This window comes from Pollachius pollachius, assembly GCF_949987615.1.
Source record: "Pollachius pollachius genome assembly, chromosome: 17".
Classification (NCBI taxonomy): domain Eukaryota; kingdom Metazoa; phylum Chordata; class Actinopteri; order Gadiformes; family Gadidae; genus Pollachius; species Pollachius pollachius.
In genome coordinates, this window is record NC_136950.1 from 5,782,342 (window position 1) to 5,925,466 (window position 143,125).

General features: G+C 45.0%; 8 protein-coding genes and 1 long non-coding RNA gene across 12 annotated transcripts in view; 6 read left to right on the forward strand and 3 right to left on the reverse strand.

The window, feature by feature from the left end:
- The first annotated feature begins 17,896 nt into the window (after nt 1-17,896).
- On the forward strand, nt 17,897-27,585 carry LOC307088767 (uncharacterized protein). Its single transcript, XM_079754753.1, has 11 exons — nt 17,897-18,130; nt 18,565-18,608; nt 18,823-19,479; nt 20,200-21,378; nt 24,096-24,265; nt 24,366-24,495; nt 25,041-25,098; nt 25,586-25,722; nt 25,898-26,015; nt 26,210-26,328; nt 26,915-27,585. The coding sequence occupies exons 2-10, from the start codon at nt 18,574-18,576 to the stop codon at nt 26,303-26,305; spliced, it is 2,580 nt and encodes an 859-aa protein (XP_079610879.1). The 5' UTR covers nt 17,897-18,130; nt 18,565-18,573; the 3' UTR covers nt 26,306-26,328; nt 26,915-27,585.
- A 778-nt stretch (nt 27,586-28,363) lies between these two features.
- lipib (lipase, member Ib) lies at nt 28,364-40,024 on the reverse strand. The gene is made up of 10 exons (XM_079755180.1): nt 39,906-40,024; nt 37,464-37,858; nt 33,719-33,827; nt 33,170-33,271; nt 32,670-32,759; nt 32,220-32,387; nt 31,806-31,895; nt 30,214-30,322; nt 29,517-29,690; nt 28,364-28,829 (listed from the first exon to the last, which is right to left on the reverse strand). Exons 1-10 carry the CDS (start codon nt 39,955-39,957, stop codon nt 28,745-28,747), a joined length of 1,374 nt encoding a protein of 457 aa, XP_079611306.1. The 5' UTR covers nt 39,958-40,024; the 3' UTR covers nt 28,364-28,744.
- Nucleotides 40,025-47,877: 7,853 nt separating this feature from the next.
- Nucleotides 47,878-52,199, reverse strand: LOC307088461 (uncharacterized protein). 2 transcript variants are annotated; one of them, XR_013812564.1, is made up of 5 exons: nt 51,890-52,199; nt 51,173-51,325; nt 50,494-50,616; nt 50,281-50,397; nt 47,878-50,057 (listed from the first exon to the last, which is right to left on the reverse strand). XR_013812564.1 is itself a non-coding variant. In XM_079754356.1 (5 exons), exons 1-5 carry the CDS (start codon nt 51,806-51,808, stop codon nt 50,050-50,052), a joined length of 438 nt encoding a protein of 145 aa, XP_079610482.1. In that variant the 5' UTR covers nt 51,809-52,199; the 3' UTR covers nt 47,878-50,049. The 2 variants fall into 2 exon arrangements, 1 of the variants encoding a protein (XP_079610482.1); XM_079754356.1 differs by having other exon boundaries at nt 50,340-50,397; nt 51,713-52,199.
- A 1,463-nt stretch (nt 52,200-53,662) lies between these two features.
- LOC307089147 lies at nt 53,663-55,236 on the forward strand. Of its 2 annotated transcripts, XR_013812610.1 has the most exons (4): nt 53,663-53,767; nt 53,939-54,272; nt 54,812-54,963; nt 55,180-55,236. It is a non-coding gene; the product is annotated as an uncharacterized lncRNA (long non-coding RNA). The 2 variants fall into 2 exon arrangements; XR_013812609.1 differs by having other exon boundaries at nt 53,939-54,963.
- A 2,488-nt stretch (nt 55,237-57,724) lies between these two features.
- On the forward strand, nt 57,725-60,745 carry LOC307089089 (SH2 domain-containing protein 1B). Its single transcript, XM_079755191.1, has 4 exons — nt 57,725-58,168; nt 58,483-58,543; nt 58,706-58,886; nt 59,268-60,745. Exons 1-4 carry the CDS (start codon nt 58,026-58,028, stop codon nt 59,300-59,302), a joined length of 420 nt encoding a protein of 139 aa, XP_079611317.1. The 5' UTR covers nt 57,725-58,025; the 3' UTR covers nt 59,303-60,745.
- A 391-nt stretch (nt 60,746-61,136) lies between these two features.
- On the forward strand, nt 61,137-77,478 carry cip2a (cellular inhibitor of PP2A). Of its 2 annotated transcripts, none has more exons than XM_079754376.1 (22): nt 61,137-61,258; nt 61,541-61,643; nt 61,749-61,896; nt 66,989-67,101; nt 67,239-67,333; nt 67,490-67,586; nt 67,730-67,852; nt 68,117-68,262; nt 68,689-68,764; nt 69,126-69,347; nt 69,857-70,018; nt 70,471-70,619; nt 71,477-71,576; nt 72,223-72,341; nt 72,943-73,135; nt 73,245-73,319; nt 73,620-73,730; nt 74,210-74,406; nt 74,878-74,991; nt 75,343-75,425; nt 75,901-76,040; nt 77,088-77,478. In XM_079754376.1, the coding sequence occupies exons 2-22, from the start codon at nt 61,542-61,544 to the stop codon at nt 77,232-77,234; spliced, it is 2,712 nt and encodes a 903-aa protein (XP_079610502.1). In that variant the 5' UTR covers nt 61,137-61,258; nt 61,541; the 3' UTR covers nt 77,235-77,478. The 2 variants fall into 2 exon arrangements, with proteins under 2 accessions (XP_079610502.1, XP_079610503.1); XM_079754377.1 differs by having other exon boundaries at nt 72,958-73,135.
- Nucleotides 77,479-77,856: 378 nt separating this feature from the next.
- On the forward strand, nt 77,857-84,451 carry chrnd (cholinergic receptor, nicotinic, delta (muscle); the record flags this gene model as incomplete). The annotated part of the gene is made up of 12 exons (XM_079754535.1): nt 77,857-77,914; nt 78,340-78,485; nt 79,206-79,250; nt 79,362-79,471; nt 80,179-80,334; nt 80,726-80,835; nt 81,195-81,395; nt 82,020-82,131; nt 82,588-82,702; nt 83,091-83,301; nt 83,536-83,651; nt 84,269-84,451. The coding sequence occupies 12 exons, from the start codon at nt 77,857-77,859 to the stop codon at nt 84,449-84,451; spliced, it is 1,563 nt and encodes a 520-aa protein (XP_079610661.1).
- Nucleotides 84,452-86,419: 1,968 nt separating this feature from the next.
- cpa6 (carboxypeptidase A6) lies at nt 86,420-104,446 on the reverse strand. The gene is made up of 11 exons (XM_079754949.1): nt 104,317-104,446; nt 100,871-100,946; nt 92,839-92,963; nt 91,560-91,674; nt 90,456-90,557; nt 89,980-90,084; nt 88,797-88,907; nt 88,049-88,139; nt 87,290-87,492; nt 86,996-87,080; nt 86,420-86,875 (listed from the first exon to the last, which is right to left on the reverse strand). Exons 1-11 carry the CDS (start codon nt 104,433-104,435, stop codon nt 86,661-86,663), a joined length of 1,347 nt encoding a protein of 448 aa, XP_079611075.1. The 5' UTR covers nt 104,436-104,446; the 3' UTR covers nt 86,420-86,660.
- An 8,174-nt stretch (nt 104,447-112,620) lies between these two features.
- The window catches only part of prex2 (phosphatidylinositol-3,4,5-trisphosphate-dependent Rac exchange factor 2), a 101,666-nt gene continuing 71,161 nt past the window's right edge, over nt 112,621-143,125 (forward strand). The window contains exons 1-6 of the mRNA XM_079754595.1: nt 112,621-113,012; nt 129,910-129,981; nt 130,888-131,010; nt 132,758-132,862; nt 135,427-135,528; nt 137,788-137,949. Of these exons, the coding sequence (XP_079610721.1) occupies nt 112,875-113,012; nt 129,910-129,981; nt 130,888-131,010; nt 132,758-132,862; nt 135,427-135,528; nt 137,788-137,949 (702 nt within the window). The 5' untranslated portion in view covers nt 112,621-112,874. The remainder of the gene's footprint in view (nt 113,013-129,909; nt 129,982-130,887; nt 131,011-132,757; nt 132,863-135,426; nt 135,529-137,787; nt 137,950-143,125) is intronic.

A 143,125-nucleotide genomic window follows, 5' to 3' on the forward strand; every position in this document is an offset into this window, starting at 1 on the left:
TAACTGTATATGAAAACGTATCTCGCTCAATTTAAAAGGTTTAAACTCCTCGTGACTGAATGTTTGTATACAGCTCCACTTTTTTCTGTGGCGAGCCAGCGCCTTGAATATTTACTACAGCGTTTCTACAGCTCGATGCGGTTTCGCAAAACTCCGTCTTTACGGAGATATTCCTGAACCGCATAAAATTAAACCGGATTGTTTTCGCCCGTTTCGGCTCCGTGTGGACGGGGCCTTAAATACAAGTATAAGTAAGGTTAACTTAAAGTATGAACTATACAAGAATATGAGGTAAATATATTCACAATGGAGCCAAATGTTAAACACTTGATATTACCTGGCTTAACTTGGTCAACAAGTTCTTGCATTCTGAGGGACATTTACATGTGTTCCTCATTGACGTGTTTCAAAAGGGTGTGCCCCCTCATTTACGTATAAGTGGCCCGTCAAAGACGGCTGGCTCACGTCACGGTGAGAGGAAATGCCTTCCCATGGTTTCTCGTCTGGTTTTAAATGTATATTCTGTAGGCTCCAAATTAGAGTTAAAATAACTGATCCATACCCTAGTTAAAATCAGACACTACCAGCTTTAGGATTATGACTGTATATGCCACAGACAAATAAAATGGCATTGTTAACTATTACAACTGCATATTTTACTGAATAAATTAATATTGCTTTCACAGGACATCTCTTAAACCCATGTGGTAAGTCATGGTGATTTAAGATCAGGTTAATAAACAAGGCGATAAATGGATTTTTAATGGAAGAACTCACTTCATATAACTAATGTATAATATGTAACTAATGTTTAATATGTAAACCTTTTGTACGCAATGCTTGTATTATTATATGAAATGTATCTTGGATATCATTGGCGTGAACGTCCGAGGGCCCGTAGTTTAGAGCATTGTGATTGGCCAAGGACATCTTAGGGGAGGTCACACAACTGGGATATAACGCGGGGCTCCGAGATTGTTCGAAGGTTCTTTTGCAAACAAACTCAGGTGATGTAACTATCTGTGGTGACATAAAGCCTTGATCATTCAAACTTAGTCCTTCTCAAACCTCTCGTAATTTGTTTTGAGTATTAGCTTGTGGGTTTTATCCACGACAGTGGGATGTTGGTTTTGTATTTTGCAATTATCATCACTCTATTGGGATTCAAATTACGTATTGAACGCCCTTTTTTATTGGAATGCACATTGAAACTAAAGCGGAAAACATGGCTTGACAAATTGACTCGTAAGTGAGCTTCGTGGTACCTGTTCTGAAGGTTTGCATATGTTCATATTGTTGTCCCTTTGGTTGCATATAAGGGCAATTATAGTTCATACTTGCAGGGATTGAACGTTTATTTTGTTTGTTGTGTGGGGTCATGCTGTACTGGTTGATTTTATGTTAATGGGGTATTGTATTACTCATTTCTTTTGTTTGCCTTTTTGTTGTGTCAGTTTGGTCCATGCGACGGGTTTGGGCATGTTGTGTATTTGTTTGTGATGAGACCTATCTGCGCGGAGTGATTTAGTCTACAGGTGATACGGTCACTCGCGCAGTCAATTAGTCAGTCTCGCTAGTGTTTATCGCGGTGAAGAGCGCTATCCAGGAGCACGCGCTCGCGGCCCAGTCGCCAGAGGGACCCAGGAAGAGGCTGGTCTCCCTCGATCCAGACGAGGTTCGTGAGGCGGGTTCAAACCCCCCCCTACCAGGCAGAACCGCCGATCTTCACCCCATCTACAAGGGAGGTGTCCCCCCTCTCCAACGCCCCCCTTTGTATCCGGCAGTTTCGACTCACCCCCTTTCCCCTCCCCCACTCCACGTGCACCAACGATCCAGCGGCGCCGCACTACGCGCACGAGGACATTTGTTAGGCCCACTGAGGGGCCTCAGGTCGGATTGTCTGTGTGGATGCTGGCTGTGTGATTGGGTTAAAGTGAGGGTACAGCATTGGGGAGTGTGAGTGTGTATTGAAGTGTTTATATGGCAATGTGTTCAATGTGTATCTATAGGGCAGTTTATTGTCTGTATTAAATTGTTAAACATAGTTTTGGTCTCCTCTCACTCTTAGTTAAATACGTACACAGGTTTATTATATTATTTGGTTATAAATTCCTTGAGTCAGATTACATCCCTTTGGTAATTGTACAGTCCTTTATAGGCTCCGGTACTTTCTTCAGTACAGTACCATTTAACTCTGATTGCGAATTTCATATTTGTTGATCAAGATTATCCAAAGAAAGCCTGGGTATGTTCAGCGCACTTCGTAGTATACCCCAGCGGTCACCAGATAAATATTTGCCGATTGTCGTTCCAAGATAAGGGACATTAGGTTTGTATGTCATGCTACTTCTACCAGGATCTTACTCTTCAGGGCAAACTATATGGATATGTTGTATCCAGATGTAGAGACAGCTGTAGGGGCCGGTTCCTCCTCTAGTGTTTCCTAAATCCTACTGAATCCTTACCAGCTACCAGTAAGGTTTCCACATCAAGAAGTGTGTTTAATATGTCTTCCTGATCCAGACTGTGTACAGATAGTATGTGCTTCCTTTGCTGGCTTGCTGTCCTGGTCAAAAAACGAATCTATAGCCTATATATAAGTTTTGCCTTTCCTATAATATTTTTGCTTCGATTTCAGCCTGTTTCATAGTCGGGTTGTAGTGCGTGCTGCCATCCACGATTAAAGCTTAACTGACAGCCAGATAGAAGTGCTAAAATTATGAATGGTTAAATAACACTGCGATCATGGCTTGAAACTGGTAATATTTGGAAGACAAGTGCGGACAGGAAGAGAATATTTTGAGCAGAACTGTAAAAAACGGTGACACTGAACCGTTTTTTTTAACTGAAGCATAGGTGGTAGGTGACAGCCGGGTCGATTGAAACACTTTTCAGTTAAACGTCTTTTTCAAAGATGACGTTACGTATACAAATAATTTTAACATGTGATCAACAACTCACATGTGTGTTCTCTTAGTTACAAGTGTAATTTAATACATATGTTGGGTGATCGAGCTGTTTTGTAACTTTGAACGTAAGTTGACATTTGTTTCAAATGCCCCGCCTAGTCGGGACGTTTGAAACACACATGCAGGACGAATGAAACAGCATATTTTAAAAAGAAACTATTGACCTTACTCTTGTTTTTATGCAACATACCGGACAACATTCTAGTATACTCGTTATTGCTAAAATTTCACATAATTCCGCATAACATAAATAGGTCAAAATATATTTTTGGCCTGTGCGTAATTGTTAAGATGCACATTTCGATTAAAACTCACTTTTCTTCTTTTGGATGACTAAATTTGCATTAAATTTACTTATTTTCCTGTCCTAAGTGATGTTTAGGGATACACAGTTGAACATCCTTTTATTTATTTTAAACAAAAACTATTGTGCCAGTTATAGCCAGGGGACCTAGCCGCTTCACTGCCCCCCTTTGCCCTCCGCTTGAGGTAGCATGACAGCATGGCATGGTTAATGTTGTTGGCCAATGCTGCCTGCCTCACTGAGCTCCCAGAATAGACCTCGCTGCAGGCCCTGGCATACCCCCCTGCAGGAACCAGCCCACGGGAGGTGGTTCTCCTTCTGACTCGCGGCATTTTTCTCTCTTGGTAATAATCTGTTGATGCATGTGATAAACACATTTTGTTCATTCAAAATATGTTATTAATTCAAAGCAGTTGTTATTCATTGCAAAAAAATTATTAATTCTGTGATTTATACAGGTATTGATCACGCAATGTGCGCACAATTACGCATGGTGGTGTGCGGGACGTTTGAAACAAGTGTTTTAATCGTCCCGACAGCGACTACTGACACTTAAACCTTTTTTACCTCTTCACTTCAAAACTCTGACATTGCACATTTTAGCACAGGTTTAAGTACTAACTCATCTGTTGTATAGTCATATTATTATGCCATGAAACAAAAAACACAACTATTTATTACAAAAAAACTACAGCAGGAAGGATTTTTCTTAGCGTTCTTGAAAACAGGTTTGCGGGATAACATTACACGAAATTTCCCGGGGTTGGTCAGTCTTGCGTGCTGAACATACTGACGAAATTTGACGTGAAAGCCTTGCGTGGTTTTCGAGGAAATCGCTGTGTTTCAATCGTCCCGTGATTCAATCGACCGGGCTCTCCCCTATGTGGTGATGTTCTTAGCTATGAAGCCATGAAGCCATCGCATCTCAAATGTCATTTTACAACGGAACACGCAGTACTGAAAGACAAACCAGTGGATTTTTCCTAAGAAAACGTTCATCATTGCTCCTACAACAGTTCCGCAGACATTTTTCAGTGACGGCCGAAGCGAACAACTGGATGAGAAAACCCAGTGTCTGCGCTAAGGTGGGGCATTTGGGGTCTTAGGTCTTATGAGTTTCTTATATTTGTTGATAAAAAATTAACCCTTTATTAAACTGCTAATTATGCCTTTTGCAGGTACGGGATCTAAAGCGGGAACAATGCTTATTAAGGTTAATAAGTCTGCAGAAGTTGAGCAAGTGTGATCTGTTTTGCGCCTCATATATAATTTATCCTTTAAAGGCTTTTATTTTGAAGGTAATTTTAAAACCGGAAGTTCTGTTTATGCAAGTGGATGATGGCTTGATGCATATGCTTCATGAAGTGACCAACAACTGACAAACAAGACAGGAACAAGCACAGAAAGCATGGATAAGAGGTCCGAACTGGATGATGCTAGCTTGTTCTAGCTAGCTAGCTGTTTGCTAGCGAACTTTTTTGGCTTACATTACTTTCTTTCAGAAACTTTGGCGTGCTACATTTGAGCTAACGTTTAGCTTATGCTATAGTATGAAACTAGGTAATTAAACGTATCTATTTCTAACAGTTGTGTCTAAACGGCTTAATGCTTATTGTAACCTGTCTGCTAACTGTCTATTGTGGTCAATGTTCTTTGTGTTTATAGTAACAAGAAAGACCAGCCAGAAGAATTCTCAGCCATCCCCTGAGGCCATGGAGAGAGGCCGGACTCGGATTCGTCTAGTCCGTTTTTTTTAAATGTTAATGTTCAAGAATACGTTCTGAAGTTTTTAAAATTAAAAAAATATATATTTTTGAAAAGAGCTGTTTTAAATTGTGTTTTTGTGCTTCACCACCATAACATTGTATTTACGGCAGGGGTTCTCAAAGTGCGGCCCGCGGGCCAATGGCGGCTCGCAATGGCATACAGATAATATAAAAATGATCTGTATGTCAAAATAAAAAATTGATTTTCAATTTTTATTTTATTTATTTTTTTATTATTTATATCAATGTTAATTTAAACAAAAATAAATGAATATAAAGAGAAAAGTCGACTCTCTAGCTTTCCAATTTCAATCCGACTACATTACTTTGAAAGGATGAACCTCTGTTTCGTGATTTAGACCTCACTAGATCTCACCCCCAGAGGTCCACGGTGCAATGTTTTTTTTCACCACTGGGATGCTGACGGCGTTTCCCGCCTCAGTCACTCTGCCGCAGCCTCAGGGAAGAGACCGTGACTGCAGCTGTGATGATGGAGTCGGAGCGGGAGCCGGGCCCCTCGAGAAAAAAACATACTTTTGGCGATGAGAAAAGGCGGTTTCAAGATAACTGGACATACGCTTACTTTGCCGTACCTCACGGGTCGGATAAAGTCATGTGCCTGATCTGCAAGCAGGTTAATGCAATGCTGAAGGACTTCAAAATAAAACGCCATTATGATACCAATCATAAAACCTATGACAAATTTACCGGCGAGGAGCGCAACGGTAAGCTTGAACAACTTAAAAGAGGCTACGCTGCACAGCAGTCAGTTTTCACAAATCTAACCAAATCCGGTGAAGCTGTAACACAGGCTAGCTACGTTGTAGCTCAAGGAATTGCCCGCCGGAGCAAGCCCTTCAGTGACGGAGAATTTGTGCGAGACTGCATTTTGAAAGTGGCCGACATTGTATGCCCCGAGAAAAAAGCAAAGCTCCGTGACATAAGTTTGTCGAATGACACAGTGACACGACGAATCGAAGATCTGGCAAACAATCTCAAAGAGCAAAAGGGACAACGTATCGAGGGACTAGGAAAGGGAGCCTTTTCCATCGCACTGGATGAAAGCACGGACATTTCTGATACAGCGCAATTGCTGATTTTCATCCGAACGGTCACAGAGAACTTTGAAATAGGCGAGGAGCTGCTTAGTTTGGAGAGTATCAACGACAGAACAAGGGGAGTCGACATTTGTGATGCTGTGTGTCGCAGTCTCGAAGCATACAATGTGAAGCTGCCGTCTATGGTCGGTGTCACAACAGATGGAGCACCGGCAATGGTCGGAAGAAAGGCAGGTGCCGTGTCGCTGCTCTCTGAGAAAGTGGCCAACAGCGGAGGTGAGAAACTAATCAAATATCACTGCATAATACACCAAGAAGCCCTCGCTGCTCAAACGCTTGAAATAGAACACGTCATGGAGATTGTTGTGAAGACAGTTAATTTCCTGAAGTCCAGAGGTCTGAATCACCTCCAATTCAAGACTTTTTTGGAGCAATTGGAGGCAGATTTTGGTGACGTTATATACTTCTCTGCTGTCAGGTGGCTGAGCAGAGGTGCCACATTGAAGCGTTTTTTTAACTTGAGGAAGGAAATAAGAGAGTTAATGGAGTCAAAAGGACAGGATTTGACACAGCTAAGTGACACAAAATGGCTCTGTGACCTAGCGCTCCTTGTTGATGTGAACACTTGTCTCAGCGACCTCAATTTGAAGCTGCAGGGCCATGGGAAGCTTATTTCCACACTATTTGACAATGTCAAAGCTTTACAGAGAAAACTGAACTGCTGCAGGGACAGCTCAAACAGGGAGGTGTAACCCATTTTCCCGCCTGCAAGGCGCTCGTAGATGAAACAGACAAAGATCGCGCCACGTTCTGCGTCACCTGCGTTCAGACCACAACCAAAACTGAATAAAAAAACTAAGAGAGGAATTCGAGCACCGCTTCTCCGACTTCAGGAACCACGAGAAGTCAATCAACCTCTTCCAAAATCCTTTCTCGTGTGTCCCTGTAGAAGAGCCTGCAGAATGCAGTTTGACCTCATCGACCTACAGGAGAGCTCCGAGGCCAGAGCAGCATATCGTGACAGGAATCTCATCGAGTTCTACAAAGGACTTTCCCCAGCGACATACCCTGCACTGCGCCAGCATGCCATCAGAATGATCTCTTTATTCGGGAGCACATATACTTGTGAGAAGACCTTTTCCACCATGGCCATCAACAAATCCAAGCTGAGATCCAGGCTTACAGATGGCCATCTACATGATGTCCTTCGTATTGCAACGACGGAGATGGAGCCGGACATCAGAGGAATCATGGCCAACCGAAAACAGCACCACAAATCCCATGCCAATACAAAAAGGTATGTTGACCTAGTATTATTATTATATAACAAATATTGTGTGATTTAATGACAAGCTTATTGATGACAGGCAATGAGATATGAGTGATGATGATGACTTGTTTGGTAAGCTTCTATTTTAGTCTCTCTCTTTCTCCCCCTCCCTGTGTGTGTGTGTGTGTGTCTGTCTGTCTGTCTGTCTGTCTGTCTCTCTCTCTCTGCAGGTTTTCCTGAGGTGATTTTGTAGCTGGAATTGCTCCTGAATAAGGTCCATGCTGATAAGAAAGGAAGGCACACTGAGACTGACTGTTCTAAATAAGTTTTTATTCTGAAATGCACAGGACTGTTATATCCCAAATTATACTGTAGGGGCCAGAGAACCCCAGGGATTGTGTGTTAGTTACAATGTTTCTTAAGGTTTTCTCAAGTTGTGACAGGTTTTGCCCAATTTCTTCTTTAAAATGTGTTTATACTTGATGCAGACCAATACATGTAACTGTAGAGATGCAACCTGGTCATTAAAATGATTACAAATGGGATTTTTTTCTGTTTTATAAAAAATGTTTCCTTTGGGGGCCCTCAGTGAAATTTTGGGTTCCTAAATTGGCCCTCAAATGTCAAAACTTTGAGAACCCCTGATTTACAGTATATGTATTTTTTTCATTTACCTTTTATCAGCCTTGATAACATATAGTACTCTACTGTTAATAAATGTATAATAAAGGACCTTAATAAGCATTGTTCCCGCTTTAGATCCCGTACCTGCAAAATGCATAATTAGCAGTTTAATAAAGGACTTATTAACCTTTATTAACCTGCTTATTATGCATTTTGCAGGTACGGGATCTAGAGCGGGAACCATGCTTATTAAGGTTGGAGGAGGAATGACCTCTCACACATATTTAATTCATAGTTTCAAATAACTGCCTCGTTAAATCAATGAGCTTAGTGTTTTTTTGTAAATCTGTCCATGCGCGTAAAAAACTGCGGAAAATAGAAACATCCAAGGTGCCTTTTGAAGGAAACCTTGGAATACCTGTCTTTTTCCTAACCAGCGGACCCTAGTTTATGACAAAAACGACACAATTTACGGCAGCTCCGTTGCCGCCCTTAACCTCTTAAACCCGAGTGCTCCCGGGGGCGGGGGCAGCTGCGCCAACGTGTGCTGTAAACAGCACCACCATGCTCCAACATGTCCATGGTGCATACCCACGTAACGGGAAGAAGCTCGGCTAAAAGCCCATGATAACCATTTTTTCCTTAAATAAAACACAATTCTAACACCAAGCAACTAAATGAGCCCGTAGCAAAACGTGCATGCGCGCATACTGGCCGCCGCCGATTTCGCTACTTCATGCCACCCACACAAACTATATGTCATATGAAAGCTGAGGCTCCACAGATTCCAATGATATCCCTCTCATCACTCTACGAACTCTACGAAAACCCACTGAACTAGCAGCCAAACAAGAGCAAAATAGATAAACAAATAAAAAATGTTAGACAGTGATACTTTTGATTGGCGAATGGTGTTTTTTTACATGGATTTGGGTCCCTCGATTTGATTGTCCCTCGACTCTGTTGGCTCTGACGGTTCGGTAGAGGGGTCAATCATCCAAATTGACCAATGCATACCCAATATATCTTCCCGCGTTTGACTGAAAGGTCAGCATAATTCGCGCCAGAAGCGCCGACAACATTCTCAGAGCAGACACTCCGGCTAGATAGAGACATACGCTCCCATAACACGCTTCTTACGTTTGCATTCCTAGTTTGCTAGTTATTTTGTATTTTCTTGCCTTTTTTTTCCATTTGTTATTCTTTTCAAATAAATAATGGCAGGCAGGAGAAAGACCTATACGTTTGCGGAGGCATTTGCTATCATTACTAGCGACAGTGGGGCTACTGTAGTCCCTCTCGAGTCCTCGTCTGATGACAGTGACTTGCTGTTGCCAGAACTGGACACGGATTAATTGTACTGCAGGAAGTGCCAGGTCCCTTTGTGCTTCACTTCCAAAAAGAACTGCTTTCATCTTTATCCCTAGTGATTGTAGTCTTTAGCTGTGTTTTTACCTTTGTTTTTACAGTTTGGTTTTATTATATGTTGTTCTCAAATATATCTGCTCCAGTTGGAGTCAAACTTCATTTCGATTGTATGGTTTTCTTTGACTGGGAAAATATATAGAGGTCTGGGTGAATTTTCAAAAGAAGTCAAAACTGTTGAATTTGGATGGAATGAATACCTATAGTGATATGTCAGTGAAATAAAATTAGGTTTACAGTCTGGTACCTTAGAAAGGTCAAATGGCACTGATGGTGCCCAAAAGTCCCCAAATGGCACCATTTAGTCCGCCTGGACCTACCTGTACTAAAACCTCTCTAAAATCACTTTATTCACTTTATTAGCATTTATCTTGGAACAGGGTACTCATCAGATGTTGTTAAATGTTTCCCTAAAGGTTCTGGGCTACTATCCCATAGTTTCAAGGTGGTATTCACTCTAAATAATGTGTTTTCTCTAGGCGAAAATTGAAAATTGACATTTCTTACTATGTTCTAGCTGAATTTACTCAGTAACATCTATATTGACACTTCTGCAGCCACCTCAAAGGTGTTACCTTCTTTTTGAAACCAACTTTATTCATATAGACCTTGTAGTTGCGGAGGCATACTCTATTCATTTTGGGCATGTCATTTCGGGCAGGAGGCCTGTGAAATAGGCCTAGGGCTTAACAGGTTAACCAACGTGGTTTGGAGCCAAGGGGGGGGCGGTCGATGACAACCACCATAGCAACCATGAGAGTCAGGTGATGTCGACGCAGGCCCATTGAAAAGAAAAGGCCAAAAAACGTTGGCATGTCACATGTTTAAAGCCGTTATTGTATTTAATTAATTAAATTAATATAAATATACAATTATTTAGTTATAATATTGTAAGTAAACCATAGCTTACATTCAATTATCGTTATAACAAGATCTGTATCTGACCATTGACCAGCCTGAATTAAATTCATATTGACGGTATGGCACTATATCCCTATTCTCGCACACCCATCTTGAATTTAATAGACCATTCTCATTGCTTCGAGGAAGTCTGGTGGTCTCCATATATAATAAATAAATAAATAAATAAATATCCTAAAAACTATCTAATAGGAAAGAAGCTCACAGCGTCTATTAGAGCTGTAGTCTGGTTAATACAGGAGTGAATGGGCTGCTGGAGCACCCGCTCTGAAAGTCAAACATGGCCGGGGATGGCATAACATTGTAGTGAATTAAACCCCCTCTCCGTCTGCAGAAGACGCCAAAGGGTACATTTCCGTTCAGCGAACGACGCTAAAGTGCCCTTGCCAACAGTCTGTATTTGACGTTCTCGGAGTGAGACTGTTGTCAATACACACTCAGGAGGCGGAATGACCTCTCACACATGATAATTTAATGAATTATTTCAAATAACCCTGCTTACTTAAATGTGTCCGTGCACATCTCTCAGAGTCTAAACTGTGGAAAATAGAACGATATGGGGGGCGATGTAGAGCGTGCAGTGCGCCGCCCTTCTGAAGTCGAAAGAAATCTCCAGATTGAAATGAATTGGTTTAATATTGAATTAATTAAATATTAGAATACATATTATACATAAAAATATCAAATTATTTATTTATAATATAAGTAGACCATGTATCTTTTATTCAATTATTGTTATAACAAGATCTGTATGCTAGAGCGTGACCTGCGCAGCCCGCCCCCCCTTCTGAAGTCGAAAAATATCACCCGATTGAAATGCATTGGTTTAATATTGAATTAATTTAATATTAAAATATATATATATATATAATTATTTAGTTATAATATAAGTAAAAATGTATATATATATATATATATATATATATATATATATATAATTATTTAGTAGACCATGTAGCTTTTATTCAATTATCATTTTAGCAAGATCTGTACCCTATCTGACCGTTGAAAATCCACTTCCACCAATGTGTAAGTGTGGTTCAGGTATGCCGGACAATATTAAAATATTCATAATATAAAAACGTTGTAAAAAATAAGGTTATGGGCCGAATTTGGTTAAAATTCAGCCTCTGCTGGCCCCAGGGGCGATTCTAGGGTCAGAGCTTTAGAGGTGCTGAGCACTCAATGAGCCCCACTGCCACACCACCCACCCTCTTTTCACACAAAAACAAAAAATATTTCTATTGAAAAATAACTTCATAATTTTAACATTGGTTCAACTAACTCAAAAGATTTTATGTTTTGGACATTATTTAACAATTTCAAAGACGAACAAATATAATTTTTAGAATAACATTTCTTACTCCCAAGTTTTAGGGGTGCTGAGCCCCTTTTTAGGGGTGCTTCAGCACCCCTAAAAATGGGCTAGCCTCGCCCCTGGCTGGCCCCCAACTAGATCGTCTCATTTCCTTGTTACACGCTTTAATTTAATTATATTTAAATTATTATGACATGGAGCCTTTATCTTCTTGCCATTATCATTACACCCTTTCTCGTCATATCGATATAAATTCTCGATGGGATTACATTTCGTTCTGTGCAGTACGAATGATGTGGGACAATCGTGCTCTGCGACACGATTCAATAGATTAATTTTCGTGAGCATGAGAACGAAAGGTTTTTCAGGAGGTCAACTGTAAAAAACGGGGAAATCAGAGTATCCCTAATACACTACATTAACCCTTTGATGCATTTGTTTTGACACATATCTGCGCGCACACCTCTTCTGTGGTCGAAGAAAATATCCCAATTGAAAGGCAATGGTTTGAATTTCGTTCTGTGTAGCACAAAATAAGTCGTCGTGCTCTGGGGAACGATTCAATAGATTACTTTTCGTGATCATGAGAACGGAATGTTTTTGAGGTGGTCTGCTGTTAAAAACTGGGAAATCTGAGTATCCCTAGTACACTTCATTTACCCTTTGATGCATTTATTGTTTTGACACAAACATAAGTAGAGGGAGCATTGTACTATCTGCGCACACCCCTTCTGAAGCCTCTCTCTCTCTCTCCCTCCCTCTCTCTCTTTCGCTCTCTCACTTGTTTCGTTCTGTGGAGCATGAAAATTGTCTGAAACGCTCCCATTGAAAATGCATTGGATACCATTTTGTTCCGTGGAGCACGGTTATTATATATTTTTTTTTCAGTTTTTGAGGAGGTCTGCTTAAAAAATCTGAAATATTGACATATATATAACATTACAAGAGGGTGCACTGTACTGTCTGCGCACTCTCTCTCTCTCTCTCTCTCTCTCTCTTCTGAAAAACGCTCTCATTCAAAATGCATTTGTTTACATTTTGTTCTGTGTAGCACAAAAAAGTCGTATAATCGTGCTCTGGGACACGATTCAAAAGATTAACGTTTGTGCGCATGAGCACGAAATCACATGATACCGGGTTGGAAGTTCAATTATCAACATGCTGGCCAGCTTTGAATAATATTTGTATTCAGCCTAACCTTTTTCAAAACTGTGTACACAGTTGTTATTCATAATCTGGTCACTTGCTCTGTGTGTGTGTGTGTGTGTGTGTGTGTGTGTGTGTGTGTGTGTGTGTGTGTGTGTGTGTGTGTGTGTGAATGAAAAACAGTTGTTATTCTTAATGTTCTCCCTTGCCGTTTGGTGTGTGTGTGTGTGTGTGTGTGTGTGTGTGTGTCTTTTTGTGTCAGTTCTAGTGCCACCCCTTTGTACAGCTGACAACAATTAATAATAAATAATATTTTAAGCAATAAATGTGCCTCCTGCGTGAGCTGTGAAGAACTGAATAGGGCCGGCCTACGCTACTGTATTTTGATTTATTTTATAACACCAGTCATAAGGGTGGTAGTTGGGGTGACAAGTATTTTTTGAGGTGGTACGCGGTATAAAAAGTTTGAGAACCACTATCCAAACACAACCGTGTCAGCTCCTCAATCAGTTGTTAACCCAAACAACTGAGTGAACTTCACAAGGGCAGCTACCGGAGAGCTTTTTGGAGTTTTCACCTTTGTTTGTAAAGAGTGAGATACCTTCTCATCCTGTAAAAAACCTAATGACTGCAGCATCAGTTTCTGTTTGGGAGGTTTAGAGCATACTTATACTAAAATGTGCTTTGTTTCAGGCAGTTAAATGTCAACTTAAGTTATCTCCCGTTCAGAATGTGGGCGAGGGTCTAACTTCACACTGTTCTTGATGAAAATACAGACACTGTGATTTACAGTCTCTCCTGACCACTGGTTTATAGAAACAGAGAAGGACACTTACTAAGAAAAAACCTAGAAGTCAATTGTGTTGTCTTGTGTTGTGGGCTCAGCGCATTTCCACTGTGTGTCTTAGTAAAGGATGGGTTAGTAATGGCTTCCTGTGTCTCACCTCCTCCACGGTATCTGGCCTTCCTCCCTGTCCACATGCCTTTCTGGAGGCCCTCTTTCTTCTGGAGAAGAGAACAGAGAGATGAAGCAACAGGAGAAGTTAATGGAAAACAAGAAAGAGAGAGAGAATATCTCACCTCATCCAGAGGAAGACGAGGAGGAGTATGGTGGCCAGTAAGACAACAATTGTTCTCACAGCTACTGTTGTTGTCCATTATGATGATGATGTCACTGAAACATATTAATACGATTTCTAACACTGATAGCCAACTGCAGGTCAATGTTTAACTGTGTATCTGTAACTGTGTGAAAGGTCTGTGTCTATTTGAAATCAACTGTTACCCTTAATGAATAAAAAGGAGGAATTGTGACATCCGAATGCATTATGAGCTTGGCAGTAATAGTTTCCTCCAAGCTCAAATGTGATATAAGTGATGATGTATTTCTGTCCTGATTCTTTCAATTCAATTCAATTTTATTTGTATAGCCCTTAATCACCATTACAGTCTCAAAGGGCTTAACAGGTCAAATATTTATGACACCCCCCTTTACCCAAGCCCCCACAAGGGCAAGAAAAAACTCCCTTGAAATTAGCAAGGAAGAAATCTTGAGAAGAAACGCATAGTGGGGGATCCTTCTTCCAGGGATGGTCAGGAGTGCAATGGGTGCCATAATTGACATACAGGTAAATACATGCACAAAAATGGTGATGTGGTGCTGGCCGGTTGACCATGAGGAGAGTCCAGGCATCCAGTCCAGTCACCGCAACATGCTAGAACAGACAGAATAGTGAATTAGAACAGAACAGTACATAGCGGGAATGTATACTGCATTAACAAAACACAAACAACCAGAGTGGTCTTCACTTCGCATTTTCACAATCGTTTTCACAATCCTATGTTCCAAATGCAAGATCGTAGAGGTGCGTTTTGAGCTTTCCTTTGAATAGCTCCACAGAGTCAGCTTCCCTGATCACTTGTGGCAGCCTATTCCATAGGAAGGGGGCTCGATAGGCAAACGCTCTCTGTCCGGCTTTAAATTCTTTAAATGAGACTTCATGTTCCTTGAACCAGGTGTAGTTAGCTGCTGGGTTGGCATCACTGCTGCAGCTCAGAGTCACTGAACTGCCCTCCTCTATTCCACCAGAGGGACTTGAATACACAGATGTGTGTATGGGTCCATCTGGAGACACAAAGAAACAGGTAAAAACAGCTTATAATTGTTTTTTTCATGACAGTATTAATAATAACAAAAGTCAAGTGAAGAACTTTGGGTTAAGTATTAATGTTGACACAGTTAAGCTCATTTGATTGTGTATTGTTTTTTAACTCACATTGGATATTGATAGAGATGGGACCTTCACCAAAGAGACTCACGGTCACTGAGGGGGTCTTTGGAGCGTCTGTTGACAGTTACATTTCATTGATTATATAAAACACCAGCAGTTTGGTCCATTCATAGTACATATGCATGTAGTTATTTTCCCTAAAAGGTCCATTACATATGGTATGTCAGTGTACTGTGGAGTGAACTGAAGATCGTATCCTTCTACAGCACATGAATAGTTGCCCTCAATCCGAGGTTGGACCCAGTAGTTCACTCCCTGATGTACATTCTGTCCATTCTTGAACCAGATGTAGGGAGGGACACCAGCCCCTGGCCCGGTCCCTACCACCAGATCAGCATGTCCAGCACCACACTGATCTGCTGTTATGGTTCGGTCTCATGCTTGCTCTCTGGGGTGAAAGGGCAACAAATAAACTAAAATACCCCTTAACATTCCCTTTTTTGTATTCATTCCTTGCCTTGTAAACACGTGGATTAACACAAATGAGGTTTCAATGCCAGACTTCTTCTTTTGACATTGGCCAAGTAAATAGTGAATGGCCCTTCAAACCGGCTGCCTTTAAACAACTTACTCCCTGGACAATGCTTTAATATGTTAGCTTCTTCCATTGTGAACGCCTAGGCCGCTCAAACAGGAATGATGAGGCTCAATGATGAATGAAAACTCCCCTGGTTGGCTGTTGATGAAGGGCTTGACCAACTTTAGTAATGCTGAACCGTAAAACAGACAGTAAGCTACGTGCAGCAGCATGACACAAAACAGACGGTAAGCTCAGTAAAGTAGCATGAAACACAGTAAGCTAAGCAAAGAAGTATGTCATAAAACAGACAGTAAGCTACATACAGTAGCATGACACAAAACAGACAGTAAGCTAAGGCATTTTGAAAACCTCCGCCCTACATTTCCACTGACTTCCTGTCACTCAAGAGAAACAGGTTTAAATCTGTTAAAACTGGACATCATTTAAATAGCTTCAGTTCACTGCTTACAGAATACGTTCAATGAAACACATCTTATAGCAATTTGGGTTTGGTTTTTGACTCAGACATTATGAATAAGTTACTGTTTACACCACTCACTGCTAGGGTTCCAAGGACTTGGTGAGAGATACTGAATGTCTTTTGGGACATACTTTTACATGTTTCCCATATTATCAACAAAGTTAATATATCCAGGCAAACGGAAACACTTTTATCAATATACATTTTTCATGAATTGATATTGTAGATAATGGGCTGTGCATCAAACAAGTTACAGTAACAATAGGTTGTAGGTATGCAGGGAGCGAGGTTAGTGATGGATTCAATGATTATTTTCCTTGATTAATTTGCGTCGGTCAGTTCGTCGTTCGTTCAGAATCGTTTGTTCGTGCGTTCGTTCAGTCGAGTTTCCGGCAGCCGTGAATCAAATCATGGAATGCACGGTTCTCAGCTGAGTCAGTCAGACTCAGCTCCTCCCTCGTTCTCATTCTCAAACGACCGTGGAAGTCGATCATCAATCAACATTACAACTTTAACCAAACGCAGCGGGATGGGTGTAGTTGATTATTGGATGTTTAACATATCAGCAAGATAATAGACTAGATTTAGCAATGATGGTGGGGGTCCCGGGAGGAGAACGAACCATGAAAAAACGATACAGATTGAAGAGACATTCAAATATTTGATTAATCTGGCATGACACAGAAAATACAAAGACAGCAAGCATTTACCATTTCACTGATATTGAATCGTATTATCGTACGCTCGCTCACTAAGCCTCTTCCCTCTTCACCACTCACAGTCAGTGAACAAACAGCGAGTCAGCGACTAGTGGGTCTGGGAGGAGTCGAGTCTGAGAACGAACGAGACGAAAGCGAGAGAAAAACAAGTTCGGTTCGTTCTTGTTAAAGATTCGTTTATTCGATCTGATTCGGTCGCGAACGACCCATCACTAGTTAAGGTCGTCTTAGGTAGTTGGTAATACAGACCACAGGTCTGGAGCCGGGGACATCAAGGGATGTTATGAAGTATTTGAGGACACATACAAATCAACACAATACAATTTTAGGATGAACGAAAAATAAACCTACTCTGAAGGAGGTGGATGTAGGTTTCGAGGAGGCAGATTACCACCTAACACCACTTCCCTCCACGTTCTTTAGTTATGAGGACGGTTTCGCTGCTCCGGGGAGCAGACACTCTTCCTTCAGGGGGTTTCATGATCCAACATTGTACAAGCCAAATAAACAGTTTTTTTGTTCATTATTTCTGAGCTTTCACCGTGTGTTTTATAGTAGGATTAACAGAATTTAAGAAATTCATGTGAAATTGCATTATTTTGCGTATTTTGTGTGTGTGCGGGGATGCTTGCGTGTGAGTGTGTGTGCTGAATTTTGTTTATTTTATTATGTAATGCTCAAATGAAATACATAATTAATAAGAATGTTATTTTCAGGTCTAACTGAGATGATACAATTATTCAAGGCAACAATTTATGATCATACGATTATTAAACATTAAACATTAGCATTTATTTATAAACGGTAAGTTTTGTACTTCTTTGTGTCAAACAGTTATCAAATTAACTGTTGTAAATGTTCAAACACAGTATAGCAGTAAAATAAGACAAACAACCTTTAATAAAATATGCACAGCATTTATTAAGTTTTATATATAACAATAAGCATGAACATCAATCCCTTGTAACAAACGGAAAGGTACTTTCACAGCGCAACGCATGTTGTCTCCACAAGGTCCCGCCTCCTTAGTCCTGTCAGCCAATAGTGTTGGAGCAAGTTAGCCATCCGTTCTGTGGAGGCCACGGAGAACATCGTCAACGTGCCATTAGAGGATATCACATATATTGGACATCAGAATAAACTCTACTCGATGCGATTTTTTCACTGTATTATTCGATGTGGATCATTTACTTAACTATTTGAATATCCTAGCCGTTTGTGTGTGTGCGTGTGTGAGTGTGCATGCGTGATTGCCTGTATTTCGTTTGTGCTTCCAGCTAGCTGAGGAGCTAGCCGACGTACAGAAACTTGGAGAAGGGTAAGTGAAAGCAGCGGAAATCGCCTTAATCAGTGGTACTTTTTCACAATTAAATGTACACGTTAAAGCAATTTGGCTACCCGGTAGTGGTACCGATATAAATAACAGCAGGTACCGCCCTTGTAATTGCAAAACGTGATGGTGTAGTGGCCTCTCTGTAATCCACAACAGCTATTGCTACAGCTATTGCTACAATCACATTATCTCACTAGGAAAGAGTAGTGAAAACACACACACACACATACACACACACGCTTGCGCGTACACACACACACACACACACACAATCTTATAGTTGCTAATGGTAGCAAAAGTTGGGCTAGGTTGAAGAATAAGTTGTTACTAATGTTGAGTTTTGCTGAGAAATGACCGCACATTAATCCATTATACAGCTTGTAAAATGTATCTTTTTGCTTGATCGTATTTCTTTGAAGGTGGAGGAAATGTCAAATCCGAGATCCCAATCACCACATTACAGGTGAATATAGTGTTAATTACAAGACATGTCATAACATGTTTATTAAGTCATGTTATTCTGTGGAAATGTGAAATATATTGATACATGTTAAAATAATAAGGAGTTTGTTGATGGGACTTCCCTCTGTGAATATAAAGTTGAACTGATGTGTTGAAAAGTAAAGCTAAGAATCATACTAATTTCATACTAACCTCGTGGTCCCATCCCCATCCAGATCAAACCCCCGGCAGCATGAAGACCCATCCCGGAAGTTTCCGTGGGATGATCCGGATTTTGATCCCCAGGAGCTAGTGGCCCGCCTGGACAACCGGTCCTATCGCAGAGGGCAGCGGTCCAGAGACGACCCAGGAGATCGCTGGCAATGCCTCGAAAAGGAGGACGGCAAAGCTTTCCGCGGGAATCGGCGTCTCTCGGGTCCAGAGGAGCTGGGCCATAGGACGGCTCCACCGCCGCTCTCCCCAGAGGAGCCAGGCTACGGCGAGCGCAGGAGGCTGTCACCGAAACAGCCCCACCAGAGGCACGACAGTCGGGTGAAGGCAGGCCGAGGGAGGGAAGACTTCAGGGGCCACGGCGATCCAGGGGGTAGGTCCCGCGACTCACCCGACTGGATGGACAGGGAGAGGTTGTCGTCTTCTCTGTCCCGTTCACGAGAGCCCTCCTTGGGCCGGAGGAGAGACGGGCCGCATAGGAGCCAGGAGAGACCCCTAGACCACAGCCCGGACCACAGGCCCCCCGACAGGCAAGGGAGAGGAGAGGAAAGGAGGGATAAGAGCGCTTCGCACATGGAGAGGCATAGAGAGGACTCTTGTCGGGACAGAAGCCCCATTTCAAATCTACACAGGAGGGACATGGAGGGTCACGTGCATCCTGGGTAAATCTTTCTTGCGTGCGAAACTTGCAGAAATATGTAAAACAAGAGGACCATGGTTCAAGGAGTTCCTGCTTTTATAGAAGAGAAAACATCCCTCGACTGCTCTTTATCTGTTCTTTGCATGCCTAAATAACATACATTTAAGTATTAACATGTGTAGATGCATAACCAGAATTGACTTTGTTTTTGGTATCAGATACCAGATAATCCGTAGTGGGTAGTTTTTCCAACACCTTTACATTTACTTTATCTAATCCCTATTCATTTAGTTTAAGTGTAAATGTAAAGGTATTTGACTAAAGGTGTGGTAGGTTTATTATAGGTTGACACAGGTACAATTTGGAATATATCAATTTGAGGACCAGTAATGGGTTTGTGGATCTTAGTGAGATTAACCAGATTTATCGAATCATTTTTTTTCTATGCATTTTGTTATACTTTGACTGCTAACTGACCTTTGTTCATTAATTTAACTCTGATTGTTAGCAATGAATCAAGTATTATATGGTCGAAAATTGCCGATATGTAAATACTTTCATAGTAATTCCTCAATTCATTGGTACTTAGTTTCCGTATATATTATTCAGTTTGTAATTTACGATCTTTATAGGTCAATATTCCCAAACCACGGGAGGTTGCGTCAGTGCAGTCACTTGCTAAAGCGATGTCTGTCCAGTGTATCCCTGTTGAACAATCTCACCTGCTCTTATGTCAACACAGGTACGGGAAAGAGGAGGAGCTTAGGGATCGACCCAGAGATGGGTACAGAGAGGCGCTGGGGGATGTCCGCGCATTGAAACCCCTCGTGGTCGAACACGGTCACGGCATCGCAAACAACCGGGGACCCCCGGCTTGGGATATGACCGACAGGGGCCATCAAGATATGGAACGCCACAGCCGCCCCCGACAGATGGGGTTCACGCCGGACCGCGATAGGAGTTCGAACAACTGGCCTGAGCCTTGGCAGGAGAGCAGAGAAACACCCTTTCAAGATGGGAGAAGAGAACCAGGCCGTGAATCGAGAAGAGGCCTCATGGGGAATAACAGAGCCAACCAACCTGGGAAGTTTTCTCACCAGAAAGGCCATGCCCACTTCAGAGGCGGCCCGCCAGCAGCAAGGGGCAGGATTGACGTCGGTCGAAGAGGGGCTTATCATGATGAAGAGTTGGCTGCTAGCCCAATACGAAATGCCCCGCTCTCGCCGAAATTCCCCCGTGGACGTCAAGACTTTCCCCAAGAACTTCAAGACTTTCCCCGGGAACACGCAGACTTTCGCCAGGGACGTCCAGTATTTGACCAGGAACACCCAGCGCTTCCGTCTGAACACTCAGACTTTAAACGGGGATGCCCAGAGATTCCTAGACAGGGAAGTCCACAGTTCCCCAGGAAGGGACTTCAAGAGTACCACAAACAGGGACTTCAACAGTTCCCCAGACAAGGAAGTCCACAGTTCGCCAGACAGGGACATCAAGACTTCCCTAGGAAGGGACTTCAAGAGTTTCCCAGGAAGGATAGTCCAGATTTCCCCAGACAGGGACATCAAGACTTCCCCAGACGGGGACATCAAGACTTCCCCAGACGGGGACGGGGATGGAAACCGTTCCCTTTGGGCCACAAAGAGTTTAACCAGGGACGCCAAGGACAGGCGTTCCGGGACCAAAGGGAGGACAATAGTCATGGAGAGCCAGGACAGGAAAACCCTGGGTCGGGAAAGGATTCTAAACCCCATATGGGGAGAAGCAGCATGTCCGGAGAAATGTCTAGACCCCTGGTCCCTGTCGGGCCAAGTCAGCGGGAACACAGATGGAAGAATCAACAGGAATCCAGCGAGGTGATGGTGGTGTCGGAGGAGACCCTGACAATAAAAGTGGACATGAACCGTCCCGCGAGCAAAAACAGGTATAGTATTCTCAAACTTTAAGGGTGAAGGGTGAAAGTTCACGTTTTCTCTAGAATAATTATTTAAAATCGACCAGGACGATTGACTAGGGTACCAGCCAGCAGAGTGGATTGAACGGATGTAGTGGAGGAAGGTGCGTGGTCAAGCGAATGTGTGAAGACCAATGGAGACAGCCACTTCTCTATGACACCAGATTCAATAAGAGAATGCAATTATCCTTAAGGATGATGGATGTGCTCCCTTTTGACGCTTCTGTATCTGGCCCCTCCATGCTTGAAGTCCCAACTACACCCTTTGCTGTATTGTGCAATAACTCAAAGACACTTACACTCAAGAACCAACGGAGAACATGCCTTCAACTGGGAACTATTCAAACTCGATAAAATACAAAATAATGTCGTCTACCGGGAGGATTTTTTGGTGACAGAAAAATGCAAAGCCTAAAAAGGATGAACATCTGTGTTTGTCTTAAATCTGAGGTGCATTGGAACACGTTGGAACATCATGAAAACCGATTCAGACCCACAGAGCTCATTGATCATCCATCTCATCAGCAAGAACTTGTTATGAAGAAGACTGGAAGCGTTACATTTATTTAGTAGACAAAGATGCATAACTGCAATATCACAACGGAAATGATTCACCGGAGCGGAAGGGATCAACAGTCACAGTAAACGTGAGGCGCTGGTATAAACTTAGACTCTTCATGAGACACCGGTTGGAGAACTGATAAAAGGTGACTCTGGAGGACGGTGCAGCGCCGAGCACAACGCTGCAAAAACTGCAACAAGCAAAGGAAAAAGAAATCATACCATTGTGCTTCCTCCCTAAGTGTATTTTTCAAAAACTGAAGAAACGAAGAGGTTACCAACCCGGAAGAGGGTTTTCTGTCACATCTTCTGTTCAGATGAGAGCGGATGGAAGGCTTTGGGCATCATCACCTACAAAACATGATGATACATCTTAGGCAAGAGATACTTCAATTCTTAACACTGATTGGTCGTCCATCAGCCAACCAGCTCACGCCCACCAGACACCAGTGACTTCCTCTTAATTTTAAATGTATTTGTTTTTTTAAGTCAGCATTGACCTCACTATTAAGCTTCGTAGAGATTTGCCCATTTAAGAGTTTATGGATCAAGCGGCCAACAAAGCAACAGATAATAAGTTTGAGATGCAGAAATAGAATGAACATTGATGCTAACAAATCCTTTTGATGTCTCAGAAGATCGCAATAAAGGTTATATTTCCACATCTACAAGCATGGTGTGATTGGAGGAGGCGCAGGTCTTCTGGACAAAATAATTTCTCCATATGAACTTCACAGTATTATCAAGTGTTCTCATCTGGTTCAGATGTTTTGTGTGTTTTGTCTGAAGAATTTTCCAGACAGGAGAAGATGTGACAAGCCTCATGTTCACAAAGAGAAGCAACTAAAAAGACAATTTCAGCCCTCCATGTTGTGGGTTAAACCTGGATTGTATCGTCCATGTGTTACTCGGCAGAAGGGGCAATAGGAAACCTCCTGCCAACATCCCTTCCCCAGGAATCTTAACGGGATGGAAGAAGTACTTTAATCAACATTGGACAATTTTTGTACCATTCCACCAAGATTCCTTCAGCTTTGTCGACATTACAATAAGGGAAAACATCTCGCGTACATCACTGATAAAAATCAGTGATGTAAACCAACTGACAGTTGCAACGGCAACATTTGAATTTGTGTGAAAGTGGTGAATTTCAAACAACGTCATCCTTCTTGATTGATACTCAGAATTTAGTCTTGGCTGATGTTTCTCTGGAAGGACCCAAGGGTGCTGCTCGCCCAACAGGAGGTACTTCTGTTGGGCGAGCAGCCCAACAGTAGTCACTTCCCCTTCAAAGCTCTCATACTGGACCAGAAACAACTTTTGTGGGAAGGAATGCATCACCCCTTATCGCACCATGGAGAAGGCAGGGGCTTCATCTGGAACACCTGTGGTGGTTACCTGGACAGAGCAACTGCAGATGGAGATCTCCCTGGAAACAACAAAAGCTGCGCTCAAATAGTCAACAGACCACCGGCAGCCATGAAGCACCGGAGAACCACACTTCGTAAAACACATGCGGCCAAAGGGCTCTGGTGAGCGGAGGACTTCTGTCGATTTAATGTCTGGGAAGAGGCAAAGAAAGATGAAGACAAGGAAGGCATTCAGTTGCCGAATTGCTAGATGATTTCGTAAAAGATGGAGAGCAGCAAGAAAAAACGGAACTTTCACTCCCACCCGTACCAACTGCATCCCTTCCTGTCTCTTTCACATGTAATACACACAACACAATTAGCATGCTATACGTTTATTTTCTGTATAATGCACATCACATTTTGAGGGTTTGAGGTAGAATGTTGTTTTTTTCACTCGGTGCCTCTAAAACGTGCCTTCCAAGGTAAGTTTGTTTGGTAAGGTAAAGAAATGTATTGAATTGTTGTATTTAAAGTCAAAGTTCAGTATCACTATCTTTATTATTATTGTTAAATCGTACCGCCTGTCTTAGATGACATGAAGACGATATTCCTTTCTATTTTTCTTTTGGATAGCAACGGTTGGTTGGTTAATTTGTACAGTATTGAAACGTCCATCCAAATACAATCTGTCATTTATGTAGCTCTGTAATCTTTTGCATAGCAGTCCCTTCTGTCCCCTTTTGCTAAAGCCCTTCTCTCTCCCTCCCCCCGCAGTGCTCTATGCTACTCGTCCGACCGACAGCTGTCTCTGGACCTGGTCAACGTAGGCCGCCAGCGGCTGGACTTCCTGCCCATGATGGAGCATTCTGGAACCTTCAGGGAGAACGCGGCCATCTCGGGAACGTTTGCCCAGGAAGTGATCACGTTGGTGCACCAGGTCAAAGGTCAGCCTGGTGGAACTAACCGTTTCCTTTATTCCTTTCAGGAAACGTGACAAATGTTTGCGGGAGACGCTCACCTCCTGTTTAATCCTGCGTATTACAGAGCAGTACTTCAGGGGGAACACCATCTCGTTGAACCAGCGGTTCTCGGCGCCCCAAGATGGCGGCCCCTCATCGTCCACCGGGCACGGGGAGGAGGTGGTGGCGGAGGACCGGCGGCCCACGCTGAACAAGTAGGTCTGGTTGTTCCAGCATCAAACACAAGCAGAAGTTTGATGGGAGCTGGCAGACGGCGTCAACCTCAGGGTATTGGTCCACTATTCTCTGAAAAATATTTGACCACTATTTAGTTATTCATCCCCAAAAAAATTCTAAAGCGATTTACATAGAATATAAAGTGGAGTGACAGGGTAGTGCTTAGGCATCTCGTTAAAGTTTTCCTTCTTAACTATCCCTAGAAGGAGGGATCCGCCACTGCGTTCGTTCCCAGGGTTTACTCCTTGATTTCACCGGGAGGTATTTCTTGGCCTTTCGGGTCAAGGCTGTTACTGTGTTTAAGGGCTATACAATTACAAATGTATGTGACTACTGGTAGACTGCAGGGACAGGAATTGGAACCCAACCCAGAACTTCTCGGTTGAAGGTTAAACACCCTGACCCTCAGACTGTCCCTGTTGTTTGCTAAATGACCCCTCAAAAGTTTTCGTTGAAACCCTTGTAATGATGGTGAATAATAGTGTGTGTGGGATGTGCTGCTAACCCCACTGCTTCCGCCCAGGCGCTTCACCATGACGATGAACAACTTCCCCGTCCACGAGCCTGTGTCTGCTGTGCAGGTATGAACCTCTCTTCTCTCCTCCGCTCAGCTTTAACCTTTTGGTTAAAGTGGAACACCCCTGAACGCTAGGCTATAAAGTCAATGTTCACAGAGGATAGATTCGGTGTTCACTTGAGGAATCCCTAGACTTCAGCGTGCGTGCGGCTGCCATTTCAAAAGGGTTAGGGACTTATTGCCTTTGTTTCCATTCGTGGTAGACCTACCTGCACGCTAGATTCTCTCCGGCAGAATCAGTACCAGGAAGTAATTTCTACATTATATTGTTAGCAGAGGTTGTAGTGAATCCAGGGAGACGGTTACGGTGTTTCGATCGCCCAGACCGGCATTGTCCTTTTAAATGACAACAGTGGTGGATAAAGGTACCAGTAAACGGCCAAATTCTAGAGAAATATTGAAGGATCATAGATCCTAGGAACATAGAGTGGCATCCCTGAGCCAGCATTGAGTGCTAAGGGTGATGGTGACGGTGTGAGTTGCCCCTACAGCCAGACCCCCCGGAGCCTCTGAGAGACCCCGATGACCTGAGGAACAACCTGGAGCGCCGCCGGCAGGAGAGGACGGAGGGCGTGAAGATAACCATCGCTGGAGGGAGCCGGCCCCTCGGGGCCCCGGGGCCCGCCAGGTAACGGCAGTGTTGTCACTCAGGCCTCCTCATTTGATTGTACAAGATAAACTGCAGGATGCGCCTGTGCCGTCATGGAGTTTCTGTTACAAGACGGAAGCTGTTTAGTGTTATCTGGTATTATTGTTCTCTCACAACCTGAGACCACATTCCGATGCTCTTCCTTTGTTTCCAGTGAGCCGGCGGCCATGTTTGCAGAGTACGGCGGGTTTGGAGAGCAGGAAGAGGCGGGGGGTTTCCCCAGCTGGCCTGAGAGAGCGTCCCATAAACCGCAGGGCCCCAGGAACCTCAGGGTGAGGGACCTTATCTTCTGTTATTCATTTGCTAATCTTTTACCCCAATGCGAAATGTTCCAGCAAGGCAGAAATGGGTGTTTTTGAGGAGAGAGACGTCCCGAGAGATCTCAACTTCCCAACACCATATCAACATTTCCCCATCGGCTGAGTGACCTTGACGCTTACAGGCGATCCTCCTTCTCCTCCCCTAGTTTCAGAGGAGAGGCAGGGGTGTTTGGAGGCAGAACGTCAACCCTCCTGGCCGGAACGGTCACCTCGGCAATCGCCTTGGCCCGCCCCAGCAGTAGAAACCATGGCAACCGCAAAGCTGGTAAGCGAGGGCTGTCCTTTTGCCCGTCCACATGACAGCCCACGTAGTTCAGACAGGCGGGAAGTACACAGTACTACTTTCAGTTTAGGCTGGGGAAACATGTTGGAAGTAAGGCCTGCCTTTTGTTATTCAGTATAATTATGGGCTGAAATTAATATTTATGACCCAATCGGACCCTGGTTTGTATATGTTGAAGTATTTTCAAGATTTTTTTATGCGTTTTTGTACATTATACTTCATTCTCTTGTTTCCACATTACCGTTCTCTAGCTCTCTGTCAGTCTGTCTGTCCGTCGGCATTCTCTGATATCTGCGTGGACTGATATCTTCTCGAGCCCTCAATTCATCTGTCCATATAATAGGGTCAAACCTGTGTATCTGTCTTTCTAAAGCCCAGACAATATTTAACCTTGGTTCTTTATCTCTTTTTCTCTCTCCCTCCTCTCCCTCCTCCCCTCTCCTCCCCCCTGCTCCTCTCCTCTCCTCCCCCCTGCTCCTCTCCTCTCCTCCCCCCTGCTCCTCTCCTCTCCTCTCCTCTCCTCCCCCCTGCTCCTCTCCTCTCCTCCCTCCCTGCTCCTCTTCTTTAGGCTCTCGTTTCAGACAGGAGAACTGCCAGCTCGGTTCTTTTTGAAAACGCTGCAGATTGGCGTGAATGGCTGGTTCTTTTTAAAGCGCACCGATGCTGAGAATACACGATACTGTCAAAGTTTCTCTGAGAGCATGAAGACGGCGTCCAGGTCAAAGCCTGTGTCGGCGATGTAGGATGTTAGTGTGGCCGCTGTAAGTATGAACATGGGCTGATTTGATGTTTTTTCTATGATCTGTGTAATGCACACTTTTTACTATGTTTTCATTCTTCACTTTTCATTTGTCTTTGTGTTTGACTCGTCGCGTCTTGCTTTCTTTCCTACTGAGTGGCCATGCCAGATTGGTTCGGGGCAAAGCCAAATATATTTAGTGCTACATAGTTGCGTCCCGTTTCAGTTGAATACCTGTCCTTCATTTCAACCTCCTCATTTTGTCCTCAGAAATGATTCACACCACGCCCCTCGTGTTGAAATACTGCTTTTGAGGGTGCTTCTAATTGCTTGCTGTTTAAGTGTTTCGTATGATAACAATTAAGGTTTATATTTTGTTTGTTAATTAACAAGCCGTTTGGACAAATCAATTTATGCTCTCTGTATAAGAAATTGCTTGAGTTATCAAGTGAATCTTCCTGGTGTATAAATAAAAAATTAAATTTGTTTAAAAAAAGAAATGTGGGGTTTTGTTGACTTAATGCAGCACAGCTGGTATGTTGTCTATTCCTAGACAGATGGACTGGAAAAGCAACATGAAACAAACTTCTGTAAAGGGGGAAAAGTAAGAATTCTACAGACATAAATGATGAAACATTCTACTTGACACTTACACGTATTTATTACATTGAGGATGAGGTTTAAAGCATTGTTTTTAACAAAATAAACTGCTTTTTCATGTTTATTTTTGTATGAAATACATGTTTTGAAGATCAAATCTTGGTCTTTATACAAACAAATCATGGTCAACAATTGTTTTAATGCTGCTCCATTGTTTAATATATACTGAATTAAACTTAACATTAACTTAACTCTATGGAAAATTCTTGAGGCAACATCAATGCAGCATTGCAGTCTGATAATGAGTAAACGATTTTACTCATTCAGCTAGAACATATGCTGATCCATATGAAAAAGGCGTATATAAAAAATATATTTCAACTTATTGAAAATGATGAATGAAATGGTTGACTGCCATTTTGTGTACTAGTAACAAAAGTCATGTCAGTAGTACCAGTTCGGTTTCTCTCCAGCTGAAAGCTAGCATAAGGCGAGACGGTAGCTGTATTTGGACTTGACTTTTCAACTGCATTGAAATGATTAAAAAAATATGCTACAAAAAATCAGTCTCAAAAGGAAAATAATATTTAGTAAATGGCCTCCACATTCCATCCGATTGTTTTCAGCTTCTTCTGTCCTAGATTAACTCAATATTGCAAGTTTCTAACTTTTCCCGACATGACCAGACAGATAAGGAGATAAACAGTATCATCACCATGATATATCAAACCAGGTCACCGCTCATTTTGGTCGATCACAGTGAAGACTTGTAGGCGGGATTTAGCTAGTTTCCCACACTATCACCTGTCTTGACCCTTGTCCCACCTGAACCCTCAAGACAGTGGCTTAACCAGTGCTATTTTCCTTTGATTGTTTATGTTTATAACCTCCACCACCACCGGTTTTAATCCAGTTACATGCAACCTGCAGGATCTCTGGTTTGGCTCCCAGGGGCCAACTGTGTAGGATTGTTGTCTTGTTCTGTGGTTCGGTACTTTATAGCGCGGTGGTGATATTGCCCGTGTGCTTCAGGAGAAACGGGCCTCTGTTTGAAAGGTGTCAGAGGTGTGCGTCGCAGGGGAGGGGTCGAAACATCACGTCCATGTTTTCCTCCATGATGATGTCGTAGCGACACAGGGCGGGCCTGGGAGAGAAACGGGGAAGACAAGGGAATGGATTTAAATGAAATGAAGAGTCCTGTGTGTGTGTGTGTGTGTGTGTGTGTCTAAGAGCCTTTGAGATGGTCAGACCTGACACCCACTACATTAGATTGTTGAGTATCAATAATGAAGTCATCAGTTGCTGTTGGAGCGCCATAGATCCAGTCTTTAATGTATGGTTTCTAGTTTCTTGCACGTGTGTCATCCTGTGATCGTGATATATGGTGCCTTCACATCGCTGGAGATTATGGGGAAAACATGTTCGCGACGTCGGAAAGTTTGCGCGAACGACGTTTTACTCAATATAAAAGAATCAACCATCACATCACATACATTACTATTGATTGACGTAACGTCTGTTGGCATGACTTTGCTCAGTTGTAAACGTTGTGTAGGCCTACTGGTAAACCAGCTCTAGATAAGGGGGAGTGTTGCCTTCCATATAGTGGCAATACTGTATGTGCTTCTCATAAATAAAAGCAAAAGGATAGCAGGTGATAGGCATCAAGGAAATAAAGGCCTGCAAACTTGAAACTGATCCTACTAAGTTCGGTTGCGTTCTGACCGGAGCGCCATCACTGGCGAGCCGTCTCGTTATCACCAGGATGATGACCGCCCCTGTGATGCGTATAGCCCTCGTTGGGGGGGTTGGGGTCAGGCTTAGAGCTCACCTCTCGGGCCGGTCCAGGGGAATCAGCCGTATGCGCAGCAGTCTGATCTTGTAACGCGGGCCCATCACGTTGCCGATGCCGACGCGCAGGACGACCTTCTGGACGGGGTGCACGTCCTCGTCAAACTGGGCCAGCAGCCGCGTGGTGGTGTACTGCTCGAAGCGTAACAGCTTGCTGAGAGGAGGGGAGGAGCAGGAGGGGGGGAAGTGGGGAGGACAGGAGGAGGAGAGAGGGGGAGAGGAGAAGGAGAGAGAGGAGGAGGAAAGGGGGAGAAGGAGAGAGGGAGGAGAGAGTTGGGTCCAGGCTGGGCCGAGCGTTGATGTGTGGGGGTAGAGATACAGGGGGCCAGCTCATCGTGAAGTGACTCAAAATAAGAGGTGTGAGCAGAAGGGCACCAGGAAACGGGTCAAAGGTCGCGATGGTTGAGAGGCGAGAGCTTTGGCGTGTATTACTGATATACACAAAGGCCCAGTTAGGGAAACTGTCTGGCAATACCACATTCTGATTCATTATGCAACTATTGGGAAGGCATGCATATTCAGAAGTCTGAACCTAGCAAATGATGCATCCTGAAACAATAAATAATGTGTATAATAATGTCCTTAGTCGCGATGTAGAGGGAATATGCTGATACAAATGTCATGAAAGTATATATATTTATATATTAAAATATATAGTGCATGGGGGACACACTCACTGGTCGATGCGTGTCTCTGTGAAGTTCCTGCCGTTGTACAGTCTGATGTACACCAGCCCCCAGCGGAGGTACTGGTTCCATGTCACCATGTCCACCCTGTAGCTCGCCTCTGCCAAACACAGGACACACACGGCATTACACCCATTACAACCTTAAAGGGTAATTCAGGTGTAAAATGGATTTGGGATATGTTTTGTATGACAAGTTGAAACGTTCGTTTTGGAGCAAAAAACGCATATAGACACTTTCTTCAGTTGGCTGTTTTTGGCCGATTCTATCAAAACGCTATAAACTTAGAACGATTGGGGCACTGGTTATGGTAAAAACTAAATCGCTATTTTAAACCACTTAAAAGGCTAAAAGTAGCCCGACACTTCTTTGGTAGTATAATAAGGGTCTTAACATATAAAACGAGGCATTGAGAACTTTGTAAGTGTACAGATTGTTTATTAAAAATGACTTTTCATACACACAATACCATCAGTAGATCACCCGTCGACGCCATTTTGTTTTTAAGACTCGATAAGTAGATTGGCGAACACAGAGCTTGCGTGTTGTTCACGGATGTCACAATCTCTGTGTTCGTCAATCTACCTATCGAGTCTTAAAAACAAAATGGCGCCGACGGGTCAAACGGGTTTCGCTGGTAATATAACTATGAGTATGCTCATGTTATGTACCGGGCCAGGCCAACAAACAAACAAAAAAAGGGTAACACATTGGCCATCAAAGGTGTTTTAACACACAAAGGAACCCCCTGCATACCCACCCAATACTAGCGCTTCCACCTGTGTTTGCCCTGCTATGACAGCTTTGGGAAAAGGGTCAAAGGTGTGTTATCTGTACAAGTTTGGTCCACCCCCCCTGCACTCCTAAAGTAGCCAGTACATGAAATTAGCAGACTTATAATAAGTGTTACGATCAACACTTATGCCTTTCCGAGTATGACACCTCTGTGAAATGGCTCTATTGCGGTCAGAAGGTTTGAACGCTGCTTTCACTCTGAGTCAGATGCAGTTTGATTTGACCGTGTTGCGTTTCTTACAGGTTAAGTTCTTTCTAGATAGCGCTTAACAGTAAGGGTACAATATTAACCATTAATAAACGTAAGTTAATGCGGGAAAAATCATTATTATATAGCATTAGCATAGGGGTTAGGTTTAGGGTAAGGGTTGGGGTTAGTTTACTAGGTTACTAGACACATTAGTTAATTGTCAATTAACTGTTAACGCTTATAAGTGCATTAACTAAAGTAAGTGGATGTAACCTTATTGTGAAGTGTTACCTACTTAGCTTTACAACATTTAAAGGGGTGACATTATGCCATCAGTGGTGAGTGTGATCAGCCATTACAAGCTGTTTGAAAATCTGCCTTTTCCTGTGTTGTTTTAGAGATGATGGATAGATGAGTCTACCAGCCTACCCAGTGGACTGTTGCTGCAGTCCACTGGGTAGGCTGGTAGACTCATCTATCCATCATAAATCTCCCATTTCTGATGTCATTAAAACACAGGAAAAGGCAGATCACATTCCCACCTGGTGGCATAATATCACCCCTTTAATATCAGGAAGGCTTTCCGGGAGGAACTCACTCCGGTAGGGCAGTGTGGCGGTGGTGCTGAAGAAGGCCTTGGTCTGACCCAATCCCAAGAGTTTATCCTTCCACCTGCTGACGTCATATCCTGCAGCAGAGAGACACACGGGCAGCATGGTAACATCCGGAGGAGGTGGGCTACAGTCGGTCACCATAGTGATTAATACAGAAGTAATTGCCCTATCCGACAAGATGGTCAGAGTGGAGGCCCTTTAAGGATATTTCAGAGGGACCACATTTTCTGATGCATGCCATCGTTGATCATAGGCAAATGTTTTTGTTTATTTCCATGTGTGAATTTTGTGTTTTTTTAAATAAAGAGCTGTATCTGGCAGCAGATAGGGGTGTGGCTTCAGCGCCCTCTGTTTATTTACTTCTGCGTGTACGTGTGTGTTCCCCCCACTCCACTCACCGAGCACAGGGCAGGGGGCGGGCTTAAAGGCCTCGCACTGCAGGCACCGCCCATCCAGGAAGTCACTGTAGGACGCGCACGGGTAGCCGGTCAGAGAGCATGTGCGGTTGAGACTGCACAGGAAGAGGAACACGGAGCGCTGGTGGTCACAGACAAAATAAGATTTTCCTGAAAGAGAGGGTGCAAGAAAATGACTTACAGACAGTTTTGGTTGGTTAAGTTTTGTATGTGTGTTGAGAACTCGCATCTGCTTGTGTGTGAGTGTGCGTCTGTGAGTGCGTGCGCGCGTGCATGTGTGTTTGTGTGTGTACGCATGCGCTTGTGTGTGCGTGAGTGTGTTTTCATGTGTGGGTGTGTTTGTGTGTGTGTGTGCACGCATTTGGTTTGTGTGTGTGCCTGCATGTGCGCGCATATTGGTCTGTGTGTGTGTGTACATGTGCGTGTGCTTACCTGAGAATATGGTTTTAGGGCAGCCCGGCTGGTCAGCTCCACCATTTGCGTAATAGTCAATATGACCGTGTGCGCCGTTGAGCCCAAACGCTGCAGAGACGACATGCAATGTGTTGGTAAAGCATCCTGCATTTAGACATACATCTCTCTCTCTCTCTCTCTCTCTATTGAATGGGGTGTCCTGCGCTATTATTTAACATCAGTTAAGAGCTATATTCCAGAGTTCATCGATATAAGGAAGTGATTCTGCATTATCAGAGGGAATCAATCTTGTGACCCTCTGCAAGCAGTGGCAGTTTACCCTCATCTAATCCAGGGGTCCGTCAGTTCTACTGGGTTACAGCAGAACTCTTGAGGGGGGGGGGGGGGAGACGGCACAGAGCCTGGGCCGGACCCCAGAGACTGAAGGGGCGGAGTCACGCCTTGTTTCCTGTTGGGTTACGGTCTGGGCTCAGTAGAGGAGCGACAGCAGAGTTGGTTCTGGTCCCAGGGGTTCTTACAGTCCATGTCGGTGTGCAGGACGTCCACGAACATGGCGTCCGAGGGGTCCAACCTCTCTGCCTCAGTGGCGCTGGTGAACATGGGTCCCGCCGGGTCAAGGCCTAGGGGGGGGCGGGGCAACACAGGACTGACATTCTCTGCACTATTTTTCTACATTACATTATTATATTATATCTAAAGTATGATGCATGAGATAATAGGGCTTGGGCTACAGAACGCATCATGGGATTTTTTCCTAAGAGCTAAGAGTTGTAGTAGGCTGCTGTAAAACCTAAATCAACATAGGCTAAGGAAACAATTTTGCCACGTCCGCATGACAAACGCTGTGGCAGTTTTAAAAGCAACAATGTCTTTGCATTATTATGACATTACAACCCATTACTAAACATCTTCCAAAAAACATTACTACAGACATTAACAAAAATAGCTATACGGTATACAGCAAAATATAACAATCCAATGCTCCTATGCTTCCAAGATGGCGGCGTTCATTGCGATGTGACGTCAAGCTGTACACGCCTTGTAGGTTCCATGACGGGCCCCCACACCTGTGATTCGTCCAATCTTTCCTTTGAGGTTGGCTCCGACGAATCCGGCGAGGTGAGCGCCGAGGCTGACCCCTATCAGGTGCACTGCGTCCAGCGAAGCCCCCTCCTCCTGGGGACGCACAGTACCATGTCATGTTAACACCCTCATACAGCTCGTAAGTCCGCCCCTTCCGGTAGACCCCCATGGGACCTCTGAGATTGTCAAATATGAATGGGTTTCAACGGAGAGAAAGTAATTATCTTCTGGTCCCAGTCTTTATACGCCCCGGATTACACATATGTTGCTTGTGGATTTAAATGATAATTTTTCATGTCAAGAGTTTGTCCGTTTATTGTGCAATTGTTCAGTTAAAGGCTGTAGAGCAGGGATGCCGTGGTGGCGGCCCGCGGGCCGGATCCGGCCCGAATTGACATCACATTCGGCCCCGTTACATCAGTGGTTGGGAAGAGTTTTATTTTTATTTTTTTATTTATAAATTTTTATTTATTTATTTTTTTTTGTATTTCTTTTGGGAAGTGGGGGGCAAACCTGTATGTTTAATTTGTTCGCAACAAGTGGCTGTGCCAAAGGAGTACAACATCAGACGACATTACGAGACCCATCAGGAGAAGTACAACGAGTACACAGGGCCGCGCAGGGCACAAAAGCTAAACGAGCTAGCCTCATCCCTCAGAAAACAGCAATCCGCTTTCTCGAAATGCCGAGAGACATATGAAGGTTCGTTTTAATTCTTCTCAAAGTCTTATTTTTACGACAACTGTAGCCTAGTTGTTTTCGAATGGGGATTTCTGTATACTAACATAACATTTTACTTCATGTTTAGGGGCAGTGAAGGCGAGCTATGTCATCGCATGGGAGATAGCTAAAGCTTCCAAGCCTTTCTCTGAGGGGGAATTCGTGAGGACGTGCATCACAAAGGCAGCCGAGCTAGTGTGTCCAGAAAGTCGACAAGCCCTAGCGAACATCAGCTTATCCCGACCTACAGTGACCGAGAGAGTGGAAGAGCTCTCCAGCGACTTGCGCAGCCAACTTAAAGAGAAGATAAAGTCATTCATCGCGTTCTCTATTGCCCTTGACGAGAGCACTGATGTGACTGATACGGCCCAGTTGGCGATATTTATTCGCGTAGTGGATGCTGCCTTGAATGTCACGGAGGAGTTTGTTTCCGTGGTACCCATGACAGACACGACTACAGCTAACGACGTGTTCGTTAGCCTTGTCGGGGCCCTTGACAATCTGGAGGTGGACTGGAGTCGCGCTGTCAGTGTGGCTACGGATGGTGCACCTTCCATGGTAGGAAGAAAGGCCGGGGTGGTCGTGAAGTTGAGAGAAAAGGTACGAGAGGCAAACCCAGACCAGGTATTCTGGAACTTTCACTGTATTTTACACCAAGAGGCGTTGTGCTGCAAAAGTCTGAAAATGGAGCATGTTATGAGTGTCGTTATTGCCACTGTCAATTTTATCAGGGCCAGAGGGCTTAACCATCGGCAATTCGATGCATTTTTATTTGAAAATGACATTTACAAGGGCCTTCCCTATCACACCGATGTGCGTTGGTTGAGCCGAGGCGCAGTGCTCAAACGGTTCTACAAATTACGCAAAGAGATAGACGAGTTCATGCAGGCTAAAGGGAAGCCTGTGGAGGAATTGGACGACCCCGAATGGATCAGAGACCTTGCCTTCTTAGTGGACATTACCGAACATTTAAACGTCTTGAATGTTACTATGCAAGGTCGTAACAAACTCGTTACCGAGTATTATGACAGTGTCCGTGCCTTTCAAAATAAACTTGCGTTATGGAAGGCACAGCTCAGCCAGCGCAATGCAGCCCATTTCCCATGTTTAAAATCTCTGTCTGTCAACCATCAGAGCATGGTCAAGTATGCAAGCTTGCTTTCCGGCCTCATGCACGAGTTTGACTCACGATTCACGGTTTTCTCTGAACTGGAAAAGGACTTTGCGCTTTTTCGGTCTCCATTCACGACGGATGCTTCCGAGGTCCCAGAGGGGATGCAAATGGAACTGATAGACTTGCAATGCTGTGCGCGGTTGAAAGATGCGTATGCATCTACTGGTATTGAATCATTTTACCAGTCTTTGCCACCCGAGTACCCAATTATCACTGCCTTTGCAGGTAAAATCCTTTGTATGTTTGGCACAACATATTTATGCGAGCAGGCATTTTCAGTAATGAATTTTAATAAATCGAAAGTGCGCAATCGCCTGACACATGGACATCTCAATGATGTCATGAAAATAGCCACGGCCCAGAGCCTGTCCCCCAATGTGGACAAGCTGGTGAAAACTAAAAGGCTTCTGGCTTCGACATGTAAAATGTAGCTGGCTTCCTCATGTTTCATAGTGCAGGGAAGTAATGATGGGGAGGAAATAAAGGAGATAGGTATGTGGAAATATTTGTGGGAGTTGATTGACAAAGTTAATGTGCTATCAGTTGCTTGTTGTAATGTTGCAATATTTTTTTTATTATCAGTTTCTACTTAATATTTAGTCACCTGACCTGTTTGAGTACTTAACCTTGGTACATATTTTGACTTCTTCAGGCCTTGGCTACTTAGCCTGGCCATCTTTTTAATTTGCCTAATTAGGCCTGTGCATCCAGATGATTTTATGTGCAAGTTGTCAATAAATTTGATGAAAGTAATTTACAGTTTACTTGTGTTATGTATGTGACCTACTCAACTTGTTGTTTTTAAAATATTTTAAATGTAAGTTACTGACATACAGAGGTTGATGTTACACAGTTAAAAAGGGTAAATTGCTTTTGGCTGCCATATAATTGTATGCTTCGTTGCGAGGCTATTGTGTATTGCAATTAATTTTTAATGTATAGCAGGCCTTCATTAATTATATCAAATAGCATGTCTATTTGTTTAGTGTTTGGTCTTGCCAGGCCAAAAGTGTACCGGTAATTTGGCCCCCCGAGGTCCCACTTGAAAACAATCTGGTCCCCTGACAGATTTCACCCTGGCATCCCTGCTGTAGAGAAAACACAATGTGGAAGACTACGTCTCGTATGTGACGTCACGCTCCCTGCGACTGGCGTTGACAAGACCGGCAATCTCTTCATCGGCATAACTGAAAATCGACACATGCCCCGACTTGTAATGGTTTTCAACTCTTTCGATGCTTTTATCCTCCCCTTGGAAAAGAGCGGTGAAGTGGAGCAGAGATCGCCATATCTGTACCAGAGTGGTGGTGACGTATATCATTCGCGTCGAGAGCAGCGAGGGGCTGTAGTTCACAAAGCGGCCTCACACAAAACCTAACATTATCAAACTTCTTCGCGAATTTTTTTTTGTTTTCTTTGCGTGAACAATTATAATTTAAATCCACAAACAACATATGTGTAAAAGAAAGACTCTCCATCTCTCCATTGAAACCCATTCTAATTTTCGTAGCCCAGAGGTCCCATGGGGGTCTCCCGAAAGGGGCGGACTTACGAGCTCTATTCTGTGCTTACTAAGTACTGTTGACCTCAGATATCTGTTTAACCTGCTGCTCACACACACACACATCTGGTAAACATGTACCGTCACAATGTGGTTCTGAAGACGGATACGACTACTACACAACGTCCGATACGACAATGTGTTTCCTTCTGTTGAAGAGGCCTCTGTTTCCTTCCATGCAGTGACCGTTCATATGACTTCTAACTGTAACCATCCTCTGCTTTCAAAGCAGTAAAACACACACACACACACACACACACACACACACACACACCTGCATGTTAACAATGAAGGCGGTGAGGTTGTGCGCGGCGTGGCCCGTGTTGGCCACGGCGATGAAGTAGTTGAGGTTGGCGGCTCCGCGGTTCCAGTCCACCACGATGACGTTCAGGTCCTCCTGCTCGGCCAGCAGGCGCACCAGCAGGTCGATCCAGACGGGGGCCGCCCCGGTGGGCCGGTAGCCGTGGATGACGAAGGCGGTGGGCCGGCTGAGGTTGAAGAGCGGCTCGGAGGACGGGTGCTGGTGGCTGAGCTCGCGGCCGCAGCGCGGGTTGGAGCGCGTGTACAGCAGCAGGCGGACGTACAGCGAGGTGCCCAGCAGGCAGTGCGTCAGGTCCAGGTCCGTGAAGTCATCGCAGGGCTCCGTGGCGGCGCTGCCCTGCTCCTGGCCTGCACACACACGCAGACGTGCACCCACGCACGCACATGGGCACGCACGCAGACATGCACATGCACACACACACACACACACACACAAGCACATGCATACATACACGAGAGCCCGCATGTAGACATGCACGCACACACACACACACAAACACACATACACATGCATACATACACACACGCACACACACACACACACACACACACAAGAGTACACGCACGCAGACATGCACACACAAAACAAAACAAAAGGGCATGAGACATGAACATATTTTATTCCTACATATATTCTACTGTCGGGATTATTATATTCTGCCTATTCTTGTGGATTATGTTATATTCTTCTTATAGTAAGCAAAGGCAATCCCAATTAGGCAAGACAAGTAAGTTAGTTGTAAACTGATTCCTGACCATATTGACCAAAACACACATACCATCAAAATCGTATTGCATTGTCCATAATTGCAACAAAAATATCATGTTGCAGTACAATACACACAAACCTAATGCATGGGCACAAATAAGATATTTTTTAGCAGGGCTATAGTAAATAAAAAAAATATAGCCAATGTCATGAACAGATATATCATTGAGTGAAGTTAAGTTTTAATGATTTTATGAAGGTTATGTGATGAATACGATAGGGAAAAAAAGCTTTAATACGTGGAGGTTAAAGGTCTTTAGGCCTATATACCTAATCTCTCAACCTCTGACAAATTCATTAGGCTTACCTACTGACTAATTGCTGGCCTATTACCGATGTTATGTAAACGAATAGCCTTGCTTAGACCAGAAGCTGAGCAGGCCATAAACAGTAGCCTTTAAAAAACAACCCCCCTTCCAGAAATAGTGTGATGGGTGGAGAGCAGCTTTTAAAGACATAACAACTGTATTAACCTCCTAACGCTTCCGTAGTTGAGTGTATGTTAACTCTGTCCTTAGTTAAGCTCTTTAAGACTTAACAGGCAGAGTAAATGCTTCACCTGGCATCGGTTACTATTAAAACTCACCAGCAGCTGCATGGAAGTAAAACCTAAACGCTTCTGTTGTCTAAGATGGGAAGGCTGCCTTAACCTGCGCCACAGGCCTTGTGATGATGCCGATAAAGGATGACGTTGGCTAATCCGCTGGCGGGACGTGTGGATGGTGTTTAGCGAGAGGGCCCCTCATGCTTCACTGTCGTTGGTACAGAGGGGCTGCGTAATTCTCAATTGGATCAGACGGCTATAAAAACACCACCTTATCCCTGATCACAGGATGATTATAGCCAACTGGTATAGCTCGCCTCAATCTCCGCCCCCCCCCCCCCCCCCCCCCCCCGCCCCCCCCCCCCCCCCCACACACACACACACACACACACACAACACGACCACGTTCAAAACACTTAGACATCAACACACACACACACACACACACAAATTGGACCTATGAATAGTAGGTTTACATGCCATTGGTAACAACAAAGTTCATCCATAAGGTGACTGTATACATTTTCACAATTGTTTTGTTTCATAATTTACTAATTTGTCAGACTTCTGAATATGAATGCCTTCCCACAGTTGCAGAACAACTCTGTTTAGCACTGGGACATTAAAAGGAAAAGCTTGCCTGACAAAGTTCCCCTCACTGTGTCCTCGTGTTTATGGTCAACCTTCATACATTCAGACACTATATGAAAACCACACACTCTCTCAGAAACAGACACAGACACACACACACACACACACACACACACACACATGAGATTGATGACGCAGACTTTGGTGTGCATGTGTTGTCTGATGTCTGACATTATACCATATAGCCCATATCAGAAATACTTTCCGACCAACATTTCCGGCAAAGCGCCGGAAATTCTGACCACACACAGCATTCTGCATTTGTTCTGATCATCTGACAACACTGAAGGAGCTATTAAGGTCTGAATGTCAACCTATGACGTTCTAGCACGGATGCTAAACCATTGCAACAACATGAGTGCAAGTAGTACAAGATAAAGAAAGCAACAACAAATGGTCAAGAGACATACGACCCCTCAGGGTTCTCTCACCTTCACAGAGCAGGAGCAGACCCACCAGACACACAAATTGTCTGTGTAACATACCTCCAGGAAAGAGAGCGAGAGAGGGAGCTGTACTATGGGGAGTTGTGCGGGTGGAGGAGTCTACATGAGACTAGTGGATCTGAGACTCAACAGAGAGGGACAGAGAGAGAGAGAGTGAGAGTGAGAGAGAGAGAGAGAGAGAGAGAGAGAGAGAGAGAGAGAGAGAGAGAGAGAGGGAGGGATAGAGAGAGAGTGAGAGTGAGAGAGAGAGAGAGAGGGAGGGATAGAGAGAGAGAGGGGGGGGGAGGGAGGGAGAGAGAGGGGTAGAGAGAGAGGGAGGGGGGGGTAGATGGATCTTTGCAGTAGGATCTCTTAGAGACGGAGAGTGAAGGATAGTGCGGTGAACATATTATTATAGAGAATCTAAGCAAAAGGTAACTGTATAACTATAATAGCTATTATTCACATTCTCACATATCCACTCTTTCACACTTTAATGTGTGGTTGATGTTGTTTACAACAAAGGTATTTTATGGATGTTGGTGAGGTGTACAAAATCAAAAGGGCAAATAAAGTGATATGCCTATTTTAAACCAATACATATACCATCCAGGCTGGTGGCAGAACAGACTGGATACAACCAGTTCAGATATACCCAGGAAGTCATCTGTGAACCTCCCACTCCAGCACTCCAGTGCTGTTTAGCAACACAGCAGAGACTCCCCTCAGCTGAAGAGTACAATGGCAGACCTCATCCTCAGGGCTAGACAACCCTATTTACTATTTACTTCAATTAGAAAACGCTCTTGCAATGTTTTCCTAAACACGTCATTGACGAGCAGGTGTGACCCAAGGAGAGGCTGGGACACTAGGGATCAAACCTAGTACCTTTTGACCTGGGAGTCAAGCACCCAGGCCACTGTCTTGCAACCTCAATTGTGTGATGAATATGATGTCAATATGTTGCTTTCAATCACTGTGCTGTCACTCTTTGGCCAATATTGGTCAATAAAGATAATAATAATAATATCTCTCTATCCATATCGGTGCACTTATTTTTCGGTCAAATCAAGACCAGTGTCTCAAGACTTTGAGGCCGGTGTCTCAAGGTCATTACTTTTTCGACTTTCCTCTGCAAGTATATAGGACGCAAGCCAAAAACAGAGGATAATTAAACAGTAGTGTAGTTCAAACAGGAGTAGTTCATAAAAACAAAACCAAAGAGTAACAGAGTTGTCCGTATAAGAAGACGGTACGCTGGCTGGGCGGAGACGGCGGACTCATGATTGCAGGTTACCGCGTTCTGTCAACGGTGGCGACCCACGCCACACACAGGGTATTAATAGTTCTTCAGATGGCCCTGCCCAGAATGTGCCCCCATTGAACGGTACCGTATAGAGAGTTAAATACATGGCATTACGGCCTGAGAACAGGGCAGAAACAGCCAAGTGCTCGGAGGGCAGGTGACTCATGCCTACAGCTATATTGTTATTACCCATGTCCCTTAAGCAGAGGCTCAAGAGAAATAGAGTAACATGGGTCGTGTACAAAGAATTTTGATTTCAAGTATTGAGTTAATTGCAAAAGAAAAGTAGTTATGAACAGTATGTTTATAGGTATAACAAATAGGGATATATTTAAGACCGCACACACCTTTAAGAAAGGTGTGTGTGTGGTTACCACTTTAGCATATATAGCGGTCACACAGGAAGGCTTCCTTCATTTCCTGTCTGGTGTGCCAGCATAACGGCAGTTTTGCTGTTGGCATTGTGTCCCAGGGCTCCAGCGATTGGTAGATGGCTTGGTAAGTGGTCATCCCCAAAGACATAGCTCACACTTTTGACCTCAATAGCTAGGCTTGTTGACTAATTGATTCATATTTAAACCTCTGACCCTGTCAGGAATCTATATTGTTATTTTGCCAAAATAGTTATTATTACTAGTTATTTTACAACTAGTTGTTGTGCTGCTTGTACGCCATCATAAAGAAGACAACATTTGTTTTAAACGTAACTTTCTTTACCATACTTTACAGTAATAAATACATTCACATTGCTATAACATCCGACCTTGAATCCACGTGTCTGTTCCTCTTTATATGCACACCTAAATGGGGATAATAATCATTATTATTAGTTACTTATAACTTTGGTTGCAATTCCCATGGTGGCATTGTTCTCAACTCATTGATCTCATTTTCTACTATATTTATTATTATATTCATTATTAGTCATTATCCGCTTACAGTCATTACTCACTTGCAGTGGACTTTTAGAGACATCATTTGTGAGCAGGAAGTGGCGCCTTGCTCAAGGATACCTCCAGAGCACATGGGGGTTCGGACCCAGAACCGTTGGGCTGGGAGTCAAACCGTCTATTTGCCTAGCTATACCATGTGATGAGCTGGCACCGCATGCCGGGCAGGAGAGAAGGCAGGTAGGGTCACGCTGTCCTAGCCAGCTAATCTCGGCGGTTTAGCTTCAGAAGCCACGCCCATCCCTCATGCCTCAAGTTGTTGATTGGCTGAATCACCTCAGCGTTCTGTTGAGCTCTCGCACGAGGGATTTTAAAATAATGAATAAATAACTGACAGAATATCTACACGTCTTAGTATTCCTATCTTTTCGTATTCTAACCACTATCATCCTCACCTGTCGGCTAGTCTACATCTCACCTGGTTGTCATGCTAGTAAGCTGTGGCCGGTAGGTAAATCCCATTTACCTGTGTTGTTCCTGCAGCAATGGTTATGCCATGTCACTACATTTGTCAGAGGCACATATCATGCCAAAAACAGAATCTGATGTGCAGACTCGTGACGTTAAGCACACTACACAGAAAACTAAAAAAATAGAACTTGTAGGGGCAAAATATATATTTATTTATATACTAAACATATTGTGGCGACCACGGGTGTGGGCGCCATGTTCCGGGGCCGCGGGGATTCTGGGAATTGGGGTTGTCAGTTGACAAAGGGGGTTTTGTTGATTTGTTCTGTTGTTGGGGCTAATTTCTCGGGATGATGTGTATTAATTGTGTGTTGTTCCATTGTTGTATGATGTGTAGTGTGATCGGGACCATTAGTGAGAGTGTTGTGTGTGTTGGTCAGGTGTCCCGTGTTTCTGTTACGTTCGGTTGTTAATAAAGGCAGTCCGTAGTCGTGCGGTGTATGGGGCACGGAACTGCATAATTGTTCAACCTGGGCTCCCGTCTCGTCCTTCCCGTGCTGCGGCTAGGGAGGAACTAGCCCTTCAATCGTTCCTCCAAGGACTTGTCCCGCCGCGGCTGGGACGGCACGTCCGCCTCACCGGGCCTCCGAACCTCGAGGTGGCTCTTGAGGTGGCGGACCGGGCGGAGCGGGAGTTTTGTGAGCAACCCAGCATGCAGCCGTCCACGAAGGATGATTGCCAGGACCAGTGTGGTCCGGCCAAGTACTGCTGCCGCCGCTGTGGTGCCCGGGAGGACGCGGCTGGGACAGCCCTCTCCCGTGGCACAATGCCAGTGGCATTCCAGTCCGGGCAGGACAAGGACCGGGTCCGGAAACCCAGGCCACCGGACCTCGAGCCGGAGCAGTGTCGGTGGGTCAAGGATTGCGGGCCGACTGGACAGCGTCCAGTCCATCCCAGCCGCCGGCGTGGCCGTCGGAGGGCCAGGCGTCGGAGGGCGGCGGAGGATGGGGTGAACGGACGGCGCTCCAGCGCCACCCTACGGCAGGAACTGGTGGGGGCCCCGATGGCGGTGGTCCCCGACCACACCCCCAGGACTAATAGAGACTGTTGGAGACGGGCGTCCCAACCAGGGAGGAAGGCTGCGCCGCAACGGGGCCGCCGCTGGCAGGGGCCAAGGCGGCGGCGCCGACCCCCTGAACATTTGGGACTATGTGTTGGGTGTTGGGGTCGACGGGACGTCTGACCCCTAAGGTGGGAGCTGTGTGGCGACCACGGGTGTGGGCGCCATGTTCCGGGGCCGCGGGGATTCTGGGAATTGGGGTTGTCAGTTGACAAAGGGGGTTTTGTTGATTTGTTCTGTTGTTGGGGCTAATTTCTCGGGATGATGTGTGTTAATTGTGTGTTGTTCCATTGTTGTATGATGTGTAGTGTGATCGGGACCATTAGTGAAAGTGTTGTGTGTGTTGGTCAGGTGTCCCGTGTTTCTGTTACGTTCGGTTGTTAATAAAGGCAGTCCGTAGTCGTGCGGTGTATGGGGCACGGAACTGCATAATTGTTCAACCTGGGCTCCCGTCTCGTCCTTCCCGTGCTGCTCGCCACAATATTTGTTTCAGAGGACATAATCAAGAATTTGTGTATTTAGTAAAAATGTAGGTTCAAAATACACATAGTGGATTTGAGAGTAAGCAAAGTAAAAAAAAACTGTATACAAAATATATATATTTAAATGCTGATAACATCTGTGTCTTAAATTTGATGGACACTTCGGTCAGCGAAGTGCCTTGGTGCAGCCCAGCTGCCCTCTGCACCAGACTTACATAAGTCTGTTTATAAAAGTGTAAAGTTCCCACTAAACCATTGTAACCATCTTTAAACTGAAGTTGCATCTTCCTTCCTAGGCTCCATTGTAACTAAAGATGAACCCTGACTAAGCTCAACATAACTATTAGGGTGTTTTAATAAAATGTTAGTTATACGCTACGTACCTAGTGCTGTAAATGGACAGAACGAAAGCATTGCGGGTTGTTGTGATCAGTGAGCTGATAGAGATGCTACTAATAAATGTCCGAGAGAAAATGAAAAGCATTGCGTGTTGTGATCAGTCAGCTGATAGAGATGCTACTAATAAATGTCAGTGAGAAACTAAACGCGATTAGTCATGGATACTTGGGATCAATATTTTCGCTAGGCGAAAACACGCTAGCATTTTCTTTTAATACATAAATGGTCCGTTAAATGTGTATCTACGTAGACGGCGGCTCATTACTTTATTACAATCCATTTGTTCTTGATTTTTTTGTCATAGGCTATGTGTTTACATGGGACAGCTAGATCGGATTAAGCCTTATACCGATTTTGCTACTCGAACGGACAGTGTCAATTATCCGAATGTACATGGCCTTTAAGAGATCGGATAATGGCCGGAGTATGGCTGAAACCGCTACCCTAGGTGGCGCTGTAGCCCTTTCAACAAGTGGTTATAGAGCCACTTCCGGTTGACCACTACGTCCCAGCAACCCCTTAGCAAAAAGTTTATTAAAGTGTACTACAAGCAGTGGTTCAATTGGGATTTTATATGTGGGGGGGCTCTGATCCAGAGGGGCCGCCGCTCCCCATACGCAGAGTACGCAGAGCCAAAATTAAGGTTGCAAAAAAAAAATCCATGATAGTCGTTATATTAGTACATTAAAGAAATTAGCATTTTTTATATGTTGCTTAATATGTACACTGTAGATTTTGAGTGTGTTTGATGAGGTCACATTAAGAGCTGATTTTATTTTCACAAAAACAAACAACAAAAACAATATGTCTTTAAGGTACATTGACATGGATGAAAACAAACATTTGAACAAATAATGGCCATGGTAATCCCTTTGTTACTACATTTTCTATTTACACTGCATCATGTGCATCTAATTCATCACCTCCCATATGGTCTGATATGGAGATACCACATCATTACTTTCCCTTTTCCTACAGGCCAAGTGATCAGCTGACCTTCTGGTTGCCACCCACTTTCTGACAAACCTCCTCTGCCCGGTCCATCCTCAGCTCCTCTGCCCTGTCCCGCCTCACCTCCTCTGCCCTCAGTGTCCTCATTTCTGCCCTGTCCATCCTCAGCTCCTCTGCCCTGTCCATCCTCAGCTCCTCTGCCCGGTCCATCCTCAGCTCCTCTGCCCTGTCCAGCCTCATCTCCTCTGCCCTCAGCTCCATCCTCATCCCTGTTCTGTTCAACTCTGCATTTTTAGTTTAGTGGAGGAAGAGACAGCACTTAAGACATGACAGACACACTATCAGGATGAAAAGATCTAGCAACAAATCACAGCTTGGTTACAGTGACTTCTGCACACAGGCCTAGCTTAATTATTTCAAAATTATGTCTTGGATAGCAGCTGCCCACCTTTTGAAGAAATCTGTAAGCTTCCTCCTTTTTGTTCCACTCATGTTTACCTTTTATCTCTGAAATGTTCACTTGTTGACTTTCACCCTAAGTTAAGAAGTAGATAGAATGTATTTTAAAATGGTTCATATTATATAATGATGTAATCAAACGTTCTTTAAATAAAACACTTTTGAATGAATGAATGAATGAAGCTATCTTTTTCTTAAAGGCTAGCCGATAGGCTACGTCACCATCATGTTTGGTGGCTTTTAAATCTAACCTGCTGTGTAGCCTATATGCAAACATTAAATCACAGGACCTACTGTACTCACAAATAAATAGCCTAGGCAATGCACTGCAATTCATAGATACAAATAAGTTTGAAATTCATCCAGCTAGGAATGAGAAATGTGATTCGGAGATCGCATAGACTACTTGCTAAATCATTTAGAATTAGCAGCATTGTTCTTTTTAACTAGCGCTTGCCATTTGACATACCAGTAGCAGGCTATCCCTGCATGTCAGCCTGCCACACACATAAAGATTTTATAAATCTCAACCGATTTTTTATCTGTGAGAGACCCCACACATGAAGATAAAAAATCTGTGATTTAACAGTTTTGATCGTATTGTGTGTGGTGTCCTGCGATATTCCAAACACAGCACACCACACACATTAGGATTTGTCCCGATTGTCGGCTTCCCCCCCACACAAGACGATTTGACACCACAACGTTCTCCGCCGACAATCGTAAATATTGAACATGTTTAATACTTACGATTATCGGCGCCGACTGATTTCGGAGCCGATTGTCGGCCGAATTTCACTCTTAACACATCACACACTACAAGAGAATCTTATAAAATAATCTTAAGAGTTTAAGATAATCGGGCGATGTCTGTCCGTGGTCGGAAGGGGGAAAATCGGGGCAAAATCAGCCCGATTATCTTTATGTGTGTGGCAGGCATAAGGTTAATTTTTCCTGCTTAATGAAAATGCAAGCCCATATCTAATGATATTAGCCTATTGGTTTAATTTCGTTTCTCTTACCTCGCCATTCACCTGTCTACTACGATAATTATGTCTGATGATGACCGTTAGAATGATTTGACGTTGTGTTGTCTGATCTGGGGGGAGGAGGAGCTGCTGCGCAAGTTTCGTGCGCGATATGCCTACTTCTCAAACTTGCTCCAGATGTCTAGGCCAGCCTATCCCTACTCCATTATTTAGAATTGTGTTTTAAAACAACATAGATTTGCAATGGAAAAGTTGTAAATGAGTAGGACAACATTGCTCGTGATGGACTAGGCAGACTGCCAAAATCGGCTGGAGCTGATCTGCTGCGCAGAACTCCAGACCCGGCCGCTTATGTGCCGGGGCTCCGCCCCGGACAGCCCCGGCCCAATTTAACCTCTGACTACAAGTATACTTATTTTATACTAAAACTGCAGCAGTATACTTGAAGTTTACTTTTTACATACTTTATTTTATATACTTAAGAAAAGTATAGTGAAGTATACTTGGCTTATACTTAAAAGTATAAAGAATAGTCTAAGACTTAGTACATTAATAGACTTATACTTAAATACTAAAGCTTATACTTGTACTTTAGTATATTTCTTACTTCTTTCTGCCACAAAGTACTAATACTTAGTATATCTTGATCCAAGTACAGAATAAGGTCAAGTCATTGACTTGTGCTTACCTTTAATTTAGCAGAATAAAAATGTTTTTCACTAAAGGTATTACCCCTATAAAACTGTTCAAGATCGTGAGTTAGAGCTTAAAAGTTTACAGTCAATAGTATGTGTGCTCAATTGCATCATCTTTATGTACGGTACCTTAAAAACATACACAAAAACAGAGAAACATTTGACTTGACTTTATTGATCAAGTTCTAGTCCCTTTCATAAGGGTTTGGCAATGGTGTTATGTACACAGCATCATCTGTTTCAACAAGAACACATTTTGTTTTAATCATGTTAGGCCAGACAGCATTAACAGTTTCAGTCTTTTTAACCTGATACATGAAAGTACTTTGTACATTGATCTGTGAATCTTTACATACAGGCCTGTGTGATTTAGAAAGTACCTCGACTAAAACACAACATAGTTTAGCACACGAACAGAATGCAGAAATTTGATGTGAACACACCTGTTTAAAAACAACCAAGTCAGTAACTAAACAAAATGTACCATCTTTCAAGCATACAGCACTGTTGTATCTCTTCTTTAGTCTGTCATAGTTTTGACTGTGATACAGAACTCCATCAACCAAAAAACGGTTGTAAGACCAGAAGCAGTTGCTTAGATTTCCACACAACTTTGCAAGGGCAAGCCTATATAACATTTTAATACTTTCTTGCATCGGGGGATGACCAAAACCTCTGACACTTTCATTTAGTATTTCACAATTTTTTGTTTTTCTTTTATTAAAGTAAAGTTCTTCAACAAAAGATTGTACTTTTTCATGTTCTGGATGGATAGTGTTCTTGGCCCTTTGTGGCAATTCTCTCCACAACAGAAATGTTCTAACTATTTGTGAGGGGACACACTGTGTTCCATGAAAATACTTCTTGAGAGTGCCCATATTGGATTCAAATGAAAAAGTTGATACAGCCCATAATGACCCCCAGTGTTTGACACTTTGAGCAGTGTGTGTTAGCAAGTGTATATTAAAAGGTCATGTTGTTTTTCCCATACAGTCTTTGGAACTCAACGACAATTTTTTTTAAAGCAAGCTCTGCCATCTGGATGCTTTTGGTCTTTATGGTATCCTGCAATAAAGTATATATGCCAAACACCAGTAGGAACAAATGGTTCCAAAATCTTGCAGGGAGTATGCCTTTCAATACAGGTAGTGAATAGAAAAGGAGGAATGCTCGGCACTCTGAAGCTTTCCAGAACTTCCTTTCAGTCAGTGATCTTGGTGTCCTAGTAATCTCCACAGGTGGTTTGATTTTTACAAGTCGCCTATCAACTTCAGCCATTTCTTTACCTATGTACCAGGGGGAATCACTGTTTGTTGTATCAAACCATAGTGTTGAGAGCTGCCGAGTGACTCCAAGGCACACATTGTGTTGATATTCAGGTACAAAGCCATTTATCATTTGGAAGTGTTGAAGCTGCATTAAAGGAGATGGCCCTTTGACTCCAAACACTGGCTCATCAGTTGTACCTGACATTGCATGACTGAAATGGTCCCTCTCATTTCTACGTGGGGGTTCAGGTTGTTCGTATGGATACGATTTACCACCTCTGTGCAAGCAAAAATCACAGCCGTAAAAACCATTGAACTGTTTAGTGTTGCGAAGCAATGGACGAGCCACAGAATCAGAGCTACAAATCAGCACAAATACTTTAGAAAGATGACTGTGTCCTTGTCTGTCTTGCCAGTCAATACCTTCAGTCTCTAATAATGAAGCTTCTTTCACAAATGGTGTCGGCAATGTTAACATGGATGGTTTAGTTGGCCCAAACCATAATGCTGACATCAAAAAGTGCCTTTTTCTCATTTCTGGTTCCAGTTCAATTATCTGGCACTGAATCGGCCAAATGCTGCATTTAGAGCTTTTGAACACTGGTGCACCATCACAATTCCAAATCAGAGTCAAATCATCTTTTCCAAGAACTCCACTGTCACACAATTTTTGATACTCTCCACCAGACTGTATGTCGGTTAAAACATCAAAGGATCTACTTTTTTCAGTAAGATTAACATCATGTTCCTGCAGAAGTTGTTTAATCTGTGCATGGAGGGGAATTACAAGAAAGTAGAAGCCCTTTTTTAAACTTGTGTTGGCATCAAATACTTGTTGCAAAGGGTACAATGAGAGGGACAGTCTGCACTAATGCCAAAGTATGCTAAACATTTTTCACAATAAAAGTGAACTTCAGGCTGTGATGAACTTCCAAATTCTTTGTTGAAAAGGTAATGTGAGGGTGGAATCAGACCTGGAAACATCAGGTTGAAGAGTTCCAGTAAATGAGTAAGTGCTTTGCCTGTTAAATTGTTCCGCAGCACATACGACATCAGCATCAATAAACTTTCTTCCTTTGAAACAGGTGCACCGGGATACAGGGGCTTGTCTGCTTGGTCTTCACTGCCCTGTAGATTTATGAAAAGAGATAGAAAAAGCATGTATATATGAGAATGAGTAGCAGCAAACTTGAGCAGTAATATCAGTCTAGCATAAAGTATTTTTACCATTAAAAACAAAATTATATATTATACAATTATAAAATATAATATTATCTCCAAATGTTCTAATTTGATGTAATGAGCTGACATCAACTACTAGCAATGTGTTATCGAACCAATGTCTGCATACCACTGGAAAATCAGGTGTCTTTTCTCTAGTCACATCTTCATCATCAGCATGGTTTTCACCTTCATTACTGGCGGCATCAATCAAGTCCTCTTCAGAATGTGACAGGACTTCTTCATTCTACGGGTTGACAAGGGAAAAACATTATTTGAAGTAATTAATTAAAAGAGTAGACATTAAATGCATACAAACTACCACATAGAATGGTGCATTTACCTCTGAAATGTCCACATCCAATTGGCTTGTGGTAGGGTTCCTAGTGTTGAGTTCATCATCTTCACTGTTGGAAGTGTTACTCCAGTGTTCTTCTGTATTGATTTGGTTATCTGAATTATCATTCTACATGTGAAGAAAGGCAAGAGAATGAAAAATGTAGTTAATACATCAATGATTGAAATTATCAATTAATTCATTAATCGTTAGTTGATAGACCTTATTGATTAACGATCAACTGATAAGCGGCAGTTTTCCTAAGAACCTAAATTAAAGGGAAAATTTAAGCTGCACATTTGCTTATACGGGGCTCTACACTAGTATAGTTTACTTTAAGATCACAGCACAATGAAAAATGTTTAAGTAACAGGTTATTTAACCTTTAAAAAATGCTGAGGGCCCAATGTGACCCATTTTTACATTTGAGAACAGTAAAAACATCATCTGACTTTAAGTTCTAATGTGACCCAGCATAGGTCATACATGGTTTTCAACTTTAATAAAAGTTTTTTTTTCCATAAATGTTTGCTATTATGTCCAAAGTCAGGTCAGTGGCGGTGAAACTCAGACCCCCAAGCCCACGCCATAAAACCTGTGCTGAACAGGCTGTCTAAAAGGGGCTTATGTTAACAAAGTTGGCCTAGTGTATTCCCCCAACCCCAAAACAATTTTACAAGTGTACCTCTTGAATGTCCATATCCAGCAGGCTGGTTGTGGAGGAGTTCTCATTACTGAGTTCATCTTCACAGCTGGAATTGTTGATTTCTTTCTCTCCACTGGTTGAAGTGTTACTCATGTGACCATCTGTGCTGATGTCGTCATCATGACTGGAAGTCTACAGATTAACAAGAGAAAGACAATAAACAATTGAAAGAATTAACTCCCTTTATGTCAACTCCAATCACCAAATCATAAACAGAGAAGGTGTACACTTTCATTTTTAGACAACTTAAAAGTTATTTAGACCTCAACTACCTGTAGTCTGGGAGAAAAATAAATCAGTGACGTGGCATATGACATGTGCTAATGATTATGTCTACTTGGGGAGCTGACAGCACAGTTTAGGGAAGATTCTTAAAGTTGAATCAAGCAGAACTGGATAAAAAAAGGGGGGGGGGTATCCTGGCAACATGTTACATAAGATGTCCTGGCATATTTCAAGATTTGATGCTTGTAATAAAAACAATTCCACTTGTACTAGAACTGTGTCATTGCGTATTACCTGTTGAAGGGCAGTATCTAAAAGCCTAGGTGTGGAGGAGCTTCTGCTGTTGACATCATCTCTACCTTCTCTGTGGGAAGCACTGGGCTGACTCATGAGATCGTCTGTGTTATCCTGTAGTTCTCCACTGTCCTGGAAGTGTGGGGGGTTCAAATATAAATGTCAGTTATTACTCACGTAATTTAATCCATGGGTTAGGACTGAAGCGCTGGAGCCACCGACAGCTAAAGCCTCGGTGGTAACAAGTAATGTTTTTTGTGGTGAACTAGCTCGGTGCTAACTTCGGCTACAGCACTTGCGGCTCGCGTGAAAAATAGTAATGAACCGAACTGAAGCCTGCAGGCGCGCGCACTGCGCTCCACAGCGCGAGCTGTGTGACCGGGCAGACCGGTTAACATGTGCGCCTGGGCGCTGCGCTTCGGTTCCGCGTGCAATGCGACCAGGATTTCTTCACAGCTCACACAACAGTAACTTTTACAACATACTGCTCCCGTTGGTGACCCTCCAGTGCTTCACTGTATTTGCTTTCCTTTGCCCATAGCTTGGCCTTCCCCGAGATTCGTGAAGTCCTAACCAATCAATGAGCTAGCTAACCGGGCTACGATAGAGACGGACGATTCTGATTGGATAACACGTTTCAGGACAGTAACCCTTTCATTGCCGATGTGAACTTGACAATAAACTTAACTTTAGAACATAGATGACAGAAAATGTATTAAATGTATTGTATTAAATTAAATTAAATCGTTTACAAATATATATATACACATATTATTTAATATTCATATTTTTTGGTTTAGAATTTGTAAGGCCTTCCCTGAAGGCCCTGAAGGTTCCCCTCTGACTACTACTACCTCAGAGGAGGGGCCTAGTTTGAATGTACAAACAACAACGAACAAAACTCCAGACTCTACCTGAAAATCATTATCTGTTACTTACTTTTACTCTCCATCTGTGTTTCGTAGTCCTTGGGATCTCTGCAGTGTAATCCTCCAAATATCTTTTATACGGTCCACGACGTTTCGCCATGTTAGCTCTAATGAGCTAACTCAGCGAGAGCCTCTGGTAGCCTCTAGCCTGTGGTAGTTTCTCTCCAGGTTTTCCCAGGTTTTAATAGGCTTTTGTATACACACACGCACACACACTAGGGATGACCCAAAAATAATCGAAGCTTTGTTCGTTGTCATGGTAATTGATCATGAAGTTCGTGATCGATTTATTTTCATTTATTTATTTATTTTTTTCCTTTTTGACACCTGTTCTTATCAGCAACTACATTGAAATAAGGCCCCGTTCACACGAAGCCGATTTCATGGCGAAACCGCAAAGGTCTTGTACGGTTCGGCCTTCCATCCACACGAAGCCGGCGAATCCGCTGACCGAAACCGCAAACTTCTGAAACCACCCTCGGAGGTGGTTTCAAATCTACCCGGTTTCGTTTTGGATTCGTGGGTACGCCTGAAACCGACTGAAACCGCAAACCATGACGTCATCGCCCCACCCCTCGACCTTCTAGCCAATGGCTCTTAAGCCCGCGGAAATCACATGCGAGCATGCGCATAAGGGCAGCCTTTATGCGCATGCTCGCCTCTTCTTCTTATTTCATTTCTTCTGGATTTCTGTACCAGAAGAGGCGCCCCTTATGGGCCTGGAATGTGTACTACAGCGTTTCTACAGATCTACCCGGTTTCGCTTGGCTTCGTCTTTACGGAGATACTTTGAAACCGGATAGATCGAAACCGTAACGGTTTCGCCCGTTTCGGCTTCGTGTGAACGGGGCCTAAGTAGGCTACTTGGCATCCTGGAAACCTGCCTGAATTTGGGGACATGCACTGTTTGTCTGCCACACACACACATATCTAAAGAGATCCCACGTAGTCATGCTTTTAATTTGATCACGTTTCCCACACAGCCAACTACAGTGATCTGTGTAAGAAGAGACAGGGATTCATAAAGGGTGAAGACATCTGGCAAGAATCACCCAAGAGGAAGAGTAAGCCGAACAACAAGTGGAAAGCTGTGGAAGAGGAGGATCAAGAAGTTCCACCAAAAAAGGTAGTTGCCTGGATACAGTGGGAGCCACATAGAAATTCCCCTGCCATGCTGCTGCCATGCTGTTCCCATGCTGTTCCAATGAGAGCTCCAGCAAAGTCCCAGCAGCTTGAGTGACTCCCTCCTTTTCCTGGGTGTGACTAGTTTTTAATAATATAATTATTATTTTGACAGAAGAAAAAAAGAGAAACATGTTCAGCAGAAAAAGAGTCTGCAAACCTCATGATCGAAGAGCTGAAGAAGCAACTTGCAGACAAAGCATCTTCAGAGGTAAGATATTTGACTATATTTTAATTGTGATAATTTGAGTTGATGCAGTAATTATAGGCTGATTTTTTTTTTATTTCCTGTATTTTGGTGTTGTTAACTAACTCAAATGAGGAGTCATCAGATGAGGAGGAGATGCCCAGAAACTGGAGTGTGGCGGTGCAGAAAATGAAATGGCTTCAGAGAGAAATCAAGAGCCTGAAAGAAGGCCATGTGGAAGAAATACTAGATGCGATGAGAGGTATTTTCTGCACACCACCTTTTAAAGACTTTGGTGGTGTGCCTATACTGATTCCTGAAGTCAGACAAACTGACAACAATCAAAGCTGGTTTTATCTAAATAGAAACAGATAGATATAATTACTGAAAAATCTTCCCAAATACAAAGAAATGACCATTTAACTGATAATTCAATAAATATACTGTGCAGCCTTGAACCAACGTAATTTAACACGGATACTCCAATATTGAAGCACTGACATCTGAATAATGAAAACAAAGAGACTCACAAATCACACAGACAAACAACGGCTGCCAGGGAGAGCTGGGATCTGCTGCCAAGTGTGGAAAAAGGCCCATACCTGGTGACAATCTTCTTTTTATAGGTTATGGCTGATTCAGCTCCTCATACCTCCTGCTCCTCCTTAATCAGCTCTACCTCCAGCCATGCTTTTCATAACACAAATTACTATGTAATGTTTTAAAATTGTCTCAAAACACAGTAATGACACAAAAACTTTTGTTCCCTTGTTCCCCCTCTTGTTTTCATTCCCTTTAAAGAGCTCCCAGCAGTGGTGACACAGCTAAAAGAAGTTATTGAAAAAATCACAGTACAGAGCTCAACTCCTGCATCCACCTGGTCAACATCCCCATCTGGAGACCCACCATTTTCTCCACCCGGCTCTCCTCAAGTGTCTGACCCTAATGAAATGGTAAATACCTCTACATCTTTTGATTGTACACATAAGCTAGAAAGAAACCATATTCATCAACTTTGTGGTGGATTTATGCCATTAATGATGGATTAGTTAGTTTATAGACTATGACTATGCATATTCACTGCAAAGATGAATAGATACAGTAGATTTCCAAAGAACACCGTATTTGTTTAATAATTATTTGGTAAGTAACATTCAAATGTTTTGCAGGTGCTTCTTGTGCCAGGCCATGACGTCAAAGTACCAAGACGAAAGCTGAAGTCTCTGCAGACTACAAATTCAGCATTGTACATTGGGGATCTTGCGGTGCTCATCTATGGTAGAGAAACGCTGTCCAATTCAAGTTTGACCGGGAGGCAGTCAGGGGCTCACAAAGAAGTGGAATCAAAGCCACAACTGGATAACACAAAGCTCGATGCTATACTTGGTGAGTGCATTATTGGGGATTCCAATAACATGCGTGTTAATGTGGATAGTGCATAAAAAATAACACTGAAGTAATGTTGTTTTCTATGTCTGTTTTTTCAATCACAGTCCATGTCCAGGCGAAGTTCCCTGACACCACCATTCAAGATGTGAGACGCATCATAAGAAAGAAATGCAACAATATAAACTATGCCAAGCAAGTGACTGAAAATATAAAACGTCATAAAAACGTTTTTGGTTTTTATCAAGCTATTTTGTTTGTTCCAAAGACGTGTACCTTTCTTACACCTTTTTTATTTTTTTTTTACAAAGAAAGACTTTAGTTCTCAGTTGGAGACACTATTTTGTTTACATTTTTACAAGGAAATGTTCACTTTTTCCTTTACCATTTTTGATAAAGAAGGACTTGATCTTGGAGAGACTATCTGATCACCTGATCTCCACACCCACGCAACAGGAAGTGAAGCATCACGTCTTCGTTTTGAAGGAAATGATGATCTGTGGTCTCTGGAAATGTTACATTAATATATCAAACTTGCTCTCAACATTCTGTCTTGTGATTTTGTAAATACATTAAAGTCTAGAGTACATACAGTATGAGTTAACTTTAATAATACTTAACGTTTTTTTCAAGTATATAAATAGTATGCTACAAGTAATATACTAAGCAAATTTAGAAGTATACTTAAAGTATAACAATAAGTAAACTAGCAAGATATTCTAAGTTCATAAAATAAACTAGTAAACTAAAAATGTGGAGTAGAAGTATATACCTAGTACACTAGTAGTATATAGATGAGTATACTTAAAAGTGTACTTTTGTAAACTTAAAATTACCTCAAAGTATACTTTAATAAACTAAAATGTGGACTAGAAGTATATACCTAGTGCATTAGTAGTATATTGATGAGTATACTTTAAGTATACTTTTATAAACTTAGAAATGTTCCAATTTAGCCAATTTAGTATTAAATTAGTATACTTTCTAGTATACTTAAAGTACATGGTCCATAGTATACTTGCTATACTTATACTTATACTCAAGTATACTTAATAAAATAAACTTCAAGTATACTACTTTTTGCTAAGGGACATTCATACATAAAGAAAGTATTTGCTTTTTACTCCAATGCATTTCAGTGGACAACTTGTGGATTTTAATGATCATTTTTCATGTCAAGAGTTTGACCGTTTATTGTGCAGTTGTTCAGTTAAAGGCTGTAGAGAAAACACAATGAGAAAGACTACACGTACGCAGTGACGTCACGCTCCTTGCGACTGGCGTGGACAAGACAGGCAATCTCCCCATCGGCATTACTGAAACTCTCCACATGCCCCGACTTATAAAAGCATCTTTCGATGCTTTTATCCTCCCTTGGAAAAGCCTAACATTATCAAACTTCTTAACGAAAATGTTTAGTTTTCTTTGCATGAAAAAATATCATTTAAATCCACAAACAACATATGTGTAATCCGGGGCATATAAAGACTGGGACCAGAAAATAATTACTTCCTCCCCATTTCAACCCATTCATATTTTTCGATCTCATAGGTCCCATGGGCTCTACCGTGTCTTTGTGTGTGTGTGCACCACTCAAAATGCGCTCCCGAGGAAACGCTCAGTCCGCATATCAGAACATCTTACCAGCTTTCTGCCTCAACCCGTCATCGTCCACCACCCCGACTTTGTTTCGGATGGCCATCGCCTTCTTTAGTACGGTCACTCGCTTGACCAAAGGCTGTTTTGTTCAATTGGGTGTTTTTTTTTTGGCTTTCCTTATTACGGCATTGTAAGCCCGTGTGAAAAAACATATATGCAGTAGACCTATAATAAGATCGGATCAGAAGGATCACCGTTTGACCCTCCGCTTGCAGACCTCCGCGTCACGTTGCTTAGCAACGACCCTGCAGTGCGGACAGTGCATGCACCAGTAGTAATTTGTTAGTATTAACCACTGTCATCACTTGTCATGTAGGCTACTCTCATAATTGAGATGTCTTGTAAATGAGTGGTACCCAAGCTTGGGGTCAGAAACAAAAATGGAGCCCCCTGATATGCATTTGGTCTATAGATATTTGATGATGCATTCAAGATATATTTATATATATATAAATTCATTTCAATAGGTCTCAGACATCGTGTATACAAAAACCGACTCTTAATGATGATTACTAATGATTCATAGCCACAAGGAAACTCCACCATCACTTATTAGAATGATAAAAAAAAATTGGAGGGAGGCAGAAACACAGACGTTAATGTGCCACACTTACATATATACAGTGTGACAAAGCCACACGGGATACACAGTCACAAGCCATCGTTTCCTGTTCTGTATCTTGGCTTTACACGCTCTCAGAATCAGCGATGAGAGCATTAATCGGCTTCCTGTAAGAAAAGGAAGGAGGGTCCGAAGAGTTTCACAGAGCATCAGTTTTGCGATTTGATAAGACCGTTGTTCAAGACTACAACGGTCCGCTATAGGAAAAGGAACAACCGGCTGACCGACCATAAAGACGGTTTGTAGAGAGAGAGTTTGTGCGTGTGTGTGTGTGTGTGTGTGTGTGTGTGTGTGTGTGTGTGTGTGTGTGTGTGTGTGTGTGTGTGTGTGAGAGAGAGACATAGACCAATGGCTGTGGTGTGGCCTCGGTGCTACCACGGAGGGGTCACTAAGAAAGAGTGTGAGGAGCTCCTGGGGAAGAAGGCTAGGGAGGGAGCCTTCCTGCTCCGGGACAGCGAGACGGTGAATGGGGGGCTGTGCCTGTGTGTCTAGTGAGTACCTCCTGTAAGGTTTATCCATGTCCCCGTGGCTATACAGGGCTGCATTTTATCATATATATGTGTTATTATATCATCATATGCTTATGTGTAATAATTGTGTGGTGTGTTTCATTGGGATGCCAATTGCTAATAATGCTGATATTTTAAATGCAAATTGCATTATTATTATTGTTATTATTATTATTATTTATCTTAATATATATATATTTATGATATACATTATTTTAACTGAATACATTCTGTGTTGGATTTATTTCTTGATTAAATTGCAATCTAAAATGATCCATTGTGTATTTGATCTGCAGTAAACAGGACATGGTGTACACCTACAGAGTGCTCACTTCTGGTCGACGCTACTCACTAATAGTATGGCTGTGCGCACCCCCCCCCCCCCCCCCCCCCCCCCCCCCCCACACACACACACACACACACACACACATACACACACATAACGATAGATACAATCCATACACTACCCTTCTTTGAAGCCTAATGGGTTGCCCGGGTTTTCTCTGTGCCCTCTTGCAGGCAGCAGAAGGTGTGCGGGAGGTTTACTTTAACAACCTACAGGAGCTGATTGTCCACTATAGGAAGAAGGACCAGGGCTTAGCCACTCACCTGCGCTACAGCGTCCGCAGAGTGACGCCCCCTCGCATCAAGCCCAAAGTGCTCCAAGACCTAGAATCGGCCAAGGAAACTGATGATGAAAGTATGTATCTTGGTTACAGCACGTGTATTAATGGTTTTATATACTTTAAGATACTCAAAACCTGTGCTGCTATTTCACTGCAGCCATCACTTACGTTCAACTGGTTTAAGCCTGTGTGTACTAACAGAAAATAACCCCTCCGTACATTGGTTCATTATGTTGTTATTGTTTTGTTATTATCATGGTTGTTTTGTTATTAGTGTTTTAAGTGTCGGACCTGATTTCAAATAATTTTAGGCAAAAGTAATAGCTGCAGCGAAATATTTAGCCACATAGCACATCCTTAATGTGTTTCCCTTTAATAAGCCCACTTGTTTTATCTGTTTTAAATACTACTAATTTGAAATTCCCTTTGTGTTGATCTCTGTGTTTTGAAAACAGATACCTATGCTACGTACGTCACCGTCTTGCCCTGAAGGAATTGTCGACACAGGGCATAAATATCTCAAACTGCAAAAGCTGCAAAATTCTTCATTTTAGAGTTTCAGGATGCATAACGTAAATGGTTGTCTTCCCAAGCTGCATCAGTTGCTTGTGGCTCCTTTTATTTCGAGAAATTAACTTAGCCATGACTTGTTTTTGTGTTTTCATAACATTGATATTATGTTAATATTGATTGCTATATTGTAGAGGATGACTGTGACATCCGAATAGATTTGAGGAGACAGTAGGTCATTTTCTGGAATGGGAACTGCGACTTCAATCTCTATATAGATCTTAAGTTCTTATAAGATATTTGCGGCTGAGAAGTAAAACAGTTTTTTTTCGCTATCCGTCTCTTTATGCCTAATGCCTTAGTCTCTGGACTAAAAGGCAACTTTTTGTCTCTGTTAAGTGGTGCTGATTATTGTTACATTTCTCTTGTTTAATTTCATGTGCTCTGTTGTTTGTTTTTTATATAGCCTAAGTACATAATAATATATTTCTCCCTATCTGTTATTTGTCTGATATTATTCCATTTATTATTAATGGTGTTGTATAAAGAACCAAATCTATAATAATAATTTTAAAAAATAAACACAAATGTAGAGCAGATAGGGCATTTGCTGCTGTTACCCCTAAACTATGAAACAGCTTGCCATTGCATATTAAATTATCCCCCTCTGTAGCTATTTTTAAATCAATCTTAAAACTCATCTCTACTCTATTGTCTTTAATTCAGTCTAACCTTTCTTTTACCTCATCTTTATCACATCTTTTAGTCTTTTGATCTTGATTGTACATTGACTCATTGCATTGTGGCAACGTCTAGCCAACATTATCATTGTTATTACTGTCATTATTATTATTACTATTTTTATTGTTATTATCGTCGTCTCAAATGTATGATTGGTACTTGTTTTATTGTTGTTTGTTTTTTGTTTTATCTTTGTTTTTTTTAGCACTTTGGTCAACTGTTGTTGTTTATATGCTTTACAAATAAATGTACATTTACATTTATAATATTGCATTCTATTCTAGTCTAGCCTACTCTTTAAAAGTGCATTTTAGCTGGAAAACCCCATTTGGTGAATTGTGCTCCAAGACTAAAAGCAAGAAGTACAACCAATGGTTAATTTTATATTCCTCTTCTTGAGTTTTGGAGGTTTTGACTTGTATTTCACTTTACATCTCAACGACTTGAATTTTCTTCTCTAATTTACCATCAGGGAATCAACACTGAATTATATAATGTGTAATGTTATATCAATTAGATTGCTTGTTTTGTATTGGACAATTGCATCAGGTTAGAAGTTAGGCTGCTTATGCATAGTTTAGTTGTGTATCTGACTGTACAAAGAGGAGCAGTGCAACAGGACATGAACGAAAAATTATTTCTTGGATCCAAAAATATTTACAAATCGAATGATTTAAAATGAATAAAAACATAAACAATACAATTATTCGTATGTCTGCAAATGTATGCTGTACAATAGTTTCCAAAGTGTTCCAAAAACTCTCACTGTTGCCTTCTCCTGGTTTGTCTTTTGTGATGCCTAACTACGTCATGGTCACGTGTCCTACTAGACATGGTGTTTATGGGGGGGGGGGGAGAGCATATTTCATTTTCAGTAAGTATGTGAGTAAATAAGTATAAATAATGTAACTCACTTGATATATTTGAAAAAATATATGTTTTTTATCGTTCACCTTGCACTTTTAGGTGACATATACCAAATTGTCTACGTTATGCCAATTGGTGTACGTTATACCTCCCCTGCTGGGTACATGGACCCGTCCACCTCTGTTCGAAGTTGAAAGCGGGAGGAAGTCGCTGCTGCTGTTGTGTTCCCTGGCAAAATGCATAGCAAGATAAACAAGCCGTAAAGCGTTGGCAGACTATTACAAGACTGCCATATTGAATAGTTACGTTTTCCTAAACATTGACACAGGTAATATGATGAAATTTGAAACAATCCAGCTGGTAAACAGGGTGAATAACGTCAACTAGCATTTATGTTAGCAGTAACAGTATTGTAGCTTCACGTTAGATTCAGAGATCATGTTAGGTACGACTTGCATTGCATAGTTGTATAAAGAGCACAACAAATATGGGCAGTGCCCCATGACAAATACTTTGTGCACATTTCTTTTCTGTTTTGAATGACAGTGTATTGATTTGTATTCTATAAAAGTACCTTTTTGATTTGGTGACATCTGTTTTTTGCCTCGAGGATGGACATGACTATGTGCTTGAAGTCGCTGCTCCTGGCCATCCAGCAGTACCGGGACTGCATGTCCACCCAGACCACCGCCAAGCTCCAGAAACAAGTGGAGGTGAAAGCTGCGCCACATCTTTAGTTTGTTCCTCTGTGTCTTAGAACTGCTCCTTTCAGAGTTTCAACCGCTCCCGTCTCTCTCGGTCTCCCTGGGTGTTTTCAGGAGTTGTCCGGCTTAAAATGCCACCAGCTGCTGTCGTCTGGCAAGATGCTGCCCAGTGAGTGTGTCAGTGGTCTGGTGGAGGTCGCAGGAAACCCAAACAGCAGTCCTGTCCTCGTATGCACCATCGTCGCTCTGCTGGCACAATTAGGTTAGCGCCGCGTGCCCACATCCTTACTCCCACTGTCTCTATTAGTCTAGCAGCAGAAGCCCTCAGGTTTTGAGATACCCCCACCCGACTTAGAACTAAACGCAACCATCTTTTTTCTTATCTTTAGGGTCCCCCATTAATGAAATGGAGTGTTGCGAAGTTTTCTTTTGGGGGAAAAATGTGGTTTTGAGCTATTCTTTAGACCTACCCCAATCTCTGAAAAAGGCTAATCCGAATAGGACAAAGTTGACAAAAAAGCCTATAACATGAGAATGCCCACTCTTATCTCCATCAGAACTGCTGAGGTATGAACCAGGTGTCTACCCTACATCACCAAATAGTCAGAATGTAATTTACCTGAAGAAACACTGATACATAGTCCTTTAAACATACCATTGTTTAGGCGGAACTGTACTTTTGTGGTGGACTCCTTTACCTTATCGCATTTGTCATGAAAACATTTAGATTTATGTCAAGTAAGCTTTTACTGCTTTGCCAAAGATGCTGTTAAACAACAGCCAGTGATTGTGTGGAGAGATCTTGTACAGTTTTATTGCAAATCAGACTTCTTTAGATATACCATTCTCTGAGATAGTCAAATTAAGTAACTTAATGGAAGATAGTTGACATACGGTACTGTAGACTGAGTTGATGATGGTCATTATATTTTGCTAAAGAAAGTCCAGGTGCTTGTACACTCAGAATGTGAGTAACCTAATAGGGTAACTACATTTAAGGTCTATGAAACAAAGACAGAAATACAAGGCATGCATAGACTTCTGAGTTTTATTGAACCATTTAAATCAGCATCTCCTATCTCAATGTCATGTTGATAAAATACAAACAAAAATTATAGTGGGTAATAATAATACTAAGGGTAATAATAATAATAATAATAATAATAAATCTCAACGTGCCTTATGCCATTTCAGAAAACACAAATAGGAAAATCAAATGTAAAACAAACAAAACATATTTTTCTTTGTGTGTGTGTTTCAGTCAATATTAGGCTCTTCACTGTCACTGTCTTATGAATCTGGTTGGCTATTTTCAAGGGCTTTCATTTCAGCTATGTACACTGGCATGTACTTGGAGTAGTTTGTCCTGCCAGCAGCCCGGAACCATGGTATTGCTTCTGACATGCAGTTGAGATGAAGTTCAAAGTTAGCGTCACGCTCTGAACGTAGCATTCTGAGTAAGAGATCAGCCCCTTCGATGAAATGTAGCCAGTACTTGAAAGTTTCTGATTGTTGAATTCCACTCTCTGAAAACTGCTGTATTTTAGTCTTCAGAACAGGAAGGCTGGTCTCCAATTCTTTTAAGAGGTTCATGGCAGAGGCCTTATCATTGCCATGGAAGGCATGCTGAATATCTTGCAGAAGTTGTTCTTGTGCATCAGTCATTAGACTTTGGCCTTGCTTGTCAAGCCAGGATGCCATCGCTGTCCAAAAGAGCCTAAGCAGAGCCTCTGATACGAGCTTGATGCACCTAACACCTCTTGCGAGTTGTTTCCCCTGAAGCATCTGTCGAGCTGATGCCTCAGCATACACACCAGACTCAGTTATGATGTCAAAGAGACCACCGTCAGCAAAAACCTTTCCAATGCTTGCCAGAAAGGCCATGGTTATGTGCATGCCTCCCATTCTCATTGTAACCTTCCCATCTAAAGTCTCAGGTTTACTCCATATAATCTGTTGCGCTTTGCTGTAGATGGCAAGATCAGCAGTAACAAGAATGTGGCTCTGTCCAAGTTCTTCAGCAAGCTTTGTCAGCTGCAAGAGGGATGTGTATATGGTGGACAGGTCAGATGGTGAAGCTCTTATGAAGGGCATATATAGTACCGTGGCTACTGGGATGTCTGACATCGATATGTATGCATTGAAAGCAGACCATCCAGGAATCCTCTGCTCTCTCTCTTTCGCGATACGGCTCACCTTCCAAAGCAAGTCTTGGTCCTCTGCTCCTTGAGCTTTGGTTTGGTCTGACTTGAGGAGTTGTGGCTGAACCGCCGGAGGTTCAGGTCGCCTTGGTGGCTTGATGTACCTGAAATCAGAAGGAAAGGATCTTAGCATCCGATACATATGACATGAAATAACAAGGACAATGAAAAATATTACATTTTGACATTAATAAAACTAAAATTTGCTTTAATAATAATATAATCTTTATTTATTTATATTCATTTTTGTAAATAGATAACAATTTGACAACAACATTTACCTATGAACTTCTTCAATGTCCAAATCACAGTTTAGAGCTGTGAGAGATCTTTCTGGAATTCTCTTGATGGGGTTGTGTACTGTAGTAACATCACCTCTTCTGTACACAACCATTGCCATGGCATGTGTGGTATTCTTTCCATCCAGTGTCTCTTCATTCTGGTCAAAGTTGTCAATAGCAGCATCAATTATGCCATTATCTGTTGTACTTGACAGGCCATTTGGGATGTAAACGCCTTTGCTCCTCTGCAATTGATCTGCTGCTACAGATGTGAGAATCTGCCGCACTTCAGTGTAAGAGACACAATGACCCATTGTGTGTAGCTTGTTGATAATGGCCTTGCTCCCAAACTCATGATGGATCATGACGCCCAGTCCAAGTGTGATAGGTGTACGGATGTTGCAGCACTGGGCAATTAGACAAAATGTTATAACACGTATGTTATCTTTTGTCGCTGGGTCATCATTACAGGTCAGCACTTTTTTAATGCATGTGGACTAACACACCAGTTCACAAAATCATATAAAATGTCTGGTACATATTTACTGCACTCGACTGGGGACATCTTATCACTGCTTATGTAGAATTGAGGCTCATGCTCTACATTTTCCATAGCTTTCCTTAATATACCTGCAGCCTGGTGTAGGATTTGTGTATCAGTTAGAGACTCTCTTCTCTGTGGCGGCAATGTCTCCCTATCTTCTGTAACTTTTTCTCTGAGAAGAGCCGCTTCTTTCATTGCTTGACCAACTGTAATGGCACCAGAACAGATCAGATCTGATTTTCCAGGACGTTCAATGAAGATAAGTTTCTCTCCATGTTGGTTCAACTTTGCTTTGAGTCTCCAAGCTGGATACTTCGCAGGTTCTTGAGTAGTGCTTATTTTTCCCACATAGCTCTGAGTTAGAGCACTTAGTGTGGTAACTGTCATCTTCTTGGAAAACAAGGTCTTACTTAATTCTTCAGTTAGCTCAATGAAAGCTTTTTCATGTTCATTTAATTTATTTTCTGAAAGATGTTTGTTTCTGGCTGCTGTGATGTTATTTTTTGAAATGTAGTGTCCTAGGCAGCTCTTGTGGTACTTTGCATCATACGCAAATAGGTCGACATGATTCAGCATGCGAAGATGAATTTTCTCATCAAACCTCTCTGCGGCTGCATCGAGGACCTTTGACCTTGTGCTTTCTCCTGTACCAGTGCTTATAGGGGTCAGGCCTTCTTTCTTTGTGGCTTTCTGGCTGCAAATGAAGCACTGGCTGCGGATGTCAAATCCTGGCTCTCTGGTCAGTCTTTTGCTCTGATATTGCCCCTTGGCTGGTTCTTGCTCAATGGCAGTACGCTGATAGTGACTCGAACTAGAATAACTAGCCCTGCATGACTTGTGATATGAAGCTTTAAACTTAAAGGACAAGATGTCATCCGAGTGGGGGGATATCCTCTCATGGACTTCATCACCACGTTCCTGAGCAACCTTCAATATTGTTGTGAGTCCTTCTAAGGTAGGTTTCCTGACATATGGATTCTTCTTATCTCCTTCTAGAGGCTTTTCACATATTAAGCACAACTTGTCATCAAGTTGTGCATTGCTTGCCATCTCTGTTGGATCCATTTTTACTGTGAACTGTGAAAAATATAACTATTAATTTTACTCATGTTCTTGGTAACATAAAATAGGCCTCAAATTTAAACTTTTCAAAAAGAGTAGTATTACATTTGTATAAATTTGTGTCTTACCCATTATCGGTCATCTTATTGGTGGTCCTTGGTTAGATTTTCCTGGTTAGATCAGTGCATATATCTCCTCTTGGACAGCCAGGTGTAATGATTTAGCTAACAGCTTATTTAGCTAACAAACCACAGTTCTTCCCCTGCTGTCATTGGTTGAACTGAATTGGCTTCAATTTACTGCTTAAAGTAACTACTAAATCTCAATCATCTATTTGTGATTGGCTCTCTGTATTTAGGCCCCTGCAATTCTCTGTGCACCTTTGGATAAAACATATATTACTTCTGAAATCATAAATTAATATTTCCACTATTCATTACATGGCTTTATGTTGCCCCTGCCGCATACATCATGTGTGATTGAATATGGCATTGTGCTTTGCTCACATATATAATTGCCTCAATCCAGGGATTGAGTACTGTATGTAATCCAACAATGTCAACTCAGACAGAGAACAGTTAGTCTCATTTTCTATGCACTCAGTACAAGATATCTTCACACAACCAACTTGTTATTGTTTAATAGCATCCTAGGTGATGGAGTAGCAGCTATTTGACATAAATGTATGTTTTTCTTTGGTAAATGAGAGAAAGTAAAGAAGTCCTCACTAAGAAAGTACAATTTCCGCCTAAACTAAAGTTATGTTAAAGGACTGTTATTCAGTATTCCTTTTGGTAAATTACATTCTGACTTTTTAGTGATGTAGGCTAGACACCTGGTTCATACCTCAGCAATTCTGATGGAGATAAGAGTGAGCATTCTCATGTTATAGGCTTTTTGGTCACCTTTGCCCTATTCAGATTTGCTTTTTTCAGGGATTGGAGCAGGTCTAAAGAATAGCCCAAAAACACATTTTCCCCCCAAAAGAAAGTTTCGCAACACTCCATTTCATTAATGGGAGACCTTAAAGATAAGAAAAAACATGGTTGCGTTTAGTTCTAAGTCGGGTGGGGGTATCTCAAAAACTAAGGCCTTTTTTGACATCTTGCTACTTGACTATATGTCTCTTACTATTGAGTTATTTAGCCAATGTTGTTCCAAAAAGGGACACACACCATTTAAAGGATGGAGATAGGTGAGGCATTTTGCTCAAGGACGTAGAATAGGTAGAAATGTGTCGATTTCAACCTTGCCGCTCTGTTAAAGCCCATGACGAGGACAGCCGAGAGATGCTCCACAATAGCTACAACCTGACCAGCACGCTAGCCTCCGTCATCCATCAGCACAGCGCAACACCTGGCGAGCCGCTGGTATTACAGGTCGGTCAATACGTCAAGCACGTATATGGGTTGCCTACAGTTATAAATGACATGGTGTTTGATATATGGGTTGTCTATGTGTATAAGTTCCTAGTATTTCATGAGTGGTATATAATCGAGTATCATGGGTTTCTCAGTGTCTACAGGTTCTGCAGAAGCTTACGTACAACACGCGCGTATTCCACTCCACCAACTACATTCACGAGCTCATAGCCTTTCTCATGACCAACATGTAAGTTACACTCAAAAAACTTTTTTTCAATAAAATCAGGTTAGAATCGTTAATGAAACAAGGAAAAAAGCTTATCTTTACGTTTAGAAATTAAAAGTGGTCCTCATCTCCCCTCTCTCTCCCCCCCCCCCCCCCCCCCCCTTCTCATCCCCACAGCCAGTCTCATAATGATGACATCACAATGCCGTGCTTGGGCCTAATGGCTAACCTGTGTCGATACAACCACTTCATTCAGGGCCACATAAAGTCTCTGGTAAGATTGCTCTGCCTTGACAACACTATATGGTAGCGTTCGAGGAGTGCTTGGGTTGGGTTAGAAAAACATTCACAACATTTAGTTCTGAATGCCAGAGTGTGTGTTTATGTCGTATAATGGTGGCACGCTCTTCCTTGCAGAACAACGTGAAGGCGTTCTACCGCACGCTGGTGAACTTCCTGGCTCACAACAGTCTGACAGTGGTGGTGTTCACCCTTTCCATACTGGCCGGCCTCACGCTCAACGACAAAGTGGGAGAGAAGGTAGGGGACATTTTCATCTGGTCATTGCCCTGCTTTAGATGCAATGGGTGTTGAGCCAGACCAACCAGTATATGTGAATCAGATTCCCGATTTCTTCTTATTTAGGCACGTATGGGTCACTGAGTCAATGCATATTTGTGGTTCACTGCGTGCTATTTCAAATTACTTTATTATCAGTTTTATTTTATATCCAATGACCATATGTCCCTGTCATAGCTTTCGCATTATGCAAATTCATCTTGGTCTCCCCTTCTCATCTTTCAGCTGTTTGATGCCAAAAACATCCACCAGACATTCCAGCTCGTCTTTAACATCATCGTCAATGGTGACGGCACTCTGACCCGGAAGTACTCTGTTGACCTCTTGGTTGACCTATTAAAGAGCCCTAAGATTGCAGATTACCTGACCAGGTATGCCCACGTCACTTGCACAGACGTACCATTGTGTTTACCTTAATCTTTCAGTTGCTATACGAATGGTCTATAACTGAAAGAGATATATCTTTAAACTGCTTCTCAAGACAAGAGTCCACATCCTCCTTTCTTGGTATTGTGGATCAGAAAAGGGAAGCCTTATTTCCTTTGGAGCCCTGTTTTACCAAGTACAATGCTTTATCTCCTATCTACAAAAGTAAGCCTCTCTTCAAAGTATAGCCACGAATGAATTAAAGGTAAAGGAGAGGGTAACAAACTACGCAATTCAAATGTGTTAAGTAAAATAGTACTGTTGTGATTTGAGACAATGACTGGGAGGTAATCCAAGGAGTATATCTCCGGATTGTATTCCATATCTACATTATACAGAATCAATAATTATTGGGTGTTTGCTCTGTGCAGGTATGAGCATTTCTCAGCCTGTGTGTCTCAGGTGATGGGGCTTCTCCATGGAAAGGAGCCTGACTCTGCAGCCAAGGTGTGTGTGTGTGTGTGTGTGTGTGTGTGTGTGTGTGTGTGTGTGTGTGTGTGTGTGTGTGTGTGTGTGTGTGTGTGTGTGTGTGTGTGTGTGTGAAAGATAAACAGGATATTAAAATTGAGTCACATGCATTACCATCGCACCTCATCCAAATCTGTATGTGACTTTTGCTGATTCATTTCAAACTCAAACATCACATCGCTGTGTGCTCAAAGTGGAGACTGGCTTGCATTTGACCAATCCCAGTTACGGTTAACTTCCGCGTGATTCTATTTAAGTAAAAACACACGAGACGCAGTGGCTGGTGCATGAAAAAGGACATGACCCTGCTGTGGGCCTGCATGCATGCGTCTCTCTCTAGGTCTTGGAGCTGCTGCTGGCGGTGTGCGGCGTCGCCGGGCTGCGGGCGCTGCTCTGCGACGTGGTCTTCCAGCCCGCGGGGCCCCGGCTCAGGGCGGGGCGAGACGGGGGCCTCAAGCCGGAGCAGCCCGGGCTGAGCCTGGTGAGGTGGCTGAGCGGTCCCCTGGAGTCGGCCGAGTCGTGCTCCCTGAAGGCCCTGCAGCTGCTCAACGAGCTCCTCGAGGTACGGTGGCCTCGCTGGGACACCCCAGTGCAGCGCTTCTCCGAGCGTTACCACTTTGACCCCTTCAGATATTTTCTAGCCTTCTCACCTTCTCGGGGGGGGAGGACAGTTTAGTGAGAATCATAGGGCCGGTCTTACTTTATTCTATTCAGGCGCTATGCTGATATAGAGGACATTCATTTAGAAGTTCCAAGTACCCCTTGCAAAACTATGTATATTATGTACTATGGTGTAATTTATATTGTGCATTTCGCAATGGGTTGAGATGATTTTTGAGAAGGGCTGTTAATTTTATGAGTCATAAGTACTCAGAACCCTTTTAACAAGTTTCTATTTTGAGGCTTCTTGGAGCGTGAGAATATAGATTTGGTAAGCGTCTGATAGAATCAGATACATTTTTCGAGAAGCGAAAGTTGAGTTAGCCAGATAATGTTTGTCACAGGTTGTGTCTGTGTGTGTGTGTGTGTGTGTGTGTGTGTGTGTGTGTGTGTGTGTGTGTGTGTGTGTAGGAGGCGCTGGCGGGGGACAGCGTGTCGCCGTGCGTGCTGAGCTTCGTTGAGATGCTGCTGCCCACGCTGCTGGAGCTGCTGAAGGGGCTCCGCTCGGCACAGGGCGACACCCAGCTCCGGAGGCACTGTCTCCGCACCACCCACGTCACCCACCTGCTCATCCATATCCTCCATGCTTCCGCCGGCCACTCTGTCCCACTCCGTCTCACTCTGTCTCTCTCCATCTCACTGTCTCTCTCTCCGTCTCACTCTGTCTCACTCCACCTCACGCCGTCTCTCACTGTCTCACTTTCTCACGCTGTCACGAAAACCACACTTCTCAGAATGTCTGATGGCGTGAACAAACACTGATGGCTATCTGTTGGTTTTCTCTAAGCCAGATATCAGATGCCAAACAGGAAGTCCCCGAACCTCGTTGGCTTGATGGGGGACGACATGAAAATGCTTAATGTAACAAAGTTACCAGTGTTAGGATATTGTTTTATTTATATATATATATATATATATATATAAAATGTCTCTATCAACCTTAAAATGTACAGGTTTAATGTACATTTGGAGGAAGACAGAGGTTAGAAAGAGGGTGTGTGTTTGAAGCCTTGACCTAGCCTCCACTCCTGTGTGGTGAAGACCAGACCAGGGCACTGGTCTCTCGTCAGGTGGGCGCACAGCTGTGTCTCTCGCAGGTGGAATCCCTCCTGGCTTGTTGTCAGGACAACTGCCCCCTCACAAGCCAGCCCCATGGTTCCGATGGTGACCATGTGTGAGTAGTTCAATCAAGGTTTTGATTTATTTAAATACGATTTATTATGCGTGTGCCTGGTGCTGAAACAGATATGAATGTGGTAGGGCCGTCCCCTGAAAGTCGATGATTAGACTTTCCTGTTTCCCGCCGTCTTCCTTCATTTTTATTTATTTGTTTTTTTCGTCAGTGAGTGGTGTGCATTAAAAGCTCTAATGATAATAATAAAAGAGAAGCTTTATTTAGACACTGTCCATGTCACTGTGGCGATTGATTCATTGTAACTTTGTTGGACAGAATCTCCAGAGGGAAGCGGCTGTCTCCCCTTACATTATTGCTACATTTTCTCCAGGAGCGCAGTCAGTGTGGCGACACAGCGCTGTGTATTCATTCAGGCTCAATAAATGCAATCAGATCGTGAACACGGGGCTCATATAGTGGATTATCCACTAGCCTATACATGAGCCCAGTGTTCATTATCAGACCGCATTATGGGCAGGAGCCTAATTAAAACCCGACAGGAATTAGTTGGCTACAATTCCGACGAGTTTGATTGACAGAAAACTGTTCAGGTGAGAACGTAATGAGTGCAACGCGCAAGCATATATAAAAGGCCTATAGCCTACCAAAACAGAGTGTTCATAGAAAGAAAACTCATTTTTTAAACCTCCAAAAGAACTGCCTCGCACGGCCGCCGAATAGTCGAATCTCTGGACTGAAAAGGCAGATCTGATTAGACTCAGAAAATTCAGAGTCGGGGACAGCCCTAGAATGTGGTGTGAGTGGGTGATTGTTAAACCAGGTGTGTGGTGTTAAACCAGCTCTGTGTGTGTGTGTGTGTGTGTGTGTGTGTGTGTGTGTGTGTGTGGTGTTTTCAGCCAGGTGTTTGCGGAAGCAGTGCTGAAGACTCTAGACCTGATGAGTAAGCTCCGGGGCCAGGTGAAGGACATGGAGACCAGCTTCTACAGGATGCTGCAGGTACGCCCACAAAAACCACAGAGGAACACATGCATTCAATCAGCTTCTGTTTGAGTTTAAAAGGACAGGCAGACCTTCAGCCAAAACACTACAACACTGTTTAGTAATGTTAACATAATGGAAACTGTAATCTTTAATATACTTCTTATTATGTTATTAAGGGTTATGAAGATGTGCATTAAGGATCAGTTAATGATGTTCCATGAAATCGGTTGCAAGCAAATTTTCTGTCAGTTCATTTCCATCTGTTCCTTCACGCTGATTTAATGGGAGGGGTCTATTTTCCTTCCTGGCTATATCTCCAAGCGTGTGACCAATTACGGCACACTTACCTTGCCGAGCAAGGCCACTCACATTACGATGACGGTGCCCAATGACGGGTTTTCCGGACTGTGTACTTCTATAAGCTGACTTTGAGATATGAATATACTATATCTGGGACATAGAATATATCCCAGACATGAATATCTTGGATATTTTCCAGATATTTCCGGATATTTGGTAGATGTGTACTAGATACATCCCTCTTTGATATTCATGGTTTTGGGATCCTGTTGTCCATCACTTTAAATATAGGGAATATTTAAATTGACCCAACCGATTTCTTTTTATTGACCCATTACACTCTTACTGTGTGTGTGTTCAGGACCAGCGGATGGTGAGTCCATTCTCGGTGGCGCTGACGTCCCACCACAGAGACACGGTGCAGACAGGACTGGCCCTGCTGGTGGAGGCCACGCCCCTCCCAGACTTCCCCTCCCTCATGTGAGTCCCATTACAGCCGCCGCCATGAAACCAGAGGATGGCTTTCTCCCCTTGAACAACCCCCATGTCCACAGTTATATTATTCTCCTGTTTATCTCTTCATTCCTCATAAATATCGCTGTAAGCAATATTTATTTATAATGTTTATAAGTTTCAGTTTGTAGAATTAAGTAGCAACTAGCGCTGAGCAACTGAATCCCCCCCCTCCCCCGTATTACAGAATGCACACCCAATTCATATAATCCGCCTATTCCGCAATTCCAAGTTCGAACCGCTAGAAGCCACTCAATTCTACCCACTATACCTTTTTAATAAGTGTTAAATAGCTCTATATTTCGAGGTGTGTGGTCAGTAACATAGGTACAAGGTTAAATGAGAAGAAATGAGATGGGAGTCATGCTCCCTCACAACGCCTTTTAACATGGCTTCCTCTCATCATTATTAAGGTATATATTTTTTACAGTTTGTACAAAAGGGGAGCGCTTTCAACCCTTAATATGACCTCATGTTTGTCCCTTCCTTTATTAAAGCCTCCAACAGGCACGTCTTACAAGTGTTTCAATTAGCATTGTCAAATCCAATCCAGGATATCCAATCACAGTTCTTTCCACTCTAGCCTAGGGGAGAGCATCGCAGCCAACAACGCCTACCGTCAGAGGGAGCTGGAGCTGTCTGTCAAGCGCATGGCGGTGGAGGAAGTCCCGCCCACCAGAAGCTTCACCCTCTCCGACTCCTCCAACAGCTCCAGCAAGAGTGTCCACAGCCTGGTAGAGAAGATACAGAACGGCTTTGAGGTGTGTGTGTGTGTGTGTGTGTGTGTGTGTGTGTGTGTGTGTGTGAGTTAAATAAAGCACTCGTGGCTTGTGTTGCGTATGGATGTAATGTGTAGGTGTGTGTGTGAAGCTGCAGGAACCGGGTGAGGACGTGCGAGTATCAGAGATCATCGACGTGTACGAGCAGAAGCTGTCTGCCCTCGCGGTGAGTGTCTTTATATTAACATCGGGAATATAGGTGATAATACAATGATGATGAGAGTTAGCAGGGCTGTATTTTTGCACTCGCTTCCCTATAGGACAAAATTGTATTGTGGATGCTCAAAGTCCAAAAAGTTATTTGGCTTCAGCCGTGTGCTTTAGACGTTGTTGTATTTTACCGTTGTTACACTTAAATATCCATTTTTATGCATTCAGTTTTTATTAGTATGTATGGCGTCTTGCCAACAGCTCCCTGTCCTCATTGTTGTTGTCTAATGGCGGCTGGCGCCTGGTGTGTCCCCAGGCCAAGGAGAGCCGTCTGCAGGACCTGCTGGAGGCCAAGGCCCTGGCTCTGTCCCAGGCCGACCGCCTCATCGCCCAGAACCGCCAGCAGAAGGCCCAGGCCGAGGCTGAGGTACCCCCCCCCCCCCCCAGACCTGTAGAGACACCTCAGGGCTCTGTTTGAGGTCATGAAACCGTTTGATCCAGAAACGATATGAGCCACCTTTCTTGCACAATGTATTTTAATGGGCCTGATTCATATTATGAAAATAACCCTTTTTTAGAGTTTTATCTACGTGATGAGAATCTTACATGATTACGAATCTCACTTGACCGTCAAAGCCTTTTTTCCCTACTATTACTATTTGTTTACGATTGATTTTCTTGGTTATTGGTTATTTTCTCTTCTATTTCTTTATTTCCGTCTTCATTTACATTTTTTTGTTTTTAATGCCATTGAAGCAACAACCATCAACACATCAGCACCCAATTACGCATGAAACGTCAACATGTTATCCCAGTCCTATCGAATCACTGGTAGTGGGCCGCAGTCCCGGTCCAATATTGAGCCTGCGGCCCGGTGCCTCACTCTTCCTCCTCCCCCACCCTCAGGCCCGCCAGCTGGGCTCCCTGCTGAAGGAGGCCACTCGGCGGCGGGAGCAGCTGCAGGCGGAGCTGGGCTCCCAGGTGCAGGAGGTGGAGCGCTCCCGGGCCGACACCCAGGAGCTGCTGCAGCACAACGGCCGGCTGCAGCAGGACTCTCTGGAGCACCAGGCCCTGAAGGGGGCCTACAACACGCTGCTCAGCAGGTCAGACGCGCACGCACGCACGCACGCATCCGCACACTCACTCACTCACTCGTGTGAGTTCACAATATAAATTTCACAATATAAATTACACCATGGAAAACACTCACGTGTTTTCCATGTTTATATGTAATGCTCTACTATTGCTGTTGACCTGTATTCTGTTACACTGTTTAAAGACGTGCTATTCAAATAAAAAAGAATTACTTGCACGCACACACACTCCCTCTCACAAACATGCACGGACTCACTCACTCACTCACTCACTCACTCACACTCACTCACAGATCTTTCTTGTGTACACGTAATGATCTGTTTGTTTCCTTTTCCATTGTTTAAAAGGTTTTGTAGAATAAAAAAAAAAAATAGATTTCCTTACTTACAAATGTGCACTCACGTCTTGCACACCAACACATAGACGGGATGAAAGGAGACACACGATCTCATGTCTCGGTGTCCTGGCTGGCTGTGCAGGTTCAGTGAGGCGGAGCAGGAGCTGAAGGACCTGCAGACGTCTCTGGCCTCCCTCACCAAGCAGACCGACGCACTGAGGAGGAGCCACGAGGCCCTACGCCTGCAGCACGACAAGTGGGACGCACACACACACACGCACAATCACAACTATGCCACCACACCTTAAGCAAATGTAAATCAATTTTGTAAAAACAAAGCAGTGTAAATTGTCCTCAGTCCGGTCTAAAAGGTGTCATATTTAAGCTTTCAAATTCTTTTTGTGGTCTACCGCTTAGCTTTGTCTGCATAACATTTCTCCTCTTTCTTTCCCCCCTCTCCGTATTTCTGTCTCTGTCTATTTGTCTCTGTCTCGCTCTTTCTCTGTCATTATCATCTTTCTCTCTCTCTGTCTCTTTCGTTCTCTTGTTGATCTCTATCTTTGTCTGTCCGCCGTCTGTCCCTCTCTCTCTACCACCTGTCTCTCAGGACGGTGTCAGTGCTGGAGGAAAGAGAGTCCAAGGTCAAATCCCTCCAGTCAGATCTTCAGCAGCGTGGCGATGACATCACGGGTACGATATAAAACGTTACGATGTCTCCCCCTACGGGACGGCTGAGATTCCATTCCCACCTGCAACATACCATCTCGGCCAGAGATCCCCAGCCCCTAAAATGATATATTGATGCAATAGCTTAACCAATACCCCGTAATGATTATTTGGGATGTCCTAAAAGGCTCATGTAAAAAATGCTAAAATATACTTAATTTGAAGACCACTGGGAGGACCACTGTTCTAAGGTCCTTAGGGTATATACTGGTCTGAACGACCTGATGAGGTGAGCTCAGTGCACAGTTCCCCATAGATCCACATGGGGACTCCGGGGCTGAGCTCAGGGAGGTTTGCACGTCCGGCCATCGACCGGCCGAAGGGGCGCCCATTTAACAAGCAGCCACGTGGATCTTCGCCGTTCGTGGCCAAACGTGTAGGACTCGGTGGGGTGAAGTGGCCCTAACTCTCTCCCCTCGGCGTGTGTGTGTGTGTCCAGCCCTGCGGGATCAGTTGAAGGCGGGGGAGGGGCAGGCGAAGGAGAAGGAGCGGGAGCGGAGGGAGCTGGAGGAGACGGTGGACATGCTCAGGAAGGAGCTCAACAAGACGGAGCAGGCCAGGAAGGACGCCAACATCAGGGTGAGTGGAGACACAGGGTCAAAGGGCAAAGTAGCATGTGATGAGACGAATGCTGAAAAGGCAAGGTTTTCTATTTCATGATGGAGCTGTTTTATCCAACGTGGCTCACCTTCATGTTGGTGTCATTAAGGAGCAGGTCAGGATTAGGCGTCTTGCGCTCAGAATGCCTGCAAATAGGCTACAGGATCGAACCCTGGGACCTTCTCCATGGGAGTCGAACGCCCTGGCCGCTCAACTACAAACCAGCCCCAGAATCTATTGTGTTGTGAACGAGTACCTCCTACGAAAAATGGTGTGACACGTTTACAATATAAGTCCTTCTAGCGCAGTGGGGGCTTAGCGTCCATGTTTGCTTGCAGGTGTCCGCAGCAGATTATTTAACACGTCTGTGTAGATCAGGTCAACAGTCGGGCAATGTTGATTTGAAGACTGATTCTCTCTGTAAACTATGCAGACGTGTGTAGCCTCCAAAGGATACAGCACTTCGCCTCTTGCCCAAAGCAGGGACAACCATAAAACAGGAATGATTTAAGCGGGGACCTAGACACGTTAACACCCACAGATGTTAAAGCAATGGCTTAGATGTTCCTGATGCTCAACATATTTTAACGTGCACCGTTCCATTCAAAACACCCACTAAAGTAGGGCTTGACAATTAATTGACTATTTAAATTGTGTTTTCGGTCTCTGCAATGAACCTATTTTGAAAAATCGCAATTATTTCATTGAACTTTATATTTACTCATTGTAAAACAATTTAATCTGATTTTGTGCGCCCTATACACTAAAATCTAATTACAAATTGTTGCATATCAGGAATTGCTGAATTGTAGTTTTTTTTTATATACAGTAGGAGCCACTTGATATTAATTTAATCTACAATATTTCAAACACATTAATAATCGCAATCACCACTTTGACACAATTGTGCAGCCCTACACTAAAGGGGTGAATAGTTGATGACATGTTGTTTAGAAGTCATCCAAGTTTGCATCAAGGCCCTACATTGGAGCCTGAGCCTTTGCTAACCCCTAACCCCCCCGTCAGGCCTCCTCTCTGGAGCTGCAGAAGGACCAGGTGGCGGTCAAGCTGAAGCAGAAGGAGGACGAGTTGAACAAGCACTCGGCCATGATCGCCATGATCCACAGCCTGAGCAGCGGCAAGACCAAGAACGACGTCAACCTGTCGCTCTGAGAGCCTCACACTCTGTCATGCAGATTTTTAATAACAACATGGACACATTTTAAAGTTTTAACAAATGAAATTGAACTTTTTAGGTTCAAGCCCTCTATTCATTATCACTCTACTATAGACTGCCTACTATATACGTAGGATACTGTCAGTCAATTTACCAATTTTAATTTACCATCGCTGAAACCAATTTTTGTTTCAGCGGTCATGTCCTTTCAAATGTTTGTGTACTTGATTAATAAATTATTTAGCGCCATTGGTTTTGTGTTGCTTTAGCATAATGGAAGTTTGTTTTGAAGTTTACATGGTGTGGGTGTGCGCGCGCCATGATTGCATTGTGTGTTATTTTGAGACATGAACAACCAACTCTCGGAGCTCCGGAACCTGTCTCTCCCTTGCCCCCACCATGGGGTCGCTCTCAACAGCCGGGGTACACTACACACACTACACACACAGCGTCATGAACGCTCTCGGTCTATTTTCCCCGGCGCTTCAATCTCGTCACCTGTCGAGGTCCGTCATCGGGGGCGAGCCCGGCTCGTGCGCAGAGACCCCCGACAGCAGAAGGACCCCCAAAGTCATAACCGGGCTTCTCGGTTCTTCCCCCTAATAACACGGCTCGGTTATGTCCGTCAACATGTTTGGACCGTGTAATCTGTTTATAATATCACTCGTTATTTGCGGTAAGAGTTTATCTTTTAATAACTGAAGTTTGGCTTTTGACCTTTTGGCTTATTGGAATGTGAACAGGTTAGGCTATCGCGATCGCGGTACATTTGTTGTCACTTTTCCCCCTCAAACTGCAATGCTAATGAGATGCTGCGCCGTACTTTACACGTACTGTTAGCTTTTGTTTGTCCTTGAGAATACTAAAAATAACATCCCGCTTAGTCACACAGGCGGGTGAATCCGCACATAGGCCCAAGATTTAAAACTGAAACATGCGAGTAACGACATTGAGCTGTTCGTTCCCGAAGCATGTATAAAACGACGGTCAATGCGACAGTCAAATTAGCTTCACAATGTGGCACACATTTGGGTCAGTAAGTCATGCATATTGACAGCTGTTCACGCGCCCGCTGTGCTGCATTCCTGTGCGTGCGCGCAGGCAGCTCGGGCCGGAACGAGGAGGAGCGGCTCATCAACCACCTGCTGAAGGATAAGAATTACAACAAGGAGCTGCGGCCCGTGGAGAACCAGCGGGACCCCGTGGAAGTGTACTTCGCCCTGACGCTCTCCAACCTCATCTCTCTGGTCAGCGGGTCACCTGGCCGACACCCACACCTGCTGCTGGCACTTATTTGCTAATGCTATACTAAATAATGTTTTATCATAACAATTGTATTATAATCTGTGTTTACTAGTTTTTGACTACCCACACACACACACACACACACAGTGTTTAATTGTGCCCCCCCTGCTGTTGTATGCTATTTCTCATTGTCCACGTAGTATGTTTATGTTTGATTGTTTATTCTGGAAGGCATTTTGTCTTGTGCTTGAAAAGCACTCAATAATGATAATAAGCACCTTTCCCTGTAACTCTACTGCTGGGGACTACTGTAGGAATTTGAACAACAGTTAATAGGTTATGACGACCAAGACGCCTAGTGGACTGCATATACAAAAAACAGAAGCGCATTAACGTAAACGCAAAAGCAAACACATTGTTTTATTTACTGATAGGACTATAATTAATGACTATGTAATATTAGTCTGCAGGCAATAATGTGATATTTCAAACCATTATCCCAATAAGCACATTATACTGTCACCAATGGTTATCATAACATGTTACTAAGATCAATGATAGGCAGATCAAATCTATACGTAAAACACAACACCGTTGAAGAACACTAGGGTTTCCCTCAAGACGTGGCAGGGGATTACTTGAGTATAAGTGTAAATTCATCTTCTTAATGAACGCTTAGTCCCTCTGTCTCTTCCTCTCGCCTCCTCTTCCTCTCCGTGTAGAAAGAAGTGGATGAGACGCTGTTGACCAACGTTTGGCTTGAACATGTAAGCTAAATACACCGTCATATGCATAGATTTCATTTAGTTCTCAACTGCACTTAGATATAGTTGTAACTAAAGACGTTTTATGAAGTTATCGTGTGTGTGTGTTTGTAGACATGGACAGACTACAGGCTGTCGTGGAACACCTCAGAGTTTGATGACATCCAAGTCATCCGTCTGCCGTCCAAGATGGTGTGGCTGCCGGAGATTGTTCTGGAAAACAAGTGAGCTTCGGTCCCAGGCTCATCAGAGTCCGGGCTGCTTGCTGATTGGCCCTCACGTTTGTCAACAGCATAGAGCCCGCCCATCATTTTGGGTTACCTTAGATGACGATTAGGAGTTTAAACCGCAGGTTCGAGCTCCTAATCTTCAGCGGAGGCAGTAAACACTTTAATCTGAAGCAGTTTACAGTGAATTCAGATGCAGGTCATTAAGGAGTAGATAGGTAGCTTAGGGATCGAACCAAGTAGCAGTGTCCTAGCTTCTACTCGAGTTCTGGCCTTTTCTCCCTCTGACCACATGTCTTTACATTGAAGAGAATTTTAAACAAATCTAAAGTCAATCAGTAACATTGGCAAGTTTCCTAAAATGTAATCCGAGCTGTCATGAGTCGTAAAGCTTTTAGAAAAAACATTTTGTTCCATAGGAGAAAATACGAGATCGGGGGGGGGGGTTCTATCTAACTCTATCTAAATCAATAGAGTTAAATAGAAAATGGCCCACCCCGGAAAATACTTTTCACATTTTACAGAGAATTCTCCCCTTTAACAATATTATACATTTAGTCAAAAGTAACAGAGAAACGCTCAGTGAGCCCCTAACGACTCAAATGAAGAAAGTGGGGTGGATTTACCTCCCCTTTAAACAGAGTGTTCTGATCAATAAAGCTGTGTGTGTGTGGGTGTGTGTGCCCCTGTCTCTCGTCCCCCAGTAACGACGCCCAGTTCGAGGTGGCCTACTACTGCAACGTGCTGGTGGACCCCTCGGGCTCCGTCTACTGGCTCCCGCCCGCCATCTTCCGCTCGTCCTGTTCCATCAACGTCAACTTCTTCCCCTTTGACTGGCAGAACTGCACCCTCAAGTTCAGGTGGGGGGCCGCACGGTGCCTTAGTGGGGGGGCGCACCGTATTGTAGTGGGGGGGACACACGGCACCGTAGTGGGGGTCCATGGTACCGTAGTGGGGGTCCATGGTACCGTAGTGGGGGTCCATGGTACCGTAGTGGGGGTCCATGGTACCGTAGTGGGGGTCCATGGTACCGTAGTGGGGGTCCATGGTACCGTGGTAGGGGTCCACGGTACCGTGGTGGGGGTCCACGGTACCGTGGTGGGGGTCCACGGCACCGTAGTGGGGGTCCACGGTACCGTAGTGGGGGTCCACGGTACCGTAGTGGGGGTCCACGGTACCGGAGGGTTTCTTTGCGGTGCGTCGAGGCACCGTCCCCTTAGTCCTGCTCAAATGTCCCATGATGCTTTGCAGCTCGCTGACCTACAACGCGAAGGAGATCACCATGCTGCTGAAGGAGGACTACATCGAGGAGCAGAAGCACACAGTGGAGTGGATCGTGATCGACCCAGCCAGCTGGACAGGTAGCCGTCACATCGGGGGACTAGCTTGAATCCTAAAGAAACGCTGTCCGTGAAAGCATCCGTTGGGTATATTGAGCAACATTTTTGCGTGGGTCTTTGTTTTATCAGTCACCTTTTTTTGTTTTTGTGTGTCCATGCATCTGTCGGTGTCTCTGTCTCCTTGCGTGTGTTTTTAAATGTGTCATTGCCAACGTACGTTTGTGCGTTTTTGTTTGGGAGTGTGTGTCAATGCCTCTGTGTGATGGTGTGTGTGTGTGTCTTTACGTGTGTCTGTCTGTGCGTGTCTCTTTGTTGGTGTATGATTCCATGTGTGTGTGTGTGTGTGTGCCTGTGTGTGTGCGTGTGCAACGTGTGTACAGAGAACGGCGAGTGGGAGGTGATCCACCGGCCGGCTAAGAAGAACGTGTACAAGCACATCCCCATGGAGAGCAACAAGCACCAGGACATCACCTTCTACCTCATCATCAAGCGCAAGCCCCTCTTCTACATCGTCAACATCATCATCCCCTGTGTGCTCATCTCCTTCCTGGCCTGCCTGGTGTACTACCTCCCCGCCGACAGTCAGTACACCCACACGCACACACGCGCGCACACACGCACACACACACACACACACACACAGAGACACACAGACACACACACACAAAGCAGTCGGAAAACACACAAACACACACACACACACACAAAGCAATCAGAAAACACACACACACACACACACACGCGCGCACACACACAGACACACACACACACACACGTGCGCACATACACAGACACACAAAGCAGTCGGAAAACAAAAACACACACACACTAGCGCACACACACACACACACAAAGCAGTCACACAGCTACACACATATTCACGCATGCACACAGACACAAAGCAGTTGGAACGCACACACACACACACTCACTCACGTGCAAGGATCCGCACAACATAGCAGTTGGGACGTGTAAACGCACAACCAGTTTGAATGCACACATGTATACAAACGCACAAATGTGCAGACAATCGCGCAAACCACAGTGGGAACACCACACACAAACACACTCACTGTTTGGTTGATCTTTTGTATTTTCTCTGATCTTTCTGGAGCCCTCTTGAGCGTGCACTCTGTAGCCATGTATTTAATGAGGCACTGCATCATTCCGAGACGGTGTGTGTGTGTGTGTGTGTGTGTGTGTAGGTGGGGAGAAGATGACCCTGTCCATCTCAGTGCTTCTGGCTCAGTCTGTGTTCCTGCTGCTGATTTCTCAACGCCTGCCAGAGACCTCCATGTCCATACCGCTCATCGTCAAGTAGGCCTTCCTTGCTCTTCATCACTTCTGCCTGTCCACTCCATCTTCAATCTTCAACTGCTTGAAGATTGAAGATGTGAATTATGAGCATTTAGCGTTTGCATGCCTGCCACAATTGTAAACAACAGCCATATAGGGCTTTCGTTTTTCTTCCTCCATGGTTATGTTATCCACAAACTCTGTACGGACCAACTCCCATTGATTCCAAAGACTAAAGCGCTACATTGCCTTGTTTGTTGATTACTTGCGTGGCGGTCGCCCTCAATCTAAATGTTCTTATTTTGACAGATTTGATTGGTAACGGATGTTTGAATGAAGCAAGGAGTGTCGATAAAGAGACGGTTTGACCGCCCAGACCCGATTTGTCCTTTAATGTTCTTAACTCTTATTCAGAAGTCTGCAATACTTTTACACATTTTACATATTGTGTATCTATTTTGTGTGTGTGTGTGTCAGGTACCTGATGTTCATCATGGTGCTGGTGACGGTGGTGGTGCTGAACTGTGTGGTAGTTCTGAACCTTCACTTCAGAACCCCGAGTACACACGTCATGACGGAGTGGACCAAAGAGGTACACACACGCACACACACACACGCATGCATCCACGGACACACACACACACACACACATCCACGGACACACTCACACACACACGTGCACGCCCACGGACCCCCCCCCCCCCCACAAGAGGTACACACACGCACACACACCCATCCACGGACACACACACGCACGCATGCACGTAAACACACACACACACACAAACACACACACGCATCCACGGACACACTCACACACACACACGTGCGCGCCCACGGACACACACACGTGCGCGCCCACGGACACACACACGTGCGCGCCCACGGACCCTCCCACACACACACACACACAATCACACGCCCCAGATGTCCATGCCTGTTGATAATGACGATGATGGGGATGGACCTTCCTCCTCTAGTTCTTCCTGCAGCGGCTGCCTCGCTTCTTGCGCATGTCCCTCCCCGCCGAGCCAGAGGTGAACTGGGAGGGGGCGTCGCCGCGGCGATCCAGCTCGGCGGGCTACATCGCCATGGCGGAGGAGTACTACTGCGTGAAGTCACGCAGCGAGCTCATGTTCGAGAAGCAGTCCACCAGACACGGGCTGACCATGAGGGCCACGCCCAGCGCAGGTTCACAGCACACACGCACACACACACAGACAGACAGACGCACAGAAACACGCACACACATACACACATACACTCACCACTGTAGACACACACGCGGATACTGAAGACGCACATGCATGCGTTCAGACGCACACACATCTTTACACTGTTAAAACATAAAATAAAAACCTGAACAAATGAATGAAAAAATAAACACATGACTGAAAAGGCCCTCTTTGTGTGTGTGTGTTTTAGTGAAGCCTGCGGTGGACGGAGAGGCAACGGACCAGCTCTACGGGGAGATGAAGCCTGCGGTGGACGGAGCCAACTACATCATCAAACACATGCACAACAAGAACAACTACAATGAGGTGCTCTCTTTCACTACGGATTCGGACGTCCTGTACGAAACATTGGCCAGAAGTAGTCAATTGTAAAAAAGTGAAAAAAACATGTTGGCTGGCCCCTGTTGAAATGCACTTCTTTAGAAAACACTTCTGAATGCTTAGTCTACTGGTGAGAATGAGGCTTATTCAGAAGATTTTCTGCATCGGACGTTCTTCTATAACATAGTAGGACTGCTGGGTACTAGATTGACTAAGATACAACCAAACCTTTGCCGAACGTCTACCAAACCACTGCCAAACATCGACAAACATTTGATTAAACTACAAAAGAACGACCACTCACTAAATAATGCACTGGAGGTTAAAGGCCAAAAGAGTAATAGACTCATGCAGAGGTTTTCTTTTTGTCCTTTTCTCTAATATCAAGTGTCAGAAAGTCTAATCAAAGTACATCTCAGCAAGTTCACATGTTAATTAAAAGGTTATGCAATGGTGCTCTGTGTAATTGTCTCCATTTAAAAATGAAACTTTTAATGTGCCAACACAGCCTCCTTTTGGTCTTTCTTTCTATCTATCAATCCCTCTCTCCCTTTCCTCCACTCCCTGCCATACTCTCTCTCCCCCTCTCTCCCCCCCGACAGGAGAAGGACAACTGGAGTGGCATTGCGCGCACGGTGGACCGCCTGTGTCTGTTCCTGGTGACCCCCGTGATGACCCTGGGCACCATCGTCATCTTCCTCATGGGCTACCTCAACCACCCGCCCCACCTGCCCTTCGTCGGCGATCACCATGACTACCGCGAGGAGAGCGCCCGTCTGGTGTGAGGGAGGGGTTCGGAGTCACACACACACACACACACACACACACACACACACACACGTACTCAGCACTGCAGTCCTTTCAGTAAGCTGCCAAGGGAGGCCTTGCAGGGCCGTTCGTGTGCCACCAGTCCAAACTGTTTTGTATGTGACGTTTTTCTAGTCGTTTTGATTGCGTTTGCATGAGGGCGTTTTTAGTAAGAAGTCTGTATCTGAGTCTCCCCCTCAACACACCGTATATAAGGAAGGGTAGCTCGTCGTTACGGACAAATTTTCTCCAGGCAAGGAACACTCTTAAGGTCATTCTATGGACTTTGTTTTTCGAACAAGTCTTCTGTCAAGACATTGATTTTTTTTTTGTGTTTTCAAAACGCAGCAGAGCAGAGCTAGAATTGGCCTTGGGAAGCCAGCCTAATCTCTTGAGGTTGCCTCCAGGTTGCCTTCCAGATATGAGTCTAGGACCAGTCCCACACGGGTAGCTTGGCTCAGGACTCTGAGTAGGCCAATCAGCGAACCACAGCGATTAACGTAGGTCCTGACGAAATGGGGCGGTGCCGTTTCACACATTTCTACAAAGGGTTCATTCATGTAATATTCGTTATGCTGCTTTAGAATTTGTTTAATTTACACTTAAGTTGTTTTTACTTCAATGAAATGTAACATTTGCTAATGGTGTTGACTTTGGTCACACGACAAATGGGATCCGACCGGATGAAGCTTGGCCAATCGGTTGCAAAGAAAGGTTGACTGACCACGCCCCCACCAAAAACCCTTCAGACCTTATGAGCGGAGGGAACGGGGTCTGGGCGTGCGTAATAATAATAATATGCTAACATGGCATCTCCTCAGTTCCAATGTGAACCGTCGCTCATGCACCAGACCACTCAGCCACGGATGCCTGGAAATATGTACTCTTTGCTTGTCCACGCAACATTATTTAGCTTTGCAGCAATTTTGCATACTTGCGTAAGTTACTGGCTTATTGTCAATGGAGGGTTTAACACTGCATTCAAACCTAAGAGTGTACTGTTGGTAACGACTAGGCACACTGCTATACATTGTAAGAAATTAAATGTTTTATATATTTACCAATGGTGTATAGTGTTTTGTGTCACATATTGTGATTTTGGCTTCTTGATTGGTTCATTTGGGAACATTTTAAACTTCAAGGGACTCTGCACACAATATATCAATTTTGTTTACCACTTCACAAGAAACACAAATTAGACATTTGAATTTGGCTTCAAAAAATGCCCAGTATAATAATATGGCATACATTGTGTAAGGTTTATAAAAATATCCCACATTATGTCTTCCAGACATAAACACTTCTGCTTCACAGGATAAGCACCCGAGTGACAGACATAGAATAGTCCTGGAAAGTCATTTAGCTCACCAAAGCCCCACCAAAGCTAGGTGATTTAGCTGGTTTTCAATGTTCAGCATGAACCATAGGAAACAATGCAACCTCGAACCATGCAGCACGTATACTCATGGCATTACGGTAATAAGATGATAAATAATGCCATGCGTATTTTGGAAGACGTTAATCCCCCTTTCTTGGTTTTATTTCAACTCTACATTCAAGCTCTTGAGTGACCATGCATTGTAAACAGCTCAATAAAAAATACATTTGATTAAAAGTATGGCATTCAGTATTCCAAAAATAAAAACATACTCGTACATATCGACATACTGCTCACTTATCAGAACTGCTACTCGTGAAGCACTGCCACCGCCCCCAAACCGCTGGATATTTTCCGAGTCCTGTGTGAGGGAGAAAAGACCCCAACTGAAAAGCTTGGTTCCTCCCACCATTCTAAGGCCTGGCGGTGTTGAAGGGTGATATTATACCACCAGGTGTGAGTGTGATTAGCCATTACAAGCCGTTCGAAAATCGCCCTTTGTGCCTTAATGACATCACAAGTGGGCGCGTCCACCTAGATCAGCAACATTCGCTACAGTCCACTGGGTCTGCTGGTAGACTGATCTAGCCATCATACATCTAGGTGCACACTCCCACTTTTGATGTCACTAAAATGCAGAAAAAAAGGTGATTTCCAAACGGCTTGTAATAGCTTACCCCACTCACCTGGTGGCATAACACCAGCCCTTTAACACCACCCCTTTAACACCAGCCCTTTAAGAAGAACGGTGAGACGTCTGGGTGTGCGGCGAGCACCAGGGCACCGTCTTCAGTCTCCTTCTGTCCGTGTCATATGTAAGGAAACACGTCCCTGTTGACCTGGCACTTCTTCAGCAGGCCGGTGGCGATGGCCCTCACGGCCCGCAGCGTCTCGGTGCAGGTGGGGCTGATCAGCGCCTCGGGCAGCAGGAAGCCGTAGTAACCCGTGTCCCGCAGCTCGAAAGCGAAGGCGTACTGGATCCCGATCCGGTACGCCCAGTCCATGGAGCTGCCCGAGCTCACGTCTGGAAGAACCAAAACAACAACATCAAGAACGATTTCAAACATTTTCTGAAAGTCGGCCAGAGGCGAATGCAATCGCTGCTATTGTTAGTTAAAGGCAATGACCATATTTGGATGCTTACATAGGGTGGTGGAGGCGGGGCCGTATCTGTACCTCACGCCATAGGCCGAGTACAAAGCAGTCACAGCGTTCTGGGCCGCAGACTCCTGGAGGACAACAGATACAATTCAGACAACTTATGTACTTCCATATAGTTTTTTTTATAAATACAGAATATCTTGGTTCTGTATTAATGGAAAAACCTTTCTTAACTCTACGGTACAGGACAGTCAGGCACCAACAATTCCTTTCTGGAACGATTTTGGAAACAAACACTACAATCGACGGATTCTAAGAAAGTCCAGACTTTCCTTACCACACAGCTGAAGTTGGGGATCATGGCATACTTGTAGGAGTACGGGTAGAGGAGCATCTGGGCGTAGGCGTGGATGGAGATGTACGCCTTGAAGCGCTTCTTGTTCTTGCGCAGGAACTTGGCCACGGCCCGGACCTCGGGCTCTGATTCCGGGAAGGGCCCGCAGTAAGTATCGTCGCACGGGTGTGACGAGGCGCCCTCCTCTGGTGGGGGGAGGAACAGGGTGGTGGTGAGAGAGAGGAGAGCATCTGGAGCCAAGCACAGGTGGATGGACTGGTGCTTTTTTTCTTCACACAACCACCAGGAGGAACACAACCACCAGCACAAGGGTTTAGACCGAACAAAAGTGATACAACCACAGCCCGAATGTCGTCTCCTCGCACAGCCGTTCATTTGACACACAGAGAGAGAAACAGGCTGATCTGATTTCTTCGTTTTTTATCCCATTTTATGCTGTTATTATTATTTGTATTCAAATGTGTGTATGTATTTAGAGAGGTTACTGGTTAATGTCAGTGAACTCACTGGGACAACATAAACCTTGTTTTAACTCGCTGATATAAAAACAGACAGAGATATGGAGACAGATTACTAGTGAATGTCGCTGAACTCATCGGACAGATTGAGAGAGAGAGATTACTTTTGAGTGTTGTTTGAGAGAGATAGAGTGAGTTTACTGGAGAATTTCGCTGAACTCACCAGACAGTTTGAGACAGAGAGAGATAGAGAGAGCTTCCTAGTGAATGTGGCTGAACTCACCGCACCACTTCACCTTCCAGTTTCTGTTGGCGTCCACGCCCCTGCAGTGGTACTTGTGGTTCTTAGACCGCGTCTTCCTCCAGAACCGATCCTAGGAGGCAGAAAGAGTGGAATCTTATTTTACGTGGTACTTAACTGTACTGTTGCAATGTGTTCATGACTACATAGACGTAGAAAATGAATTCAGGTTCAGATTCAAGATTGTTTTGATTTCTTTATCGTCCATACAGACTTTCATACGGTCACTTAAAGTAAATATCTACTTATTTGTTGTAATAAAATCTATTTTATATGAAGAAAATACATTGTCAATAGATTACGTTTGAAATGCTGCACCCTATGGTTATCTGAAAAAACATAACATTGTATAACATAATGATAAGGCAAAACGTATGGCACACAGGTGCCATCATTTACCGCTGATAGAGCGTGACTTCAACTGTTTGTTTGTATTGGTTACTTTGTTGCAGTGTTCACTAACACTGTGACACTGAATTAACACATGAGGCCGTGAGTAAAGGGCAAACAAGGTCAACAAAACCTTGGAAAGCTGAGTTTGTGTTTGTTCATGGCGTATTGAACCATGAGGAGCCTATTTATTAAACACACATGTGTTCCCTTGAACAAATAAATATTCAAATTTTTGCATAAATACCGCTGCAAAAAGGAAACATCAAATTGAATGTGCTACGCAAGTGTGTGTGCACGTGTGTGTCCAGTGTGCTGTGTTCAAATAGAGGGACTATACCGTGGTCCAGCTGTAGTGATACCCGTCCACGTTGAGAACAGGCATAATGTAGAAGTTGAGCTGGTTCATCAGCCTCCTCATCACAGAGTCATGCTGGTAGGAGTTGATAGCCTAGGGAGAACAAGAGTGTCATGTCTTTACCCTGGCAGCTAATTTAAATGCCCCCCTCAGAATATCTGAGGGCTGGTTATAGAAATATTAATATTTTCTTATATGTATATTTACAAAAACAAGATATATTAAAGAGTTCACTGTTCTATATTAATTTACTGTAGCTTATTTATGGCAAGATAATATATTTAGTTAATACTGTGAATATGTGCTCTGTGAGCAAACTTGTCTAGGGCCTTTCGATTGTCTGAAACAGAAACACTAGCCTGACCTCTACTGGTTAACACCAGAAACTACAATAATGTTGCCATTACCTTTTTTACATTACTCACAACTTCTCTCAGACCAAAATAATTTGTTTTTCTTCACCCTTTTTCCGTTAACATGGTCTAATGACGTTGAAAAATGTATATATAGTTTTGTCCTTAAGGCAATCGGTCTAACACAAGGTTATCTGTTGTGTGCAGTCAGGTTCTTTCTGCCAAGTCTTCTTCGGTTGTCTTGGGTGAAGATCTTACCACCAAAGCCCCTGATCTCCCTAACAAAGCTTTTACTGGTCTCGTCTGTGTCCAGAGGACCTATGCTTCATGGTTTTCTACTGACTGCAGGGTGAAAAGACAAGATCTAATCCTGCATATGACCTCATTGAGTCACTGAGGAAAGCAGGCTAAGTATTTTCTTCTGTTAGTGTTTGAATTAGTATGTTGCCTTTCATCATGTTACTTGTTTTGTCTTCAGGACAACCGCTCCTAGACAGACTTGTTTAGACTAAAATACCCTCTTCTCATTGGTCCAGCCCTCTTTGTGTTTAAGATCATCATGGGAAAGAGCAGAAGTCCCATTAACTGCCACCATAATTAGGCATGATGAGCACAACAGATGTTGAGGGCCTGCTGAACTTCCCTAGTTCACTGTAGGCTGTCGCTCCAACAAGGCGTGTTAAGGTTCCCTCACTACAGGGGCAGATGTTTGCTAGTGAGGTGTGAGGTGGAGGTGTGTTGGACGACAGCCGGCCAACAGGGTTGCAGGATTACGACAGAAAAGCCAATTGTCAGCAGCCGCTCAGCCCCACCTCCTTTACGAACCACTGGCAGAAGGCGGGGCCGATCCACTCCCGGGCGTGGACCCCGCAGTCGATCCACATGGCCTTCTTCTGAGGACGGCTCCTCTTCCCTATCTGACCGGACACCAGCACACTGTCACTTTACCATTCACTTTAAAATACACCTTTTTCTGCTTAATAATCTGCCTTTGATTAGTTCATTAAATATATATATATAATATATAAGAATGTACTATGTTATTTATTCTTGTTTTTGTGCACCATTAATTAATTAAATAATTTCAGAGACAGCGCCGTCTCTGGCCATACATGGTATTGAAGCTTAGCTACGACTGATGCAACTAGCTTCGTTCTACATCATGACATTGATCTGGAACGGCTGGAGCACCAGTTCAATAACCTCTGAATCGTTCACTTTTTTAATGAGTTTGTCATCCATCGTAACTTGTTGTCATTTGTGTGTGTGTGTGCCCCCCTCCTCACACCTGCAGCACATAGAGGGGTCTCCCTTCGTAGGACGTCCCGATGGAGAACATGTCCACTATCTCAGGATGGGTTCTGTTCACCTCAAACATCCAGCTCTGGATCTGCAGGTCACACAAACAATATTTTACAGACAGATATTAATTACTTTTCTTCCGGTTTAAACTTGGGAAAATATTAAAATCCTAGACTGAACAGTCTTCCCTTAGGCGTGTAACGCTGTGAAATGTAGAACAAATAAGTACAGAAAAAGCTGTTTTTCCAGCTTCGGCAAACAGTTTTTATTGTCTCGCTCTGTGATTCCTCCCACAAGCCCCAAGCCCGGGCTGTGATCAAACGATTCCCAACCATGAGTTCAACTTCAACCGACATCCGTTGTTTCCGTTATCTTCAGGGTCTTCGAGCACAAAATGGTTTGCCGTGTATTGGTGGGAAACCTGTCATTACGTTCCTCTTATCCTTTGACCTCGCCTCCGCTATCCATCAAAGAACATTCAGTCCCCATCATCCTCTAACCTCGCCTTCTTATGCATTCCTTTCAATCGTTTTCTAACGTCATTTATGGAATTCTATGGTATACTAAGGAGTATTAGTACATTCTGGCGGCACAGAGCATAGGAATATCTTTCTGAAGCAATAGGCTCTTAAGGAGACTCACCAGAGAATCTCTACACTTATCTAATTGATATTGCATATAAGACAAGATAATGATTATAATCCTTCTAAGGGTAAGGTCAAATTGTCCCATGGGGTGGGATTGATTTATTTTACATATGTCTGGACAAGGAGTCAGGCAGCATGAAATGAGTGCTTTCATGAGAAGAGGAACGATGGAGTGGGAAGGCCATCATGAGAGAGTGAGAGAGAGAGAAAGAGAGAGAGAGAGAAAGAGAGAGAGAGAGGGGGGAGGGAGAGAGAGAGAGAGAGAGAGGGGGGAGAGAGAGGATAGAGAGAGAGACAGAGACGGAGAGAGAGAAAGAGAGAGAGAAAGAGAGAGAGAGAAAGGGGGGGAGAGAGAGGGGGGGAGAGGGGGGGAGAGAGAGGGGGGGGAGAGAGGGGGGGAGAGAGAGAGGGGGGGGAGAGAGAGAGACAGTGTTCCTACACACCTCTTCCAGAGAGTGGTAAACCTCGTAGTCGTAGTGTGACTCTGATCTCCGCCGCCGTGCCGAGCGGTATCCTGTCTGCTTCTCTATCTCCTTCTGCAGGTTAGAGATGAACACACTGAGGGGGGGGGGGGGGGGGGGGGGGAGTTAAACCTGGCAGATCAAATCCCAAGACTTCCACTCCATCCTCATATCAATCATCAACTTTAAAGTACATACTTCATAGTACTATAACTACTACACTATACTACTAGACTACAACATTAACCAGAGAAACGGTGACTCAAAATGGCTCTCTGTCATTGAGGAGTGATTCATTATCTAAATGAGAGAGTAACTTCGATGTTGAGTGTGGTTAGGTAAATGAAGTTCTGTGGCAAAGCCAGGATATTTGTTCAGAGCTCACAGAAATTATAGTCTGATGTAGAGATTAGGGACGCAATGTGCGGCCGTCATACTTTCAACCAATCAAATTACATTACAGAGAACTGAGAGAAGACAGTTTCAAACATAATAGATAGATTTCAGGAAGCGGTTTTGTTTTGTTTTAAAACTGGCATGGAATCACAGCTACCGCAAGATTTCTGAGGTCAACGTATTTTGATGATAGATTTACTAAAATATCCAACTGAACCAACCTGGTCTTTTGAAAATGCAACACAACTCGCCCTCTTTCAAGACTTTACACAACCCCAGGATCTTCCGAAATACAGCTACTAGAACTGTATACAGTTCTAGTATTACTTATTTGTTTTCTGTAGTCTGTATTTTTTTTTCACCACCAACAAACATTTCGCCGCCCTATGGCTTCTCCCATACCCAGCAATGAATCGTATTTCTCCGCGAAGTTCCCTGCCCATCGGCACAGATAGACCCCCGTCTTGCTCTGTCGGAGAGAGACTGTGCGAGACGACGGGGAGGAAGATAATGAGGATGCATGCTCCATCAGGAAGGGCCCTCTGACAGAACCTCCACCGTGTCACTACGCATTACGGAGACAGACTGCAGCAGAGAGGATGAAAGGTTCCGTGCGTCTCCGGGCCGACGGGAGGAGACAGAGAGAGCCCTAATCAGACGTCTTTATGCACGCAGAGGCTGACCGCAGGCTGCGTTTTGGTAACCAGAGATTCTAACGGAGGGAGGCTGCGCAAATTGGGAGGACGTTTTAGCAAACAGAAACCTTTCTCCTGCCCTAACTTTCTCCGTGAGGCAGAGGGGTGTGCGGGGGTTTGTGAGTATGTGTGTCTTGATTTATTCTCTGGCATGATGAAATGAGTCTTACTTGTAGGCGATTCCTTCCTGCTTCAGGCGCGCATGCAGCCCTTGGGTGTCGTTGAGTTTCACGTGCATGTCCACCGTGGCGTTATGTCTGATCAGTGACACGCTGTTAGGCTGCCATAGATCCACCTGAGGCACACACACACACACACACACACACACACACACACACACACACACCTTACTATGTGTTGATATAAATAAGCACATGCGAATAAACTACATGCAGGAAAAGACACACACACATACACACACCTTATTACGTGTTTGTGTAAACACATGTACATAAAGTACCTCCCAAGGATGCACAAAAACTTTCCTTCATTTGTTTTTGTGCAAATTTTCACGTGCATGCAAGGACACACACACACACAGCCAGCCAGACACTCTCTCTCTTACACACACACACACAAACACACGCACAAACACACACACACACACACACACACACCCTACGCGGAAGGGCCCATCTAATGATGATAAGTGTCTGAGCAGCCCTAGTGAGAAGTGGATAATTAACATTCTTGCAGCTCGCGGTGCATCCACGCTGAATGTCAGGAATGCAGATGACCCCGCAGTGTTAATGAGCCACAACGAGGGGGCAGCGGCACCCCACCACCAGTGCCAACCCTCTGCCCCTCCGCTCCCCACCACTGACCTCTTCCTGTTGGCCTGGAATGCTATACCTAGCTGTCGGGGACCTCCCCTATCAGCTGATGGTGGAGGGTGACAGTCTATTATCAGCTGACAGTCTATTAGCTTTAGCTAACAAAGTAAAGAAAAGCCCAGATCGAAATACACCATGAATCAACGCAGACGCGGCCGGAGAGATAAGTACATAATGTGTAGCATGAAAACAGTTGTGTTGATGGGATTTGACTGCTTTGACTGTCTTAATAATGATCGTAACTATTAACAGTGAACATAAAATAGCAGTAGCAAACTAAATAAAAAAGAGGATGTTTTAAAGCTTTCAAACCCACACCGTGTAGACGAGACCCTGTAGGAATACAGAGAATCCCCTTATGAAATCTTCCTCCACTCACACTAAGGAGCTTCTCTTCAGTAGAACATCTAACAGGAAACAAGGCCTGACTTCACCCTTTCATGTTTCTGGTTTCCGGACAAGACTGCTATGTCTTCCCTAGATGGTATAACGAAGGGCTCCAGGATTAACGATTTGTTTCAGGAGAACCATATAATGGAACGTGTGTGTGTGTGTGTGTGTGTGTGTGTGTGTGTGTGTGTCTGTGCAGGCATTTGGCCCTAACACTGACAGAGAGAGAGAAAGAGAGAGAGAGAGAGAGAGAGAGAGAGAGAGAGAGAGAGAGAGAGAGAGAGGCAGGGGGGAGAAAGAGAGGAGGACATGAAGTGTTACTGATCTTCAAGTCTTCACTAGAGGACGTTCATGTTTCCATTTTGCCGCTCTGCTAGTGAACGTGCAAATGTCTTCAGCTGGCTCTAATTTAAAGAATTAGGTGCGGGAGAGAGATGCAGGCTGGCACAGATGCTTGTTAATATGTAAATTGGCTGTAATGGTTTACAGAACTCAGACTTTACGTATTTAACTTTCCTAAGTGTTGGCGGGATAACAGATCCTTTGCAGAGGTGGTTTGGTGCCTTTTAAAATATAGTCAACGGTGCTCTGTGGCATTTTAATGACCGCTTCTTTTTTTAAGACAGCCAAGTACAACAAGAGCAATTAAAGGTTTCAACATTGTTCCTTAGCAGGCACAACTGTGATGGAGTTGAATCAAATAAATAAAGGAACTGACTCCCTTAGAAAGAGACCTCTCTCTCGCTCTTTCTCTCTCTCTCATGCTTTCCTTCTCTCTCTCTCCCTCTCTCTCTCTCTCTATCACTCTCTCTCCCTCCATCTTTCTATTTTTCACTCTCTCTTTCAATTCGCTTCATTGAAATGATATAAAATTAAGGTTTAACAATTAATTCTCTCTATCTCTCCCCCCACTGAGCTCAGTTAAAAGGTCATCGGTCTGTTTATGGGATTCAAAGATGCATTCCTTAGCTGGTGAGCGTGTGTGTTTCTTTTGTTTGATGATTTAATGCTGTGTATACAGCGCCGCTATAAATGGAGATGTGTTGTCCTTCTGCTTGTGAGCTGCTGGCATCGCCAGGGAAACAAAGTTGATGGTCCAGTAGAAAAAACGAAACGCTTATTTGAACAGAGGATTCCTTTGGATCTTCGGGTTTTTGGATGCGGCCCACTATACCGATCACAATTTCGATTTTTTTGAATTTGTTTTTTATTAGTTCTAATTTAACTTAACAGTTTCACTTATATCCAAGTTTAATTTTTAATATTTAGTTGTCATTGTCTGTCTACCCTTTTGACTTCAATGCAAAACCTTGTCATACTAAGGGTATATATATATCAGTGGAGGCTTCTCCAGTGAGGAGAGGGAGGAAGATCCTCCTTAACGTTGTTTAGAATAAAAAGTGTAGATTGCCCAGACTACTAATGAATTAATGCCCTTAAATATGACTACTTTAATGCCTTTGTATATGTAATGTTTGTTTCTCTCGGTAAAGGGACATTAGCATCCCCTATCGTCTATTGACAATTACTTTGGGGAGGACGTCCTTCCCTCAGCCTCCATTGATACCCATTAATTTCCCCGAAAGTGTTGGGGGCCGGTGAATAACATGGGGTTCTATAGACCCCTGAAGAATAAGTCCCGCCTCCGAGGCTCTTGGTTCCATGTTTAAATGTCTATGGAAAATAACATGGGGGTTTTGAATGATCGTCCGTGACAAACTCTGTAGGTGGCGAAGAAGTAAAAGCTGCTCAGGTTTTGAACTACACACTTTTTCCATTTAGATTCCACTTGGGTTTTGGATTGTCGGGGCTGTAACATAATTCACACATTCATACCGACAAGGCCACATATGCCCTTACCAATTAAAGAGGCTTCTCTCTCATCTTAGGGAGGGATCCTGAGCCTAGGGAGGCTTCCAGCTCATACAGGAAGCCATTCATCATGTGTCAATTCTAGAGATACAGCGGTCAAGATGTTCAAGAGACCCAGACGCTCAAGGCCACAAAAACAAGTGTAATGCCAACACATAACCGCAAGAGATCAGCATAGAGAACACATACGAGTACCTAGGAGGCAGGAGTTCAGCACCATGCTTAGCCGATCAGAGCACATAACTGAGTCCACGCCTGCCAAGTAGATAAGTCACAACACATAGCCCAGGGGGCCAGAACGCTCCAGGTAACGCATCCTTCAGAATGCCCAACTATGTGTATCTCCACGTATGTCTATATAATTCCCCTCCTTTTGCTTCATAGAGACTAGTCCAAACCTTTACCAAATAAAGTGAGTTAAAGCGATCCTGACACTGCAGACTTTTTCCAAAAAGAACACAGCAGGGCCGTTCAAGTAGTTAACTATTATTAATGCTAACCGGGAGCTAGTTCTGATCTGCACAGACTTCATACGTCATACTTGTTAGGGAGGCGGGAGTTGCTCCAACCATTCACAACCTAACATGATTGTCATTTGACGCGTGAATGGACGAGCAGCGTTGGTGCCACCTCCTCCGCAGGCGGGCTCTGGTGCCATTTCAGTGAAGACAAACTATGAAACATTGCCGTTGCTATGCAACCTTGACTGGGAGAGTTGTGACTTGTGTCTTAAGTCGGCGCAGATCCGCGTTAGCATAATGCTTATTCATAATACCACGGTCTGGGGGTATAGTCAATTCTGATTGGCTGAAGGGTGTGCATTAACTCCTGATATACGGACACCTGCTAAGTAGTTCCAGTCAAATTGTCTGTTCAGCCTTCAAAACAGGAGCTGGTTAATTGTGAAAAACGCATTAAACTGTAATCAGAAAACACGGTTATATGCTATAGACCCTATAGTATCTGTGGTATAAAGGCTGGGACGAATTCCAAAGCTCTCTGGCGCATAGCTGAGCGGACTAGAATATCTCCCGTTGCCAAGTCGTAGCTAAGGTCCGTCCTAATTACTGGAGGAGTGAACAACGATCCGTTGCAGAAGAGCCTTACGGAGGCCGGTAATGGTTGTTCCAGGAATTAGTGAAACCCTCAGGCGTTACTAGGGAAACAAAGTTATGGCTTGTGAAAAACTTTATATTTGGATTATAAAACGCATGAAAATATAAATGAATGGTCTTAATTTATTTTCTTTGGCAAGTGACCGTGGTATAAGCGGGGTAATGTCCGACCAGGTGACTATTATCAGGAATTAGTGGACGATCCATCCTTAATGGTCCATTAAGGTCGGGCCTCGCGTGAGGTTGGGCATTATCCAGGGGTGGAAAGTAGCGAGTTACATTTACTCGAGTTCCTGTAATTGATTCGTTTTTTTGTGTACTTGTAACTTGTAAGTGTTTTTTTAAAATCGATACTTTTACTTTTGCTTTGAGTATGTTTATTTTGAAGTATTGTAAACCGCTACATTTTATATCACCCGCGTTACTGAGTAAAAAATAAAAAAGGAAATAAAATAAAATAAAAATCGCGGACAGCTTTTATTTTTACGGGACAACACCGGAAACTACTGCAGTGGAAGGGAAGAGAGGAGAACAAACTTGCGCCAAAATCAAATAACAACGACGACGATCATGGAAACAGACGACCGCAGAGACGATACGGAAAATAGTACAGCTGATGGTGAAACCGAAGTGAACCCCTGGCCTTACATTAAGGACCACTTCGGTTACAAGAGCCAAAAAGGAAACAGCATCATTATGCAATGTAAATGTGTTTGCCGAAAGAAGTGGAAATAGCATCATATAAAAACTCCACGTCCAACCTGCGCAAGCATGTAGAGGTAAGTGAAATAATACATGCAATGTCAAAAAGACATTGCATGCATGGCATTGCTAACGCTGGTTGCCAGTGCACTAGCAAGCTAGGTAAGGGTTAATATAAGGAGGTGTCCAGTTATCAGGAATCTACGGCGGTTCTCGCATCCACGTCGTCTCCACGGCGTCCATTAAACACAGTTATTATAACCTTTTTTTAAATTAAACAGCGGTCTTACACACCTTTTAATGAGATAACCATTGAAGTTTAACCAGAGGACATTTAGTTTAGCCACTTGATTTTACTACTATCGTTATTACAGCTCTTGTGTTACGAGGTGGCCGTTTCATAGCAGGATATTTTAGGCTTTATAATCACATATCAACACTGTTAGAGAATGACGTCCCATTCAAATGGCAACCTGTTTGAATGTAAATAGGGATATGACTCCATACAGTTACATCAAAGTTAACAACTGCGTGAATGTTAAAGTCATAGTACACTTGAAATGGGGTTGTATGAGGTATGCTTTCCTATGCAGAGCCAATGTATTACCATATTGGAAAGCGCTCAGTACTGTAAATTTTTATAATGTAAAAGACAAAATGTGATTTGAATTTAAGCTATGAATGTTAATATTTTAAATGCTATGTGTTTAATGAACACAATGTTGATTTACATACTGATTAAAACATTTGTAGAGGAAACATCCATCAAAGCTGAAGGCGGATGATAATGTAGTGCATTAGCTATACCTGTTTACAAAGGTTAAGGACTGTTTAGCCCTGAATTTTCATGGCAATTTGCAAAGTTTTTGCTACCGAGAAATAAAACTCTTTTCAGACACAAATAATTGTCTTCTTGTTTAATACGTCCATGTTGCTGAAACGGGAGCTTAAGGCTACTTATTTCTTGAAAATGTATCATTAAGACCAAGGTTTCTGTATCGATGCTGTTGTCTTCTGATGTGATGTGAAATCTTTGCTCCAAAGTGTTTTTTAAAAACTTATCTAAAGTATAATGACACAGTATACATCCATTCATGTGTGGCGACATGATTTGTTGTTTTTTTACCCTTTAATTTGTAAAGGTGTTGCATTAATTAGACAAAACTAGTTTGAGATTGATATCCCCTTGTCTGTAATGCCCTAGACAGAAGAGACCCCCGCCCCCTCCCGCTGTTTAAAAGTAACTAGTAACTTGTACTTTAAGTTCATTTTGAATCAGCTACTTTTTACTTTTACTTAAGTAGATTTTTTAGACCAGTACTTTTACTTTTACTTGAGTAAAATTTCATCCAAGTAATCATACTTTTACTTGAGTAGAATATTTTTGTACTCTTTCCACCTCTGGCATTATCCCTTATATATATATATATATATATATATATATATATATATATATATATATATATATATATATAGTCAAACACCCCTTACTGCAGCAGCGGAGCCATCCCTATCTCTCAAATACTCCCTAGATCAGCCGACCAATCACAGAGCCCCACCAAAATCCTCTTTCCCAGCTGGAGATAATAACCAAAACAATTGTTCATTAAATGAGCTAACTTAACGGACGGACGACATCACATGACCCCTGTTACGGTCAACAGAGTCCGGAACAATCCCCCCGCTGTGTGTTTAGAAACTGAAAGTGCAGCACAGGAAGGTCACCTGCACTCCCCGGGGCTGATGGGTAATTATTCCCTAATGAGCGGGGAGGCTAATCAAGAGTGTTCTTCATGGCCTCTGGGGGGGCGGGGGTCCGACTGCACGCCGCTGCAGCCCACAGTCTTTGTTCTGCTCTTAATACCTTCACAGATATTCTTTTTAATGCTTTTCAAGATATTACCATAGGATTCACAATATCTATGTTCCATGAAATAAACCGCATCATATTAATGTAAAAAAAATAAACCCTTGTGTTACACCTACAATGTTTAAAATGCCCCTGCATTACCTCTTATTTTTGTGTTGAGGACTTTCAGAGAAAGGCTACAGACAGATCCTATCTACAAAGGACAGTGAGTTACTACTCATGTCCCTGGTTCAGTGTGAGTGTGTGTGTGTGTGTGTGTATATATGATGTTCAACCCTATATGGTTTGAACATCAGAATGCATCTTGTGATTTTTTACTGTTAAAATAGATGTAAATCTATTCGTAGGCTAATCAAAACGTTGATTTCCCGCGTTCCTCTCATTGATTGCATGAGAAACAATACGGCAGTTTCACCATTATCACAAATATTGCCACGATTAGTTAGTAAACAATGACTTAAACACCATTACTACTGTTAACATTCTTATGCGCCTATACTGCTGAAATGGAGACGGCCTATTGAATTGACGTCAGGATGTACAAGCCCTATCGTCACCTTCACGACTCGCCTCCTCTCAGACCAGCCGCTATCTGTCCTCATTTAGACCGCTGGAGGACTAGAGGAGCCAGACACAGATAAAGAGTCTCTCTCCCTTTCTCTCTCTCTCTCTCGCACTCTCTTTCCCCTGCTTTTTTCCATCTTCCACACACTCTTTCAAACACGCACACAGACAATGAGCGGCAACATATCCCAGCGACACATGAGGAGGGATGCCCTGAAGCCAGACAGTGAGAGGGAGATGAAGCTGGGGTGAATAAGGGCAGTGAGTGCAGGGCTGGCGTCTGAACCTTCCTTTTCGACCGTGACTTGACGATCAGTCAACGGATTTGTACAGAAAACCACCAGAAACAACCCACGACAGCTATTGTTGAGAAAGCCTGTTGTAATATTGTAACATGTAACATCTAACTATGCAACGTGCAATAATAATTAGCAATAGAAATTATGTCAAAGTGAAAAAGCAACAAAGTATTGATTACTTGTGTTATTTTATTGCTGATTCTGTTGAGGATATTTTAAGGTGCTGTAGGTTAGTATTAAGAGCTTTTATTTGAGTGTAAGTTGTAGTATTTTAGACCGCTCCTGGCTAATTTCTGACCAATCAGGGCATCTCTTCCACGCATGGTTCAGGGACTCCATTCCACGCTTTTCAGTTTTCAACTTTTAAACTATAACACCTCTGGTATCTTCAGACCTCTCTCTAATGTCTAATGTGTAATGACTCAGATGTTACCTGAGTCACCCTGAGCGAGCCGCTGTGTGTCTCTGTGAATGATGTGCATGTCTGAAAGTGTAATGGTGCGTCCATGAGTGCACATCGCTGAGATCCTGAAGAAGGTTTGTAATGGAACGCCAACCTTTATATTTCCCAGCATCCTCTTCAGCACCTGGACTTCTGTCTCATCTCTGGGCGTCACTCTGAACACCTGGTCGCTGAAACACAGGAGCCGAACTCAATTAGAGACCGGCCTTCACACAGCATCAAGTCTGTAGCTTGGATTACAAGGACTTATAACGATGAATAGAGAGGGAGAAAGAGTACTGGTTAGTAGTGGTATTTGTAGCCATCAACTACTGCACACATGTGTTGAGAATGAGGAAGAACACCCCCTTCAGGGGCACAGCTAGGTAATCCAGACGGCCTCTTCAGTGGACTGGAAGACGACACTTAGGTCAGGGCGGATGTTTAAGATAAATGTGTGTCTGGTCCTGCAGAGCAGACCAGATAACCAGGGGCACACTCCTTAAAATACAGGTTTCTATTCCTGTGCTTTGGGATTCTGCTTCAGGAGCAACACCTGGTCCGACAGGTGTTCAGGCCCGCCTCTAATTCATCCTTTAAATGTGCAGTTATGATCAATGAAAGGTAAAGATGTTTAGTGTTAGATTTGATCAGTCTAATGTCAAAAGCAAGCTGAAGCAAATCTTTTGGGAAAGATATTATTTGGTTTAAATGACCTTCTTAAACACGAAGATGGTTAACATTAAACTCCAGTTCAAGTATATAATAATAGGTTACGTCTTTGTGTTGTCTGCCTTTTTCTGTGCTTGCAATAGTAACTACGTTTTTTATACCTTTTTTAAAAAAATAATTTGTCTTAATAGCCAACTTTAATGGGTGTGTTTCTTTGACATCTGCATCTGTAGTTTTTTTTCCATTTCTGTTTATTTATTTCTTGCCTCGTTATCTGGCCTGTCCTTCAGAAATATATGTTTGTCCTTCACTTATTTTTTACAATGTGACACAGGAATATGGGGCCCCATAAACACAGGTGGCACGGGGCCACAGTGCAGTGGGGGCCTCCAGGAACAAAAGGGCCCCCGGAGGTCCTGCTCACCCTGCGCTGGGGGCCACAGATGTTACCCAAACCCTGTTCCTACGGTCACAGGCTACATCGTGACAAGACTTTGAACTCAGACATATTATTGCTAAGTAAAGAGTGAGATACTTAAACTGAACTTAGATTAAGCGCTTCACAAGACTAAAATAATTTGTTAAAAACACTCAAAGAAAGTTATTTTAAATCTCTAAAGACATTGGTCACGTGCTATTCTATGAAGAGATTTTAAACTCCTTTTAACAAGATTTTAAACTTTAAGGAAAGACAATTATTTTCTTCCTAAAAACCCCAGCATGTTCACTCATGTGTCAAAGAGGGACTTTGCATGGAGGACTACCATCATCATGAGCTCTCAAGCCATCTACACACGGACCCCATGGTAACAATTAAGCAGCGGTTGACTCCTGGGCCAAATAGAGCGAGCTCTGTTGTAATCCAGAGTCCTCTAGCTCTGAGCCGTGCTAAGGGATGACAGACTCTCTGCAAACAGTATCTCCACAGTCCCCCACTCTGTCTCCTCGTTCAAAGCCCTGAGTCTTAGAGCGTAGCTCTGCTCTTGGCCCGAGCTGTCCTTTAGCTGTTAGCATGGAGAGTTAGCTTAGCCCAACAACCCCCCTCCCCTCCCCTCCCCTCTACCACCACCCTGCTCCTTAGGATGAGAAGCAGCTGTTCAAAGGCTGCTGCCACCGTACTTCCTATGTTTAAAGGTCCTACACACAAACCATTTGGTTTGGTTGTGCTTACCCCTACAACATGACATTTTATAATCACTTTCGGTAAAAAAATTCTGAACCAAAGGCTGAAACAAAAAGGCAACTTTAGCATAGCAGCTGTGGCGTTTAAAGCCATCCCGATGAACAGAGCCCCATTGTTTTGAGTAGCAGAGCTCGCTCTGGGCCTGCAGGACAATGGGAGCTAATAGGACGGCCACCCTGTGCTTCCAATCATTTCCGATGCCATGTCTCCGGTCCATCAAACTGAGATGTGTGTACACAGGGCAAATGGATCTGGTGTCTGCCGTGGGCTGAACCGCTTTCACAGCGCTTCCGGCCTCAGGAATCAGAAATTAGGAAATCTAAACCTCCTCCATGCTACATACTTTTACAGAAATAAGTTTTGTATTATTCACTTTTTTTTATTATAGATAATGTATGGGAAAATGTGTTTCCTATCAGCAGCATATTAAATTCTCACATGATTGAGAGGCAACACTCCTCTCTTCATGCTACAGTTGGGCTGTTTTGAGGAAACAGTATTACAGATACAAATCTTCTCTTTTCTGTTTGAAGTTTTGATAAAAGTCGTTACATTTATAAAACAACATTACCATTCTAATGAATGAAATAAACATGAGAAGACAAATGGATGATTCACATCCAAAAAAAGCTCTATAAAGTCCTACCCCTATTTCTTTACAATGCAAAACTTTCAGTCCACTGCTGTCCCTCCCTTCTCTCTCTAAGAACATTGTATCATTAGTAGCATAAGTAATATTCGTAGGATTGGCGATAGTTGATGGATTGTAATGATCAGTCTATTATTCAACTGGTCAAGACTGCCTCAAAGTTGTGTGTGTGTGTGTGTGTGTGTGTGTGTGTGTGTGTGTGTGTGTGTGTGTGTGTGTGTGTGTGTGTGTGTGTGTGTGTGTGTGTGTGTGTGTGTGTGTGTTGAAGTATTTGCCTTAATATCTATGAGTAGGCCTGCAGATTTGCCTTAATAATATGTACAAACGTCATGGCCACTCCATTCAATAGAAAGGGCATAGAGACATATTCATTTCCATTTTCCTCAGCAAAGAGGTGCTCAATTTATACACATTGAATAGGCTTACCTCTTTATTTAATTATACATTTTGTGATTAAAGGAGATACAAAAATACAGAATAACGTTCTTGATTTCCTTCTATAATGTGTATATAAATAGGGATATCTCAAAGAAAGCATCCTAAATGAATAACTGAAGCAGTCGAACAGGGCGTGATTGAGCTACAGCCGGCATTCCAGATGTTCTGTTTTCTGAGGTTTCTGGGGTACGAGGGTTTTCCTGTTTTCCTGTAAGAACATTCCTAATTTCCCCTCTAAAAATGATTATCAATTATCAGTGATCCATAACATTATTCTAAGGCAGGACCTAACAACTTTGGACAAAAACATCTACCTTGAGTGCAGTCACTGCTGTAACCAACTGGCTATTATTATGTATGCCAAAAAAAAAAAAAAAATTTTTAAAAAAAAATCAAATTTGTTAGCACTATAGCAGTTAATACAGTTTATGTCCCTATATAATTAGGCCTACACTATCTTCTTTTTGCAACTTGTCTTTGACAAACCTCTTTCTGTGCCTTTCTGGGGGGGTTAACAATACTTGACTATGAACTCCATGCAGGCTTCTTTGTAGATGGCAGACTTCACAGGCGGGCTATACAAGACATGAATGAGGATATTTATTTTTATTTTACTCACCCTACGTAACGGTTGTTGTAGAGATAAGCATCGACTGGAACTTGCGTGTCACTGAAGATTATCACGCCAGCCAGTAAGACCCAGCAGCGGACAGCGCACCCCCTAAAGTCCAGTCCCATCCTTCACAAGTCGGCCTACCTGCGGGGAAAAAACGCTGCTTTGAGGTAGGTAACCCTCCCTGCACCCCCCGCCGCAAAAAAACTTAGTTAAAAAAGCTTAACCGGACCATGAATCAATAAACACCATTTCAAATCAAGAAGGTAGTCCCCCGGCGCCATTAGTCTACAAACAAAGTCCCGTCGGCTCCTGCGGTCTCTCAGCCCCCCAACACTTCTCTTGTTGCCGATGGCAGGAAGGTGCAAAAAGGTGGCAGAAGTCGGCGGACTGACACAAGGGCAGCATTTACCCTTTGAAGCCGAGGCGGCAATCGCAACGGGGCACGCCCCCTTTTTAAAGCGTGGAGGATCTGCGCCACGTGACCGGAGTGTCAGCGAGGGGGTGTGTAACAACGGGAACCTCCGCAGCTACTGTTGTGTGCGTGTGCGTGCGTGCGTGTGTGTGTGTGTGTGTGACGTTGGGAGGTGTGCCTGTGTGTGTGTGTGTGTGTGTGTGTGTGTGTGCGTGTGTGTGTGCGTGTGCGTGTCTGTCCGTGTGTGTTGAGCTCATGGCTTTGGGTCCACACGAGGATCTTTACGAGCACGCGCCTCGTCGTTCTTGCCCCCCCACAAAGTTTGTTTGCCCCGTTTGAATGTCTGGCACGCTTGGTCATGAGTAGCCGGATGAAAAATGTATCCACAGTAAACGATTTATTAACTGTTAAATATAAATTCATCTTTACCTTCGTTAACGTTAACGTGCATGCATATAATAAATATATCATTATGCCTGTTACTCGCCTATAAACACGTAATAAACGTCAAGTGTGATGCGAATTATATCTAATCTATATATATGAAAAATAACACTCCAGTGCATTAGTTGCCTATTTGATTTGTCATAACAGAAAAAAACTTGAATAACCTTCTTTCAGGTTTTTTACAGCGTTTGTATATGCCTGCTGCTGTTGTGTGTTTATTGACTTGTTTTGTTGCTAAGGTCTTGGTACTAATTGTATCCAACCCTCCGGCTCTGTAATTTCAACAAAGACGGTCACTCACTTTATTGCAGGTTAGTGCATCATCTTCAGTCACATGCACTCATCCCAGGACTAGGGGTAAACACTTAACCTAACCTCCCTCCAAATAACATTTTCGGGATTTGATCATTGCTGTGATGCTCTCCCTGTTCAATTATCTTCTTCATCTTCCTCCGATGTGAGGTGTAGGGAGCTTGACCTGACATTGTTTCAGACCATTACGGTCATCGGCTGTTATGAGATGGATGCAGCCTCTGGCTGCATTCCGGTTCAGGTCGGACAGGTTGGGGTTCGGTGAATTCCAGCGCTCCACCGATGCCCCTCGGCGTCGACAGGGCCTGCATCCAGCAGCTGTGAGCGGTTCCCAGCCAATCAGAGGGCCATCTCATGCAATGTTGACCATGGCTGGGTTTTATGCGGTAGCAGCCAGAGTGGTGGTGTTATATAACCAGCCAGCACACGGCTCTGTCAATACCCTGGGATCCATGTGTGAGTGTGTGTTTTATTCCTCTCGGGCTGTTAGCACGCCTGCCTCCGTCTGATCCTGGCTTCTCTAATCATCTGACAGCGTGTTCAAACATCTGAAGTGGGCCGCTGCCCGGCACTCTGCCTTTGTGATTGCGCGGCACCGGCACATTTTTCACATGCCTCCCGCCAATGTCAACATGCACACCACCTGTTTAACGTCCAATTACAGTGTACATACAGACACACGCACGCACAGTCGCACACCTACCTCCACACACACCTCCCTGCACATACTCTATCCCCTACTTACAGTGCCCACGTCTCCAAATGCTAATTCACAGGAATGTTTCCGTAGAATCCAAACCATCACCGACAGCCATAAACTTTTGGAAGCGCAGCACTTTTTCCTCGACTACTAGGAAAGTTGACATCTGACAGGATTTATGATAACACAGGTGTGTTGTCGGCTCATGGGCGTTGTAGCAAGTGTGCCGCTGAAGGCGTGAATGCAGATGTTTTGAAGTGAATGATAGTTAGCCAGGGCTACTTTTATGTTTTGTATGTTATGGTTAAATTGTTGAGTACAGGTACGAAAACAACTACAAGGTGGTGTTCTTTATCAAGGTGATGTTCCTACTCAAGATGGTTTTCTTAATCAAGGTGGTGTTCATTATCAAGGTGTTGTTCATTATCAAGGTTGTGTTCCTACTCAAGGTGTTGTTCCTTCTCAAGGTGGTGTTCTTAAACAAGGTAGTGTTATTAATCAAGGTGGTGTCTCACTCAAGGTGGTGTCCCTACTCAAGCTGGTGCCCCATCTCAATATGGTGTTACTACTCAAGGGGGTGTCTTACTCAAGGTGGTGTCTTACTCAAGGAGGAGTTCTAACTCAAGGTGGTGTCTTACTCAAGGTGTTGGCTTACTCAAGGTAGTGTTCCATCTCAAGGTAGTGCCTTAATCAAAGTGGTGTTCCTTCTCATGGTAAAAGTTACAAGTTACTTTTAAGATAAGATAAGAACCTATGCTGTGTCTGAAATCGCACACTTACGTAAGTGCACTTACATTGAGTGCACTTCATTATCCCTACAGTACACTTATAGGCGCAGTGCTCTCATTTCTAAAAGGAGTGCGAAGGCTGTCAAAACAGCCTTCGCATGCCTACCAGAAATGAGTTTGCAGTTTGGCGGTTCTTCTTCGGTGGTATTTTTTTGCTGCTTGATCATTTCCATAATTTGCCCATCATTTTAATAGCTATCAATTTCAATTACCTTCAATCAATTTCTATCGATTTTATCAGTATTTATTTTAGCACTGTATAGTACTAATCAACTCAAAAACATTAGAAGTTCCCGCCCCCTCCGCTACGTAGACAAGATGGCGGCCGTTGAGGGTGTCCATCGGTCCACACTCAAGTTTTAGATCGTTTTGAGGGCGCCACCGAGGTACTTCCAGTGCACTGCGTTTTGGCACACTCTCTGTTTTTGCGCAAAGGGCACTCAAAAAAGTAAGTGTAAGTGTAGCAGTGCGCGATTTCAGACAGCACTAGCCAAGGGAAACCGTGCACTATACTGTGAGAAGGCAGAACCGGGCTGGAACATACATGGAGCTGAGGCTCTGCCTGAACATACATGGAGCTGCGTTGAGCTCCTCTGATGAGGTTCCTAGACTCCTGTTCACTCTTCAAGACCACATCAGCTCATTTTGCACACATTTTGGCTTTATACAAACATAAAGCTGTAGTTATATACTTCATAAGCAATCCTTAATTTGACCCTGGAACATTACCACCGCCGCTGTAATTATCTCAGAACGAGTGCACACCGTGAGGCAGGCTCGATCCCTTCCCCTGTTTTTGAACACAACCTCAGCTGGACTTCACGTACGCACTCAGACAAGAGCTCCTTGACGTTCACTAACCTTTTTTACGTTTTTTCTACGAGCAATAAAATACTACCGGGCCCTGAAGTGTTTATGAGTACCCTGACAGCAGAACACAGTAGCATATTCATACAGCGCCTCGCTCTGGAGGACTGTACCATGTTCGGGGCGTTTGCGGGGAGGGTAAAATGGCGCGCTCCAAGCTCTCTTACGTGGGGTCGGTCGGCCATGGCGAGGCTCAGCACGCCGTAAATGTGTCGCCGCCATCGCTCTGGCAAAAGGCACGGTGGTTCGCCCATGTGTTTGTTTTAAACACACACGCACGCACGCACAAACACAGACACACACACACACACACATATGCACACACACACATGCACAAACACATGCATGCAGATACATACACACACACGCCACTACCACAGACACATACACCAACCGGGTGCGCAGACCTGCATGAGGGCATGGCACTGGCTTGGGTGGGTGGGTGTGGGTGGGAGGGTGTGGGTGGGTGGGTGTGGGTGGGAGGGTGTGGGTGGGAGGGTGTGGGTGGGAGGGTGTGTGTGGGTGGTAGGGTGTGGGTGGGGGGTTATGCCGGCGGTTTTTGGGATAGGTAGACAGAGGCCATATCTGTCTCACAGAGGTGATAGTGTTGAATGTAGACCAGCAGCGTATTATTTATAAATATATCTATATATCTATACAGTATATATGTATATATAATTGGACAGACATATGTGTTGGAACACAACTCTGTGTTCCCCCTCCCTCAGGGTAGCCGGAGTCAGGAGCATGAATGGGCTCTTTGATATACTTTTTGGGGGTTGGTATAGGTACGGTGTTTGTGTCCTACTAGTGTATGAAGTGTGTGTGTGTGTGTCTGTGTGTTGTACTGGTGTATGATGTGTTTATGTCTGTCTGTGGTACTTGCGTTTGTTTGTGTGTGTGTGTGTGTGTGTGTGTGTGTGTGTGTGTGTGGTACTGGTGTCTGACGTGTGTTTGAGTCTGTGTGTGGTACTGGTGTACGACGTGTGTGTGTGTGTGGTACTGGTGTAAGTAGTGTGTATGTGTGTGTTTCTGTGTGTGTGTGTGTTAATCGTGTAGGACATTGTGTGTGTGGTACTGGTGTGGGTTGTGTGTCTGTGTGTGTGGTACTGGTGTATGATGTGTTTATGTCTGTCTGTGGTACTGGCGTATGTTTGTGTGTGTGTGTGTGTGTGTGTGTGGGTGGTACTGGTGTATGACGTGTGTGTGGGTGTGTGTGGTACTGGTGTATGTGGTGTATGTGTGTGTGTGTGTGGTAATGGTGTAGGACATTGTGTGTGTGGTACTGGCGTGGGTAGTGTGTCTGTGTGGTAGAGAGTGAGCGTGGATGTGTTTGCATGTGATTGATCTGGGTGCGTGTGCGTGTGTGTGTCTATGCGTCGGTCACTGCAGCTCGCTGTGTTCCCAAACGCCCTCCTTGACCTCTATAGTCTGGGCTCTACCCTCAGGGTGACAGTGGAGGGGGGGGGCAGCAGTCTGTACGCTGCCATAAGCCCTCCGTTGAGGCGGGGGGCTAGGGGGAGAGGGTCGACAGGTCGGGTCTCCGGGGTCAACGATCGCAGGCGAAGTCATGAGTCATGAGCCAATCAAGTGGAAATGTAGACGTCATTTAAAACATTCTCTACTGCTCCAGATAAGCCTACTATGGCTTTTCTCTCTCTCTCTCCCTCCCTCGCTGTCTCTCTCCCTCGATGACTGTTGATCGTCTGATTCTAATTGTTGATAGATTATCATGATTGCTTGGCGGGGGCCTTAATCTCCCACATCTATGACAACGCCAGACCCTGGCTGCGGATAAGGATCGCTCTGAGATGAAACGAACGCAAACAGAAAACAAAAGGAGGATCACACTGAAACATGAGTCACACAGGGCTTTCTCTCCCACATCTGCGGCTTTTCATCTGCAAGGAGACAGGCGATGCGTCGGCGACGGCGACATGCCTGGGTGGACCCGAGCAGACTTGGAACGGGAAGAAACGAAGATAAAAGGCAGCGGATCGGGGGCCATTTTGGATCGTTGTCTCTGTAACTGCCAGGCGGGCCCCGCTCGTTAACCGGGGCCCTATGCGCCTCATTGTGTAGTTTGGTCTCTTGGTGCTTGTGAAACCCTACCAGGAGAGGGATGGGCCACGCCCAAAGAATAGCATGAAGAGAGAGCATGGAGAGAGATACTGTGTAGAACTATGTGATAGATCTCACTGAGCTGGGGCTTTGTGAAGATGAACTACTTCAGACTCTAAACATGCCGATTATTCATCAGCATTTCAAACATTACAGTCAAGAAGAATAATTGATAGAACCCATATAGAATAAGCACAGAAATAACGCTCCAGAGCCCTATCCAAACCAGAGGTAAAAACGCTGCAGTACTTACCATTAATTTAGTTTATTGTAAATAGGTAATGGGAAAAGAAAGCTCATGAATTGTAACTGAAACCTCCTAATCTTGCCTATACGATCTCAATGCTTCACCCTCTCTCTTAATGAATAAAGATAAATCTAACTGACTTTAACATACTGGTGACCACACACACACACACGCACACACGCACACACACACACACACACACACACATACACACAAACACATAAACATACACACAGATGATAAACATCTGTTTTCTTCAGTAAAGGCTACATATTAGGCAATTTCTTTATTTTGATTCCAGCCTATATATTATATTATATAAGACAATGTTATCAAAACATCCCCTTCACTGAGGACGTCTTATCTTAATCACATTTTTTTCAGCAACACTAAACTAAAAATAAGTCTGAGAAAAATACATTACATATAAAATAGATATTATAATATCTGGGCAGTTGAAGAGACCAGTGGCGGAGCCGGACTTTGTGTACTTCTAGCCCTGAGGGGGGTCTGGCGGTCCTCCCCCGGACAATTTTGAATTTCAAAGATGCGATTTCCTGCATTCTAGTCCATTTTAGGGTGACCTGCTGGACACTGGCAAATCCTAAATCCCTTCTAATTCATAGCCTACATTTTCAGTTACAGGGACTGCTCAAGAGAATATTATTTAATGGAAAGAAACAATAACTACTTACCTATTGACTTCTAGAGATTTTAATGAAAACTACAATGGCAAAATTGAGACTTATAGATTTGAGACTAACTTTCAGTAGAATCAAAGTAGGATTGCAGAGATGGATTGTTTGATGTTTGTTTGCTTTTTTGTAATTTAGAAGTGGTATGCCCACTGTGCTTCGCCAACAATAGGCCCATGATTTTGTAGCAAAGTATTATCCATGCTGTTGCATATCCTTTCCACTAGATGGCAATGAAAATTCAAAAGCTTAAAAAAGATCCGGGGCCTCAGTCCCGAAAGCCCCCCCCCCCCCCCCCCCCCCCCCTCCGTTCCGCGCCTGTAAGAGACCTCTACTAGGACAGTCCACCGATTCAACGAGGCTCAGATGGGCGTAGCGGGAAAGAAACAATTTTGTGAAACTTTGTCAAATAAGTTTAAATTTACAATAGGTTCAAGTGTCACAACTGACGTTTTGCATCCCTTAGCACGTCGTTGGTTGGCGGAAGAACGAGGATTTTGTGTACAAGTAGTTTTTTCAATAAGTAAAAAAAAAAGAAACAAGGGCACCGCCCTTCATCCACGGCAGTAATGCAGTAACAGCGCCCTCTGGTGGTATACAATACACACCACAGTGTTTAACCATGAGCAGATAAACCAAAGCTACAGTACCAATGATAGCCACTAGAGTATAGTACATAACAAGGTTGCACTTCCTTACGTATACGTATTCCTCTCACCTCTCCGAAGTAACAGCAGCTATTTGCATGCTTGCTCTCGGGTACATTTTAATTGTTTATTTAAACAACGCTATGCCAACAATTCATGTGTTTTGTTTGATCACAAAACAGCAACTTAGTTCAAAGAAGTGTGTGTGTGTGTGTGTGTGTGTGTGTGTGTGTTTATTCGCTTAAGTGCGTGTGTGTGTGTGTGTTTATTCGCTTATGTGTGTGTGTGTGTGTGTGTGTGTGTGTGTGTGTGTGTGTGTGTGTGTGTGTGTGTGTGTGTGTGTGAGCAATTTAATGCATTTTAAATGAACTAAAAAGCCAGGGGCTAATGCAAGGTCCATGTGCCCCACATGTTTGTGATAACAAATTGTAATTGTAATTGAATTTAATTTTAATTGCGTTAATTAGAGATGCTAAAGTTAACCGGCTGGTGTCGCATTCGGATACGTTTAAGCAATAACGACATGGTCAATTGTGTAGCCTGGGCCATTAGGCCGAGCATGAGTAGGCTACGACCCACTAATGAGTATAAACCTCTTTTTTTTTTTTCTTGATGATTAACCTTTGCGATCAGCCAAACAGGACCAGCCCTCAGCTAACCCCGGGCCAGCATGTTGGGAGTTGTAGTAGAACCAGCGTGTCTGAATAGTTTTCTTAACGTGTCAAATAACAGGCCTACATACAGTGACTTTAATTGACTTATCTTGGTGACTTTTACTGTTTGTCCATTTTTTGGTTTGTCAACTGTACTATCTGTTGAGCTAATGGATGCCTGTAGCAAGGGCATGAATTTACTAAGGCTAAGTAAACATTCGCCGTTTGGTTCAGATTGGACAGAGGTGGTGGTGGTCGCCTACCACTGCACGGCTCTCCCCACACTTGGCTCCCCCTGCCCCTCTCCCTCTCCCCATTGTAGGCTGGAAGGAGGCAGGATTAGGATGAGGGATTTGGGAGTCATGTGGATCTAGATTTCTGACTGGTGTCCAGAAATCCGTTGTTTTACAGGAGGACTCTCAGTCGTGTGAAACACCATCACACCCCTTGTCGTGTAACCTGTAGCTACTTTTGGAGTTTTCATTCAACTTTTCCCTTTTCCTCCAGTGTTCCGGGAGTTTCTCGTGGAGTGACCGCTGCTCCCATTCATTTTTCAACCATGCCGCTATAACCTGACACTACTTGTCATTTTAACTCTGATGATCGCTTTGTAGAAAGTTAAAAGTGCCGCAGGACACATTTCCCCATTTTTTGTTCATCCCTCGCTTTAACATGACGGAAGAAAGCAAAAGTGAACACAGGGCTGAAAGCGGGAAAGACTTGGAGAAACAGCTCCGGTTGCGAGTTTGTGTTTTGAATGAACTCCTGCAGACCGAACGGGACTACGTCGGGACGCTTGAGTTCTTATCGGTGAGTGCAACTTGTATTTTATTTATCTTTTTCGAATACTAAGCCTAGAGGGAAAAAAAAAAACTTAAGCATCACGTCGCTCCTCTGCAGGAATGGCAGCAGCATCAAAAAAAAAAAAAAACATCCACTCGCCTACTTAGTATGCACAGAGCATAAAGAGCTTCCCGAGACCTGCTCCACTGTGCTGCACAGCAATGCCAACCTAACAGGAGGCTGCCGCTGCAGGTTCGAGTCCCGGCGATGAGTTTTAACATACTAAACAAAAACCACACTGAACTACAGGCTACTACCGCAAAGTGCAATTGATATCTCAAATAAAAGTGTGAAATTGAAAATGGCAGTGAGGAGATAGGATAGATGACTGATGCATGGATGTCTTGCCTTCTATTTCACCCGTGTCATGCATCAACCGTATGTCTGTGTGTACGTTACACACAAATACAACCAGATCGTATTGATGTAAAGTGCCCTATGAACAGAGCCGCCAAAATCCTGCAGCTTAGAATAACTCGTTTCTTACGCTCCCAACTCTTAATAAGTCCCCTACCCACATAAAGGGGGCGCCCAATGTGCTCCCTTCACCAGCTGTGAACCAAGGTGCCCGAAAGGCAGGTCGCTGCCAGAGACGGCACAGGTGGACTTTAGATGAAAACCATTCGAGTTGGCGCACAGCTGGGGAGAGATATCCATAACTGATACGCTGGGGGACTGCTCTGGGTTACCCACAGCTTGGGTTATACACTGCAGTATAGCCATGTCATGTCAGCGGTGCAGCCACTATCATGCAGTTGTCTCCCTTTCCCAAATGTTATTGCAAATATAACAGGCCTTCAACAGATGTTAAAACGATAGGAAAGAGGGTCACTTAGCGATAACAGCTAACAACTCCATTTCGACATGGAAACATTGAACATGTTATGAAACTCCTACATTAGGACACAAGCAGTTCACAGGATGTGTTATCAAATGTTTTTTATCTATATTTTATCAGTGACAACGGTCACACACACACACACACACACACAGACACACACACACACACACACACACACACACATATATACATATATATATATATATATATAAATAGTCCTTGAATCACCTATCAGCCTGTGAGTGTGTATTGGGGGGGGTCTTTTCTATGTGCCCTTGATCAGTTCTTCCTGGTTCTTCTGTTCTGTTGTGGGAATGCTGCAGTAGGAGGGGGGGGGCGGCTGTGTTTTGTGTCATTTAGAGAGCTATTTCCTGGACCACATATGTATGTGTACCGCATTCCTCTCCCCTTCTACCCCCTTATCCACGCACATGCACACACGCACACACCCAAACACACACACATACACACACACACACATTCTCTCTCTTTCTCGCACACACACACACACACACACACACGCAAACTCTCTCTCTTTCTCTCCCTCTCAGACACACACACACACACGTGCACACACACACACACACGCACGCACGCACGCACGCACGAACACACGCACGCACACACACACACACACACACACCACCATGGCTTCACAGATGGTTCCAATGGAACGGAGCCACGGCAGGTCCAGCACCAGGGGTTGGGGGGGGCTTCTTCCTCCTCTTCTTCAATCCTCCTCCTCTTCCTCTTCTTCTTCTTCTTCTGGGCCTGAGCTCCTCCGTCCCGGTTGGGTTTCATAGCCTAACCCCGCCTGGCCTGGAATAGAGGGGGTTCATTGTGAGAGTGGGTCGGTCTTTACAGAGGCTAGCCTGCCCTGGGCCTGGCTGTGTGTGCGCATGGCCCGGGCTGGGCGAAACAATCCGATGAGAATCTGGGGGACGGCAAAGGAGAGGTTGTTTGTGGGTTCAGCTGCGTGCCACCGATGTGGGACAGCCGCAGCCAGGGACAAAGGGAGAGGCTGGCAGAGGGCGCGGCCCGTGGACAGACACAACGGAGACGGACAGAGAGGCAGACAGGCCGACGGGCAGACGGGCAGACGTCTGACGCTCATTCTCTGGAAGGTCCCGGCCAACATCGTAGTGGGGGACGCGCTGTAAGATCAAAGGCCCCCAGAGAAAGTCCCACATGGTGCGAAAGGTCACAGTGATCGCTTTCATCTGATCAAACGGGCACATACAGATAATAACCATTCATGGGCTGTGCTCTCTCTCCCTCTCTCTCTCTCTCTCTCTCTCTCTCTCTCTCATAAAGACACACACACACACCCACCCACCCACTCTTAAGTCCTCATCACCTCCGCCTGTTCATCCCACCCCTCTCACTTCAGTCGGTCCTCAGCTGCTCTCCAGCCGAGAGGTCGTGGAGAGGTCGTCCTTCAAAGCCCGCAGGTCTTCTGGGTTCCACTCCGGGTCTCAAAGAGCTTCTTGTCTCGTACTGTGTGTGTGTCTGTGTGTGTGTGTGTGTGTGTTTGTGTGTGTGGGTTCCTGCTACTCTGTGAATGTGTCTATGGGCCTAGAGGATTTTTGAAGGCTGTAACTGCCTTCCCCCCAGCTCCTGGTGGGGGGAAGGCGGGGGGATGTGGACGGGACGGGGGGCACAACAGCAGGAGGTGGAGACGAGATATGGCCAGAGTGGTGGTGGTGGTGGTGGTGGTGGTTGGGGGTTATCAACAGGGGGGCAAGGCGGCTGTAGCGATGGAGGGGGGTTGCAGATAAGGTGCCAGAGGGGTTGAGGAGGGGGTGCTAATGCTGCCGTCGGTGGGAGTGGAGGTCCTGCTACGTGAGACTCAGGAGTAGGCCCAGTGCTGTCTCTTGTAAACCATATTTCCTGGAGGAGGAATTCCTCCGAGGTTTAGGAAATGCTGGGGAACAATGAGGCACCGGAGGTGAACTCCGGAGTGCAGATCTCTGCCGCTGATCTGCGGGACCCGAGCGCAGAGCGCACCTCATTGGACGGCGCGTACCGCACCTCGAAGGTAGCGGGAACATAACAAAACAGAGCACCAAGCAGGGAACACAATCATTTGTGCCACCGTTGGCCTTTGGAATCCACACCGTACTTTCCGGTGTTTGACCTAACCTCTGCACAGGATTTGTCGGAAATACCTTTTTTTTTGTTGCAAATGTCACTGCATATCCCTCTTTGAAAAAGGTTTTAAAGTTGGGTGTAAAAGTGATCGAAAAAGTTACCCAGAACTTTCTTTAGGTGCCACTAAGATGTTTAAGTCGGTGCCTCTTCAGGGGTTTGTCAGGCAGAGGAAGCCTTGCAGGGATAATGTCCCTGAGATTTCCATGTCCCATCTTACATAATGGCCCACTACAGCCAGAGACAGAAGGCTCCGACGGACACTGGTGTTTATCTTGGGCCGCCACGGGCCAACAAAATGACACTCACTCTTAGAAATGTCTCGCGGAGAGGAGCAAATCTCCAGATACTCTGAACACTTTTCACATGAGGCTTTTCTTCCTCCTCCTCATCTCCCCGCGGTGTCGACCTGCAAAGCTTCGCTGAGACTCGGCCATTATCATCATCAACACCGACGATGGAACGAGTGCAGGGTTTAGAGAACGAGTTGTGAGATAAGCGCCCAGGGGAGTGATAGTAAAATCCTTCCTTGGCCTGATTCTGGAGGGGAGAAATGGCTCCGGCTAATATATGATCCAGGGTTCCTCTGAGCCTCAAGGGTTCCCTCAGATACCTTCCTTTTCTGAACCCGCGGTGAAATCACACCCGATCTCACGTTCGAACTCCCCCGTTTACCACCCCACTGGATTAAATAGCATATCGATTTAGTTCTTGCCTCCACATGCCGTCTTGTGTTTTTGGTTTCTTATCAATTATTTTGACATATTCATATGTATGAATATATTGTGTATGGATAATTTGCTTGGATCACATGGTAATGGTTCCTTAGTGTTCACGAAGCGTAAAGTCATGTAAATGTAACCTAGTAATCATGTCATTTGCATTGCCTAGCGACACAGAGATGGGTATTATTCTGGGTAAATGCGCAGCACACCCTTAGAATCATAATGCATCTCCCTGCAAGGAAGGATTTTAAAATAATCTGTAAGGAAGGGTACAATGCAGAATCTATTACTATTTAGTCATGTCGCAGAGCCTTTTATCCTCAGTGAGTCGGATATGTGTCATTAAGGAGCAGCTCGCGGTACAACATTTGAGCAGGTTCAGCCTACCAGTAGATGACAGACATTCAGTGTTTGAACCCAGAGATGTTCGGTTTCGAGACAAACTCCTGAAAACGAATGCTCCTAAAAATGGTCCTTGAAAATACGTTTAGAAGTAGCTCCCTGGGTATCCCTAAGTTGTTCTACCCGTTTCGAAGCTCTAGGAGAATTGCAATGTCTGAAAGGGAAAATCCCTGCCAGTAAATGACTTTATGTGTGCAGTAAATGTTTGTCACATGCTACCCAGCCCATGTGCGTGTCTGTGAGGCTTTAACATGCTCATATCCACAGACCTGCTGGTACAGAAGCACGTCTGAGACTTTACGTGTTGGTGGTCGCAGTAAATCCCTCGGAGCTGTCAAATGAGGGTGATGGAAAGAGAAAATAGGGTTGCTCTAAAACCCACGGTGTTGGTCAGAACCCCGTGTGTGTGTGTGTGTGTGTGTGTGTGTGTGTGTGTATCAGTTTAATTGGTCATCGTTTTGTGATTGTTTACATTGAGGCCAAGGTGTTTTGCGTGTAAATGTGTGTGTGTGTGGTTGCTTTTTCCTCTGATACATTATTGGTGGTGGTCTCAGAAGGGGGTGAGTTTGCATAGACTGGGGGCTTGGGGGAGAGGGGAGGGTAGACCGTATCCTCAGTGTGTGTGTGTGTGTGTGTGTGTGGGGGGGGGTTGATGACCTGAAGGGTCCCGTCCTCTTCCCTTTCCTGTCTGGTAATCTCAAGACCAACGCAGTTCAGATGGAAACACAAAACCGTAAGGGGCTTACCATGCACCATGTTCTGGTGCACACACACACACACACACACACACACACACACACACACACACACACACACACACACACACACACACACACACACACACACACACACACACACACACAGCTGAGCGAACACTTTCACGTACACACGCATGCATACACACACACATGCACTCACACAGACACAATCGACGCGACTGAGGGAACACATTCATGCATACACGCACATACATCCGCACATGCGCACGCACACACACACACACACACACACACACAATTGAGGGAACACATTCATTCGTACGCACACACACACACACACACACACACACACACACACACACACACACACACACACACACACACACACACACACACACAGGCTCCCACCACAACAACAGCAGCAACAACAACAGCAACACCCAAAGCCTATATACAGACATGCAACTGCTGAAACCTTCCCAGGACAGTATTAGTCAGTGCATGGGGGCCTGCCTCCTTTCCCACATGCACTTACACAATGTGCCTTTTAGTTTCAGACCCATGCATCTGCACAGGCTACATGGCTGGAGATAATGGGACCATGGATCAAACACTCCCAGCTACCTCCAACAGGCCGGCATTGAACGCTGCAGGCTAAGCAGCCCACGGCCCTCTGCTGGTGTGGTTGCTCTAACCCCTCTCGGCCTCTGAACTGAGATAGCCTCTACCCATCAACCTGCTGTATCTCACCCTCCCTCTCTCCCCTGCAGCTCTCTACCCGATCCCATCCGCACGGCTCGCACACATTATTTGGTCGGGCATTTTGGACAAAAGCACGCGCTAAATCACTTTTGATGATGTTGTTGTTTTTGTTGACGTTGCGCTGAACCACTGTCTATCCCCCCCCCACCCCCTTATTGCTTCTCTGCCTCTCTCCCCCTTTCTCCCCTTCACCCTCCCTCCTCCCTCTCTCTTTGTTTTTATTTCCTCCCCTGCCTCCCAAAGGTAGCTGCATATGTTCTGTCCATTACGCTCAACGCCTTGCTGCCAACAAGTTTAGCAAACCCCGCCATACAACACCACCCCCGCCCCCACCCCCATATCCCCTCCACCCTCCCCTCAAAGACCAACACTCTCGCACTCTGGTGCAGCATAAAGGATAATGACCTTAGCTCATCTAACCAGCCCTGAGCTGTCTTTTTCTCCCGTTTCTCATTGACCTGAACACAGTGAGAGTCACTGATTGGAGGTTTTCTAGAGCAGTCTTTATCGACACAGTTTCATCCCGGTCACCCTCTAATATATATTGGCTTTCCCTCCATATCGTGTGTGTAGATTTCTGAGTGTGAACATGTGGGAGAGAGCTACAAATGGAGCCAACTTGACAGAAGAAAACTGTGCAAAAGGTTAAATGAGGAAGAAATAGAAGAACGGGAGAATTTCATATTGGCTTTGTAATTGGTTGAAATGAAGCTGAGCTCTCTCTCTGTTTAAAGGCTGAAGAGAGCCCTCTCTCTCTCTCTGCTAAAGATTAAAGCTCTCTCTCTCTCTCTCTCTCTCTCTCTCTTTGTGTTTAAGACTAAAGAGGTCTTTTCTGTTCCTAAGTAAGTGAACTCTGAAGGGATTTCTCGCTGGTGTTTTAATTACACACTCCGACCGGCCGACAGACTTCTTTTTATATTATCCTGTTCACGGGGATGGAATTGCTGTTTTTGTGACACCTAATTCAGTGGCCTAGCCATATTGTGTGTCCGCATCCTACACATGCAATGGCGGTGTTTGTATTCGCGTGGCTGATTGTGTGTCTGTTTCAGTGGGCTCTTCTGTGCGGTTGTGTGCGTGTATGTGTATGTCAGGGCATGTGCTCAATGCATGAGTGTGCGAGAAAAGGTGCGCTGTGTGACTCTGTTTAAGCGCATGTGTAATGCGCCTGATTGAGTTGGATTAGAGTTGGATTCTTGTCGTATTAGAATCCCTTTCCAATGAGCTTTCAGTGTGATCTGCCTCTGTGAGTCCCATTTCAATTACAAAGACTGAATGAGATTTTCCTTCAGCCCCCTCACTATTTAGCAGAATGCCAAAGTAGTTTCAATGATTGGAAGAAACCTCTTAGAATGAGACACATTCCATGCAGACCTAGAATTGATTGAATTGCATATCCTTTTTTGGACTATGATGGAATATCTTGGAATCTCTGGTATTAAGAGACATTTGTAGGACATTTGTATTTTTGTTCAATTGTTTCAGAGAATGTTTCCGAAAAGGCTTGTCAACAGACTTAAAATACTGTTTATTTTGTGGTCAAGATGTGGCCACAGGTTTACCCAATGTTCAGTGTACAATGTTCGCTGAAATCCATTTCGTAGCCTTTACAATCAAACAGAGTTCCTTTCTTTTCGTCTCGGCGTGGCCATTTTGTGTGCAGGATTTCCTTCCTTCCTGGACCTCCCAGGCTTTACATTGTACTGCACGTCCTGCTTCAAAACACACACACACACACACACACACACACACACACACACACACACACACACACACACACACACACACACACACAGACACACACACACACACACACACACACACACACACACACACACACACACACCCCGAGTAAATTCTGTATATCAACTTGCCAACACAGACACTAATTGGCTAAACACAAAGCTTATGTTAGCCCATACATTTAATTGAATCTATTGAGGCAGTGGTGAAGCTGTGTGGAGCCCCTGGCCAGAAGAGAAGGCCGGCTTATGGCGTAGGGCAGCGCCAGCTGCCCGGTAACATGTCATACGAGTGGGCCAGGGGTGCACACTTGTTGAGAACTTGGGAAGCAGTCTGAATAATGCATCCTCACAAGGGGTCCAGTGTAGCTGGTATGCTCCGATGCCAGCACTGATTCACACACACACACACACACACACACACACACACACACACATGCATGCAATAACACGCACACACACAGACAGACGCACACACACACACATGCACACACACACACAAACATGCATGCAATAACACACACAAAGACAGACAGGCAGTGCACAGATCATTAGGTCTGGTTCTGCAGTGATATAGCTGATTTTTTAAGTGCACATCATTATTTTAATTAATCAATTTATTAATTATATAGTAATTAATTAGCCACTGTGGAGTTCCAGATAAATAATCACTAAGTTCCAACAAATCATAAAGTTAGTTCTCTCTTCTGTTGCTTAGCAGATTGTGTATTTTTTTTCTCTAAAGAGCCAAATGACAGACTCAATAGTTCAGAATCATTATCTCAAAGTCTCCATATCACAGAGCCTTTGTGTTCTACGCTTTCAGCCTATGACTTGTCCTTTGAAAGCATCCAGACACACTACTGTCCCAGTCTCCGGTTGATATTCACACTTTCCATGCCGTTCGCGTCCCGTGTGGCGGTCCCTGTGACAGGCAGACATGAAGGGGAAACTCTGCTGCACTCCACACACTCCAATTGAATCAGACGCTTGGCGGAGATGTGCTGCAGACATGCCCTGATGGCATCACAGACACAGGCCTTCCTCTGTTCCTCAACAGATGCACCGTCTTTCTGGCCGTCCGTCTGTCGGTCTGTCGGTCTGTCCGTCTGTCCGTCTGTCTGTCTCTTTCTTTCTTTCTTTCTTTCTTTCTTTCTTTCTTCCTCTTCCCTGAGAGTTATTTGAAATGCAGAATATGTCTACAGTAATGACCAGCGTTATGACCTGACTTACAGCAGCATTCAAACCAGCATTTCACAACAGTCGTAGCTTGGCACCATGACATGAACGATCCTTTTGAGTTGAACAGGTAAACATTGGAGCCGCTCCCCGCCGCACAAAGTCCATCTTTGAGACCCCAAGCGTCCGGCTCTGTCATCGTGGAGCGCGCTACAGCTACCCGCTGACAATTGGTGGATTATGGGGTTCTGCTTTTCAATTTACCGTCGGAGCACGAGCGGCTCCGACCAGAGTTTCCTAATATTGAATGGCCTCAAACTTGAAAAGAGTACGGTCTTTGGGAGAAAACATGAATCTATATAAATATATATATGTGCGAGTACAGCTTAATAATAAAAAGCGTTTCCTCCAAGTGTATGCCAAAGTGTGGTCAAAGGCTCCTGTGTCAGCGGCCTTCTGCAGACGCTGAGGTCTTTGGAGTTCTTCTGCCTCCTTTCATGGCGGCCCTTACAGCACCAGCGTTTTGATGGGGCAGAGTTGTCAAATGCCCCCCCAGCGGGGGGGGGGGGGGGGGGGGGGGGGCATTTGAAAAACAACTGCACTACCTTTGCAATTGGTGAAAGCTCCAAAAAATATGGTGCCAAACATTTTCAACAAAGGAGTTTGTTTACAGTCCCATCGCTCCGAATGAAACCCCTTCAATAAAAACGGGAGGACGGTCGCTATAGAAACAGCGAGGCAAAACGACAAGACTCGGCATAGCCCCTGGGCGTCCATTGACCGTGTCTGGCCCTGTCATCCCATAGAGAGGACGGGGCCCAGGGGCCAGCATGTGGCCCCCCTGCCCGTCCTCGCCCTGCCCAGAGTGATGCCACTGCTCCAGCTCGGGATTTGGTGGGGGACGGGGAGACACGAGGCGCGGTAATCAAAGGAGCCGTCCTCCGGAGCGTGTGACAGTCATGGTCGGGGGCGGGGGAGAGGCACAAATCAAGACTCTGACACTTCTGATTAGTCATGTTGCACTCCACCGGCGTGCGCTGGTGTAGAGCGCACCCAGGGGGAAAGGCACGCTATCGCTGGGTAATGTCTTTTTCTCTCACAATCTCGCTTTCTCTCTCGCTCTCGCTTTCTCTCTCTCTCTCTCTCTCTCTCTCTCTCTCTCTCTCTCTCTCTCTCTCTCCCTCCCTGTCTCTCGCTCAGATCGTGCGGAGAGAATAAAAGAGCTGATGTGGGGTTTTATAGGCCAATGTCTATTTCCTCCAGGCCAGTCACGCTGTTTAATACCCAATTTCACAAGCCGAATAGCTGCGCTAATACGTTGGAGACGCATGCCGTTTATGGCGCTATGATGGCTGGAGTTGTACAATCTAATAGGCTATTCGATTACCGTTGGACAATTTGTTTCGGTTTGCGCAGTGATTCGAGGTATCCGGGTCATTTGGAGAGACAGAACTTCTATAAATTGTTGTTTGTTTTTTAAGGATTCCTCAAGATTCTTGGACGAGCTAGAGTTTGGTTTTTCTTCTCCTACAATAATTATTTTGACACACATCAGGTCTGAGAATAGGTGCAATAATAACAACAATAAATAATAATGCAAACATCATTTCTTGAACGTCTCAAAATATTAAGTGAAGAGGAAGGGGAATGTAAAACACAAAATAGTACGTCTTTAGTGCTAATAATGTCCACTACATACGCTTCACAGTAAAAGTTGCACGCCCCTCTATACAATACACTCTTGTGTGTCTTCCAATCCGATCCAAAAGTCCCCCAAAGGGAGCACACACCCTCTTCGCCGCTCCCGAGATGAACGCTAATGACGTCCTACGTATTTATAGTGTCTGCTTCCTGCACACATCTTTTTTCCCTCCCCCGAGCTCTGGAAAAAGGGGAAGTGGGGGGGGGGGGTGGGTGGGAGTGACTCTGGGACCCCAGACAGCGGACCCCCGGGGCCTGGCGGCCATGTGCAGCTCTGGGATCAGTCCCGGGGTCTGGTGGGTGTCACCGGGCAGGGCTTGTTAAAGACGCAAACGGCTACAGAGAGGCTTTTCTTAGGGCCCGCGGATGTTCCTCCGCCTGGCTCAGTGTTGGCCTCTCTCTCCGGGCAGCACACCTTTTGGGAATGGCAACTGCTGCTAGAGAGAATGTGTGTGTGTGTGTGTGTGTGTTTGTGTGGTTTATTTGTGCGTCAGCGTGTGTGTGCGTGTGTGTGTGTGTGTGTGTGTAAGACACTGTGGGTACATGTGTGTGCGTGTGTTTGTGACACTGTGTGTGTGCATGTGTGTGTGTGTGTCTGAGCATTCGTGTGTGTGTGTGTGTGTGTGTGTGTTTGTGTGTGTGTGACTGTGTGTGATTTGTTGTTTTTCTCCACGTGAGGATTTGTAGTCGTGCAGATTTGTGCGTGTCTGCCTCTTTACACACCGGGTATGTGTGTGTTACTGTGTGTTTGTGTGTGTTTGTATGTGTGTGTGTATGTCCATGAATGTGTGTGACTGTGTGTGATTTGTTGTTTTTCTCCACGTGAGGATTTGTAGTCGTGCAGATTTGTGCGTGTCTGCCTCTTTACAGCATATTCAGCCTCTTTACGTTGTACTTCCTGTAGTTTCTCCTGACAGGAAGTACGGTTCAGGCCTCATATCCTTCTCATAAGCTTGGCCCCGATTTTTTTTTTAGACCTGATTCTCTCTGTCGCTCCTGATGACCCTTCCCCCATTTTTCGTAACTTTCTCGGGCACGTCCTGTCCTCTCTCTCTCTCTGTCTCTCTCTCTCTCTCTCTCTCTCTCTCTCTCTCTCTCTCTCTCTCTCTCTCTCTCTCTCTCACTCAGTGCTGGTGTTCTTTCTTTCTTTCTTTCTCCACTCACATTTTAACACACACACACACACACACACACACACACACACACATTTAAATACACTACATTTGTCTGCCTGTCTCCGGCAGCACAGTGTTTTTTTTATATTTGTCACACACTAACAAGCTCTCCTGTTAATTATACCCTCACAGTCTACTGGTTCGCCCTGATTGGAACAGATCGTTGCAACGGCTGTTGTTTTCTGTCTGAAACTGGCCCTCAACAGCCTCTCGCCCTCTTTCTGTAAAAAGTGACTATAATGTTTGTGGGTGAAATGTGGATAACACTGAGAGAAGCTCTGATAGGATGACGTGTTATGGACTCTGTTCCAAGTAGTTGTGTTGTGTCATTGTTTGTTTTGGTGTGCAGCTGTCTTCTTAATTCCACAAAGCAGTGTGCTTCTCCCCAAAAGGCCGTGCTCTTCAGCTCAATGTGGGACCGGTGCGACCTGCAAGACCTCAGTCAACGACAAGCAAAAACCACCGCTCTGATACTCACTTTATTTCATGTTTTTGACATTTAAAAGCAGCTCCGCTTGCTTTCAGATGCTCGGTGGGGACATTGATCTCCCTGCCCTGAGCGATCAATCCAAGAGACATCGTAAATGTTCGCCTGAATGTAATGCATCAAACACCCCCCCTCCCCTTGCCCATGACCGCTCCCCCGGCGGTTTAGACACGAACGCGTTGAGCAGATGTCTGCGGGGCTACGGCTTTTTACTTAATGCTAACAAGTCCAACTCCCGTAACTACTCCCGTGCGATGCCTGTTCTCGCTGGGTTTCTCTTTGGGTGTTTTTTTTAATTGAAGCAATTTGTTGCATCGTTTTATTGGATAGGGTGCGTTTGGTTGTGATTTTCCTCCTCATGGGGGTTTGCGTTCCCAGTTTTTTCGCAATGTGCTCTTCTCGATGCGTGTTTGTGTGTGTGCTGCGGGGCTTGATGAGAAACATGCTTTAATAACTTGCTACAGTTTCTCCCCTTTTCCATGAGCGCGTGTGTATGCGTGCGATCTTCAACTTAAATTTGAGTGCGCAAATAATTCACACGTGCTTACACACAGACGCTAGCACGCACGCACGCACGCACACAGGCACACACGCACACAGGCACACACGCATATAAATGCACATGCACACTAGATTGCACATGTTCTACGTCACACACAAAATCACACGTACACACGATTACACACACACAGCACGCACACAACCTCACAAATGCACATGCACACTGTGCCACACGTGCCACGTCAGTCACATAAAAACACACGCACACACACACACACACACACACACACACACACACACAAAGCAATCACACAAAGCAAAGGCAGAAAACATGCCGAGTTCATTAATGGCAAATATCCATCTGCCATTCTGTCTGATTGCTGTCTTTGTCTGGCAGTGTCCGGGGTTCCTCGTCATTGTCCTCCCGTTACATAACGTCGGTTCCCTTGTTCAGGAAGCCTGTGGCCCCCGTGTTTCTGAAAGGAGTTCTGGTGTTCCTCCAACCACGCACAGTGATACAGATGAGGATGCCTGTACACAGGCAGCGCTTTCCCCCCCTGCTCCCTCCAATGCTTTGATTGGAGGACGCTTTGGGCAGCAGGGAGAGGGGACGGGGGACGGCGGGGGGGTGCAGAGTTACACAACGTCCATTCACAAGATGTCCTCTAACTCAGCCTCTCAGGAACTAGACTTGGCCCAGCTTGCGATCCTACAGTAGAGGGTTCGGTCGGCATGGAAACGCCAGCACTTTGGAGCCTGTGTTTGTGACTTCCCCGTCCCCATGAGCCAAAGTGTTCCTCGAAAACACTCGAAACGCAAAAGGGACGCAGAGTTCGCGCTCGCCAAGCGCCTACTGGAGCCAACAGCCGATGGTTTTGTTGCGTTGTCCCTGAATGCTTGACAGAGAGGTTGCCTGTCTCTTGCCAACTGCCCAACCGTTATTTGAACGAGGTGGAACACCAACATGCAGAGTAGACACTTTGGTGGCACTATCAACTGTGCCCCTTTTTTATGTAACAAAGTACTGGTAGCCAAGTAAAGTTAAAATTGTTATCGAGTGTATGCAGGACTTTTTTTGCTTACCTCTCTGGTGCTTCACCACTGACCCAACAAATACTGGCCCGAGTTGTCCCACGCTGCTTCAACATGTTACATCCAACCATTACCAACAGTTTTAGCACACTTAACACGTTGGGGTTAGTTGTTGTTTGTTTCAAGCAGCTGGCTTCACCCATTAGTATTAGTATTAGTTTTAAATGAGCTGCAAAAACATTAGCTATTAGTTAGCATTAGCGGTGGAGTCTGGGTGTCTTCAGCTCACCTCGGAGTTATTGGAGCCAACAGCTTGGGAGACCCTCGTTGGCTGACGGATGACAGGTAGAGCCTCATGCCGAGGTTTGACCATGTCGTTCTTCCCAGCCATCTGCTGTGTGAAATAATGAGCGCTTTAATGTGGTTTTAATGTCTGTTCCTCTGCCCACTGCACGCCGGTGGCAAGCGGAGTGATTATACCTGGGCCTTAAGTAGCCAGACTTAACAATTTTTTCTGAAACTCTTTTCCATCGGGTGTAATCAGGGGGATTTTGTTCTCGAGAATCGTGTAAGAGTGTAGTGTAGTGTGTGTGTGTGTGTGTGCGTGCGTGCATGCGTCTGTGTGTGTGTGTGTGTGCACGTGGCTGTGTGTGTGTGCTGAATGGGTCAATTTAGTTGAAACTAATACGTGTAGAATGATAGAACAGCAATTCTCGTTAAACAACATTTGCCAGCTTACTATCACCTCAACAGAGTTGGCTTTTTAATGGCAAACAAAGAGAATAAATGGCCAACAAAACAAATTGTTCATACCCTTTATCTAGCGCAACTACCATTGGCTTCAGCTCAATCAAACCCGGTGTCGCCCTGCTGGGAATCAAACCCCTCGTCTGGCCCCAACACACCCCGGCCCCTCCTTCCTCCTTCCCTTCAGCGTTTTCACACGGAACCGCAACGATGTCTTTTCACGCTCCAGTGTAAGAGATGGGTAGAGGTCGTAGCCTTTCACTGGGACCATTAGCTCGCAATGAAGTCCGCTGCTAACCGGGAACAGACGCTAAATGGGAATGGGGAGGGGGGGGCGAGGGGCCTGGGCAGCGGGGACCATGTGTTCCACGTGTTGTCATCACTCAGCCCTCGAACCTTGAATCCCAGGTCTCAGGGAGCCTGTCTAATGGTCCTCTGGCCGGCGTTGTACATCTTCATAGTCATTAGTTTGAATGGCAGATCTGCAGTGAAAAGACACCAATCAGGAGCTAGAAACTTATTTTGGGGGAAATTTAACGATTCTGAACATTATGGGCTCGTAGATAATTGTACATTTTGTTCATGTGTTTTCCAGAAGAGGTGTTGGAGGTCTGTTGACTGTACACATTATACTTGCTAATCAGATGTAAATGGTAGTGAGGGGTTGAGTTGTGAAGACTGTTACAGAATAGTAATCAGGGGCTGAGAAAGCCCCACAAAGGGGTTGATTATTTAAGTCTTGTTTTTCCCCTCGGGGTCCACGTTCGGGACGTTTAGCTATACAGTCGAATTCCCCCGTCGCCAAAGTCAGTCCCTATGTGACCTGGAGGCAACGTGATAACAATAAATCTCCCTTGTAAACACGTTGTCCCCGGACTTCCACACAACCCTGCTATCGTCATTAGCTGGAGAACGGAGATGTCCCCCATGTTTCAGGCCCGCTTGGGGCCGCATTCTCCATCTGTTCCTTCGTTTTTCTTTTCTATCGGCTAAGGCAATCGGTTTCTTCTGTCTTGAAACCGACAGTGTAACAACAGCTCGTGTTGTGAGTGTCTTGGTGAGGAAGTGTTAATTCACCGGTCCGCTGGTGGTGTTCCTTCCCTGGCGAGGTCGGTCATATGGTAGCGCTAAGCAACAGATGGCAAGACGGCCCTGGTTGGGGCTGTAACCGGTGTCCAGTCATTGTGTGTCCAAAGTGTGTTCTTCAGGGACGGGCTTCGGGGGTGTCGACCACGGTCACAGATGTGAGAATTGTTGACTAGCCGGCTAGCTGTGCATGTGGCTCCTTTGGGCTGCTTTACTATGTGGAGTTGGTGTTGTGTGTGTTTGTTGTGTGGTTGGTTGTGTATGACTCCTGAGTCTGTGTATGACGCCCCAGTTACAATGTCTGTACTTTTAAATGTATCTTAGTTTGAGACATTTTCCCATTTGCATGCACGTGTTCTGTTCGTTTTTTGTACCTCTAGTTAATGTACTTTTTTTTCTGCGTCTGTTAATGTACTTCTAGCGACACAGTGTGCACACAGGGAGTGTGTGCTCGCCTGTGTGTGCGTTGCGTATTCCTGTGTGGTGTCGAGGTCGTCCCGCTGACAGACAGCTGATTATGCGGGGGTGGCGTGGCAGCCTGCTGGGGTCCCGCTGTCGTCTGTTTCGCGCTGTTAAAAAAACACTAACACTGGGCTTGAAGTGACCTGACGGCCCACACGACTTCCGCTGAGGCGCTCAGGCTTATCCCACTGCTGCAGGCTAGGTCTTCAAGCAGAATATAATTGCAGTATTGTATTACACTCATACAATCGAACAGTGGAGAAGTAGAGCTTACCTCATTTTACCTGGGGTGCTTTGGTTACATGAAACTGTCTTGTTGTAGCGACTACGTGTTGTACCACAAATCTCCAGAAGTACAACTTGAAGTTCACGTTTGCTGTTGGTTTGAAATTTTTTTGGTGATGTGCGTGGAGTGATTAGTGAAATCAGCCTGCTAGGGCGGTGCATGAGTTGATTCTGCTATGAAATGCATCCATCTAGTTTTATTGTATTGTCAGAGTCAGGGCTTTGTTTGGCATTCATCCAATGTATTCTCAGTGTGGAGGGCTTTGAGTACATCACTATAATTCAACCATTTCGCTTTGCTCAGAACAGTGGGAAAGTATTCCAAATGTATTCCCCGAAAAACACACACACAAAAAAAAAAAATCACAATGGCAGTGCAACCAACGATTTGAAAAGCTCCCCAAAACGTCGCCGGAGGATATGTTCCCAGGTTAAGGCTAATCTGGGACCCAGTCTCTTAGGGGTCTTGGGAAAGCCACCAGATTTCCAAAAGCGTCTCAGTTAACCCACTGTTATCCACTCAAATTCCCTGTCCCCGGCTAGGGAGTATCGCCTTTGAAATACCTTCCACACCAATTACAATGTTTTCCCTCCCCGTCTCCCTGCTCCGGTGTGAGGCTTTTCTTTCTCATGTATCAGGTGTCCATTGTGATGGTTAGCAATTTGTTCTGGCAGCCCGGTGTTGCAGCTGCACAAAAAGACCCCAGATCTGCCTGCTTTTCCTTTTTTTGTGTTGTTCTGTTGGCCTGTTAAACCTTTACGAATAAGGTACAAAACGGTCGCACGCCAGGATGTAATTTGATCTTTGGGGCTCTGCCATGTCTTAACGTATTAACTGTTTCTCCGCCTTTTCCCTGATCTGTCCCACAGGTGTTTATGCACCGGCTTAACCAGTATGCGGCCGCCAAAATCGACAAGAACATCACAGAAGAGACGGTGAAGGTGAGGTTCGCTCTCTTTGACATGATCTGTGCTATCAACGGTGTAATCTGGACCGTGGAGAAACGTCCAGCGTAAATTGAGCTCTGTTTTTCCTAGAAAGAAACTGATTCCCTTTATAAGTCGCACCAAAAGCAAGCACACAAAACCCTGTTTTGGGAGTGTAATCCAGTACAAGACGGGGACGGAAACGACAGTGGGAGTGGAGCAAATCTGGGCCCTGAAGCCGAGACAAGGCGTTCTTTCAAACCGAAATAGCCAAATTGTGAATGAAGAAAAAACTGGTAAAGGCAAAGAAAATGGTGGGCGTTCCAGGACGCAGCTGTGACTATAATCTATTTAAAAATGATTCCGGACGGAAGGATGAAGGACAATAAATGCGTCTTTCTCTCAGGGAAGGGAATGGGCACGGCCTCTTTGGTTATTCTCGAAGGTAAACACATATTCTCTGGTTATGGGTCGCCCATCCCCTTGTTTTGGAATGCGTTGCCTCGTGCGGCGGGTTTGTTTGGGAACACGCCGTGCAACATTAAGCCCTACCAGCACAAAGGTCACCCAGAGGTTGGGCGAGCGGCTGTGATGTCACCAAACAGCTGCCATGTCATCCAGTAAAAGAGCTTCAGATTATTTAGATTATTCCGATATCACTTGATTAATCACTCATGTTGTTCCACGCCAATACAAACTGTGTTTCGGATCTTGTTGTAACAAGAGGACAGATTAGTAATGGGCAGGAATGAGCCTGTGGTTTTGCTCCTTCCGATAATCGGCGTCATCCGTGATCAAAACATAACAGCTGTAGTCTGACCGACAAATATAATCATACTGCGCGATGCAATGGTAGTCTGACAGCGTTGTGATAAAGAGCCTCGTATCTTCACATCCCTGGGTGTCTCCGCCCGTCTCTAGGTGCTGTTCTCCAACACGGAGGAGATCCTGGCCGTCCACAGGGAATTCCTGTCCATGGTCGAGGGCCTCCTGCAGCCAGACCCCAACGCGCACCACGAAGTCGGACGCTGCTTCCTGCAATTCGTAAGTCCAAATCGTCGCTCCCACCCTGAACTCAACGGTCTACACTAGTCTCACTAGAAAGGAGCCTTGCATCGTACTTTTTGGACTCGCGTAGAGATCAGATGGTGGCCTGAAAGTGAACGCTTAATCGTCAAACCCATATCATTGCACGACTTGCATTCGCTGTAAACGAACCGCCGCTAACGCCGAGATGCAATCATGTGGATCTTAGATCAGAAACCCACAAATGGAGACGATACACCTAGCTTATGAGAGGTCCTCTAAGAAAAGGAAAAGTCTGTTCAATTGTACAATGTATGTGTGTGTGTGTGTGTGTGTGTGTGTGTGTCATTCTGTTTCACGACCCAGAATGAGATGAGTTGTGCCACATGTTGTGAATTGATCTCCCTGGGTTGCCCCCTCGCGCGGTGTGCACGGCACATGTGTGCAGTGTTTTCTAGGGTGCTGGCTGCCGTTATATATCATATTTCTTTGATGCAGGTCTTGGCGAGTGAACTGGCATGAACTATAGGCTGCACAGTCCAATAAATCTCAGCTCTGAGCTCTCTCTCTGTCCTGGATCTCAGAGCGGCATTCCACTGAAGGCCTGCCGATTAGAGTTTATGGCCTCAGTGGTGGAGACGTGATCTCACCGTGCTGATAGACAATACAACATGTTTTAGGATAAGAGACTGCGGTGGATCATTTTAGGTTATTCCGAGGGTAATCTGGCATTGCCTATTTACGTCACGTTTTGCATGCACTTCATCTTGCCTTGTTGTGGGAAATAAAGGGATCTTTCTCTCTTTCATTCTCCCTCGCCCTCTATTTTGTAAACTCATACACTCTCTTTCTCATACACTCTCTCTCTTTCTCGCTCTCTCGTACACTCATACATCTCTGTCTCTCTGTCTCTCTCTCTCTCTCTCTCTTTCTGACTCCAGTGTACAGACTGAATCCTCTCCTCCTCTTTGCAGTAGGGGTTGGATTTTCCTGAACCAATCAGGAGAGACCAACGATCCACCTGAATTTAACAGCATTTTAGGTCGACATTGATGCGTAACTATGCCAACCGGTTTAGAGTGAAGCAGAGCGAATTAAAAACAAACTTGCGCGATTTTGAGAAGTCTATGTAAAATAAATGGTAATTGGTAATGGAAATTCTTGTCTATGGCGGCCGCCAGTGTTGTTATTTTTCCTGCTTGTTTCAGGTGCAAATCTTAAAACGCACTGTCAACAAACAACTGCTAACAATGCATCCATTACTGTGTCATGTGACCTGGGGGCACATGACTGGAAGGATGCAATTAACCCCCCTTTATCTTCCTGCGTCCCAGATGATGTATTAAATATGATGTGTTTTCTTTTCAGGCTCTGTTCCTGTTATCTTAAGGTCGTATCAGTAATTCTAGTGTTTTATTATGTTTACTTTTGATCACCCCCTCTTTTCTCTTCACTCTTACAACTTTTTATTGAACACTACGGTTTCACAGCTCACTCTCTCGCTCTCTCTTTTTCAACTCTCTCTTTCTCTCTCTCTCTCTTTTCCAATCTCTCTCTCTTTCTTTCTTCCCATATCACTCTGAGTCTGTGCCTCTCGGTCTCCCCAGTAGCTTACTGTTCCCCCACCTCTCTCTCTCTCTCTCTCTCTCTCTCTCTCTCTCTCTCTCTCTCTCTCTCTCTCTCTCTCTCTCTGAGTGGGTGTCTCTCGGCCTCCCCAGCAGCTTACCCCCCCCCCCCTTCCCCCCTCTCTCTCCCTGTGCTGCAGAGGAGTGGCTTCCAGGTGTACGACGAGTACTGTGGGAACCACGAGAAGGCCCAGCGGCTGTTGCTGGAGCTCAACAAGATCCGCTCCGTGCGCACCTGCCTGCTGGTGAGTTTGGAGCGCCGAGCATCCTCCCGTCACACGCGACGACCCCACACACACACACACACCCTCACACGCTCGCTCACATCGCTCACTCGCTCGCTCGCTCACTCACTCACTCGCTCGCTCGCTCACTCACTCACTCACTCACTCACTCACTCACGACAACCACACACAAGGCACATACGTGCAGGAAAGGGATAAGCATGCATCGTTAAACACCCCCCCAGCTGGACAGTGAGAGGAGCCCCAGTGTTTGCTGCAGTGCGTCTGGTGGCTAGCTGGAGGCGTTGGCTGACCTGGCGCTGGGTTCAGGCAGGCGGCCTCTTCCTGTCCCAACACCCTTCCACTGGGGAGCATCACACTGCCACCACCAAGGACTAAGCCCCCACAGCTGGCTATCTGCTTACTGCTGTGGGCGTGGGGTGTTTTATTTTGTTTTCCTCTCCATTTTACTGTGCTCTCTCTCTCTCTCTCTCGCTCCCTCTCTCACTCACTCACTCACTCGCTCGCTCACTCAGTCATTCGCTCACGCAGTTTCTCTCTTTTCCTCTGTGCATGTGTCTGTGTTTGCATGTGTTTGTGTGTGTTTGTGTGCGTGAGTGTGTGCGTGCGTGCTTGCGTGGGTGGTTGTTTTCTTGCACATTCTGTTGTTCTGTGTTTTTGTGCGCACTATTGTCTAACTGAGTTGACTTTGTCAACAAACGTCCATGCCTGTGTGTATGTGTGTGTGTATGTGTTTGTGTATGTGTGGGTGATCCCCTGCAATGTGTACATGTGGTTCTCTCCATGTTTCCCTCCGGTGCCGTCCATCTCCCTCCTCCCCACTGACCCTCATGCCAATCTCTCCGTTCAGTGCGTCCCCGTTGGCGCTGGTCGCCCAGTGCCGCCGCCGCCGCCGCCGCCGCCGCCGCCGCGCCGTTTAGCGCTACACCCAGCGGCTACCCAGAAACCACCGGGCCCCGGAACCTCACCCAGCGCCTCCCTCTCGGGAGCCCTGTAAAAACAGAGAGAGCCCAGGCCTACCGCAGGGTTCTCTCGCCCTGGGAAACAGCGCCCAGTAACCCCAGAGGAACACCGCACTCTTATTCCTAGACTTGTTAAAATGGCGTCGCGCGAGAACTGAGAGTCTTTCAGCATCGCTGATTAAGTGAGACGGGACGCACTACACATTTGGGTACGGCCACATAGGCTTTGTGGATGTGCGCGTGCACAAAAACACACACACACACCACACCACACCACACCACACACACACACACAAACACAACCTGCAACCACATGCACTCATACAAACATAGTCACACACACACAAAAACACACTTAACCACACACACACACACACACAATACAACCGCACACACACACACACACACACACACACACATTGTTCTGGTTGCGTTGCGGTGTCCCCGCGTGCCTTTGAACTCCAGCGAGCAGATGAGTAAAAGATGTCCACTGGATGTGATCTAACGAGACGTTTACAGCCCTGACCTGGTCGGGGCCGGGCCTCTCGTCAGGAGGCACAGGCGTCTCGCGTTACGCCTCAACCCACACTCTGGCCTCGGTCAGCTCCCCCCCCCCCCACCCGGTCCCTCGACGGCCCCGCCGCTCTCTGAGCGCTGAGGAACACGTCTCGTGTAACACCGACCCCCCCACAGCGGACCCCTGTCGGGGCTTGGCCCGCTCCACTCTTTAACGCTGTAATCACGCAGCTGACCTCGGATGTGTTGTGACGAGGAGCGGGAGGAGACGGGGGGGAACCCTCTGGGGTCGTCCTCCTTGACCTCCCTCTCTCCCCCCCCCCGCCACGGTGCGGGAGGGGACCTCCCTCGCTCCCTCTCACCCGCGGGTGCTGTTCACCGGGTTCACTTGTAAGACGATCCCTGGCTGATGGTTTACGTGTGTCGCCGTTTCCTTTCCTCTCCTGTCCTCACTCCTCTCCCCATGGCCCCTCGTGTCCTCCCCTCTGCTCCCCTCCACTTCCTCTCTCCCCTCCCCCTCTCCTCACCCTCTCCCCTCCCCCTCTCCTCACCCTCTCCCCTCCCCCTCTCCTCACCCTCTTCCCTTCCCCTCTCCTCACCCTCTCCCCTCCCCCTCTCCTCACCCTCTCCCCTTCCCCTCTCCTCACCCTCTCCCCTCCCCCTCTCCTCACCCTCTCCCCTTCCCCTCTCCTCACCCTCTCCCCTCCCCCTCTCCTCACCCTCTCCCCTTCCCCTCTCCTCACCCTCTACCCTTCCCCTCTCCTCACCCTCTACCCTTCCCCTCTCCTCACCCTCTCCCCTTCCCCTCTCCTCACTCTCTCCCCTTCCCCTCTCCTCACCCTCTCCTCACCCTCTCCCCTTCCCCTCTCCTCACCCTCTCCCCTTCCCCTCTCCTCACCCTCTCCCCTTCCCCTCTCCTCACCCTCTCCTCACCCTCTCCCCTTCCCCTCTCCTCACCCTCTCCTCTCCCCCTCTCCTCACCCTCTCCCCTTCCCCTCTCCTCACCCTCTACCCCGGCCCACTCTCCTGTCCCCCTCTCCTCTCTCCTCGCCCTCTAACATGCCCTCTCCCCCCCCCCCCCCCCAGAACTGCATGCTGCTGGGAGGCCGGAAGAACACAGAGGTGCCCCTGGAGGGTTACCTGGTGGCCCCCATCCAGAGGATCTGCAAGTACCCGCTGCTGCTCAGGGTGGGTACAGCCTCCCCCCTCCCCTGACCCTGGAGCCAGCAGTCCCACCGGGTTACAGCACGACTTCTGGTCCAGACACTAGGTTACAGCACGACTTCTGGTCCAGACACTAGGTTACAGCACGACTTCTGGTCCAGACACTAGGTTACAGCACGACTTCTGGTCCAGACACTAGGTTACAGCACGACTTCTGGTCCAGACACTAGGTTACAGCACGACTTCTGGTCCAGACACTAGGTTACAGCACGACTTCTGGTCCAGACACTAGGTTACAGCACGACTTCTGGTCCAGACACTAGGTTACAGCACGACTTCTGGTCCAGACACTAGGTTACAGCACGACTTCTGGTCCAGACACTAGGTTACAGCACGACTTCTGGTCCAGACACTAGGTTACAGCACGACTTCTGGTCCAGACAGTAGGTTACAGCACGACTTCTGGTCCAGACACTAGGTTACAGCACGACTTCTGGTCCAGACACTAGGTTACAGCACGACTTCTGGTCCAGACACTAGGTTACAGCACGACTTCTGGTCCAGACACTAGGTTACAGCACGACTTCTGGTCCAGACACTAGGTTACAGCACGACTTCTGGTCCAGACACTAGGTTACAGCACGACTTCTGGTCCAGACACTAGGTTACAGCACGACTTCTGGTCCAGACACTAGGTTACAGCACGACTTCTGGTCCAGACACTAGGTTACAGCACGACTTCTGGTCCAGACACTAGGTTACAGCACGACTTCTGGTCCAGACACTAGGTTACAGCACGACTTCTGGTCCAGACACTAGGTTACAGCACGACTTCTGGTCCAGACACTAGGTTACAGCACGACTTCTGGTCCAGACACTAGGTTACAGCACGACTTCTGGGCGTAGACGCCCCCTAGACTACTGCTGATGGCCAAGATACTATTCGCCAATTACGCACTTACAGAACCCCGCCTCCAGCAACATGATTGGTTGAAACTAATATAAGGCATGCCTGGTGAGGCCTGGTTAGGCCTGGTGAGGCCTGGTTAAGACTGGTGAGGCCTGGTGAAACCTGGTGAGGCCTGGTGAGGCCTGGTTAGGCCTGGTTAGGCCTGGTGAAACCTGGTTAGACCTGGTTAGGCCTGGTTAGGCCTGGTTAGGCCTGGTTAGACCTGGTGAAACCTGATTAGACCTGGTTAGGCCTGGTTAGGCCTGGTTAGGCCTGGTTAGACCTGGTGAAACCTGGTTAGACCTGGTTAGGCCTGGTGAGGCCTGGTGAGGCCTGGTTAGGCCTGGTGAGGCCTGGTGAGGCCTGGTTAGCCCTGGTGAGGCCTGGTGAGGCCTGGTGAAACCTGGTTAGACCTGGTTAGGCCTGGTTAGGCCTGGTTAGGCCTGGTTAGACCTGGTTAGGCCTGGTTCCGGAGACACGGATGCACATCTGTGCCACTCAATTCTAGGAATGCCACAGATGTCGGTCTCTGTGAATGGAATAGAAAGATACACTTTATTAAGCCCAGATGAGACCCTTATTTTATGATATTACTTAATCTGCTGCTACAAAGCCGGACATTTATAAACAGCAGGGTTTGGGCTGTAAGAGGAGCTCCAGTCATGTGGTAGCCAAGGGTTCCTGGAGCTCTGACAGCACTGGACGGTGATGAGGATGTGAATGAGATGGACCGTTTGAACCGGAGATTTATTTTGCGGAATAAGGGACCAGCAGATGCAGCTGATTATTTAAAACGCTGTGATTTTTATAACTCACATGTGTGCAAGGGGCTTGATCTCTGTCCCGAAGTCGCGGCTGGTTCCCACGTGCACACGGCTGCACGTGCACAATCATTTTTTGGTGTCAGTGTGAATCTGTTGGTTTGATTCTGTATATTTCTGATTGTGACTTTGTGTATGCATGACTACGATTGCGTATGGGCTATTTGTGTTGTTATGTGTCTATGTGAAGCTATATAAGCCTATCTGTTTTTTGTATCACTGTTTATTTGTGCATTGAGGTGTGATTGTTTAGGTGTGTCTCTGTGATTCTGTCTGTGTCCATGTATGAATGTGATTGTGTCCTTGTGTGTCTATGTGAATCTGTTTATATCTGTCTGTATGTGAATGTGTTTATATCTATGTGTGTCTATGTACCAATGATTGTGTATGTGTGTGTCTATGTGGATCTGCCTACGGTACGCGTTTGTATGTGTTTCTATGCGAATATCTGTGTATCTGCATGTGTGTCTATGTACGACGGTGACCTTTGTACCTGTGGCTGCTGGCGTCCAGGAGCTGCTGAAGAGAACGCCCAAGAAGCACAAGGACCATGGGCTGGTGCTGGAGGCCCTGCAGGTGATGAAGGCCGTGTGCTCCAGCATCAACGAGGCCAAGAGGCAGATGGAGAAGATGGAGGTGTTGGAAGAGTGGCAGTCCCACATCGAGGGCTGGGAGGTGGGTCCCCACCGGGAAGGAGACACGTGTCCGCACATCCATCCCACTAAGCCTGGTCTCTGCTAACAATTTCGACCTAGGAGGCAAAGATTTCAGAAACCCCGACGCAGCAGATGGGTTTGATACACAGAGCCAGCTGGGAAGTCGTCCTTGGAAGCTGTGTGGGGAGGTCAGGCACTTATCAAAAAAAATACTAGGCAGTTGATTGGATGAACCATCTGTCTAAAGTCGTCCATCACGTATTATGTAGATCGCGCAATCCCTCAGAGGGCGTCGATTGGTCCGAACCACCACAGTTTGACCACCTGTGTATCAACTTGAAGCCTGGCGAGACGGATTGTCGCACGGCCGTGTTCTTGCGAGTCCAGCTGCCTCGCAAGGTCACCTATTGTATTTCCCAGCCGTTCCTGGAAGAGGCATCCCTCTTCTGGGATCCTCCTCCAAGTTTGGGGAGTTCTTCCTTGCCCTTTAGATGGCTATAGTCTCCTACCCACAAGGCTACCGCTTACCCACTAGGCAGTTAGTAGTTACACACCACTAGGCATGGAAGTATGTGGACAAAGTCATTGCAGTTAGACAAGACCTCGCAAAAAATCACACAGCAACAGAACGTGCAAGAAAACAACCACCCACGCAAGACCACACACACACACACACACACACACACACACACACACACACACACACACACACACACACACACACACACACACACACACACACACACACACAGGGAGAGAGAGAGAGAGAGAGAGAGGGAGCATACTTCGGCAGTACACACTGCATGGCTGGTGCATTGTGAGCAGGACGGCACCAAGCACTGTTTCAGGAGCAGGCGTGCAGTGTGTACTGGTCCTGACGATGCGTCTTGCCTGGCCGTGGGTCCATCCTAGGCCCCTGGGAGCATGTTGGAGCCTGCACATGAGATTTTGCATCTGAAGATTTTCTGCATCTTTTCTGAAAAACCCGCCAAATCTCACTTGTGTATTTCAGTGCATGTTCCTTTCATCAGGGATTCATTATATTCTGTTTGATCAGACAATAAATGTAGCCTTGATTTTGTAGACACACGCTGTTCCAAAGACCTTAGGGTTTTTTCCTCAAAAGTCACAGTAAAAACAGAGAATTAGAGCGATGCAAATGCAATATGGATTTATCGACACCTCTCTAAAAAACGACGCCGTCGTTCCTACCGAAACTAACAATTCACGCATTGTTCCAAGTCTTTTTGCTGGTTTAGACGAAAAGAGTTGTTGCCAGCAGCAGTTTCCCATTTCAAATGACAGGGAAGAAAACTGAATGGGTTTACCCCTGATGCATGATATCTGAGTCATCTGCTACGAGGAACAGGCCGACTCTTTCTACAGATTGGCTGTTGCCAAGATACTCGCAGATTCCAGCCTCAGTTCCCCCATTGCTCTGCGGTCGGGCTCCATAATATCCAACCAAATTGAGAAATCTCATTCCCCTGGAGTCAACGGGAAAGGGTGGTTGAATTGCGTGTCTTGAGACCCCCCACACTAGACAACATGCAGGGCCCACTTCAGCCCTGACCATCCCACCTCCCAGACTCATTATGGGGGGTTTGTCTCCTAGTGGGGAGGCTCCTTTAGGGTGAGGGGGGTAAATTGTGGCCTGGGAAGCCCTTTGAATGAGTGAATTGACCTCACTTGAATTGGCGTTGTTACAGTGGTTACAGTCTCTCCACGGAATGTTTTGAGACTACTTTCAATGGGTCTTTGATGGAAGACTTTCTTTAAGGATTACTGTGGGACTTTTAAGATAGTTAAGGTCTTACTTTGAGACCTAAACTATGTGTTAGCAACGATTGCTTACAAGCAATCGTTGCTTATTGGGCTAACACGTGTGCTATGCAATTTTACCATTGTGAGAACGGTATATCTCTTGGCACCAATTTAAGCCAAATCCGAATAATTGCTGCATTCCTTAGTTGGACGCTTGCTGTCTAGCTGCTCTTTAAAGCGGCTATAATAAGTCAGAGTAGGTCTGCGAGGTATGCATGGAGCCAATGTCACTTACTGCTGAGCTGTGGCCACTAAATCTCACCAGACATTACTTATTAACTGACACTTAGCCCGACACGGACAACACTACAGCCATTTCTTTATCTCCGGCAAGACTTTTGTTTTTTACTCTTTCTGGAATTCTCCATGGGAGCGATGTTTGCGCCCTGGTGGAATCCCTTCTGCCCAGATGGTTAATGGAGACGTCTCACGCTCTCTTTGGTCTCCGCTCTAATCTGTATTATAGTTCACTAGGAGGGCTTGGGGTTGGAAATGTCCTGGCTTATTGTTATTCTGCTCGGGGGTCAGTAGGGACTTGTGGTGGTGGTGGTGGCAGTGATAGTGAATACAAAGTGAGTCATTGTAAACAGAGGAGGTCTTGGGATGCCGATGCAATTGACCTGGCTTCATGCCAAGGGGGCCCGAAGGCGTCTGGATCTGAAACCAGGAACCTGATTGCAGTTTTTTTGGGTGAGAAGGTCTGGATGGCGGTGGCATTGGCTGTAGACACGATTCAATCTGGTTAGCCAGATACACACCCACACACCGATTTCCTTTTTGTGTGAAGGTTTATTTTACGCAACATGTCTGTGGATTTTACAAAAGCACAGGCACGGCCAAGTATAACGCTCTGGTTTTCATGTATAAATACATCGTGATTTGGCCACAGAAATTGAATTTGCACCGCTTAATTTTAGCGTGCTAGTCTTCCGAGGGAACCTTTATACGTACACACATTCAATTTAGAAGCTAAATCCTTTCACAGTGTTACACCCATTTAGTGGGATGGGGAACCTAAATATTTCTTTTTGTGGCCAACGGCATCAATCAAGCCTGTCAGGGGGAAAACCAGAACATAACATGCTTTAACAACTGGTGTCATGGAACGGCACACAGTGTTCTGGGCTCGCCTGGGGCGTCCCCATGCCAGAAGCATCGCAAGGTAGAATTGAGAGGGAGGAAATATCGTTTTTGGAACCTAGTTCTGTCTCACAAGGGGGTTCTCGTACATGTTAAACACACACGTGTGTATCCCGCGGATACACTCGTTTACCCGCGACATCCGAGTTAGCTACACATGTGCGTGTTGGCAGCGCAACACGCAAAAACACAGCAACGCTCGGCAGGCTAAGTATAGTGAGGTCAGCCGGCGTTGGGGCCCGGCCATGGGTGGGGTGCTCTGACATTTTCTCGGCAGCCGTCTCACTCAACGTGCTCCGTGGCTGCCATCGCCACTTTTCATCGATTATAAAACATTAGCTCATTCTGGAGCGGGACAGCTCTCCACCACAGCTCTCCGCCAGACTTCTGCTCTCTCTCTCTGTGTCTCCCTCAGTCTCTCTTCTCTCTCTCTGTGTCTCCCTCAGTCTCTCTCAGACTCTCGCTCGTCCTATTGCTCTCACTCTTACTCTGTAGCACTCTCTCTCCTCTCACACTCTGTCTTTCTCTCTCGCTCTCTCTCACACTCTCTCACACTCTTTCTCTCTGTCTCCCTCTCGCTCTCATTCGCTCTCTCATTCTGTCTCCCTCAGTCTCTCTGAGACTCTCACTCTGGCTCTCGGTCTATAGCACGCTATCATACTGTCTCTCTCTTGCTTTCTCTCTCTCGCACACTCTCTGTCACTCTCTCTTGAACCCTCTGTCCTTCTCTCCCTCTCTATCTCTCTCTCTGACATGGGAAAGGGAAAGTAGAGAATGAGGAGAGAGAGAGAGAGAGAGAGAGAGAGAGAGAGAGAGAGAGAGAGAGAGAGAGAGAGAGAGAGAGAGAGAGAGAGAGAGAGAGAGAGAGAGAGAGAGAGAGAGAGAGATAGAGAGAGAGAGAGAGAGAGAGAGAGAGAGAGAGAGAGACGGAGCTCCAGGGAGGTGGTGTTCCTGTGTGGGTGTCTGAGGGGGAGGGGTGGATGAAGGTAATAATTGTGTGTTTTTTCCCAATAGTCTTCCACTGCCATGGGCAGAATGCTCGTTAGCACTGACCCTGTCCACAGCTGTGTGGCCCCTAGGCGTCCTGGCAGGTTGTCCGCGTGTGGGAGAGAGACAGGGCGATGGGCCCGTCGCGGTCGCCATGGTGACAGCTGCCAGCGTGTTTAGCTTGTGTTTTCTTTTCTTCTTTGCGGCGGCTGCGTTTGCCCGTCACAGGGTTATCTTTCCGAGTGTCTGTGTTCAGTCGTTGAGGGGTACCGCAGGATTATGTTAATTTCCCTCCAAGAAAAACCTCCCAAGAAGCCTACAATAGTTTAGAGTTTTAGTTATTGTTATTTTACACTCTGCAGGGCTCTCTCTTTTGGATTGTGTTGTCTCCTTTGGTTCAGCAGTTTGCTTAAGCTTACTGACAATAGGCCTGCTTTTCCTCTCTCTGTTTACTTATTTTAAAATGGCTGCCATGCTAGCATAAAGAAGCCTCTTACGCTGGACAGCCAACAAAGTGTTGAGGCAAGGTGCTAAAGCGCAGACGTGACAACAAGCCAAAGTTGCAGTTAAGCAGTTTTTCGGCAGTCCAGGCCGAGGCGACCGAAAGAGAAAAAAGGGGGAAAGGAGAAAATGTGTACAGTAAACATTTTCTGAAAGTGAGGGAGCCCAGTGGCCAACCGGGTTCAAGCGGCCCGGTGTGTTCCTGCTCAGCGTTCCCCCAACACGTCCAGGGCTAGAGTCAGGCCTGCTCCTGCAGAAAAAGGAAACGCAGGTCAGCAGCCCGGACCTCGGGGACCTGGCTTCCCCTCCCTGGACAGGAGCAGGGCCGGCTGGCCTTCGCCACGTCTGGCCCGCGCACACATACACCCGCCGCGGAGCACTTTACCATCTGGCCACTGGCCGGTGACTGCCTTGTAACAGGAACCTGGGAGGGAGCAGCGGGAGGGTGGGGCAGGAGGGGAGAAAAGTGAGTGATGATCAAAAAGTGTGAAGAAGGAGGAGGAAGTGGAGCATAAAGAAAGAGCGATGGAAAGAGTGAAGAGAGGGAGGGTTTTTTTGCCGACCCTGGCGTCGGGTGCACCAGGTGAAAGCGCTCTGGACGTTTTAGCTTTGCGGCCTTTTCCCCAGTCTTACTTTTAGCCCAGATGATTAAAACCCGGCCACACATGAAATTCCCATTAGTGGGCAAAGTGAGAACACCGACCTGTGCGGTTTACGGCCTCCAGCAGGGCCTGTTGCGCTCC

Bases quoted from the DNA above. Each gene is read 5' to 3' on its own strand.
- LOC307089089 (XM_079755191.1), top strand. From the start codon at position 58,026: ATGGCTGTGGTGTGGCCTCGGTGCTACCACGGAGGGGTCACTAAGAAA. The intron at 58,544-58,705 runs GTATGGCTGTGC...GCCCTCTTGCAG, and splicing joins GTCGACGCTACTCACTAATA to GCAGCAGAAGGTGTGCGGGA. The intron at 58,887-59,267 runs GTATGTATCTTG...TTTTGAAAACAG, and splicing joins CAAGGAAACTGATGATGAAA to ATACCTATGCTACGTACGTC.
- cip2a (XM_079754376.1), top strand. From the start codon at position 61,542: ATGGACATGACTATGTGCTTGAAGTCGCTGCTCCTGGCCATCCAGCAG. The intron at 67,587-67,729 runs GTAAGATTGCTC...TCTTCCTTGCAG, and splicing joins AGGGCCACATAAAGTCTCTG to AACAACGTGAAGGCGTTCTA. The intron at 73,320-73,619 runs GTGAGTGTCTTT...GTGTGTCCCCAG, and splicing joins AGAAGCTGTCTGCCCTCGCG to GCCAAGGAGAGCCGTCTGCA.
- LOC307088767 (XM_079754753.1), top strand. From the start codon at position 18,574: ATGTCAAATCCGAGATCCCAATCACCACATTACAG. The intron at 18,609-18,822 runs GTGAATATAGTG...ATCCCCATCCAG, and splicing joins TCCCAATCACCACATTACAG to ATCAAACCCCCGGCAGCATG. The intron at 26,016-26,209 runs GTGAGGGACCTT...CTCCTCCCCTAG, and splicing joins AGGGCCCCAGGAACCTCAGG to TTTCAGAGGAGAGGCAGGGG.
- cpa6 (XM_079754949.1), bottom strand. From the start codon at position 104,435: ATGGGACTGGACTTTAGGGGGTGCGCTGTCCGCTGCTGGGTCTTACTG. The intron at 92,964-100,870 runs GTTGGCGTTCCA...TGTGTGCCTCAG, and splicing joins GGATGCTGGGAAATATAAAG to GTGGATCTATGGCAGCCTAA. The intron at 88,140-88,796 runs GTATAGTCCCTC...TCTGCCTCCTAG, and splicing joins ATCACTACAGCTGGACCACG to GATCGGTTCTGGAGGAAGAC.
- lipib (XM_079755180.1), bottom strand. From the start codon at position 39,957: ATGTTACACAGACAATTTGTGTGTCTGGTGGGTCTGCTCCTGCTCTGT. The intron at 33,828-37,463 runs GTGTGTGTGTGT...GTGCGTCCCCAG, and splicing joins CCTTCATTGTTAACATGCAG to GAGGAGGGGGCTTCGCTGGA. The intron at 33,272-33,718 runs GTGTGGGGGCCC...GCCCCCCCCTAG, and splicing joins AAAGATTGGACGAATCACAG to GCCTTGACCCGGCGGGACCC.
- LOC307088461 (XM_079754356.1), bottom strand. From the start codon at position 51,808: ATGAGTCAGCCCAGTGCTTCCCACAGAGAAGGTAGAGATGATGTCAAC. The intron at 51,326-51,712 runs GTAATACGCAAT...GTTAATCTGTAG, and splicing joins TAGATACTGCCCTTCAACAG to ACTTCCAGTCATGATGACGA. The intron at 50,398-50,493 runs GTAAATGCACCA...GTCAACCCGTAG, and splicing joins TGGATGTGGACATTTCAGAG to AATGAAGAAGTCCTGTCACA.